The following is a 144179-nucleotide window of genomic DNA, read 5'->3' as shown; positions in this document are numbered from 1 at the left end:
GTACAATTACCACAGCATTACTCCGCTCAAGCAGCGGAATTAGTTGCACTGATCTTGGCGTTGAAGGAAAGCTTTGACAAACGAGTGACCATATACTCCGACAGCGCGTATGTTACATCCACTGTCCACTCAGGGCTGTCGAAATGGAGAAGAAGAGGGTTTAGGAGAGCTGATGGCACTCCAGTGCAACATGCCCTCCTATTGGCTGAACTAATTGAGGCAATAAATGACCCTCAAGAATTAGCCCTAGTCAAATGCACTGCACACACCAATGGTGAAGACCACATCTCAAAAGGGAATGCAGCAGCAGACGCACATGCGAAGTATGCTGCATACTTTGGTGAGATATGGAACCCCCCAGAGTCACAGAGAGGGAGAGGGAGGGGAATGGCTAAGGAGATGTTGATAAGAGAAGGGTACACCCATCTCCCAGCCACACAGATTATGGAGCTACAAGCGGCTGCACCAATGGCCGAAAAAGAAATATGGGTAAAAAGAGGATGCACAATGTCACCAACCGACGCACTATGGCGCCAGGGTGACACTGGAAAGGTTGTAATACCATTGGCACTTTTGAACACCGCCCTGAGCCAACTACATTACCCAGCCCACACAGGCAAGGAAGTAATTGCAGCACGAATTAGGGAAGACTGGTTCTGCCCCGAGTTAAATTCTCATGTGTCAAATTTTATCAGCAATTGTCTCACATGTCAACAGTTTACGGCCGGCCACACCCTGAAGGTGATAAGAGGTACTATACCCCGGCCAGAGGGACCGTTCCGACATCTCCATATTGACTATGTTGATATGATCAACGTATGTCAAGGAAATAGGTATATGATTGTAGTAGTATGCCCATTCTCGAGGTGGATTGAAGCAGGGCCCTGTTCACACCCAGATGCATTTAGAGCAGCTAAATTCCTAGTGAGGGAGGTCTTCCCCAGGTGGGGAGTGTGCGAGGTACTGAGGTCAGACAATGGCCCACATTTCGCAAACGAAATGTTCCAGCACATTACATCCTTGCTGAACATCAAGCATACATTTGCATGTGCATACCACCCACAGGCCAACGGTATATGCGAACGCCTGAATGGCCTATTAAGGGAGGCAATTGCAAAGATACAGCAAACAACAAAGAAGAGTTGGTTATATTGCCTTCCATTAGCCCTATTTGAGCTAAGGAATAGACCAGGGTCCGACCACCACCTCACCCCTCACGAGGTGGTTATCGGACGTCAAATGCGCCTTCCCCTAATGCCAACATCAAGAGCATTTACCGATCACGAGAGTACTGCGAGCGTTTTTGGTGATGAAATGTACCAATATGTGTCTTCTTTGATTACTAGTGTAGTGTTTGTGTCTCAACAGCTCGAGCGCACGCGGGGCGGGTCTAACAGCAATCAACAAGAAGACGTGGATAAAGAATTGGAAAAGGAAAGAGTGTGTAAAATTGCTAAAGGTGACCACGTACTACTTCGCAATTTCAACAGGAAGTGGAACAGTCCACGATTCACTGGCCCCCATCTGGTAGAGGAGGTATCAACGAGAGCAGTAAAGCTACAGGACAAGCGTGCCTGGAACCATCTACACGACGTAAAGATCTACAAACTCCAGACCCGCCCCAGCGCCACCGACAGGGCCACTGGAAGAACAACGACAGCGTCACCAACGGAGGAAGAGACTTCAACCACAACTAACGGCCTAAGTGTCCCTATACCCTGCCACCCCCCAGATTCCCCAGAGACAACTATTAGAAAACAAAGGGGTGATCCCCATACCACCCACCCCATGGTTACACGATCAAAGGGTAAAGAGACTTCCGCCAGCTGAACCCCAAACCCCCTGCCCACTGTAGTAACAATTGAACTGAAGGACACTGTTTTGCACATGTACACATGCAAACACCTGAATGTTCTTTCTTTTCTCTCGCACATGCAGGTAAAGCGTATTATTGCACTGTTAAGAAAGTAGATAACTAACTAATTCACTGCCCAGGAGTAGATGGTACCCTCAGACGATAATTACCTGGAAGAATTGTCACACCAATTTGTATATGAAATAAAACGGCCAACGTACCTGAAAGGAAGGAGGGTACGTGTCTACTATACAGCATTCCTCTTGGCCATAGAACATTCAATGCCCCACCTCCAACCATACTTGCCTGCCCTAAGAGATAGATTGCTTAGATTGGCGTGGGAACAGCTCTTCGCCTGGGCACTGAATGACTACTTGATAGGGAGAGCTTAATAACAATAACTAACTTTAATAACGAGCATATTAAGAATTTTCAGGCGGGCGACTGTAACGTCGCAAGAATAAGCTGCCGGACTGCAACAAGGTAAGAGCAAAATGCCGGTGAAATTAGCATTTGTAATAAAATTGATAGGGATTTTAATGATCACAGGGTTCTTGGCTGCCTCTGTATGGCAGTACAGCTATGCTATTGATATTATTGCTGTACCCAAACCTAATATACCCCCACCCCCAGCTGCAACAGGTGTTATGTCAGGTGGTACTAGTAAAACCCTGCACCAGGAAAATAGAGTTAAACGCAGCACATACTCAGATAACAAAGGCATTGACAACTATGTACAAGATTCAGCACACGTCTCTAACAACATGTGGTACCAACACATGACCAAAATAGGCAAGCAGACAACCGGAGATAGCTGCTACGTTTGCTCATTGATCCCATACGCCATGAGCGCTTCTCGAACATTTGTTGCTACAGAGATAGATGGAAAAATAGCACGATGTATAATATACCTGGCACTGTTCCAGACGAAAGGAAGATTTCAAGGGACAATGGTGCAACTGGTGTGGAAAACACGAGATACCTATCCATATGAAAATAACTTCCTCAAGACTTATTTGAGTTACCACAAGAGCAGTTTACATGCTGAAGGATTCAGATACATAACAAGTGGTCCTGAAAAAGGAGAAACAAAGAAAGTAACACTGCAGTACCTACCATGTGATTGGTACGCCACTGAAGTCCCTGGTAAAAACGGATGTTGGGAAAGACCACTGATTACAATAACAGGGAAGGTGTACATGAACAACAAATGGGACATAGGAGTGGTTGGCAGCAACATGGTAACAAGAGAAAATATTTCAACCATTGATGGACATAACCATAGATGTTGGATGACTTGGATCAAGTACGTACCCATGCTCACGTGGATGGAGAAGGATGAAGACCCAATAACAATACTGCCTTTAACTGCGCCTAAGGTATGCTACCAACATAAAGGAGAGGTGGATGTAGGATACAATACCAACTGTGAAAGCGTGATGGAGTTACCTGAGGGGGGAGCAGGAACAGCAGTAGTAATGGACCATTACTGGGCCTGTGGAGACAAGGCGTATCACACACTGCCCCCTTTGTGGAATGGTGTATGCACTATAGTACACGTTAATGTATCATCACTAGTGGTACCCCAGAAGCATGTGAATATGGCGAATTTCCCCAAGATGGATGAAGGAAACAAAAGGAAGAAGAGATCTGCACAGCCTCAGAAAGGATCAGAGAACAGACGCAACAGCAACAACACTGTCCTCAACAGAAGGAAAAGACAAGGAAAACCTTTGACAGGAAATTACCTGTGGGGAAGGTCGGAAACAGCACTGACCTCAACACCGCCGGAACACAGACTATTCAGCAGAGCAGCTATGTTCTTCTCCTCAATAATACATCCTGGACTGCAGGCTTACGCAAACGCAAAATGGCTCCAGATAACTAGGTGGGAACTAATGATGACAATCAACTCTACAGTAAATGGATTCAATGCAATAAAAGAGGAATTGCGAGCAGTAAGAATGGTTGCACTACAGAACAGATATGTACTGGACCTCCTCACAGCAATGGAAGGAGGAGTTTGCGCAAAGATAGGACAATCATGCTGCACATTCATTCCTGCTAACGATGCTGACAATGGTACACTTACGGAAGCTGTATCACAATTGGCCCAGATGCACTCAAAAATGATGGATGAAAGTAAAGGTGTGAAAAAGGATGAGAGCTGGTTTTCAATATTATGGTCATGGATGCCATCTTGGCTGTCCGATGGACTGAAGATTATAGTTGGATGTACTATTCTGGCTGGAACTACACTGATCATAATAAGATTTTGGAAATCCCGGAAGGCACGCACCACAGACGAGATGATCGAAATGGTTGGTATACACCTCTTGATGCCAACAGATGACGGCCAACACACAGGTACAATAATAAAAGAGAGAGAGAAGTTGCGCAACCAGATCATCACCAACCACCTGGACCCACCATCTGTGAAGCTCGAGAACCCAGGAAACCCCAGGAGCTACATAGGGAAATGGGTATACTGCACTCCTGGAGGAACCTGTGAATATATGTATTGGTCATTTGAAGACCATGTTAACCACTATGGACATTTAGGAGGAATAACTAAGAGATGGAGAGTAAGAGGAGATAACAAAAAGGATATGTTTGTGGTCGGCAAGTCGACCAGAGGGGGGACTGAAGTGGGAGAATGGAAGACCAGGCTCCCGCCCTTCCCCTCTCGCGCTTGGCCTAGAGGATCACGGCCCAGACACCCGCCACGAGAAGAGTTTGCCTATCTACCGGACGACCAAATACCCTGGTACAGGAACATACGGATGTGTCCATCTGCCTGCCCAGCAGTCCGCCCTGTCCATGCCGACACCTGCGGCACGGATCAACTTGACTAAAACTACACGTCGTTAGAGATGCCATGACGACCTAGCCACACCGGACACTCCCGCACCAACCTACACGAAGAATATACTCAGTGCTATGACGTAGGCGACAGACATACTCACGGACGTGCATCTTTATTATTTTCCACATAGGCTCTCAAAATGCAGAAACGCAAGACGCATCATGAACTTATATAAAAAGGCTTGCTCACGCTTCTTTCAAGAGCCATGTACCATAATGAAGAATGTAACAGGGACACGATACTGAGGATAAAGCAATATGATACCGTAACCTAAAGCACCCTGCATCAAACGGTTCCACCTATGCACCAGGCCCAAGTAGGCCGCAGGCAAAAGCTTCCATGGACACTGAATGAGCAAGAACTAGGTTGCTGACCCTGCAAAATAAGCCCGACGAAGGCACCCCGCCAAGGGCACGATGTTGCAATCTCGCACACTGCAAGCCAACGCCAAGGTCGCACCTGCAAGATAACCCAGGCACACAGTAGGAAAAACAATATTAATTGTGTTGAATTTTGCCTCAAACACGGTCCCACCTCACGTGATAAAGCCAAACCTGACAAGATGCCAAGCCCAGAAGGAAAGAGACGCCTGAATCCCACGTTCCAAGACACAGGCAGATACAATTAAAAGACTCATTGGACATCTGCAGCAGTGGGAGTATTCGACCTCCCAACATATGAATAAACCCTCACATTGTTTACACCTACCCATATTAAAACATTGTTGCAAATGACAGGTGCACCGCGAGCTGAGAACAGCGATAGTCCCAGACTGGGAGGCTCGCGAGCGGACCAATTAGAACATGGGGTTCTTATCACTGACGCCATTCACATTGACCAATCCTCAGAGGACTTCATGTAACAATTTTCATGTATCAAATTGAAGGGACAGCCCAGGTATACCACCTGACTAACCCTCAGCCACTAACACCGTTCTCTATATGTGCGCTATACTAACCCTACCACTCGAGTAACCAATCCAGAGTGGAAATAGGTTTTTTATTAAATCTTGTAAGATGACGCAAGTAGCGCGTCACACTAAGGTAAAAAGGGCCTGCGAGCCCCACGATTGTGTGTGTGTCAGGACGGACGCGTACGCTCCTTGACCCATCCCTGGCGTTTTGTCTAATAAACAGCAGAGTCACCTTGCTTCTTGCGTGTGTCTCATACTCTATCTCTTTTGGGATATACGGGAGGAGTTTCAGGTCAAAGTTTCAGGTTGTTCTTGTCACCTTCTTGATTTAAAGATATATGCCACCCTTCCATGATGTCATTATGCTGCCTCTGAACTATACACAGTAATAAACAGCGTGACCCAGGGCTGAGACCATGTGATGCAAGAAAAAGCACCATAATGCAGACCTCCATCTTTTCCAATTTCAATGACCACTGCAGCAAGGACCTAACTGTTGGGTATCAGCTCAGGCTTTCCTGCAGATCCATGGTCCTTGGGTCGCAATGCTCTTTGGAGGCACATCAAGGGTCAAGGGTCAACTCTGTCTTAGTTTGCACATGCCTAGCCACTATTAGAGATGCAGTTCAGTTGTGCTAACGGATGCCGATAAAAGTCAGCTTAAGCCCCACACCTAAGACCCATTACCTCACAATATCATGCATCATTGGTATCTCGTTGGCCAACCGTAATTCTGAGGAAAGCTTTGCCTGACCATGCCTTGGCTTTGTGACCCTTTGCTGCTGCTGATGTCTAGGCAAGCTCTTCTCAATGTTCTCAATGTTCTGCCTACTATCCCTTGCACTTCCCTCCACTACCAGTATTGCTACTGCTTGGAATGCCCATCTTTTCTAAGCCTGAATCTGCAGGGAGCATGAGTACCTGAGTGGTGGGAAGTCTCTGGGCAAGTCAAGTTACTGAGTGTTCCTTGCACCTCCCCATACCCATTGATGTTCTACTATGCGGCTGTCTGCCGCAGCCCCTTTCACTTCACTTATTATGCTGGAAGGAAGATTATGCCTCTGCCCTGCCCAGACAGTGCTGGCCCAGGAACCTTTCCACAGCAGCTAATTATCTTCCAGGGATTACTTGGAAGTTGAGGGGGTCCATGCCACATTATATCAGTTCCTAGGATATTTTAGCTAGTCAAAGCCTGACACAAGTGACCAGCAACTGCAATGGTGGAGGTGAAGAACAGGAAGAGCTGTGACATATCTCCCAACTTAATGGTGACTCCTTATTGTGGGATATTTTGACCCAACTCAGATGTGCTATGTTACATCACTTCTCTGCATTGATGCAAGAAACAGCACAAAATGGCCGTGCTGACTCCTGTGTGCACCAAGATCTCAAAACTGTGTTTTTGGAACAAACTGAAAATGGCTGCACCACCCTGCCAACCCCATTTCAGGTGGGGTGAAACAGAGGACGCAATGCAGGAATGTGCCAGTGTGCTCCACAACATTAAACATGGAGTTAAAGGAAAGAAGCAGCATTATTTTGCTGAAAAACCCCAAAATGCCTCTTTACAATGTCAGTTTTTCAACCTTCAAAGTGCTGTTTGGCACTAAATCCATAATTTCTCATGAACCACTGTGATTAAAAAGGCCCTGCAAACTTCAGTCAAGAGAGCCTGCTTCAAAGGAATTGACATTTGCTTACAGTTGGAAAAGAAAAAAAAACGGACTAAGTGACAATAGACTTCCTGTTGGTTTTAAAAAGCCTATTTTGTAACTGAGATTTCAAGACATTTAACTTTGCAGCAAGAATGAGGAAAAATATGAAAGTTGATAGTTTTAAATCTAATTTTATGCTTTTTCTGTGAAGACTTGGTAGAACTCACTACTGCATAGGGACAGAAGTTGTAAAGAATGACAGATTGTGGGGAAAGTATTGATATTGCAAACATAACATTTTGTACACACATTCCAGGGGTAAAGGCGCATCTGTGTAAAAAGTTGGGAAATGTTAGGCCAAATCTTTCATGGTTAACATTGCCAAAATGTAGCAGAAAGGCAAAACCAGGTCCCACATACTTTGGGTTTGGATTGAAATGTGACCCACACAATATGTAACCTGTGCATCTGATTTTCTCAGAGGTTATAACTGTATAAATATGTATTTGTGGGAAAGTTAGATTTTGGTTCCAGTAGCTAGGGGAGGTTTCTAGACTTTGTAAAAGTAACACCATAAACATGACATACTTTTCTGTGATCCAATCAGTGAAGAGCAAGGCGGAACCTATGCTCTTGCCCATTCCTAGCATTATGGGTGTGGACTGTAAGCCTGCCCCTGCCATATACTTTAGTGATGTCATCTGGCATGATAAATAAGAGAACCTGACAGCACACAAACAGACTGATTTCTGACTTCTTTTTTTTTGATTTCCCGAATGGCGTCCTGTTCCTGATTTCTTCATCCTGTGTGATCCTGATTCCTGATTTCATTGCAAAGCCAAGGCCTATGCATTGCTGAATTCCTTTTCAGCTAGGCCTCAAATGCTAAAAATCCCAAACCCAAGGGAAGCATCCTGATCCGGTCTGGCTTGCTGCTACTAAATGCAGGCCTGCTGCAAACTCGCCATCCCATTGATCTCCATTCTCCAGTAACCAGAGATGCAGTCCAGTGCAGTCCGTTGACCAGAACCGCCCACCTGATCCTCTTCCGCCCGATTTTCCCGGCTGTACTTGGTTAGACCCGATCTGTGTGATGACCAGAACCCTTGACAGTCCAAAATCCAAAATTAAAATGGACTGTAAGTATTAATGGGAATCATATAAAATCATAGCATACCTTGCCTTGCCTTGTCCTATCCCAATCTCTAAACCATCCTATCCTTACCTTAATAACTTGTAACAGAATCCTTATTGCAATCCTGTCGTTGATTTATCTTGCTAAGCACCATTTCTTTAGTCATATTAGCTTGTGTAAATCTTAAATCAACAATCCTACTTTGAATGATCCGACTGGTTCTGCCGGGGCGGGCACTGGGGATTTGGTGTTGAAGTCATGAATCAACTCCAGAGCTTACTCTGTCCCTCCTTGGTATTCTAGCCAGAATGTTCTAGTCATAGAGTAAAACTATAGTAAATATTTTCTTGTCCAAACTGAGTTTCTTTTCCGTTTTCACTACCTGATTTTTCCAAAAACGCCTCTCATTGAACCTTTCATATCTCCATCAATTTAACAGATAGAGACTTCATTTCAACTCTGGAGTGTACCTAAGACCCATAGCTACATCCCAACCAAAAATGTGTATTTCACCGATTTTTCTTAAAAACCGTTTGGTTCATTTTAGGCGAGAATCCACAATTTTGCAAAATCTGTGTGATTTCTTTTCTAAATTATTTTCAAACTTCCATTCAGATTCAAAGTGTTTATTTTTGCTCAAACTATAGCTCATGATTGTTAGTATCTTTCCAATGTAGCTCCCATAGAGATTTGTATTGATTTAATAAGTTTTGCACACATTCATTGTTTTACACAGCCATTTATGAATGCCATTTTAAAAGTGTAAGATTTCAAATCCATTTTTCTCTCTTGTTTGGAGAGGGAAGGTTGGATTCAAATTCTGTCTTCCATTCCTTATTCCTGATTACCTGCTGCTTTCTTATATCTAGTTAGAATTGTTTATTTGTGGGTTGAGGAATATTGCAGGGGGAAATCCTAATTTAAGTGCTATCTTTCCAAACATGCCAAAAGTGTTATTTTCTCTGTTTTTTTTCTCTTTGTGTTAATAAAGAGTTAATTTAAATGCATTATATACTTCTTATCTGTTATTGTCACAAAATTGGTGATTGCTGCTCCCTATTAAAAGTATATGTTTGATTTGAATTTTAAATAAATAAATATTACCTTTACCACCCAGCCTGATTCCTTTTCCAGTGTGACGTGGGGTATTTGAGAAGGGGTGTGATATGAGTGGTACATCACTCAAAATATTGAACCTATAGACATAATAAACTAAGTATTCCAGATGTGCGCTACATAATAGACTGAGACCAGGGTGTATCGCCTGATTGAAATACTTAACATATTTGGGGGCTTGTGCCGTGATTTTGAGTTTGAGTTACCACCCATGACAGTCTAACACAGCGGACTAACCTACAGGGTAGAGACACTTTGCGTGGTTAGTGTACTGTGCTACACTGTACTAGCACCTCCCAAAACAAATACTCCAAGACCAGGCCGGTCTGTAAAAGTAAAAGTAAATCAACCCCAAAATAATTAATAAAGAAATTGATATTTCCAAAATGGCGATCCCAGAGGAAATCAAAATGGCTATGGGAGCATCCTCTGCACAAGCTTTTTGTCAGGGGTGAGTGGCCAGAACAGAATGAACATGTCTGGCTGCAGGAAATCACAGGTCACTGCCATGAACCAGGATACATGGCAGGACAAGGGCCCATTACAGCAAGCTCTCAGTGAATTGTACATGGCTCTAAAAATTAAAAGAGGAGCAAAGTAAAATTGCCAGAATTGCGGCCTACCTATACCTCCACATAGCAGTGATATGGGAAAAGCATGCTGAAAACATAGTTCTGCCACAGAATCAAATTGAATCACTAGAGAGAATCCAGAATGATGTAGAATCTGCAGAACAAAGGCTACTGAAGAGCCAAGAATTTGAGGCACAATCTAGAGATTATGTCACAAAATTAAAAGAGGATATGGCTCTCCTACAGCGAGAGAATGCAGAGCAAGACACCCAATTACAGCCACCAAAAGAGGAGTGTCAGGAACGGGTTGACTCTCTGCAACAGAGTCAACAGAAACTGGTGCAACAATTACATTATAATAGAGTCTGCGTAGAACAGATAGTCACCCTACAAAACCAGATAGAAACCTTGAAAGAGGAAAATAATACATTAATTATGAGAGACCTACACTCTCAAGCAGAATTTGATGAGGAGCGCCATAAATCCAATGCCATCAAAAAACCAAGGGATGACCTGGCTGAACAGAGGGGCACCCTAAGTCAGGAAAGGAACGCCTTAGGCCAGGAAGTAAGCCAATTAAAAACTGAGTTAGAGGGAAGAAAGCTGGCCCTCCAGGAGCTTAATGAATTAAAGACAGAGTATGGGAAGCTACTAGAGCACACCGGACGGGTAGAAGGTACTCTGGAAGAGAACACCCAGACCAAACATGCTAAAACTCAGGCGGTGAGTCTCCTGCAGCCGAAATTGGCCCAGTTTTTCTAGACCATGCAGGAAGCACAGAAAGACAATGAGGCTCTCTGTGAAAAGAATGATGGGCTCCACCGCAAGGGGCAATAAGGCCTTGATATAGGAACAAAAGGCTCAGATTTTTGCTTATCATCAGGAAATAGGGGCTGAAAAAGAAAAGGTAGAGAGGGATAGAGATCAGCGCCCCCCAGAAATTGATGGACGGGCATCCCTGTACAGATCCCCAAATGTTAGGGCTGATATCTCTGACCAAGAAGACTCAAATGAGGGGAGAGTCGTGGAACTGGACCCACAAAAATACTGCCTTCCAAAAGATCAGTTTGTTAAATTTGGTGGGGAACTCCAGGAAATAAAGCCCAAAAATAGTATCCTGAAGACCTCTATCCAGTTAGGACAGTGGAGGAGTGTACTCTGCCAATCCTGGGACAGGGGAGAGTCAGAAGACTCTTCTGAGCACCACAGGACTAAGGAAACCAGGCCCCAACATTCTACAAGCCCTTCTCAAGCTCGCAGAATCCGGGAGTGTCTCGAGGATCAAGAATCCACCTCCAGTAGCAGTGCCTCTGAGTCTGAGGACGAGTGGACTCTGGTGAATAAAACTAAAAAGGCTGTGACTGTTTAGACTTCTGAACCGACTGGTCCTCCCGTCCCTCCACACTCTCCTCACCTGAACTTCCTGAGTTGTCTGTATTTAGTAGATTCCTCCGACTTAGGTAGTCTCTTCCTTTTTTTGGTAGAACTTGCCTGTCTCGGAGTGAAGCCACAGTGACAGCTGGCTGGACAGCCGTCCCGGGACTCCTCTTCCGGGAGCAGGCCGGAAAATAAGGGAAAACCCCCCACAGGGGAAAAAACCCTTAGCCGGGAGAACGTAGGCAGTTGAATGTCCAAAGCCGAACTTGCTGGGCTGAAGAAGTGCTGAACTCCGCTGGAAAGATGATGGGAAAACACACTCCGGTAGCAGGGAAGTAAACTGCCGTCGAATAGAGGAAAACCTACGAGGTAGGGTACCAGCAGCCGTGGAGGAAACGGGACGGCTGACCCACCAGGCCCCAAGAACACAGCCCAGAGAGAAAGAAGAGGAGAAAAGAGAAAACTGGAGAACCGCTAACAGAGTGGGTAGCGGTAGAAGAGATGAAACAGGACCCACCGCCGAAGCAGCAACTGGGAGGAGGGAGGAGATTCCCGGGAGAGCCGAGAAGACGGCTGGAGGAAAAACAGTAAGAGAGAAAAACCACTGCCAGAGGGGGAGTCAGAGAGGGAGAAGACAGGTAGGTAAAGCGATTCGCTAGGAGAGCGAATAAACTAGCCGGCACCAAGATCCGCAGTCGAGCAAAAGCGAGCAGCGGATAGACAGGAGCCAACAAAGCAACAGAGCGAAGGAACCAGGGGAACTTGAGCGAGAGCCAGCGAGGTTGAAACTCAGCGATTGCCGGGAGGAAGGAGAATTTACCTCCCGGCAGTCCTGTGGCCGGCCAATGGGCCTATACCAAAAACAAAGAAGGGACTGCAACTACCTGCCGGTTCGCAGTCTCCAACGTGGAAGGAGCCGCCAACCGCGGTGGCGATTGCGGATGACAGTATGCCCTCCTCCCCACCTGGCCGCCCCGGGTTTCCCTGGGTAACGGCGGTGAAATTGGGCTAACAGTCTTGGTGCGTGAACCTGAGAAGTCCTTTCCCAAGAGTCCTCCGACTCAGGGTAGCCCTTCCAGGACAAAAGGTATTCCAGACGCCCACGATAAAACCTTGAATCGCGGATACGAGATACCTCATACTCATCCGACTCCGGAGAACTCGTCGGAGCAGACTTAGGAATGGGTCTATGATGAAGATCAGGATAGTATGGCTTAAGAAGAGAAGAATGAAAAACAGGGTGAATGCGGCGAAGAGTGAACGGAAGCCGGAGTCGATAAGCCACTGGATTCACCTTAGAGAGAATGGGAAAAGGCCCCAGAAATCGAGGAGATAATTTAGAAGGCCGTGTCCATCTGGGCAAAAACCGGGTGGATAGCCACACTTGATCACCGGGCTCCCAGGCCGGACAATCTTTGCGGTGTCGATCTGCACAGGACTTTGTCCGTTGACGGGTGGCCTCAAGACTCCAGATAGCCGAAGACTGAGCTTCTTTAATGTTTTCTATGACTTCTTCCGCTGCCGGAGAGTTGGTGTACTCGGGAACATCTGGAAACACCGAACAGGGATGAACCCCATAAGTACAGAAGAAAGGAGAGAGTCCGGTGGCAGAATGTCTGGTGTTGTTATAAGAGAATTCAGCAGTGGGAAGTAACGAGACCCAGTTGTCTTGATGTTGGGTGACGTAGCATCGTAAGTATTGCTCCAGAGTAGCGTTGAGGCGTTCCGTCTGACCATTAGATTCTGGGTGAAAACCTGAAGACAGAGCCCTTTCAATGCCCAACCGGTTGCATAAGGCAGTCCAAAATTTTGAGATGTACTGGCTACCCCGATCGGAAATTATCTTATCGGGAAGACCATGCAACTTGAAAATGTCCCGAGAAAAAACCTCTGCCATTTTGGCTTTCTCCCCTGGAAGAGGGGAGAAATGCGCCAGCTTAGAAAAGGCATCCACCGTAACCATGATGCAGGTACAAGCTTCAGAGACTGGTAGGTCAACAATGAAATCAGTGGAGATCAATCCCCAAGGACGAACAGGGAGTTCGACCTGAGTCAACAGACCCAAAGGTTTCCCTGGGCGATACTTGGCTCTGGCACAAATCGGACAGGCTTTGAATTATAATCATAGGTCTCCTTTTTTGCTTTAGGCCAAAGAAAAGTTTGAGAGAGGAGCTCAAGAGTGTTATCGGCTCCTCTATGACCAGCAGAGCGAGAGTCATGACTCCACTTCAGGATCTTAGAGCAGAAAGGACCCGCCGGAATGTACAATCTTCTTTTGTAGAAAAGCCAGCCCCCTTTCAGTTGAAAAGGAGAGGTAGGGCTTAATGACCGTTGAGGCATTTCTTGAACAAGGGCAGTCTTAACCTCTTGAAGGAAAGAACCAATGAAAGCCAGAATTTGATTGCGGTTGAACATGGACTCCCTCCTGAGGGGAGTGTGCTCCTTAGTGGAATCCTTGCGAGACAAGGCATCTGCCAAACTGTTCTGGGATCCAGGGATATACGTGACTTGGAAATCGAACTGAGCAAAATGGTGTGCCCACCTAGCCTGCCTGGAATTAGAACACTCCAATTCTTGTAGAACCTTGAGATTCTTGTGATCGGTTCTGATCAGAAATTGATGTCTGGCACCTAATAGCAGATGTCGCCACTCTTCACAGGCAAGTTTCATGGCCAAAAGCTCCTTTTCTAGCACTGAATAGTTGATTTGACTGGAAGAAAGAGTTTTTGATAAATACGCCACGGGATGTTCTACCCCTTGCATGGTCTGGAGAAGAACCGCTCCTACCGCAACCGCCGAAGCATCCGTTTCCAGTATGAATGGTCGAGTTTGATCTGGATACTGGAGAATAGGAGCAGAACAAAACAGGTCTTTGAGAAAACAGAAACTCTTTCCGGCCTCCTCCGACCATGAATACGGAAATGCCTCCTTCTTGAGCAGTCGTGTAATGGGGTACACCACCTCAGAAAAATTCGGAATTAATCGTCGGTAGTAGTTTGCTAGCCCCAAGAATCTTTGGACCTCCTGAACCGAAGTAGGGGCCGGCCAGTCGAGAATGGCCTCAACCTTAGTCTGATCCATGGCAACTCCTTCTTCAGAAAGGACGAATCCAAGATACTGTACTGAGGATACTGCAAATTTGCATTTTTCGGCCTTGACTAGCAACTGGTTCTCCTGAAGCCGAGTCAACACCTGGGTGACGTGTTTGACATGCTCCTTCATATTGGGGGAGAAAACCAGGATATCGTCAAGGTAGATTATGACTGAGACCGAAAGTAAATCCCAGAACATTCTATCCATGAATCTTTGGAACGCCGCTGATGCGTTCACCAATCCAAACGGCATCACCCTATACTCATAAAGACTGTAGGGGGTGCGGAAGGCCGTCTTCCATTTGTCCCCTTCGGCTATGCGGAGCAGATGGTATGCATTCTGGAGATCTAACTTGGTAAAAATCCGAGCCCCTTGCACAGCTTCGATGATGTCAGTTATGAGTGGTATGGGATACCGATCACGAACGGTAACCTTGTTCAGACCCCGGTAGTCAATACAGGGTCGGAGATCAATGGTGTCCTTCTTTTTGATGAAAAATAGAGATGCGCCCCCGGGAGATTTGGAAGGGCGGATGAGCCCATTCTCCAAATTTGTGTCCAAATAGCTCCTTAGTACCTTCTTTTCAGACTGGGTAAGTGAGAACATTCGCCCAAATGGAACCAGAGCATTAGGTTCGAGATCAATCGAGCAGTCTTCTGGCCGATGTGGAGGTAGTCGAGCGTGAGGGTTCTCTTTGAATACCTCAGAGTATTCAGCACAAAAGTTGGGGAGAGTGTAAATCCCCACATGATCTTGGGAGAGAACCCTAACCGACTGTTGATCTTCTCTGGCTTCTGACGGAAGACAATTGGCAGTACAGTAAGGGGAACAAAAGCTCAGTTGGTTTCGGTCCAATTGATGCAAGGGTTGTGCCTGCGAAGCCAAGGAATACCTAAAATAATGGGGAAATGAGCAGCCCTAATGATGTCGAATTGCAAGACCTCCGTGTGTTGGTTGATGACTAAAGAAAGCTGCTCTGTGGTATGAGTGATAAGCCCAGAAGATAAAGGTGTTCCGTCGACTCCTTCCACCTTCTGACCTTCCTTCCGGGACATCCGTGTCAGGCCCATCTTATCTGCCCACAGAGTGTCCACAAAGTTGCCTGCTGCTCCGCAATCCAGCAAGGCCAAGGTTTCCACTGGTATACCCTTGAGGAGCAAGTGGACTGATAAGACCATCAGTCTGGAGTCATCTTGAGAATCTGAGGCCGACACAGAAAGAGTCACATAGGGACGATGAAGAAGATTGGAATTCCCCCGGACACCGGTCCCTATTGGCGCCGAGGGTAATCATTTCCCGCCTTCTTCTCTGGCAATTCAGAGCAGTCTTTGAGGACATGTTGGTCGGAACCGCAATAGGCGCACATACCTTTCTCTCTTCTACGTCGTCTCTCGGCAGAGGACAGAGGTGCTCTTGTGGCGCCGATTTGCATTGGTTCGTCAGCTGGGTTCCAAGTGAAGCGTCCAGAGGAGGAGTGTAAAGGAGGGTCCACTGGAGTTCCCGATCCTCTTTGCTTCCGGCGTTCTGTTCTTCTCTCTTGGAGACGAAACTCGATGTGAAGAGCAGCAGCAAGTAGATCTGAAAAAGTGGGAGAGCGGGGATATCTGGCTAACTCATCCTTGATCTCTTCTCTCAGACCCCTCCTGAAAATAGCATATTGTGCCTGTTCGGGCCAACCAGCCCCTGCCGCCAGTGTCTTAAAAGATGAGATGTAAGTCAAAACATCTAGAGTACCTTGCCATACATCAAGCAAATCTTCACTTGCGGTAAAAGACAATTCAGGACGTTCAAAGGTCTGCTTTAATAAGTTCTGAAACCCAGAGAAGTCCTGCAAAATGGCATTGCTACCTGTCACCAATGGCGTGGCCCAGGCCAAGGCGTTCCCCGTCATATTGGAGATAAGAAACCCTACTCTGGCCTGGTCCGTAGAAAAAGTATGAGGTCTGAAAGTGAAGTAGATGGTACATGCCTCCAGGAATTCCTTCACTCTTTTAGGTGAACCGTCAAATTTTCCTGAAGAAAGGGCCATAGGGGGTAGTTCTGGAGGGTGTGAGGGTTCCCTGGCTGCCACCATCTGTTTAAGGAGGGCGTTCTCGGTCTTAACACCCTGTAATTCCAGCGACATTGCTTGGAAAGCCTTCCATAGCTCCTGGACTTGTTCTTCAGCTGACATCTTGATAACTCTTGGCGTTTCAATCTGTGACTGTTTAGACTTCTGAATTGACTGGTCCTCCCGTCCCTCCACACTCTCCTCACCTGAACTTCCTGAATTGTCTGTATTTAGTAGATTCCGCCGATTTAGGTAGTCTCTTCCTTTTTTTGGTAGCACTTGCCTGTCTCGGAGTGAAGCCAAAGTGACAGCTGGCTGGACAGCCGTCCCGGGACTCCTCTTCCGGGAGCAGGCCGGAAAATAAGGGAAAAACCCCCACAGGGGAAAAAACCCTTAGCCGGGAGAACATAGGTAGTTGAATGTCCAAAGCCGAACTTGCTGGGCTGAAGAAGTGCTGAACTCCGCTGGAAAGATGATGGGAAAACACACTCCGGTAGCAGGGAAGTAAACTGCTGTTGAATAGAGGAAACCCTACGAGGTAGGGTACCAGCAGCCATGGAGGAAACGGGACGGTTGACCCACCAGGCCCCAAGAACACAGCCCAGAGAGAAAGAAGAGGAGAAAAGAGAAAACTGGAGAACCGCTAACAGAGTGGGTAGCGGTAGAAGAGATGAAACAGGACCCGCCGCCGAAGCAGCAACTGGGAGGAGGGAGGAGATTCCCGGGAGAGCCGAGAAGACGGCTGGAGGAAAAACAGTAAGAGAGAAAAACCACTGCCAGAGGGGGAGTCAGAGAGGGAGAAGACAGGTAGGTAAAGCAATTCGCTAGGAGAGCGAATAAACCAGCCGGCACCAAGATCCGCAGTCGAGCAAAAGCGAGCAGCGGATAGACAGGAGCCAACAAAGCAACAGAGCGAAGGAACCAGGGGAACTGGAGCGAGAGCCAGCGAGGTTGAAATGCAGCGATTGCCGGGAGGAAGGAGAATTTAACTCCCGGCAGTCCTGCGGCTGGCCAATGGGCCTATACCAAAAACAAAGAAGGGACTGCAAACCCTACCTGCCGGTTCGCAGTCTCCAACGTGGAAGGAGCCGCCAACCGCGGTGGCGATTGCGGATGACAAAGGCAAACAAAATTAAGAGAGCTATGCAAAAAGATCCCCTTAAGCAGATCAAGGCCATTAGGGGTGTAATAACACCGTATCATAAAAATGGAAAGTATTCTGTCTCGGAACATCTAGAATTCTATGAACCGATGATGGACACTTTTCATCCGAAGGACAGCCAGAATTGCATGCAGTATGTGAAGTGGACATTCTCTCCTGAATACTCCAGTTTCTTTGCGGGACTGGAGGATCAGAACCACTCAAGATGGTCCACCTACAGGGCGGCCATCTTAAAACATTTCTCTGCACATAGGAACCCCCAAGAGGGCTGTAAGGAAGCCTACAATCTGCAGTGTGGGGAAGATCAGGCTCCACAAGAATTTGTGCAGGAGCTCAAACGCGCCTTTGCACAGACCACCAGGAGGGTGAGCACAGATAGTCGGGAGTTCATCACCATCTTCTTCCATGCACTCCTCAAATATATAATGACCCAGCTGGTGAGGAACTTTCATGAGAAGAGATCACTGGACTGGGTCATAGAACAGGCGACCCGCATTTATGAGGTACAAAAACCTGTAGATAACAAAAACCCCAAACCAGCCAACACCCCTGCTGCTGCTAAGGTGGCGGAGGTGAAGGTTGCCCCCATTTTAGATCTGGAGATGGGGGAGCTTAAAAATATACCTGTACAAAATCCATCCAAAGAACCAGAAGACCCTCAGGTCGATCCCAGACAGGTGGTAGTCAGGGAGGGAATCCCACAAATGGGGCCCCTAACTCCCCTGATTATATCAGCCCCCAATATAAGGGTAACAGACCCATCCTGGGGTATGTGTGGTCTCCCCCAGCCCAAGGGGGGATCCAACCAGGTAGATACCACCCCAGGAAACTTCCCTCCTAACTTCTCCAGGTGGGCAGTAATCCCCCAAATGCCGGGTTGAGTTTCTTTCACCGGTACCCTCAAAACTTGAACCTACAGAACAACCCTCCTTTCTTTCCCCACTTTCCAGAGGCCAGACAACCCAATCCGGGAGAGGGGAGGCCCAGGGTGGAGGGTTACCCACATTTAACAAAACCCAGTGTACTATGGGAGAAGAGATAGTTACCCTTCCCGTGATTCACCTAGGATGGTCCAGAGACCCCTGTATAAGCCGGTACGGGTGTCTAAACTGGAGCGCCAGGCCCAGAACCTGGCACAGGATCTGGGTTGCATGTTGAGGGCTCAGCAGAACCCTCAGATGAACATGGCGGCTCAGAACCCCACAAACCGAGGGTCTGGTACTCCAGAACAATGACGGGGAGAGAACCCAGCAAATCCAGCAAATCCAGCAAAAGAGAATTCCCAAACTACCCAACTCCATTCTCGGGACCCCTCCTAGAAGGGGGGGCAGCCCAGAACAAGCACAAGAGGAACCCCAAACCTCACCAACCACTTCTGTTGACTGCCTCCAAAAAGGGGTGGGGGCAGCCCAGAATCAGAAAAGGGAGAGCCCAAAACTCCCCAAATAGCTGTGTGTCCCAAATCTTTGTCAGAATCTCCAACTCCAACACCAAATCCTGACCAAACTATCCCGGTATCGGAGTCAGAAATAAGGAAATTGAGCACCCATCTTACCCAGAATGCCCATTATCTTTGCCCCTTGGAGGAGAAAGATGGTAGATTCTATGCCTCCATACAAGTGCCATGGCAATGTGAAATTCCAGCACTGGTGGACACTGGATCCCAAGCCACTCTTCTGTCAAGAAGGACATTTGAGCAGCTAAATTCAGGAAGGGGGAGAGATACCAGATCCCTCTTACACCTCTGCCTGGACAACACCTAAGAACTTCGACGGGAAGGAAATTCCTGTCGAGGGCTCTGCAGAGCTGGAAATTAAAATAGGGCGACACAAGGTGAAGCACCCGAATATAGCCATGGCGCCGGAGGGAACCCCCTGTCTATTAGGGAATGACATCCTCTGTAGGTTGTCTCCCCTAATAGACTGTTTGAATAAGGTACTCTGGACCCAGACTCACAGTCCAATCAAATTAAAACAGAGTGTCAACCATGTTAGTCTAAATGGCACATGCCACACGGTTGAACAAAAAACAGATTAAATTAAGTTTCATCTTCAAAATAATGAAATACCTGATGTTACCATGTGGGACAACAAACTGGTGATGGGAATCCCTCTCCGTTTCTGAAAATCAACCTTCCTTCCAGTCTGAAGTGGCATTCCACACTGGAAGGAAATACTTTGAAATTCTATACCAATTCACAATCTGAAAATCCCAATTCTATAGCCAAAATTGATAACCAAACAGCACAAAGTGTAGCTGGTGTTCAGAAGAAGGGTGAACAGCTCTTCTTTCCGATTCACTTAAATGACGGGAAGGAGTCTGTCAATGCTCGAGTGGACTTAAATAGCAAAGAAAGCTTCATCAGCAGAGTATTATTCAAGAAACTCCCAAAAGACCAGACCCTACCCACTGTAGAGTGAGTGTATCAATGGGTAATGGGCCTGGAAATCCCCTGTTGCAAACATCTTCTTCTTAGCAGTTGTATGATCAAAATGTCTAGAGGTGATAAAAGCATAGAACACAATTGGTGGGTCGTGCGACGTGTTCCTTCCGCCTTTAAAATGGGCAGTCACATCCTCAACCGACTCAAGATTAATTTAGATCCCAGTTATTGTCAAGCCCAGTCCCAACTGGAGAGTAAATCTCAGGGTCCTGGCAATCCTAAAGAAAGCCTTCCGGTCAGCCCCAGTGCTAGGGTAGGAAATAGAAGTTCAGAAATGGAGGAGAGGTCACCATCCCAGGCCTTGCCTACAGAATCTGCATCCCCAGGGGTGATTTGACAGAAGAAAAGTGGGTCCACATCAATCAGCTAAAGAGTTGCCACACTATGTACACTTTGCAGCAAATAGAGGAGTCCATAGAATACTCAGTGGGGGATACTTCTGAAGCATAGAAATATTTCAATGTTCACTGAATGCATGTATATCCCACTGCTGAAATCCCGATTGGAGGACAGTTAGTGGGAAAATTGTCATAACCGGTTTGTGTTCAATTAATAGATTTGCACTGATTATACCTAACAACCAAGGAGGACCTCCTCTGGGACCCGGAAGGAGAAACCCAAGGAGTGTTGCTCCACACCGGAAAGGAAACCCAAGAGAAGGCTGTGGGTATCGTTCCACATTCCAACCAGAGGCAGCGAGGAGAGCGTGTTGCATCGTTCGCTGATGTAAGCAGGACTCATACCCGACTGAACCTGCTTTTTCAAGAAAAGAAAAATCCCACTTGCCTGACTCCCCCACAACTGGAAGTCCATACAAAGTCGGGGGGGGGAATCTGTGGGATATTTTGACCCATTCAGATGTGCTATGTTAGATCACTTTTCTGCATTGGTGCAAGAAACAGAACAAAATGACTGCGCTGACTCCTGTGCGCGCCAAGATCTCGAAACTGCGTTTTTGGAACAAACAGAAAATAGCTGCACCACCCTGCCAACCTCATTTCAGGTGGGGTGAAACAGACTACTCACTGCAGGATTGTTCCAGTGTGCTCTGCAACATTAAACATGGAGTGAAAGGAAAGAGGCAGCATTATTTTGCTGAAAAACCCAAAAATGACTCTTTAAAATGCCACTTTTTCAACCTTCAAAGTGCTGTTCGGCGCTAAATCCATCATTTCTCATGAACCACTGTGATTAAAAAGGCCCTGTAATGCCCAGGATCATTCTTGTGTCTCAGAGGAACCGGGCCTCTTTTAAATGACAGCTCATGTCAAAAGTATCTTTGGAAAAGCAAACCAGGGACTGTGTTTTCATTTTACACTGGAAACGCGGCTAAAACTATGCAAGTGTATCTAAAGAATCAGCTGTAAGAGAAAGACTCTAAACCGATGCCTGATACATGTATCCATACTAAAAACAACTCCAGCACTCAAGGGAAGAACTAGAGATGCACAAAGTGTATTTGCTGCTGATGAAAACCGAATTTAAAGAAATAAGTTAAATGTGCTTTTTCCTGAATGAAGAGCAGAATCACCTATTTAAAAGTACATTGTTGTGTAAAGGCATGCTCATTTAGAAATGTAAAAATGTTCTTGCTGGTAAAAGTACTCCTATAAACTGTTTTGATTCCATAGGTTTCAGTCAAGATTTAAAATGAGAAAATAAAAGCTAAACCCAGGATAAATTGGTAAACTATATATATAAAAAAAATCCTGCTCTGCCAGTGCTAGCCCTGAGAAAGGGTGACACCTCATAAACTGCTGGCACAGGAAAGGCTAATTGCTAGCTTGGAGGCTTTGAATATCCAGGACAAAGGGACTTCCCAAGTCGTCATCAGACATTCGTCTTTGCTCCAGGCTGAGACAATAGCAGGCTGTGACTCTCACCTTGCAAGTGGGGGGGGCAGTAAACTTCAGTCAAGAGAGAGGCCCCTCAACCTGCTTCAAACAAATTGACATGTGCTTACAGTTGGAAAATAAAATAAAACAGACTAAGTGACAATAGACTTCCTGTTGGTTTTAAAAGGCCTATTTTGTAACTGAACGTTCAAGACATTTAACTTTGCAGTAAGAATGAAGAAAAATGTGAAAGTTGGTAGTTTTAAACCTAATGTTATGCTTTTTCTGTGAAGACTTGGTTGAACTCACTGCTGCATAAGGAACACAAGTTGTAAAGAATGATAGATTGTGGGAAAAGTATTGATATTGCAAATATAACATTTTGTACACACATACCAGGGGTAAAGGTGCATCTGTGTACAAAGTTGGGAAATGTTAGACCATATCTTTCATGGTTAAAATTGCCAACATGCAGCAGAAAGGCAAAACCAGGTCCCACAGATTTGGAGTTTTGATTGAAATGTGACCCACAAAATATGTAACCTGTGCATCTGATTTTCTCAGAGGTTATAACTGTATAAATATGTATTTGTGGAAAAGTTAGATTTTGGTTCCAGTAGCTAGGGGAGGTTTCTAGACATTGTAAAAGGAACACCATAAAAATGACATCCTTTTCTGTGATCCAATCAGTGAAAAGCAAGGCGGAAACTATGCTCTTTCCCAATCCTAGCATTATGGGTGTGGACAGTAAGCCTACCCCTGCCATATACTTTAGTGATGTCATCTGGCATGATAAATAAGGGAACCTGACAGCACATTAACAGACTGATTTCTGACTTTCTTCTTGATTTCCTGCGTGGCAGCCTGTTCCTGATTTCTTCATCCTGTTTGATCCTGATTCCTGATTTCATTGCAAAGCCAATGCCTATGCATTGCTGCACTGCCTTTCAGCTAGGCCTCAAATTCTTGAAATCCCAAAAACCCAAGGGAAGCATCCTGATCTAGTCTGGCTTGCTGCTACTAAATGCAGGCCTGCTGCAAACTCGCCATCCCACTGATCTCCAGTATCCAGTAACCAGAAGTGCAGTCCGTTGACCAGAACTGCCCACCTGATACTGTTCTGACCGATTTGCCCAACTGTCCTTGGTTAGACACGATCCGTGTGATGACCAGAACCCTTGATGGTCCAAAATCCTAAATGAAAGTGGACTCTGAGTATTAATAGGAATCATGGAAATCATAGCATGCCTTGCCTTGCCCTATCCCAATCTTTGTGCTATAATGGGAAAGAGGGCTCGAGCAGGTCAAGAGGATGGGGATATTACAGAAAAGATATCATCCTCAGCCCCTGACAAAGGCTTTTGTCTAGTAGAGCGCTCAACCACGTGTCAACCAGCATACTCTCTTTGTGAGTGTTAATTTACCCTTCACAGTCATAACTTGTTTTTCACATCCTCAAATGACAAAGTACTGGGATTATCAAATGTTCTACTTTACAGAGGAACCTATGACATATTTAGGGTTTCTGCTGCCCTGGGCCCAAATAGGTGTATGCACACCCCCAACTTCACTCAACCTCTGCCAGACTCTGCACCTTCACCAGATTCCGCCCCTTCAACAAACTCTGTCTGTGTTGTCCAAACTTCACCCCTTCACCCCCATTTTGTCCCCAATTTTGGCTCCATAACACTCTAAGGATGTTTTTAAGGTTGCAGGGATTAGAAAGTTACTGCTTTGTCTCTATTAATTCAAGTGTTATATTTTATGTTATGTTAGTTGAAAGAGTGTTTTCAAACCTCTGCGGCCCAAGATTTGGAGAACGCAGTGTGTTCTGCAGTTTGAGTGCACGGGAGGTTATTATTATGGCTAATAGTTTACAGGCACATCTTATAAAAAAATGTAATAAAAATAACTCAACCCCCTTCTCATTGATACAGCTCTGATGTTAGCAGGGGGCAAAATGGAAATAAGGTAAGTTGCCTGCTGCAGCAGATGTACCTCCAATCCCTTGGGCTGGAAAACGGTTAAAATATGACAAAATCAGAAGTGAAATTCGGAAACTCGGCCTGGGTCTAAACACCTCAGTAAAGAAAGGTGGAGAAGGTTCTTGGAATCTTTGGCTGTGCATTCTATTGGTGGAGTAATGAATAAAGGTGACCCTGAGCATTCATGTGTGGGAAGCAACAGCATTCCTTGTAGCTGCACAATGAAGCCATCTTTTATAACAAATGAAGTGGTACATACTGTTTACATCATTGCTGGTTGTGCAATTGTTCAAAATACCCAACATGCCAAGAATAAAATAGAGCACTTGTTCGGGCGTTCCAGCAAAATATTAACTTTGTGTGTGTTTAGGATATGGTTCTTGCCAGCTTGGTTTAAGGTCATTTAAAATGTTTGTTAACTCGGTAGAGTTTGTTGGACTGTAGAATACATAGGAACATTTTGAGATGTGTGGGTATAGATATAGATGTCCTGCTTACGTATGAAGTACTGTTTCACAGTAAAAGTCCTACCTTGTATTCAACATATAATTAATGTAAAGATGACTTATAAGTATCACAGTTATGTAATGTGTTACACACTTTGCAGTTGGTTTTCCTGGTAGTACTGAGCTTGCAGCAGAATGTCGTCAAAGGCACATGACAAACGCAGCAGGGATGCCAATTGCCTGCTGAGCACTGAGCAGCTTCTGTAAAGATGGCTGAATGGATATCTTTAGGGGACACCTTTATAACTGTGAACAGTGTGTACCTTTGGCACATAGTTTTTGTTCTCACCATCTATGGCTTTGGGTATACTTTCACAGGTTTCTTGAGGCACTTGCACATTCCGATTTACTCTTCTTCATTTTAACTTCTCTATGATCTAGTTCATGCTTGCACCTCTGTGCTTGACTTAAGCATAGGCATGCATTTAATATTGTAAAATGATGCATTATTTTTAATCTTTACTTTCCTGAAGGGAAAACCTTCATATTTGCAATGGTTTAAGAAATGCATGTCATGTATTTGATTGTAAAAGTGATTGCTTAACACAGTGTATGCGTGAATTGATTGGAAATAACTCTAAAGATAACGTGAAGTGGCATCAATAAAACCAATGCGGTTTTAACTGTTTTGCATATTAAAGAGCAGTAGAATGACCAAAGAGCCTTATATCTGTCATATATGTCTGTGATAACTGTATGAATGAATCGCTAAATACCTAAAGCACACTGGGAATAATACGCGTTTCCTTTTATACATTTTTTAAACAAAAGTCACCCTAACATTAAAGCTTTTAGCAAATATTAAGCATATATAAACGGTTTGGTATCAAAAACATTATCTGTCAGAGTGGAATGACTTCTAACAGCTCAAAATTCCTTGCATTGTTGTGGATCAGACAGCCTCAGAGCAAAAGTGGCGAACAGCCAGTCAATTGAAAATAAACTGCAATAATGTGTCGCTCCTCTGGCAGTCGACCTGGGCCTTGTTATAAATACGTCTATGATAGGAACTAATAATAATCATCAAGATATGTGCCCTTTTTCTAAGCTCGATTCATAAAGTTACAGCACATTATTAGACATAGTGAACCCGCATTATTTTTCACACTCGGTTATTGCATTTGTTTTCACACTTATTGTTTTTTCATTAACTGCCCACTTAGTCCTGATTCTTGTAGTCGTTGCACTGCTTGACACGTTAATTCACATGCAATTTGTCCCTGAAGTCACCGGAAATAAACAATCATAGCACTGAGCTCTGTGATACGTTAAAACATAGTACACCCAATCATGTTCCTTCATCCAAAGAATCCAGTTATACTGCTTTTCAATAAACCACCTTTCCTGCCAGGGAACGTAGCTTTAGTTTGCAATCAGAGAGGTCAATTAACCAAAATTCCAGGACTGGCGGAAGTGACATAACATACCCAATTGCATAACAGGAAGTGACATCACATGACATTTGACTCTGAAAACATTACAATCATTGATGCCATTTGACCTTTTACTTTGGTAATATGACAGGAAGTGATATTGCAAAATTAAAATAAATCTAACAATGAATGCACAATTAATAAAATAACACAAATACTAACAGGGATAAAAGAATATTTTAGTTTTGAACCATTTATTAACTGTGATGCTACCCAAATATGTAATGTGCACAGTAATGATATGCTCGGGCGTGCCATGCAGAACCTCATAGATCACAAGAACTGCTTTCTTATGGCAGCACTGTCTCATATGCCTAGCCACTTGAACATTACATATGTTAAAGCCACAGCTAACAGTTAAAGCCATAATATACTTAATACTGCTACACATGCCAGGCACTGCTATAAAATGCAAAGTACAAGCTAATATACCCTATAGTGTCCTCTCATACCAGGTTATGCCTCAAACACAATGTTTAATCATCATATGGAGGCTAGAGCCTCACAGGTGCTATGATCAATGCCAAGTGCCGAATCAGTCACCCAAGTACTGTTATCTTATGACATGTAAAGCGTGAAATACTAGATACAAGATGAACAAATTACATACCCCTTAAGAGGAATTCAACCATGCACATGGTGGGTATGCACTTGGCTGGGCTTTTTTGAATGTTTAATTACACGGGATGATGATAGACCAACCTCAGAAAAATGGATGGGGGTAAACCACACACATGTTCCTATGCTCACATCACGACAGAAGCATAGACCCATGTACTACAGGCTGGACACCGCCTACAGGCACCGTCCGCCACTGACATATCTAGTTGGAATGTGACTGCCTGGAATACACAATGTCATCTCCAGGAAGGTGAGGACCAATCCAAAACTTCCAGGGAGACCTGTCATTTTAACAGAGACCACACACGGGGGACAATTAACCAGAGAGACTCTTTGATGACAACAGACAGGAAGAATGGCACAAGGTTGTGAGCCCAGAGCTCTTTCTCCTGAAAGAAAGCTTCTGCCATTTTAGTTCTGCGGCACATCTTCTTCCCATTTCCACCCCTTTACCTTTCCTATTGCAAAGCACTCTGGTTATGACCTCATGCATACAGTAATTGTTGGTAGAAACCCCAGAATGTGTTAATTAAGGTAGACTTATCCTACACCAGTCACTGTGGCCTACTTATTTTATTTATTTATTCATTGGGTATTTATAATGTGCCTATACAGCAAATGGTGTTTTAAGGTGCAACCAGACAGATGCGGGGGGAACAGATGACGACAAACAAAACTGTCCTACTAGACCATGTGACATTTGGATCTTGCAAGTGCAGAACATGAAATGCAGGGGAGTGGGGAGGAGGGGGAAGTGCCGGTCAGAGTGGAAAGCGCTATTGCTAAGGAGGGAAAGGAAGTGCAGGTCAGAGTGGAGAGCGTGGAAGTGTTGGGGGGGCAGAGGAGGAGCAGTCGAAGAGGGCCCCTGGGCTAGGCGAATGCTAAGGGGAGGCCAGGTGGACAAGTGCCAGGGGAGTGAAGGTCCACAAGCAAGTGCTAGGACAGGGCTGAAGGGCTCAAAAAAGTACAGGCCCAGCCACGCTAGTGCAGAGAGGCAGCCAGAAGGGGCAAGTGCAAGTTAGGGGGGTGGGTTAGGGGAGATAGAAGTGCTAGGATAAACTGGGCGAGGAGGGCCTGGTGTCTTGTAAGAATCAGAAGGAACCAGGCAGCCAATCACAATGCGGCAGAAGGGGAGGGATTAGCAGGGGAGGGGCAGAGGGAAGGAAGAAGAGGAAAGGAGGGTCTTGAGAAGCTTCCTGAATTTAGGGAGATCTGGCTCAAGTCTGAGGGGGGCAGGGAGACCATTCCAGAGGGAGGCTCCTGTGGAATAGAGCAATTTACCCCACACTGTCTGCTTGGAAAAGCATCTGATCTGCAGTGAATTGCAGCTAGAAGACCAAAGGTTTCTAGCAGGGAGGTATTTAGAGAGTGAGCATTGGACTTAGAGGGGTCCCAGGACCCAGAAAGCTTTGTGTATGATGCAGAGGGTCTTGAACATGATCCCGCAGCAACTGGGAGCTAGTGCAGAGATTGTAGGGCTGGAGAAATGTGGTCCCTGGGTTTGAGGCGATGAATAAGTCCTGCAGTCCAATTCTGGATTAGTTGAAGGGGGTGAAGTGAGGAATTAGGCAGATTGAGTAAGAGGCTGTTGCAGTAGTCCAGCATGGAGAGGGTTAGAGCTCTAGAGACATTGAGTTTCTGGGGGAAGATGAGAAAAGGGAGAATGCCTCTGAGGAGGCGCACCTGAAAGTTGGACTTCTTGTCAAGGTCCGTGATGTGTGGAGAGAAGGAGAGCAAGGAGCTGAAGATGACACCAAAGTTTTTTGCCTCACAGGCGTGTGAGAGGAAGGTGCATATGGTGGGCAGCCAGAGAGTAGGATGGAAGGAGGGAGCTGGGGTCCCAATGAGAAGGATCTCAGTCTTACTGGCATTAAGGCAGAGATCATTAGCAGTGCACCATGCCTGAAAAGTAGACAGACAGTCAGGAATGAGAGAGAAGGAGATGAGGAAGTGGAGGGAAGCTTAAAGGAGAGCTGCGTGTTGTCCGCATGACACTGGAAGTTAGAGAGAAGGTGGAGATCAAATGGGCTATAGGGGCAAGGTAGATGCTGAAGAGCCACGGCGAAAGGGTAGAGCCCTGAGGGACACCACAGGTGTAGAGTGTGATGGGGAGAGAAAAGAGCCCAGTTGAACCTAGGAAGGTTGGTCAGAGAGGAAGAAGGTCAGTCAGTCCTGAGCCAGCTCTGTGATGCCAAGGGTATCACAGAGCCAATTTATAAGGTGGCATGATTGATCGGGTTAAACAAAGAGGGGAGGTCAAGATGGATGAGAATGTAAGTTGAGTTGGAATCGGGATTAGAGAGCAAGTCTTCATGGCTGTTCGGGAACACCGTTTCTGTGACTCTGGCTGCTGTGAAGCCAGACTGGTGGTCATAGAGACAACCGACAGATTCAGTGTGCTGGATACACTGTGATATGGCCAGCTTCTCCAGGAGTTTTCCCAGGAAGGAGGTGATGGAGATAGGTTGGTAGTTACCTGGACAGGAGTGGTCAGCAGAAGACTTTCAGAGGAGAGGGTGCACAAGAGAGTGCTTAAGGAGGTGCGGGAAGGAGCCAGTGGCAAAAGAGTGAGTGTAGATATCAGCCACGGCTGGAGCAAGGGAGACAATGTTGTCCTTGATTGTTCTGGAGGAGCAGGGGAGCACCTATTTGGATGAGAATTTCATAGAGCAGACTTGTCAAGAGACCTCATCAGGTGATATGAGAGAGAAAGAGGAGAGTAGGAGGGAAAGAGAGAGGGGGGCCATGGGAGGCCTGAGAGCAGGTGAGGGAGAAGGGAGTGGTGCAGAGGAGAATGAGGACAGGGTGTCCTGAGTTTTAGTAATGAAGTGAGAGGCCAGTACAGTGCAGAGGGTCAGGGAAGGCAGATGCAAAATGGAGAATGCAGTAGGATTGGCGAGTTTCAGACATGACAGTTCAGTCATGATGTTAGTGGCTCCACAGATGCAAACTTGGATATAGGCCTTCTCCTTTGAGTTGATGGATAGCTGTATTGCCTTTGGAGCAGGCGGCAGGCCAGTCTGTCAGCGGATGTGCTCGAAGCATGCCACTTTCCGCTCAGCAACTCGGCACTTGCATTTCAGAGAGGCTAGGTCAGAGTCATAGCAGGTGATGCGCTTGGAGGCAGGCTTCATGCGGATCTCCATGACAGGGGCAAGGATGTCCAGAGTGTTGGAGATGGAGAGTTGAAGGCTAGTAAGGGCTGTGTCACTGATGAGATGAGAGTATCCAAGGTGTGTCTGGCTGAGTGCATCAGACCGGAGGGAAGAATGGAGAGGGAAAGAAAGACACAGAGGTTGCGGATGAGTCCAGAGACCACATCAGGGGAGTCAAGGTGAACATTGAAGTTTCAGAGGAGAAGAAGCTTGGAGGTGGAGGCCAGGAGAGGAGAGGTGAGGTTAGACCACTCTGAGAGGAAGAGGGAGACTGGACCAGATGTCCTGTAGATGGTGGCAAGAGTCAGCGAGAGGATAGGATTGACACCAAGCTTGCATGGTGAGGCATTCAAAGGAGTAGGACCGCATGGGTATGATCGTAGCAGGGACCCATTCAGGGAAGATCAGGGCACTCCGCCCCAGACTGGTTAGGCTTGGGCTTAGAGAGGATCTTGTAGCCCTACAGGAGGAGAGTGTCAAAACTAATGACAGAGCTGGCTGTGAAGCATTCCTCAGTGAGAAACAGTATGTTAACGTTGAGGTCTTCAAGGAGGTGACAGATGTCAGAGGAGTGTTAAACAGCAGAGCAAGAATTGAGGGTAGCTAAGTGGACCTGGTTGCCACTTTTGAATGTCTTCCAAGGAGGGGTACAGGAATGTGGGACACCCATCGGTGGTGGCAGAGAGGGTAGCGGGGTGGCAGAAGGAGGAGTGGCCAGAGAATGGAGGAAGTTCATGAGAGACATGGCTTTAAAAGAGGGCGGTGACCCTCTTTTGGTAGATCAACTGAAAACTTCACAAGAAGTCAGTAGGAAGAACTCAACCTTGGACCCTGGTGTGGCTGTAGGTACAGTCTTCTGCCAGTGAAGGAAGGCCAGGATATTCAAAGAGGGAAGGAAGATCCCTCTCCTAAACATCTACCAGGGAACAGAGGGAGATACAGAACACAGAGGACACTCTAGCTGTTCCAGAACTGGTACCCATCCAGCACACAGCATGCCCTGCTAGGCTCTGCAGCAAGCTCCTTGGTCACAGAGTGCCAGAAGGTCTCTCAACCTAAAACCATGGACAAGGCAGCTGCTTGCAACACATTCCACAGCTCTGGGCCATCCCCCTTAAAGGATGACATAAGTCCATTGAAGAATCTGGGAGAATTGCCTTGACAAGCATCTACCAATGTCTGCTTTAAAGGACATTTTCGAGCCAGTCAAGATCCTCGAGCTGCAACCGACTGCACCACTGGCCGTTTTCAAGCCGCTTTCACTTAAAGACATCCAAGATGTCTCAAACAGTGCTTCAGAACTGCTGAACAGCACTAAGACAATGATTCCTGACCCTGAGTCACTGTGTAGACCTTGACAGAGGGCGTTCCATGGCTTTGGGAAACAAGCTGTAAAGGCAATAGAAAGCATAAGGCTACACAGGCCATCTTGCCTTTGTCCAGGAATCTATTGGCCAGAAATGGATGACACTAGAGGCACTGCCAAGTCAGCATGTAGCTGCCACCAGCCCATACCCTGCTCTGTGGGCAACACACAGGTGCCCAAAATCACACATAATTGGTACACAGGTTTACCCCCATCCATGGGTGCCATAAGGGTATTGCATGGGTGTTCTACACTAAAAGGAAAAATGAGGAGACACACTTCAATAGGTCCAACCTGGACATCAGAGGCTACAAACATACAGAAAACACACACACAGAAGTGGTGGGACAAGGCATTTCCAGCATCACAAGGGAGAAGCCCAGTTTGTGGAGAGAATGGCAGGTCCTGCTGAGATGTTCCTGGCCCTGTTTTGGATAACAGGTTCTGATCAGCCAATTGTCTACATGTGAATCCCTACCCTCCTTAGATTTGCTGTCACCACCACCATCAACTTGGTAAGCCTGAAAGGCAGTACTCGAAAGTGAAGTGCCAATGACGAGCCTCAGGTATTTTCTGTGCTTGGGATCTATAGGCACATGAAAATAAGCATCCTGAAGATCGAGCGACACCATCCAATCCTGGAGCTGAAGCGCCTGGAGGAACTGCGAAGAAGAGTGACAATTTTTAATCTGTCTTTCCTGAGGAACTTGTTCAAGCATCTCAGGTTGAAGATGGGTTGCAGTCCTCTGTCTTGCTTGAGAAGCGAAAAATAGGTGGAATCCTGGTATTGCTACGCTACAGGTACCCTTTCCACAGCACAGTTCTCCAAGGAAAGAATACTCTGAAGAAGGAGCAGATCTGGTTCCCGGAGAGATTGCTAGTAACAATGTGGAGGCCTTTGTAGAAATGGGAGGCAGTACCCATGAGCCACTGTCTGAAGGGCCCATGCATCTGTAGTAATTCAATGCCATTCTTGCAGATGTTGTGTCAATCTGCCACCCACCAGAATCCTGTGAGCAAATTGCTCAGATGTTTTGGGGCTGTGGCAGATGGCAGCGTGGAGGTGGCTGCCTGGGCAGTCTTTCCTCCTCAACATCTTTGGGCATGTGTGAACCTCCTTTGTCCTCTCTGTGTAGCTTGACCTCCTCCCCTTTGGCCAAAATAAGAGTAATAGTGAAAGTAATACCCTCTTCAAGCCTGAAAAGTGGGTGTTGCTGCTGCGGTTGGCAGATGGATTCCCCGAAAGACTTAGCAGCCACCTTAGAATCTTTCAGCATTTCTAAGCTGTCGGCATCTTTTGGACCAAAAAGCTTGGACCCATCAAAGGGCATGCCCAGCAGCCTTGCGTAACCATGCAAACGTTCTTATCACTGCACTAGAGCCCATACACTGGCTGACGCTGACTGATGCTTCTAGGGCCAACTGAAGGGATTGGCAAGAGGCCGCTTTACCATCGTAGATGAGATTATAGAATCCTTCTCTCATATGACCTTCATGGATGTTATCTGAAGCCTGTGTAATATTTTTCCACAAAGTATAAGAGTATTTTGCCAGATCATAAGATGCCTTAATGGCATTTAATGCCCTTTATCATCCCTATCTGAAGGGATAGTCAGATAAGCCACTGCCTTTGAAGTGAAAGTAGCTGCTTGCACTACCGAACTCTCTGGAGTAGGATGCCTTTAAAGAAAATCAGGGCCCACAGACGAAGTTGTGTATTTCTTCACCAACTCCTTGTTAACAGCAGGAGTTGTGTCAGACTTTTTCCAGTTCTCTAGAACGGGTTTCCTTAATGCTTAATGAAAGGGCAACACAGGCTCCTTAGGGTTACCTTTATCCAGCATGTTAGTCAGGTCATCCTGTCCTTTGCAGGATGCTCCTAACCTAAATATTCAATTAATCTGTTAATGACTGTTCTATAGGCTGCATTAGGGTGTGCTTTGACATTGGAGTGTCAAATTCTACCTCAGGGGAGGTACCAAGACCACTGGCTTCTTTCAGACAACTAGCCAGGTCCTATCACCAAGATTCATCAGATATCAAATCTTCTAGAACATATGGCATTCCAAAAAATTAATACCTGAAGGGTATAACCTTGTCTTCCTTAAAAATGGAACCAAAAGATTTGAAGAAATCTTTCTTTGACAGGGGTTTAAAAGTCAAAGATGGATCTATGTTTTCTTTGTGGTCGACATTGTCGATGAGACTCGAGGCAAAGTCCCTCAGGCCTTCTGACCTGGGCTTTTAGGCGTGCAAGTTGAAGTCGTATTCGATTTCCAGCCGGTCTTGGAAGACGCTGTGAGATCACTAGCCTTCTTTGGCTCTTTTGACGGGCTGGAGGTGCCGCCTTTGAAAATACGTCCCTCATTTTTTTACTGACATTTTCCCACAAAGCCGCCAGGGTGGTTTTATTGGGAAAACATATATGATGCTTGTCGAGTAAGGAGTCAGAAGATGAGGACAGGTGATGTTTATTTGATTTTTTTCATGATGATCAAAAAGAAGAGTGACGGGTGTTGCTCGTGGATGTTTAAAGCATTTCATGGGCCTTTCTGAAGACTTGTCTCTGGTGGAACTCTTTCCTTCAAAAGGTTTTCTCTTTGAAGGAGTAAAAGATGGAGACTTTGAAACTGACCAACCTAGGATGAGTTTCGACCTTCTCTCTTTTAAGGCCTTAATAGTCCTCGACTGGCAGGATCCACACTCGATGACCTCATGATCTTTGCCGAGGCACCAGAGACAAATTCTGTGCAGGTCAGTGTTCGACATCTTTGAGTCACAGTTCGCACATCTCTGAGAGCCTATCTTTGGCATCTACATCATGGATATTTCTCAAAAGTAAAGAAGTTAGACAGAATCCCTGAAGCGTGTCGAACCGTTCCGAGAGCGTGCTTTGCATGCAGAAAAATGAAACTGAGGTGACAGGCGCAGTGCATGCCATTAATACTCTCATCAACATCACGTCCGAACGTGGGAATGGTAACCATTGATAGACATCAGCTCGATGCTGAACAGCACCCTCTGTTGTCAAAAAGATGTCTGAGACTGCAAAGCAGGACATGGATACATCAAAGATGAGGAATCCATGGGAGGACTCAAACCATTAGAAGTTTCATAGTACAAACGTAACTGAATCATTTTTGGTGATCTCTATTTTAGAAGTTAGGGAACATTAGACCTATTTTGTTAAGTGATTTGTCCAGGGTCACACATGTTGTGTATATTTCACTGTCTCAAAGGAATCCAGTAGATTGCATCTCCTATTATCTTGTCTTTCATTTTACACTAATATACAGAGATTTTTGCATTGTGTTCTTTCATGAGCAGACACAGTTGTTTGAGTTAAATAAAAACGGATATGTGAAGCATCAAATCATATTCTAAACGAACATGAAATTATTTTCTTTTAAACTTTATTGAAACCAGTAACCAGCTTGGTAAAACAAATATGATTTATTGTGATGTGATGCAAGAGGACCACAAGAACTAGATGTAATCACATAATTCACTGAGCTCTCCCCATTCTATCTGCTGCATAAAAATGTCATGTTTCAAATGTACAGAAGTACACAGAAATAATTTATTTGCACAGTTTACACAATGAAGTATCATCACATCTAAGAAATACAAGATTGCACTCCAGAGAATTGAAAACACAGATGCCGCACACCCCCGCGCGCGCGCGCGCGCAAACACATACACACACACACACACACAGAAAATGTACTCATCAGGATTACAGCCACCTATACAATAATATTTCTGAAGATTCATGCCAAGTTGTATTGTGGAAAATTATGAGTTACCTTATACAAATTGACAAAGTGTACACTTCTTCAGGAATCACTTCTAGTAGCGGCTCCCACTGTACAAGCAGTCATTATAAAAGGGTGAACAGGAATAAACACATTCAGAATGCATAACCAACGTGATTTTCTTTCAAGCAACAGTGTGCTTTGCCGTGTAATAAATCACTCAAACATCCAAGTGTGATGGCCAGCAGGCTAGAGTTTGCAGAGGGAGTGCCGGATGTACCAAGGAAATTGTTAGGGGTAGCAGCAGCTAGCCCTAGCTACCCCCAAGCGATATACATGTGTGCAATGCCGGTCGTGACGTGGCTCTCCATACAAAGGATTCTTTTCGGGTTTTTTCTGTACTTATGTATTGGGTGCGAGGTCTCCAGCAGACTCCATATTTGAAAGTCCGTTGTCCAAAGCTCTGGGGAATACTGCCAGTCAGACCCATTACTTCCTTTGAGTGCTTTGCTGGCTTCAGAAGTGCATTTTTTATCCGCACCTAGATTTTCTGAAAGCCTTTTATTGTTGGTGCGTGATCGTTTGTATGAGTGAAAAAAAAAATCAAAATCATGAAGAAGTTTGAAAATGATATTGGACACACATATTGCTTTATCAAACCTAGTCCACCTTAGGTAGAGGCAATTATTTCATAGATGGCTTGTGAGTACTCTGGGCTCAAGTCTCAGGTTTTGTGAGAATTGACCCAAATGATTACATTGTGCTCTGCTGCTTTCTGAAAAAGTACACACAGCTTTGAAAAATCAAGACAAATGACATTGAAGGGATAGGAACGTATAACACATCTACGATTACCTCTATAATCCCTCCCCATGCTTGTACACCAAACTTCCAACTTCTCAAAACTCAGTGATCACCACCAACACATGTATGGGCCAACGGTGCCCCAAAAACAAATCTCACCGCCAGCACGACAACCCCACCACGAAGCCAACAATAGTTTGTACCCGCAGCCATCACTGACAAAATACATCCCCCTCCAACAGATAACCTCCATCATTACAATGCACCAACCATTCACCCCCTGGACTGAGGCCATAAGACACTGAAAATCTTGTCGTTTTTTTAACAGAAAGAAGAGGCAACTAAAACCGCCATTGGCATTCCAACAGATGGGCTTTTGTGTAGGCATGGTAGAGGCACTTGTCAGGCACAGATAGTATTAACTGCCAATTGATAGTAGCAGGTGCAACATTGTCTGAGTATCTTATAGCAGTGCCTGGCAAATGCCTAATACGCAAGCAAAAACTGTTGGCTTTGCCAATGATACTTTTTAACAGGACTTCAGTGAAGGACTAGCAGAGTGCTTATAAATTGAATGGCTGAAGGCAGACCTGGTTAAGACATTTTTATTACACCGGCAGCAGGTTTACAACTCCAATTAGGTCAATAACTCAAAGAATGCTGCTTTGAAAAAACACTGGCAAGCACTTTGAGAGCAAAGTTTGATGGTAAGTCTTGAATAAAGCGAGCTAAAAGAGTTCCCATGAGGAGTTGTTTTGGGTAGGGAGGGGATGGAACTGGGTGGGAATTGGCCATAGGGCAATCACTGGGAAGGCAAATAACCAAGCAACACCTACAAGGTGTGTGTCCCTGATATGCCATTTCTCACAATGTGCACTCTAATGCAATCCTTTTGGCTTATAGGTGCTGCATGCAACACCTAATAGCCGAAACTGAAATTGCCACTAATGAAGACAAACCAAGTACCACTATATGTGGTCTTTAGATTCAAATTGTGGAATCAATAGGCATAATCCAGTATCTATACTTCAACCTGAATCTAGTCACATGAGCACAAAAATATGACACAGTATGTATGCACTTTACTGGCACATGCTCTACACTGATTTTTCAAAAGAGCAAAAAAAACAGTACTGAAATCGTAAAACCAATTAATAATAAACATGTTTTCTAGACTAGTATAACATATTTTTAAATACAGGAAATAGAGGTGATAACCGCTTGTTCGCAGTTACTGATGTTACTTGTGTTCATTATAGAATATCATTGATGAAGCTTCCTAGGAAATGGATTCTAACAAGTATGTTGAACGCCCAGAATTGTGCTAGACGAAGCAAATCCCGCAGGCCCAAAGGGTTAATTTGGGTTCTCACGAACCCACGTGCATTTTCATTTCTCTTGTGTGGTCTCCAATGCGGTTTTCATGCAAACATTAGACCCAAAAATGAACAGAAACAATGAAGATGTATCTACTGGAGCATGAAGGTATGAACGACAGAGAAGCCTATTAGGCAGGTGGCCGTAGTAGCAAGATTTTAAATTGTTAACTAACTGAATTTTCAAAAGTGTTATCCAGGCTTACCACATGACACTATTTAAAACTGAGTGTAATGACTGAATGTACCTCAATGTTCACGTCATGCTTTACACAATATGCATGCACTTTTGTACGACTTTATTTTGGTGAACAAAGACAAATTGGGTCAAATGCCATCTTGGCTAAACAAGGTACTTGACTGTGACAGTCAGAATATGTGTCAAATCATTCACCCCCTAGTTCCTAGAAGTTGGAAGTAGTATAGGGGTATATGTTTAATCAAACGTTTGTTTTGACAGGTGGCCCGCCCCGGGCTTCTAGATGCATAATCCGCCCATGGAAAACTTTGGTCATCACTAGCCCCCAGATTAGATAAGCGTGGGTGCTTTAGGATGGGCTGTCAAACAACTCCAGCTTGTTTGGTGGAATCTTCCAGGTCCCATTTTTACAAACAACCTGCAACACAAGGGGCCTCATTAGGACCCTGGCGGTAAGGGGTTTGCGCCAGCGTTAGCTGCGCCGACCCCTTACCGCCAACTACGAGTTCCCAGAGCGCCATGGTCACTTTTCCGCCCTCTTTTTGCGGGCGTAAAAATCCATGGCGCTATGGGACCTCGGTGTTAATTACGCCACCGTAGTGTACGGTGGCGTAATTAACACCTTCCCCACTCCCATTGAGCCCTATGGGGCCGAAATGGGAATGGGGAAGGGTAAATGGGTCAATGGGGACTTACCGCCCCGCCGACCTCGGAATGGGGCGGTAAGTCCGCCATCCGCCATGGCGTAAAGGGACTTTGCGCCATGGCGGAAAAGTCCGCCGATGGCGGAAAAAATCCGCCAGGGTCGTAATGAGGCCCAAGGGCTCTTCACAAAAATAAAAACATCACACCCTTTGTTTTTTCGCGACTTCACAAACATCTGCCACATCATCTACGGTGTTTTATTTAAATAAGTGCAATTACACATAAATATAACATCGGCTCATCCAGACACATCTAACACAACAGCCGTGCATGTGTTATTGTTCAGAGGACATATGCTGTGACATGTTTTCAAACAAAGTACTGTTCCCCCACCCATCTCCACATTCCTGCTGATTTTGTGCCCATCCATAGCTGCCCTGACAGACCGGTTCAACGAAATGCCACACATAACAACACTTTTATGGCATGCGACTCAGAAACCTCACAGTGTGCTGAGGGAGAAAGGACGGGGCCCAGTCTTGCACAGCGCTGCAATGTCTGCCCTGAATTTCTTCAGTGAAGTCTCTGATGTTAGAAAACACACGCCGCATGAAGACTCAGCATATGATTTGGACAGTCTCAGCACTAGGTGTTGCTTTGAAAAGTAAACTAGATTGATGGCAGTTTCTGGGAAAGCATTTTTTCAATTTTTTGGGGGGACAAAATGATGCAAGTACACAGAGCAGAGAGAGCGGGATGGAACCGTGGGAATTTGCACAGCATCACGAATCAGCGTGGAACGGAGCCGCTAGTATTTGCCACAGATTACACACGCATGCTGCATGGCACTATGGGAATTTGCTCCGGATCACACAAGTGTACGCATGGAGCTGCAAGGATTTGCGCAGGACCATGGAAGCATGTGGAATGGAGTCACCAGGGTCTGCGCCAGAACACACAAGCGCAGGGAATGATATCCCTACAACAATGTTGATTTATGCAAGATCACACATGCGCGGCAGCTGGAAGTGTATGCAACATCACAAATGCACGGCAGCTGGGAATTGATTTTGAGCTGTGGGTAAGAAGCAGGAGTGTTTCATGATGGTGAAGAAAAAAACGCTTTGTCACAGTCAACAGTTTTTTTATTTATTCAAGTGGAATGTTTGCTTTCATTTATGACGTCATCTATAGATACATTATGGATCCATTTTATAATCCATTGAGATCAAAACGTTTGGGGGGCCTAAAATGTAGCACATGTATAACCCATGCCTTTACAATTCAATATTATATACAGAGTTTGGGGTTCGATTAAAATCTTTGTGGGCCATCGGATTAATAGGGGATCCCTGGAGCATCTATGTATAACCCCTCTCGGGGCTCTTATCTCTTTGATGTCACATTTTATATCCAATTTCTATAAATGTTATATAACATTTTTCTGGGGTCACTTAAAATCTCACGGGGCCCTCCGATGGATAGGGGCTTGCTATAATATCTATTTAGAACGCACCCCAGGGCTCTTACCCCATTTATATCCATTGTAAATCCAATTCATATAAAATGTTATATAAACATTTTTGGGGGTCTCTTAAAATCTCAGGGGGGCCCTCTGATGGATCAGGGAATGCTACAGCATCCATCGATTTATAGTCCCTCTCGGGCACTTATCCCATTGAGAACAAAAATATTGGGGTCCAGAAATAGATAAAAAATTATGGGGTTCACTCCACTCGATATCAAAAGGGGGTAATGTTAGGTGTGGGAAAAGGGGCGTGGTCACCTGTCAAAACAAATGTTTGACAAAAGGTATCCCCCTATAGTACTGTTGGAGAAAACCGTGCTTCAAAAGTGGAGAAAAAAACATTATTTTATGAACAACTGAATGGGGAGAGTAGATTACAGAGTATTTGATGCATATTTTGAAAAAAATATATATTCTGAAATTATAAGAATGAAGAAAAGTCAAATGCCTATATCGAAAAAATGCCATATGCATGATTTAGAGTTACATGAAATGTCTAGTTTGCGTGCACATGCTCAGCTAGGGTCTCAGGATATCACATCTCTTCCTTGGTGCTGAATACATGCAGAAAAGGGAAATACCGACAAAAAAAAAAAAAAAACATGTGCTTAAGTTACCACCTAATCACAAACCACAAAGCACTTCCTATTGTACTTGTTCTCAAAAAGGTCAGCCATCTGTTAGCTGCGCAAAAGATGTATTAAAATGGAACTGTAACAAAGGTGTTTTTTCAAGCGAAGAACAGTGGCAGGGTTGGGAGAACAAGGTGCATCTTTGCCTTCCAGCTTGTTCAGTTAAGCGTCCCTGCAGTGTCCGCTGCCCGCATGTGTGCTATAACCATCCCTAGATCTTGCTTTACATCTTGCAGAGAATGATCACGCCCATCAGCATGCACCTGCAGTAAAAAAGGGCATCCTTTGCTACAAATATTTCCGACAACTAAACAAGATGCCAAATTACAGAATAGTGGACAGCATTGGACAGTCCCCACGACACTGCATTGACGATCATTGCCACACACCAACTGCACAATCTATACTGTGTCAGCACTCCGGGAAGGTTTGGAATAGTGGGCGGTAGTCCTGTAATTGACTCCTTTAAACTTTCAAACGCTTAATAAACTTGGCTACCAATTGTGCTCCCAGAGCCTCCTTTTGCTAGGGATATAAAGGGGTTGATTATGATCCAACTAATCCCATGAGATGCCAACACATTAAGGAGAGTATTATTCTAAATCTTAACCAGCGTAAAAACATTATGGAATTTTGTTTATGAGTTGAATCCTTGGTTAAGGTTGCAACATAGGTCCAATTTGATTGGATTGATAAATGCTGCCAAACTGACCAGAATGAAACCAGTAGTCTGGCAACTGCTAACACGGAAATCACTGAAGCTCAGGTTGAGTCAGCATGACCAGCCTCTGGTTTAGTGTTAATGTCAGCACCTGCAGAACATCTGTGATAATATACCATCTCCCCAACATTCAGCTGGTTCGGCAGACACTATACACAGACCAATCAACTCCCTCGATCGGAGGGACAATCACATTAGAAAGTCCAGAATGCTGGAGATAGCTTACATTAACCAAAGAGGGCTATGCATATTTTGCCTTCTGTACTTTTGCACAGACTCTTTGATTTGCTCTCAACGGAGTCTGTGTGTCCGGCATAGACAAAGGTCATATAGGGGCATGGGATGTATTGTTTTTCCTTTATCGTTAATTATTTATTTTAAAGTATTTGTTTAGTTTCATAAAAAAAACTTTCCAATTTACATTACATCATCTAAAATCATAACAGAGTAAAATTGTACATTTACTTTTCATATGTACACCATAAATGTTCTCATTCTCTTAGTCTACTCATTCGCATCTCTTAATTAGATAATATCATATTACTCATCTATCTTCATATTGCACAATTACTTTCTGTACACCAACCATCACCGTTATCTAATACAGGTTTGCATCTATGGATCATGTGAGCGTAAAACATAATATAATTCACCACTTAAAATCAATAATCCACTAAAACATCCAATCCTATAAAAACCATTAGTCACCTGTATTTCATTTCTATTTGCCATTTTGCTGAGCCGACTAAATGATCTATAGGCGTTTAAGATGCTAGCTTGTAATACTAGATCACTCACGCCAAGGCTTTTATTAAGCTTTTTTTGATTCAGGACCACAATTGGTATTGGGCAATGTGCACCCCATGGCACTCTGAGTTCAAACAATATATCCAGAATGTATCACTTTTAATCACATCATACTCATGTACCAGATGGCCCAAGCTCGTCATATATTCAGGCCCCAAGACTGAGCACTCTGTAAGTATATGTGGAGGAGTCTCTAACATATTTGGTATCTAACAGATTCTGCAGTACCTTTCGTTTCTTGAAAGTTTTAGACGTGCACCAGGTGCGCAGGCTGAAACGGAAGGATCTCACCGCTTGGTTTGGACACTTTCTTAGGTGAAGCTGGCTCTGCATGTACTTGTGTGACACTCCATTTAGATATTTGTAAGAGGGAAGTGCTTCAAGATGTTCGTAGTTGCCGGCCCAGTCCCAGGTTTTAATTTTGCTTATGAGTATACGCTTCAATATCTCATAGGGTGTCTTTCGTGTGTAGTCAGGTGACCATCCCATAGTCTTGCATAGCGTCTCTATAAGTTGCTCAAAGCCGCCATTAGCGCATGTTCTATTTTCCAACGAGGGCAATAGTGGGCATTGTGGGAAGGAACATATTTTTATGTGTAGCAATCCCTGCTTCTTCAGCAGCTCACCTTTCAGAGACATTAACTCAAGCTCAATGCGTATATATTGGGCAGGCACGGACTGGCTGAGATTCAATATTCTTCTCCAGAAGCGTCCTTCGAATATGTCTAGCCATGACAAATGTCTCATTGATAATGCTTCCAAGCCATACAATATGGTTGAACAGAAGCATTGTTTGTAAAGTGTAAGGATTCCTTCAAATGTCAAACCCGCAGTTTCTCTGGCAAATTTTACAATCAATTGTCTCAGTCTTAAAGCTTTAGTTTTCTTGGCCTCTATGATGTATTTGTAAGTAGCACTTCCACTAATCAAGGCCAAGATAAGTGTGCATTTCAACATATTCAATATTACCCAATTCTGTATAAAATGCAGGGCACTTCACTTTTTTTGCTGATATGGCCATTATTTTAGTTTTTGACATATTTATTTTAAGTTTGTTCTCTAGTGCGTATTTAAACAACTCAGAGAACATATTTTTTGCACCTAAATGTGTATAATTCACCAAGATCAAATCTTCTGCATCGTTATATGGTTAACAAAATTAACCTTTAACCACATTTTACAAAAAAGAAGAAAAAGGAAGAGAATAAACAAAAAAAGACACATACAAATTACATATTAAATTCATTAAACACAACTAATATAGATCTGTACACCGCATGTCCTAGTCTATTGTGTTCAATTTAAAATGTCTTTAAGGAAATGCATTGCTGCTGTCAGCAGTGATTTTGTCCATAAGAGCTCATGACCCATTGCCACGCTATTCCAGCTCCATCAACAGAACAATTTTTCATTTAGTGGTCAAAGTAATGGTGACGCCGGTCATTTAGAACCTTACAGTGTAGCAGAGCATGTTGTAGGGTCTGAAATTGGTCCTGCTCCAAACAATGGCGACAAGTCCTTAGATCCCAAGGGATCCCAGCTTTAGCACCCTCGATTTCATTTGTGGGGTGTAGGTTTAAGCTCAATTTCATGACTAGGCGATGCCAGGCGGGATTTGGTGACCTGCTTAGGTATGTTGCCATCATCCCCACTGGTCTTATGTCAAGCAACAAGTCTTTAAACCTTTTGTACGATCTTACTTTGTCGACCGTGTAGACCCAGCCCCTTTCTTTTAATTTTTTTGGGGGAATTTAAAATCATGTCCCTAGAGATGCCACTATCCTTCAGGATTACAGTACATTCCTGCTCCCATTTGTTAAAGCAGGGCCAGGTTTTTGAGTCCAATAGCAGCTTCAATTCCTCCCAAATTGAACCCGCCTATGCCTGCCAAATACTTCTTAGTAATGAGAGATTTTTAGTGATGATGTGGAACTTAAGAGATGGTAGACCCAGTTCATAACAGATCGCCGCCATTGGAACACCTTTGGCAAGAGTTTCCTCCAAAATAAGCCCTCTAATACTTCCCATTGGGCTGAAAGTGGGAGCCATTTCACCACCATAGACTATAGATGGAACAGTCTTTAGTTTATAGAACTCAAGTGCAGGTTTTAGTGAAAAATTGCCAAATCTTCTACTGATCGCAGAAGCTTGCACTAACAAAATTCTAGCCTTATAGGTCAAATGGCTCTGTGTTCCAGGCCTACTCTGCAAACTCTGCAGCTTAGTTCCCAGGCAGACAAAGGCCAGGAATTTCTCTAAGACTACACCATTTAGGCACCTTCGAAAGGTTTTGCATTTTTGCTCTGTACCTGGCTGAAGAATCAGGATCCTAGACTTTTTCAGGTTTATAGTAAGTTTGTTTTGGCTAGCGTAAGCCTCCAGCGCATCAAACTTACGCTGAAGACCAATTGGTGTGTAATACAATGATACCAAATCGTCCCCGTAAAACCAGTAATCGTGTTTGAGTGATGAGAGATGGGAATGGAAGCTACGGAAGGGCTAAAAAATCTCTCTAATGTCGGAAGTGAAGAGGGTAAACAAAAGGGGCGCCAGAGTACAGCTCTGCTTTAAACCTCTAGTAGTCTCTATTGGACTAGACAGCATGCTCTCAGCACTCAGCCGTACCCTGATGGACGTGTCTGGGTGGAGAGCCACGATCATATCCAAAATAGCCTCCGGACACCCCCAATTCTGGAGTTTACTTCAGAGAAGGTGCCTGTCAACACTATCGAATGCCATGGAAAAGTAAATGAAAGCTACGCATACTGGTCTCGACTTCTCCATGACCTCCCTCTTCAAAAGACCCAGCAGAAAAAGGATGGCATTGGTTCTAACCCACTTGCGGAAGCCAGTCTGCAGCGGGTCCAATCTACCTGAGCTTGCAGCCAGCCTACTATGTCTCTCGACAGCAGGGAGGCAAAGATCTTCGAAGGAATAACCAAGAGCGCAATTGGCCTGTAGTTGTTAGGAATCGATCTATGCCCCTTTTTGTTTGTTTGTTTGTTTGTTTATTACATTTATAAAGCACACCAAACCCAGGAGTAGCAGGGTGCAGAAGGTTATGCGAAGCTTACATATGTTACAGATATATAGGCAAAACAAAGTATGAACTGTCGTCATTACATCTGGAATAATACAATGTAATACAAAATACAATATACAGGACTTAAATTACACTCAGAGGCAGAGTAGTTTACAGCTAGGAAGTTGGAACTATACACAATTTACAAACTTGCATTAGGTTATACTAATGTGCCCTAATTTCAGGGCGAGTTAGTTCTCAGTCAGGTTAAGGTGGATAATAAGGTTCTTTCTGAAGAAAGAGTAAGGGAGGTCGGTTCTCAGCTGGTGTGGCAAGGAGTTCCAAAGTTTGGCGGCCTTCACGGGGAAACTAGTGCCGCCGATCTTAGACAATTTGAATCTGGGTACTACCAGACAGTTTGTGTTAAAGATTCTGGTCGGTCTACTGGAAGTTCTTCTGGATATTCTGTCAATGAGGTAGCACGGTGCCACGTTGTGAAGTGCCTTATGTGTCAAAGGGGCGATTTTTAGTTGTATTTTATTATGTGTAGATAACCATTTATGATGACGTCTAATGGCAGAGATATGCACTCTTTTAGTGATGCCTAGTGCAGCTCTAATGGCATTGTTTTGTAATATTTGGAGTTTTTGTATAATGGTTTTATTAGCACTACTGTAGAGGGCATTGCAGTAATCTAATCTTGATAGAATTAATGCTCTGGCCAGTATGAGGCAACTGTCGTTGGAAATGAAGGGCCTGCCTGCTCTGAACAGTTTGCAGGTGTATGTTGTGGTAGAGGCCAGAGAGTTTAGTTGTTTGGTGAAGGACATTGTAGCATCCAGATAGAAGTTTTTACCTCCTTGGAGACGATGGTATTATTACCGTCAATGATGAAGGAGGCATATTCATGTCCTAGTTTGGAGATGTTGGATGGGGAGCCAAGGATTATCAGCTCTGTCTTGTCATCATTCAGGCACATGCCGTGAGTGGCCATCCATGCCTGAATGATGAGATGGATTCTATTCACCAGCGCCAAGTCCTTACCATGATCCCCAGAAAGCGGAAGGAGGATCTGGAAGTCATCTGCGTAGTTAGTGTAGGTGACACCCAGAAGGTCCAGATCATCGAACAATGGCTTGGTGAATATGTTGTAGAGAGTGGGGGACACACAGGAGCCCTGAGGGACTCCGCACATGATGGGGGTAGGGTCTGCAGCTGCAGAGGGAGAGAGTACTCTACAAATTCTGTCGCTCAAGAAGGATTCTATCCATTTAACACCGCCACTAGAAAAGTGGGCTGATGTATCAAGATGCCTGCAAAGGACCTTATGATCAACCAGGTTGAATGCCGCTGAGAGATCGAGTAGCAGTAATAATGCTGTTTTCCCTTGGTCTGTCAACTCATCGATTTGTGTCTTCAAGTCTATCAGTGCAGTTTCTGTTCCATGTAATGGTCAGAATCCTGATTGACAGACTCCTAGGAGTTTGTGCTGTTCGAGGTGTTTTTGGATCTGTAGATGTGCAATTTTATCCAAGATTTTAAGAAGAAAGGGTACTGTTGTGATGGGGCGGTAATTGGTGGCGATAAGTGGGTCTAAGGTTTACTTCTTGGGCCGCGGAAATACCCAAGATTGTTTCAAATTGGCTGGGACGGTGCCGGAAGCAAAGGAGGCATTGATCAGTTTGGAGATGAAAGGGGAGAGGTCTCTCACAGCCTCTTTTATGATATGCGCTGGGCAGATGTCACCTGTACAGTTAGAAGGTTTGAGAGAGAGGATAGTTTTTTCCACCTCAAGGATAGTAGTTTTGGAGAAGCAGAAGGTGGTGTTAGGATCGGAGGTGTTTGCATTAGGTAGGGGGTGGTGGTTAGTTGGTTGAGATAAGTTCAGGGAGTCTTTTTTTTATTTTGGTTTGGAGGGTGTTAATTTTATTGGTTAGTGCTAATTGTATCTCTGAGCACCAGTTCTTGTCTTTAAGGTAGATGTCAGGGGTAGAGATAGGGGACTCTAGCTCTTTTAGGATTGAGAATAATTCTTTCATACTGGAATTGGAATTAACTATCCGTTCATTGTAGGAGTTTCTTTTAGCCTGGCAAATTTCTTTTTTATAATGTGATGCAGTGGATGCTAGTTTGTTTTTATTTTCGTGGAAAGGGCATAGGCGCCAATCAGTTTCACATTTTCTTTTTAATAGTCACAGGTCTTTTAACTGAGGAGTAAACCACTTGTTGAAATGTAGTTTGGGTTTACTGGCTCTCAGTTTGAAAGGGGCGACTTTGTCCAAGGAAGAGAGCATCATCTTGTTATATTCATGCACCAACGTACTTGGGTCCAGGTTGTTTGCCAGGGAATTTAGGGTGGGTAGAATATTGGGGATCACACTATCCACTGCTATGTTCTTTTTTAGCCTAGTTAGACATGGTGGCGCTACTTGTGGAACCATGAGTTTTTGTCTGGTGGTGAAGAGTGTTATGGACACAAGGAAATGGCCCGTCCAAGATAAGGGAGAGATGGAAGTGATGGTAGCTGTGCAATTGTGATCGGCTACCCAGTCCAGGATTCTACCCTTGATATGGATGGGAGCGTTCACCTTTTGGGTTAATCCTAATGCATTGAGGGAGTTTACTATTTGCATGGCATGGTTGTCAGAAGGATCATTCAGGCCTAGGTTAAAGTCTCCAAGCAGTAGTATTTGGGAGGTGGGGGTGAGATTACTAGCAGTTAGATTATGCAGATCCTCTTCAAAGGTACCGATGGGACCCGGGGGTCTGTAAACTAAATGCATGGTGAGGGATTGGGAGTTCTTTACTGGTATCTTGACAGAGAGGGAGTCACATGATTGCTGATCATGTGGGGCTACTAGCCTCAGCGATAAGCTCTCTCTAGATATGATGGCTAGATATGAATTGTTGCAACAATCGTCTCCTTCCAGCTTGCCGGAATTGATGCTGTACCTAAATTTCCCTCAAAGAGAGAGCTCAAAAGTCGAGCCCATCATATTGGATGGAGTTTAAGGACCGTGATTGAAAGGCTGTCAGGCCCTGGAGCACAGGAGTTTTCACTGCGTGTGATAATACGCTCTATGGCTTCCTTGTTGAAGGTCAGGTGCCACAGCACTTCTGAGAGGGCCTTCCCCCATATTGATGTCAGTAGATGTCTCTCTATAGACTTCCGAGTTGTGGGTCACCCAATCTTGCTCACTTATGGGATTGATTAAGTCACATGAGACAGGGGTAGCCACAACATTCATTGCCTTCCAGAATGCACCGATATTCCTGGAATCAATTAGGTGTATCATACAGGATGCATCTCTCAACATAAACTCGTTTTTTTAGAGGTGCAGCCAGTGCCTATAAGCAGCCTTCATGGATTTACGATCCTGTAGCGTGAGGTTCTTCCCTTTTCTAAGCAAACTCCTTAGGTCTCTTTTTTCATTTGGACAACTGGATCATAGGAAAGGTTTGTGACCAACTGCACCCTATGCTAGGACACAGCATTTCTGCATATATTCTGGCCAAAACATCCCGGCATGGGGTTGTAAGGAGCTGAGACTCAAGTTCCTCCTTACTAAATATTCTCCCCAGGGTGGAGAATAACATCTGCATGTTCTTAGTATTCCAAACAATTCTATTCTCCCCCCATTAATATTCAGAGCCGGGATGTAGGAGCCAACAGGAGTTCCCTGCCTTTCCACACTCCAGCAAGAACCAGAGGGCTATAGTCACTCAGATCACAGTGAGCAATTGCAAGTGAGGATACCTTTTGGAAAAAGTCATCTGAAGCAAAGAAATAATCAATGGTGCTCCTGGTTTCACCCCTATGCGAGGAGCAACTAGGCAGGACATCTCCCATGACATTGCCATTCAACATGCACAGACCCCAAGTATCCATGAGAGCCACCCATGCTACGCCTCTCACCTCCACTGCAGGGTTTAGCGTGTTACTTTCCCCTAATTCAGGGTGAGATATATATATATAAGATGCGTTCAAATCCCAGTACAATAGAATTAGAGTTCCTTTTTTCCTGCCAGGAGTATATAATCTCTTTGATGGAAGCAAAGAAGGCTTCCTGGCAGATTGCTCATGGTCACCAGCATATATTGAGGACTAGGGAAAAGCCCATGCCTGGATAGATGGAGCTATCCCATTCCAACTCCACAGGTTGAACAAAGGAACTGGGCATTGCGAAATTAGAGGTTGAGATTTTCAGATCGGTGCGAATTCCAAAGAGCTAGCCAGAGGCCGGTCTACCATTCTCTCCTTTGTATGCAGGGCTGAGCAAACATGCATAGCCCTCAACAACGGGGAGAGTTCTTAGCCAAGGTTCCTGAATAAAGAACGTTCCTGAATACAGAACATATCTGCCTCAAATATTAATGACCCTGAGGAAGGAAACAAATGGGCAAAGATTGTGGAATTCCAAGACACACCTGTTAATAAGCCATGAAAGTCCCTGTTAGGCACAGGAGTCAGCTACTTTTTATGTGCATTCAAACAAGCAGCCACCCAGCTCCAGTCAGAGCTGTTTGATGACTCTACATCTTCAGTTACATTTTTGACAACTGTTCTTCCCCCCTGTCGCTACTTGTTGAACAGTTTATTGTCAAAATTGGGGAAGGGAAAGCATTGTTACCCATGCTTATGGGGGGAATAGTTGCAACATTACACTTAAGTGGAAATATAGATGAGTCAGGCAGAGCAACCAAAAATCACCAACAACAAAAAAACAGAAGGAGGAACCAGGAAGCAAAGAGTGCTTCTTAGTTCCTCACCTGCTTACAGGAGAACACTACCAACCCAATACCCCAGGCAGAAGGAACTCACATGGAAGTGCAGAAGCACCCCTTACGCATATTAAGAGGTGTAGTTCCTCAGCCGGCATCCCAATGGCCCATGCAACATGGAAGCAAAATGCCCCAGGCTTTGTAAGGTCCGTTGGATATGAGCACTGGGGAATGAAAATGGTCAATGAGAAATCATGTTTCCCTTTGACAGTTTAGATCAGTCCAGGAGCATTCCCTCAACTGCAGAAAGCAGCCGAGGGAGTGCTCAGTGTTTGCACTGGGCTGGCTCGGCTCCTCTCTAACGGGCAAGGGTACTGGCAGGTTGGAGCCCCCTTTGCCCGTTATGGATGTGCCACCACTGGAAAGAACCAATGCGCTCTCCCAAAAATGAGCTCCTCTACCGACTCATCAATAGTAATTTTCAAACCAACTACTATGCTTGTGAACACAGGAAAGTAGTAGATAAACACAGAATGGAAACCTTTACCTAACCGGCACCATGTGTATGAATACAGTGACTTGTATTGGTAACCTAGTCACCAATGGAAATGGAACTGTCAAAGCTAGACATGGCATCATTTGGAAATGGATTAACTGGGACACCCTTTTGATACCTGCAGTCAAAGGCCATCAGACAATCACCTTCTCAGACCAGCTACACATCAGCCTCAATCATGGTCCTGGGCTAAGCCAGGTGCCCTTCCCTGAAGCAGAATGTGAAAGCCCTTCCCCATACCATCAATCAAGCCAGTACTCTCCAAGGAATCACTGCTTGATCTAGCTACAAGGCCAAGATGTGATCACCCACACACATCATTCTGCCTTATTAGGCGTCATCAGTGATGTGTAGCTTTGGTTTCCAGGACCAGCAGGCTTGGGAATTACGTTTGGGCATTCTGGTCCCACTCAGAGTGACTTAAGCAAAACTGAAGGATAATGGCTGGATGGTTTTGAATTAATAATAACCATGGGCATTTCTCTGGGCAACCCTCTAGACCATTATCTTTCAGTTTGCCAAGCCAGCACAGAAGGGGAAAGACCATAGGCAAATCAGGATTGGTCCCATGCCAAAAGGGGTAGTCCAGCCCACACTGCTGGCTCACATCCCTTCTGCACAAGACCACAAGTAACCCCAGGAATGTTTATATACAACATTAGGCTTATATAGGCCACTACCAGCCTATAGTGCATTGAGTGCTTCTTGCTGAATGAAGCACTTTATTGCTATGCAGTATAAACCGGCCTTTTGTCTAGGTGCTATATTCTAAACTATGTTATTTTGCACTGCCCTTTAAGCGTATAGCACCGTGCTTGCTTACTTGCTTTCAGTCATCATCAGTGAGGTGTAGCTTGCATCTCTAAGTCTTACAAGCCAATAGAGAAGGGGTAAGACTGCTGTAAGAAAAAATGTGCAAGCGGCTACACAAATGTAACCCCCAATCCTAAACATAGGACCACTCATCATTTTGACTTTGTCGATAATGTTAGTGAAAATGCTATGCCACTGTAAAGAACACTCAGCATGATGCCTTTAATTAAATTAATAAATATTGTTTAATGTGCTTAACACCGCAGACCAGTCTCTAAGTGAGGGACCAGGGATTCAAACCTGCATTTGTCTGTATTGTCTCGCTTCCAAGACAAACGTGTTTCCCTTGTGCTATCCTCCCATCCGCCCTTTGCCTCCTATGGCCTCCTTAGCCCAAAATGTTACTAAAAATGATAAACCACTAAGTAAACATGTCCATACTGACTGCACCAATAGAGCCCAACAGCCCCTAATGTAATAACAAGCATCATGCTGGCTTTGCCCATAATAAAATGCTATACCACTTTAAAAATAAAATTCCAAACTGGCTGCACAATGTAGCCCCACCATGTAAAAACACTCATCCACACACACCCATACCCCCATTCATTCAATCGATCATTCATGTGTATTTGTCCACTCACTCGTGCACATTCACCTACATTTATTCATTCACATGTGCATTCAACAGCATTCATTCACTCACTCACCTATTCACTCACGCATTCACTGGCCTCATTCCCACAGCCTGCATACACTCACAAACACCTACATATTACTGCACTCCCAAACACTCAGATACATACAAATGATTACTAATTCAAAAATAAACAAAACATCTTGCATGAATGCACACATGCATTAAGATACTTTAAACACGTATATTTCCTTACCTGCAGTGCTGGTTGTAATTTCACTCGACTGGATCGGTCACTGTCGCTGCTGCTCTGGAAGGGATGCCCTGCACACTATTCAGGCAGGACCCATGAAGCATGGGGAGGTGTCAATCAAACACCTACCTCCTCCTGATGTGGGTGCGTAGTCGCTGCAGCACAATGTCCCATCCTCTCCTAACTCACGTAGAGGTGCAAAAACGCCCCACATACTCTCTAAAGTACCCCAATCAGCATGGCCAATGGGTCATGCAAACTGGGGAAGCAAACTGCCCTCGACCTGGCATGGCTCATTGGGCATGCAAAGCTAATGTAGTCAACCCAAGCCAGCCTTGGAGAACTCAGTCAGCCGCAGCATGCTACGTTTTTCACTGGGCTGAATTGGCTTTTCCATAAAAGATGGGGAGCTAGTGCCCCATTGTCCATTAGGAGCAAACCACTGCTGTGAGCGACGTCTGTTTTAACACCTTTCATTTAATTTCTGGTGTTTACATTTAGTTTTGGGGTGGAGTTGGAGCACTGAATGAAAACAGTTTAACTCCAAAAAGTATTTTTATGCTCGTGTTAAACCGATGGATTCCTGTGGCTTCCAATTGATTTTTTCACTTGATTAAAAAGGGGAATTCCTTTGTTATCCATTGTAAATGATTTCTGATATTGTTAATTGATTGAGGCATTCAGACTTTTCCAAACAAGTATGGGAAAAGTAAATTGTGTCATTCTCCCTAAAGTAAACATTGCATAGATGGGACAGGCTCGGTTTGCACTTCTTTGAAAAATGGTCCCCTTGGTGCACATTATACAGCAAGTACATTCTGTTTCAAAGCGCCCACAGGGCAACAGGGAGGACACGGGACATGGGGATGAGTAAAATACATAAAACGTATGAAATACAGTGGGGGGCAAACCTACTATGCCTTATGAGTGTTCAGAACGTGCAAGTGCAGAAGGAAGGGAGAAGGGGGTAGATGCTGGGGTGCTTGTGAGTGAGTGAGCAACAGGTGAAGTGCAATGTCTGGTAAGGGCGAGCCTTCAGGATGGAGGGCGTGTGCCGAGGCAAGTGCTGAGCATAGACAGAAGCTGGGGGTGATTCAATGTGGGTGGTCCAGGCCCGAGGATGCATAAGGGCCCTGGACACCAAATAGGCAACTGAGAGATTAGCAGAGAAGAGAAGGGGGAAGCAGGAGGTAAAAAGAAAGTCTTGAGGAGCTTACGGAATTTGAGAAAGTCCTGCTCAAGACGAAGAGGGGGGTGGAGGCTATTCCAGAGGAGGGAGCCCGCAGAGGAAAGTGGTCGACCTCCTGCACTCTGTTTAGTGAAACACTTTACACACAGAGAGTTGGTGCCAGAGGAGTGCATAGGTCTGGAGGGGGAATATTTAGTGAGAGAGAGTTGCAGATAATGTAGTTCCCAGCTCTAGACAGCCTTGTGGATGATAAGATTTGCATGTAATCCTTTCTCCTCTACCACCTACCCAGAAAGAGTAAATAGAGATGCTCGGTTGTCCTTGGACAGCAATGTTTTCTGTAGCCCAAATGTGTGGCTATCTGTTCTATTTACATGTATATTTACATTTATATTGCGCCTTAGCCCGCAGGCATCAGGGCACACACATTTACACAAGGGAATAACACACAGGAGACAGGAGGCTATAACCCCCTTATGGCAACCCTCATTACCAGTGCTGGACATGGAAATGATTTACTGGGGGAATCCCACCTGCAACGGGGGGCCTGGTAGAGGGGAAGATTTTTCTCAACACCCCTCTCCCCAACACAAATAAAAATGTGTCTTTCAGGAGAAGTTAATCACGAAACCCTGGAAAATAACCCATGAGGGGAGCGTTTCATTTCCATAATGTTGCAAGCAAACTGTTAAACGTAAAATGACTGTAGTTAAATATTTTCTGCTGAGTATTACCTTAAAAAGCAGTTTCGTAGGCATGCTGACCAGAGGTTCAAGTGTGGTTAAGCGTCCTGTGGTTAAGAGTCTTGGCCTTGGTCCTAACGTAGTGGGTTCGAATTCTGTCTCTGCAATCTTTAAATCAGTCAAAAGCACTAAAGTACTTCAAGTGTTCAAATATATTTCCCGGATCTGATATCCCAGGAGACATTTTTGCTGAATCCCAGATCCAGGAAAATCGGGGCCAATGACCAGCACTGCTCATTACTTAATAGACATGTGCACATTTTCATTTGTGGTTCTGGGAGGGGGTGAAGGGAACAGAGGAAGCGTTATGAGAAGACTGACAGGAGCATTCTTCCATTCAGGGTGTGCCTGACACTGTCATCTAAGAGTCAGGCAAAACAAAGATTGAATGCATTCTTTAGAGGAAAGAAACTTAAAATCAAACTACTGCTGTATCTTTTACACAAATACAAACGTCCACATTATGCAGGAATAGTTTGGCCAGTTTCTTCACCAACTTCCACCCAACAGTAACATTAGACATGCTTTTATTATTGATAACAAAAATGCCAACAACAAAAAAAACAGAGGTGGTATTGGGATTGTTAGTTGGAGGAGGGAGGGGGCACATGAAAAAAGAAGGGGGGCTTAAAACGGATTAAAATCAGCATAGCAACATTTGAAATAAAGGATTGTTGGAAAAAACAGCAATCAATGCAGATGTTCCATAATTAAAGGGCAACTTCCCTAGCCACCATCAATTGTGCCTATACTGTGGTAAGGAGGGACCTCAAAAGTGAGTGCTGAATATGGACCATGTAAAGGGGCTTTTGGTAGCAGGCTAAGAGGGCCTTATAGACTGCTACTCCTTAGGTGGTGGCCCCTTGCCAAATGAAAGGAGGTTGTGGTGTGAAGAATCTCCAGGAATAGGTCTGTGCCAGCCCCTCTTGTCCATTGCCTCTTAAAGGGACGTGGGATTTTCTTCGAATGGGAGCTGCAGTCAGACAAAGCACCCCACCCCTCCTCAAGTGAGGTCTCAGCAAATAATGGGATGGCAATCCATCACAGATCAAGAGAGCGTAAGGTGGCCCCGCCTCTGTACACACCTAGCCCTGGAGAGGTCAAGTGCACGCTGCAAGAGTGTACACCGCCTCTCTAACAGGACACACAACATGACATGCAGTATAGGCGCCTGCACTTGAAGCTATGGCTGTTTGCAGAATATGGGCCTTTGTTTTAACACGTATGACTTCTTTCTAGACAATGAGGAGCCCTACATTAGTACGGACAGATTCCTTAAAATGCAGCCAATCGCTTGTGGGGGCTGGACCTGCATGGAATGTCTCATAGAGCAGAGCTCAGCCAAAGCGCTGACAATGAAAAGGAGTGAGTGTGAGAGGGAGAGGGTGGAAGACAAGAAGTGGGGGAGCATGCTGCGAAATGAATTTTTGTTAGGGTATACGAAAAACCTTTTACATTTTTCAAACAATTTAGAAACACAAAAAAATAAAGCAAACGAAAATGTATAAAACATTGCACAAGCATAAACATAAATAAGATACAAAACAGGCCAATCAATTACATTTCAATTTGCTGAAGTTTGCTTGAAAAAAAAAACAATCATCCTGAATCCAACACCTGGTTTCAACAATTAAGAATCAATGCTGGCAAAAGCGTCCAAAATAAATCGATACAGGGCAAGGATTAATGGGATTAATGAGATGTAATAACATCATTATTAAATTCGGAGTCGATCAATAATGCCATTCGTGGTAACTTACCCTCCTTGTCTACGGCCCAGGATTGTAACTTTAATTAGGACTAATGACTGTCACAGTTGATGGGCTGGGTGTGATAAGTATCACTACATAAGAGCTCCAGAATGGTTGGATGATCATTGCGACAATGCTGAGGAAGGAGGCTGCAATCTCTGATAGATGCCTGACAATCCTATGTGATGCTATTGGCCTGTGGAGCTTTTCGGCTCATGCCTCTTCTTTGACCTTGTATGCATACTTTCAGCACTTGTCTCTCAGGCCACCTGAAAGGCAGGTGCTGAGACCTTATGCTACAGAGGGGATGCAGGAGGACCTGAGCAAGGCATTACGACCCGAGCATGAGTGCTTCTTGCGGTAACTTTCATTGTTTTAAATGGAAGAACTGCTGGTGGATGGTTGTGGGGAGTAGACATCTGTTGTGTACCCCTGGGTGGTTTATACTTTCTGTGGGCCTCTAAAAAGAGCTTTATATGATATCCATACATCATTCCATATAAGCCAACATGCCCCATCCAATTTGGGAAATGGTAGCCCAGTCCTGTTTCATATTTGCATTCTGGTGCTTGTAGTCCTAGATTTATAATCAGGAAATCAAGGACTATAAATCCCAGCATACAAATAAATCAGTGGGGCATGTGGGCATTTATGCCATTCTGCCCTTAGAGGCAGATTATGAGGACGGTAATACACCTTCCCCTTGTTATAGGCTCTTGAATTCAGGCCAGGCGTATAGCTTGGAGCATCGGGCATGGGAACGGGGAGGTGGGAGGATATTATCGGGTTTGGGTAGGGGGAGGTGGGAGGAAATCATCGGGGTGTGGGAAGAGAGGGGTGGGAGGAAATCATCAGAGCATGGGAAGGGAGAGGTGGGAGGATATCATTGGGGAGTGGGAAGGGGGAGGAGGGAGGAAATCATCGAGGCGTGGGAAGGGGAAGGTGGGAGGATATCATCAGAGCATGGGAAGGGAGAGGTGGGAGGATATCATGGGGGCGTGGGAAGGGGAGGTGGGAGGATATTATCTAGGGGTGGGAAGGGGGAGGTGGGAGGATATTATAGGGCCTTGGGAAGGGGGTGGGAGGATATCATCGGGTATCGGAAAGGGAGGAGGATATCATTGGGGCGTGGGAAGGGGGAGGTGGGAGGATATCATCGGGGCATGGGATGGGGGAGGTGGGAGGATATCATCGAGGGGTGGGAAGGGGGAGGTGGAAGGATATCATCGAGGGGTGGGATGGGGGAGGTGGGAGGATATCATCGAGGCGTGGGAAGGGCGAGGTGGGAGAATATCATCAGGGCGTGGGAAGGGGTAGGTGGGAGGATATCAGTCGTTGATCCATGTTTATTAAAAAGGCTGTGGTGCACTAGAATGGTGGAGGGAAAGAGAAACCGGTGGATAGGGGCAAGGGGCAGCAATTTGAAAAACTAAATGGTGCATTTTGTTTAACACCGTTCATCAACAGGAAAATAGAGTTTCGAAAGTGTACACTAGGCAGCAGTGCTTGGTCTTTAACTTATTTTTTTAAAAAAAGCTCAACACTCATGCTGTGAACAAGCATTGTGTCCTGGTAATATTTTGGGATAAAAATGGGCAAGCCAGGTAGGGCTCAAGCGGCTAGTGCCATGTGGCTAGATTGATCTCAGCTCGACTTTCAAGTCACTGATGGGCATGTCGGAATAGAAAGTATATTGTGCCTCCTGTTGTAATAAATATATTTATATTGGCCTATGCCAAGCTGCTGGAAAGTCGCTTGCGAAGGAAATCTGTGTTGCAAGGTCCTGACCTTAAATCTATGTAAGCCGCCATTTTAGGTCAAACCGCCATTTTAGGATTCGTTGTGTAAAAGTCACCTTGTGAGCTAAAATGGTGGACAATGTCATTGCAGAATACAACATGGCCGTCTTGACCTCTGTACATAGCTAATGTGTAATTTGCATGCAGGCCACTTGTTGAGGTCATGAACTGAGACCTTGTCCTTCGTTGACCTATGTGTAGAAGGATACCTCTTGCAATGAAACTAATCCACAAGCATATGTTGAGACAATGGCCCTCATTAGGACCCAGGCGGTAAGGGGTCTACGGCGGCGTAAACAGCGCCGACCCTTACCGCCTGATTCCGAGGTTCCTTAGCCCCATGGAGGATTTAACACCTGCTTTTAGCAGGTGTTAAAATCCATGGCGCTAAGGGACCTTGTTGTTAATTACGCCACCGTAATTTACGGTGGCGTAATTAACGCCTTCCCCACTCCCATTATGCCCTATGGGGCAAAAATGGGAATGGGGAAGGGTAAATGGGTTAATGGGGACTTACCGCCCCGCCAACCTCGGAATGGGGCGGTAAGTCCGCCAACCACCATGGCGTAAACGTAGTTTACTCCATGGTGGTAAAGGTACGACCCAGGCGGTAACTTACCGCCTGGTTCGTAATGAGGCCCAATGTATTCAAATACTGAACATAAAACATCTGTTTAACTACATTGTATTAATGTTTAAGAAGGCCTGCATGGAAAACTTTAGAATACACAGTTAATGCATAGGCTTGTTGATACATGTATTAAAGACAAACCATTTATATGCAGTTATTTGAGACTCGGCACGAACCCTAGATTGGTGATGTATAAAGTAGAATATTAACCCAAAGTGGGGCTGTACATAGTGCCCACAATGTGTATAAAAAGCAAATGCATTCTAATGTACAGCGTCTCTCACTGAACACACTGAACCACGCTGGAGTTCGTTGTGTTGTACTGAGGGCCGATAGCTATCTGATTTTGCTCTGCTTTTGTAACTGGATTCAGTATAACATACAGTACTTTGTATGTTCCTTTGTAACCCGTGTTTGGTGTATTTCCTTTTGGGGTACTCAGCCTCGGTATTTTATTTCTGTTTTCACAGGTAAACCACAGTCTGAACCCCACCTCGTCTGAAAAATGTAAAGTATGTTTTAAAGGAAAAATTCCCACCACATGTGGGCTCAGACACCCCATTGTATCATAATCACCTACACAATGGCCCCAAACCCACAGAAATGTTACTGTATAATCCAGTGATTTTAAGTGGGCTGGGGCTCTCAGTCTCTGAGATGGGCTCCCGCGTCAGGGCTCTATTGGGACTCACCCTGACTAGCCCCAGCCATGCTGAACTCTCAGGCATCCATTTAGCCGAGCGCTGCATGGTTACATGGCTGCCTGCAGATGCCAGCATTTCGGACTAGAAGAAGCCTTTTCCTTTTCTAATCTGAAATGCTGACACCTGAAGTCAGCCATGTAACTGAACAGCGCATCGGCTGAACCTGCTGTGTGATGTCCCTTTAGTCAGAAACAGGAGGAGGGCTGGGTTGGCCAGCCTCTCTTTTTGTTTCTGAGTAAAGAGCTAATATGCAGCAGAAAGCCCATGAACTGTGCTTGATTAAAGGGCTCCCACTGCGTGTTAGCTCTTTACGCAGAAACAAAAGGAGAGGCTGACCAACCCAGCCCTCCTCCAGTTTCAGAATAAACAGACATCAAGCATCCCATTGCATTCAAGGAGCTGTGTGGTTAAAGGGTTTATTGGGAGGGTCAGCGACCCCTGCAGGGAATTCTTTAACCACGGCCCCTTCATTGCAAGGGCAGGGGAGGCTTTGTTGGGGGACATGGCCTGAGCACTTACACTTAGGCCATGCCCCCTAACGAGAGCCCCCTACAATTTACCACCCCACTTAAAGCAGTGCTACAATCCCTAGTAAGCCACCCCTTTAAACATCCCCTTTAAACATCAATGCATAGGCAGGCAGACTCCTCCATTGACTTCTGCCCTAAAAAAGTTACTCAATAAAATCGCATCTTTTCTAATGCTCTGCCCACCCCATAATATCATTGTCTAGAGTGACCAGATTAAAAAAATTAAAAAACTGGGACAGGCCATAGACATAGAATTAAGACTAACGTAAACACAAATAAAACTGGAGTCCTACTTCTATGTCACTGGCCTGTTGCGGGCAGGGTTTGGGGGTGTGCTCACAGGCACACTCCTCTCATTGGAGGGGAGTGGCCGGGAAGGGGAAGGGGGAGGAAATGGGGGCGTGAAAAGCATTCACCCCCCAATCACACGCAGGAAGAGACGTGCCGGGGCCGATTGTGGGATTTTGAAATCAGGTCATGGCAAAACCAGGACCATAGCCCCCCACCCTTCCAATCCCGGGACGGGGTTTATAAAAGTAAAAAACTCCCAGGAGCCCAGGACAAAGTTTGATTTCTCAGGACTATCTTTGGAAAACCAGGACGTCTGGACACCCTATCATTGTCAGCCCTCTTTCTTTGCCCACTTGTCCTCTGCAACCTCCTAGGCAAATCATGAATTGGCCGCACAGCCCACTGCCATAAACCTTGCGAGTGCCACCAGCATGATGCGCCTAATACCGATCAGTGTCCCAGACAATGGCAATAGATACATTTGGTGAGCATTGTATGGGGTAAGAACCGTTAATAACTGCTAAATACTATCGGCAATGTTGGGAACATTTGTTTTGAAAAGCTTCACACATGTCCACGTATCTCCCCAAATCTGTGCCTTCTCTCAAGATAAACTGTTTCACCAAACCAAACACCTGATTTTTAAACTGTTTACTTTATTTCAATAATATCTGACCGTTTGACACACAGAAAAAGGCTTTTTTGTGGAACTTTAAATTTGTTGACATCATGCATAGCAGCAATCAGCATGCCTGTGTCAATCTCTGACTGTAACTATAAGCAGGTGACCTTATCACACAGTTTTATCAATACCTCTCAACTCCCCCACATTTGGTGGGTGTTAAACCCCCTGTATTCAAATCACATTCAAGTGGTATGTGGTGGCTGTTGTATCAGCCAGTAGCAGCCATTGTATAGCTTGCTTATGATCAGTAGAACTGCCACTACATATTGCCTTCGGCAGTGTGAATATTTCATAAAGTAAAACTACCTTCACTCACATCCGAAGCCTTCTTGTGTTTCTCTAAGCTGTGATCACACTGCCGATCTGTTCAAGCTATCAGTTTATGAGAAACACTCTTACATGTTTAGCATCTTTATGGAACTCGGCAAACACTTCTGCTTGGAATATTTGACATGTTTATAGATTCTGAATTCATATCTCTGTCTATTAATGAATTATGTTTTCCATCTGGGCAGAAACTCCAGTCTGTTAGCTACCTCCTGCAGTCTGTTGTTGCCTCTTCGTGGCAGTGCCGAATGTTTCCGCCCACCTCTGAACACCGCCGCCAAGTGAAGCGTCAATTGTTGTCTCCCGTTACTTAAAGCTGTGCAGGAAAACCCAAGAAACGGTTCACATTTCCCAGTAGAAGATGTGCATGCCAGCAAAAAATATAGGTCAATGGCTTTAACAAGGTCTCACCTGGGAATGGGTAGGCAACCCCAAGGACACCAGGGATTACTTTTACGCAACATATGGCATGCGTGTTACTGCAATTGCATAGTAAATGAACCATGCACAAACAATGAGGAACCGTCAGTGTGCGCTGTACCGAAACTAGTTCATCCATGAGGCAGGGAATTAGTCTAAGACCACCACGGGGGCCTTCATAACATGTGTGCATTAATGATTCAACAAGGCCTCGAGCAACAGAGTCCACATATTCTGCCACAGAATCACAGGCCCAACATTTCAAGCAGTCCTTCTGAATCCTGGCTCTGAACTGAGGACAACCAACCTGTGGAGAAAGGAACGACCCAGCAGGCCCTGAGCAGTCCTGGTAACCCCTGATTAGGGCACCATTGATTGTGTGCATCTTCACTGCACGTGGCGACGACTTAAACATGACACTCACTTCCGTTTAGCATCGTATAAACGTCTTCCTGTTGGAGGTGATATTCTGCTCTGCTGGGGTTAACTTTTTGATGAGTAGATTAATTTGCCTTAATTACATTAACTCCCTGATAGGCTATCCATTGGCCATCCTTCAGATATAACTCGTCTTAGACTGTGTTTCTATCATGACACTTCGGGACAATTAGGTCCCTGCTTAAACACTATAATTTGAAAAAGAAGTCCTAAGCTAAAAACAAACTGAGCTAGGCCCCCGGACCCCCTTAATTGGTCAAATAGAATACACAGCACATAACAAACTCAAACAAAATAATCTAATGATTGCTAAACCAGCAGATACGGGTGTGGCATAGCGATCATGGTTGCACAGCAATGTGAGTTGGCAGTGTGCGAGCCACTGAAGAATGAAGCCTGTAATGGACTCGATGGGGGGCCCTTTGCGCGCCATGCTGCGCAGTACAAAAGAGACCAACACAGAACTTTCTCATACGCGAACATCTTTATTTGATACAAGGCCAATTCGCCTACAACCCCGCCCTCCCACGTCACGTCCCACCCAGCCTCCCGCCTCCCTGTAACCCGGAACAACTGTGCCAACGTGACAAAGCCCACTGCAGAATTTTACATAATGGCCCTGCTTCACAAATTCACACTTTAATGAGTACTGTGCACTCACTGGTAATGTATGAGAGACACATGGCAGCGATCTGCTCAGAGTGTCGATGTGGTGATCAGAAGAGGTAAGGCCAGTCCTTCCTGGTAGTCACTCTGTCCAGGATCCTAATGGAAAAAAAATCTATGGAAAAAAAGACTACCTGATAAACCTCAGAGGCGTATAAAATCCTCTGGCATTAAACAAAAACTGCTTTAGTCTGCTGTAGGTGATTAGCTATAATGGTCTAGCTTCTGCACATTTGGAAGAGCTCTGTAGAAAGTGTCCAAATACAGATGACACAATCATGAAAACGTGGATAGTGAAACCAGGGAAGGTGGGAATAACTTCAAAGAATGGAGGAATGCATAGCTAAACTAGAAAGAGAAGGCTGGGGAGAACACAACCAAGAATACCAAAGAAGAGGAACAGGAACAAAGAAGGATGAAGGAGCAACAGCAGGGACAGGGAAACAGGAAAAGCCACGTCTGCTATGGAGAACAAACATGAGCGTTGCAACATAAATCAGAGATCAGGGAGCTGTGATATATTCTGCTTCCCTGAACAATAATATACGTATTGACAGCCGCATAAAAGGTATAGGGCGGTTGTGAATCTATCCTGGAATGGGCCAAAGTTGTGAAGGATGCTTGGAATTTAGTATTGCTTGTAGTGTATCCCATTGTTTTGCCGACAGGATTTATTTCTAAGTAATTTACTTCAAAGTGATTAATTTAAAAAAAACTCACTGAATTATATAGGGGTTGGGGGTAAAGAGTTAAAAGGGTGGGGAAGGGATTGGGGTAGAGGTACTAGTATAGGGAAAGAAGTTTTTTTGGGGGGAACCCCAATAAATAAACATAAACAGCGATGCCAATTTTTTCGAAGGAATTACTTCAAAGTAATTGCTGTTGGTAAAATGATATGGAACCACTTGTAGGTGGACTAACAATGCAATATTGATTGGGGGGGTTTGATACAGCATTATTCAGCAAAGATTGGTATGTATATATAAAAAGCCAAAACCAAATGAGTCCATCACTCTGTAAAATCCCTAAACGGTATATATGATGGCTTCTACCCCAGGCAGACGTACACACTCCGACTCCATGCCAGAGATCCTGTCAACATGTGAAGATTACTGTCTACAGCCATTTACACCTAAAACCAGATCATTTTTGCAAGACATCATGAGGGGCATTTATTTGCTTAGTTTGATTGAATGAAGTGCATATCATTCTAATAATGAACTTCTTTTGATATTAAATATTGAAGTTCTCTACTCAAATCTCCCTCAGGATTGGACAATTCTTGCTATTGCAGATATGCTTGATAATTTTAAACATACATATAACCTATAAAATCATATACTATAAGATAGAAGGCCACATGTATGTTTGTCTGAAGCCGTCCTGCCTGCTTCACCTTTTATCACCACTAGTTGGAGCTACTGCCTTACGCAAACAACAATAAGACTTCATATTCTTCTTCCAGGCGAACAAAATGTGTATTTCAACAATGATAGCATACAATTAGCTGCTGAAAAGGCCCAAGACAGGGATACCACTTCTAGTCATCTGGAAAGGGGATATTGTGAATCCTGCTACCTTTTCTTGAGAGGCCAGCACCCTCATTTTGTTGTAGATGGAAAATGATAGGGATGTGTTAAAACCCACTGAAAAAAGCTTTATGTCAGTTTCAATGCATCTGCACCGTTTTGTGTCTGATTCTTCACACAAAGCTGGAAGCGCACCAGGAAATCCACTACACTCCATGCAGGAAATGTCATCCATGTCTCTGTCTGCATCAGCATTTTGATATGGGCAGAGGCAGGGATCCCAATGGTCTATGCCTGAATTTTAGCTTGTGCTAAGGGCAGATGGATGTCTTTGGAATGCATTATAATGGCATTTGCCATGTTTTGTAATGCTCACCACCATAACTGGTCTGTGACATGAGCACATGCTCTCCTAGTGGAAATCGGAGGGTATTCACTGATTGATGCAGCATTAGGCACATGCACTCATGATACCCGGCTACCCAGAAGCTCTTAGGGCATGCTAGGTGCTTTATGGAGATGGTTTTAGTGGTTTGAGAGGTTAGATTTCTTTTGTGTTGAAGCTGGGGTCTTTTGGGAGTAATCCTGCATAATCTTGATTTTCCAGCCATCTCGACCTGGAACTCAGTTAATTGCCCTCTTAAAATAGGGTAGTGGGTTGAACCTGGGCACCAGCTGATATTTCCATGCAAAAAAGTATTGGTTAAAACTATAGGGACCCAACAAAGACAGTGGGGATCAGTTAGGCGGTAAGGGGCACCGGGCACCCTTAAGGAGACCGATGCCGGTAATCCCTTACCGCCCAATTCCGAGGTCCCTTAGCTGGAACCGTAAAGGACGTGTGGTCTGACCACACGTCCTTTACGGGTCCCTCTAAGGGACCAGGGCGCTAATAATGGGCCTGCTATTCACGGGCCCGTTATTAGCGCCTTCTCCATTCCCATTGAGCCCTACGGGGGCTCAAATGGAAATGGGGAATGGTTGGTTGAATGGGGACTCACCGGGTCCTCCAGGGTCGGAATGACCCAGTAATTCCCCATTCAACTAGATCGGTGCCGGACCCGGTTTTGGAGGCAGCCATAGCGCAAATAGCGCCATGGCTACCTCCAAACTCGGAATGAGGCCCAGTGACCAGAAAAGGGCATGGACTTCAACTAAGACAAGCATGCTTGGTTCACACTTGTGGTGTGTGCAAGACAGGGTTCATGGCATTCACATGGTGTCAGGGGAACCCTTGACTTCTGAGCTGGTTGTTGTTACAGTGATGCACATTGAGTGCTCATGGAAATGCACAGCAGGTGTGGCTTGTGTGTCTGGACCCTATGGCACACATTTGGAAACAATACTCACAAGAAAGAAGCCTTTACAGGGCCAGGAGGAACTAAAAGTGACTGCCTCCTGAAACAGGAATCATCACACTGTTAATAATTTGGCATGATAGACAATACTGAGATGCAACAAAGACAGGGATCCATGATTCACTGCTGGAAAACTCAGTAGCCAAACTCTGGACAATGTCAATACACAAGCACAAGTGAGGACATGAAAATGAAAACAAGCCTTCACAGAAATATCCAGGGAAGAACAGGAATTTGAACTAAGCGAGGTTCAAGGCAGAGGACAGGGTGTAGGATCAAAAGCAAAGGGCGTGGAAACTAATCACAAGAGTACTGAGGGCTGGAAAAACTGAAACTATAAACTGGAGCCAAGGAACTGAGGACTCAACCGCAAACTAATAACAAGGAAACTCTGGATCGATGTGCTAAGTCTAAACTGGAATCATGGACTGAACTACAGATGAGAAATAAGAAAATTACAGACTGAACTCTAGAATTACATTTAGACAACTATGGGCCGATATGAAGTTCTACGGTGTTAGAGATGGACTCAAAAACACACAAAGTCTTAAAGCCACTTCATGTGTTATTATTAGGATGTTTAAAGGGGCCCAACTAATGGCCACCCCGCCCTCCTCCTGTCTTTTGTCTTCCATGGGCTCCCTCATCCCTATCCTAGATTTCCCTAATGATGATGGTCATTAGATATAAGTAACACCTACTTTCTAAAAGCTTGCTGGCTATGGATGGAGGCGTAAAGGGAGGAGCAATATCTATCTTTCTCCCTCCAGGACTTCTTAAGCGTACCCTAACCTATCCCCAGAAATCAAAGGATGTTGTTGAGATTGTGCCAGACTCAGACACCCCGCTCCTTACACTCTCTCACTCCTTCCAACATCCCTCCTTCCAACAACCTCCTGCTACTCCCTCTATTCTGTCCCTCCATATTTCACAAACACTCTTCTTCTATCACCTTTCTCCTCCCCCTCTCATTACCTTTCACTACACCTCTCTTCTCACCTCTCACAACACCCCTCTTATCACCTCTCACTACGCCCCTCTCCTCTGCTCACATCTCCTTTCACTACACCCCTTTTCTTCATCTATGCCTTACCACACTCTCTCCAGCTATATCTTCCCACTACCTTAACCCCACCCCATGATCTGCCACACCCTCAACACTCCTCTCACTATCACCTTGTACTATCTCCACACCCTCCCTCCAGGCACTCTCTCTCTCACACAATCATTCACTCTTTTAAATTACTAGTACACTTCTCTCTTTCCCTCTCTTTCTCTCTCTCTCTCTCTCTCACCCTCTTTCTCTCTATCCTTCTTTCCCATTCACCTTTTACAGCCCCTTACCAATCTGCACTCCAAACAACTGGTACCACTCTCCCTCTCTCTATCTCTCTCTCCCTCTCTCACTCGCTCTCTCACAAAAGACCTCATCTGCACTCTGCCCCAGCTCTCCTACCAACTCTTGAGCTCTCTGCTCCTCCATTTGTCCTCTGCCTCAATTCTAGGTACCCTTCCACACTGCCTCACATCACACGTGCAGCCCTCACGCCTTCTCTCGTTCACTCCCCTTTTATACTTTTTTCCTGCTGGTTCTGTTTCCCCCTTCAATTTGTTCCAGCGCTCACCTAATTTTGTGGGCCACTCTGTGCCTTTCATTTCACCAGGGGCTGGGTTACACAGGTTAAACGTCTTCTGAGCCCCCATCAGGGACGTCATTTAGGGGTTGCCAGAGGTCGCAACTGTGACCTCTGTGGTCTCCCTTGCGACCTCTGTGGTCACCTTGCGACCTCTAGAAAAAAAGGGGTTTTTTTTGTTATGCAAGCTCATGCATGGGCTGTGGCCAGCACCATGTGGCTCTGTACTTCTGGAGTGGCTGGCTTTCTTGTTAAAGCCCCTTAAAAAAAAGAAGAAAAAAAAGAAAAGGAGTGACACAAATCTAACACTTTCAGCACTGACTCTAAATAAAAAAGATTAGGAATACCAAATAATGTGTCTTTCTGGAATTCTATACAATAATTGCTAGACTCATTAAAGGTTTATTTCAGGCACACTTCAGGGGGTGAGTCACTGATTTAGTCTGTTCTTAAATGCCTCAACTCAGCCTTTCATCCTTCTGAGGTCGATAAATGAGTACCAACACAGGTTGGGTGATATTGGGTGTATATTTTTTCTATATAAAGCGCTTAAGCGTAAGTGCTATATAATAACACATCATTATCATTTGGTCATGGACGTCTGCTTGCATTCACAGTCATTTGGTAATATGGGCCTATACACACTGATCTTAACGATATATATGGCGATCGATTCTTGTATGAAATGTACATCACATTATAGTGATATTGTAACCATATTTTTTGTAGTGTGCAATGCTATTTGATAGCACTTCCTGTTTTGTCAATGGGTGAAAGGTCTCGTTCCATCACATCCCGCAATATCATTTCGGGGTGGGGTCAAATGACATCACTTCCTGTGATGTCACCAGGGGTCAAGGGTTGTGTGATGTCACTTCCGCTACCCCTGGCATTTTGGTGAAATGACGTCCCTGGCCCCCATCCTTTGTCCAGCATGCAAAACAGCATGGTTTTGTTTACAATCTCTGATGGTGTTGAAGCAGACAGGGGCACAGGCTGCTTGCTCTCCCTGTGGTTTCCTTCGTATGTGAGTGAGTTGTGTTGCCAGTTCTGTTTGGGGAGTGTTTTCTTTCGCTCCTGTTCACTTACAGTCTCTGCACACTCCCAGTTCATTTTGCATGCCCCACCATTTTCCTAGGGTATGTCTGGGGTTAGTATGTTGAGTGTCTCATTTGTGTTTGACAAGGACATTCCTAGTTTATTCCCTATCTGTTCTTGAAACCATTCTCCTGGCTCCAGTCTGAGTTTTTTCTTGGTTGCTCCCTGAAATGGAAAAGAGAGAACACCTGCCAGAAAAAGTACTGGGAGACACCATCCGTCAAAGAGTGGTACCTTTGGTAAAAATGCATGGCATGCGAGGGGGACTGGGTCCCCCACTTCCTCTGTGTACTTCTAGGAGAGGCCCCTGTTCCTTCCTACCATTGTGATTACACTGACCCTGTCACAATAGGCACAGAGCAAAGAACTGCAGCCAGGGAACAATGGCTGCAATCCCTAGATGCCGTGTAGGTCAGTATTGCTTTCACTTTCCCAGGTCGACATAGGGAGGAGGCAGATTACCTTCAGGTACAGTTGTAGAGGGACTGCTAACGAGCCTGCTGAAGCAGAGGTTGTGTCAGCATTTATGTAGCTGCCCATAGGAGCACATTTATCTTGCATTGAGCATGTTTCTTAAGGTGTATTGCTGATCCTGCTGTTGCAAGATTGGGCCATTTGCTCTCTACCCTGCAGACCTTGCTTCTCTACCCTGCAACCCATTGCCCCCTGCCCTGCAGCTCTCTGCTCCCTACCTACAGTTTTCCTTTGCTCCAGTGTCTGCAGTCTCCTTACTCCCATGCATTAAGCCCCTTGCTCTCTGCCCACAGTGTAAGTGATTTCAATCCAGCACTCCAACTAAGTCACTGCCTAGTATGGGATGCCTAATGGAAACCCTTATTTATATATTTTTATGTCAAAAGTTTGTTTAATTCTGGATGATGTACCCTTATATAAGGCCCCTCTCTTTGAATCTCACCGACATCACTGAGCCAAGAAGTAGGTTTGTTTTGCAAATTAAAAGATTTATTTGAAGAATTGAACAATATATAGATTATACTTTTATGAATATGAATAAAAATATCCTTTGCTTTTACTTAGGAAATCTATTTTCCCCACAAAACATATTTCCAAGATGCACAACTTGTTGATATTACATATACACATCACAGATTAATTAAGGCACATCTCTGGTCCGATGTTCCTACGAGCTTTAGTTCAGAAATGAAAACTTTTTCACGCTTTTGGTGGGTTTCTCAATGTTAGTTCTGCACCAACTTTTATACATGCATGCACATCCCATCTGGGCACATTTCTGTAATTTTTCATGTTCCTAACTTAAACACAATGGCTACAATATGAATAATTTACGGGGTTCAGTCTCAGAACATCACACAGATTCCAGCTTACTCTTAAACTGTGAGCGAAATTTTCATTTTAACAATCTCTAAGTTTCATATTTTTGTCAGTTCAGTACACTTTGCTATAAGCATTTTTCTAAAACATACATTTACTCCAACTTCCACATTTTCAGTCTGGCTCGCCCCCAGAGCTGGGCTGAGTCAGATGGTCACATGGCTTGCCTTCCTGCAAGAGCAGTTGTTTGTCAGTTACAACCGAATTAGCATTTTCTATTCAGCCCAAGGAACCCATTGTTTCTTTCTCCGGGCAGCAGAGGAAATCTCCTCCCCTCCTGATTAACATGCCAATGTGATATCCTCATTTTGGTGGGAATGAACAAGGTGTGAGTTTCTCAGGAGAAGAAGGCCTCTTGGAAGTTTTAACTGAATCAGGTTACCTTCTGGTCAATTGTAACATAATTCCTTGTGAAAAAAAAATACATTTATACATTTAAAATAAGCAAACATATCTTTACTTCCAGTCTTTTTCAACATGAAAATCAATGTGTGGCACTCTTATTTGGCATTTTGAGGGAATTCTCTTCTTTGGCCTATTTAACTTCTGAAACACCAGTTCTCCTGCCAGAATTAGAGATCGCCAGCACCTGTTGGAGGCGAGTAACAGTACTGCACCCATTTTTGACAGCTTTCTTTCCATCAAGTATCTTTAAAAGAGGATTTTGTTCTGATAACATATGATTCTTGCTAACATTGTATTTATGTGGATTCTTGCAGTAGAATAATGTGGACCACCAAACAAAGAGGTTGGATGTTTTAGGTGGTTCGTGAGCCATGATTTTTGCACATTTTTGAAAATCAAGAAAACTGATTTCCAAACAGCTCTGTGTTTCTTTTTGGCAATCAGCATTACTTTTTCAAGTGATTTCAGGCTACTTTGTGGGTAGTGCAATGGTGGGTTTTGGCAGTGGTCTCCTGTGTTACCACTGACGTAGGCAAAAGTGGATGGCGGCCTATTTTTCAGATTTTTACTGCGCACTTTCTGGTGATTTTTAGCGAGCAGCATGCTTTCCGGCGGCCATTTCTGATGCTTCTGCTGCCAGCAATGCACAGTAATGTTGCAGGGCCTGGACTAGTGGGTTGAGACATCCCACAACAGTAACTGCTGCATAGGAATGGCAGGTTTCCACAATTGCCCAAAGGTGTATGGATTATGGTATTAGAGTGTTGCAGTGTTGATCTGTGAAGACTGGTAGTTGGTTTTACAGATTGCACTGCTGTTATTTAATGTAAAGCAAACTTTGATTCTATGCTTAATACAATCAGTCATCAAAGAAAATGTACATCGTGTCTTTAGTCTCTTAGTGTTTTTTGCCAATCTAAGAGGGTGCTAGTAATGATTAATCACTGATCAATGAATATTTGCTTTACATACTAGCATTTCTTGACCACTTAAAGGATTCCCGAGGTAGGCTCTATACCCGCAAGTGGAAGTACACCAAAGTTCACCCAGGTCCAGTTCTTCGCATATCTGTGATTAGATGTCACCCATTTTAGGACATCCCCCATGTACTCAGTGAGGGTTAGGGTTGTCAGTAGGATCTCAAGTAAGCCTATCTCCAGATCATCAGCCTGGGTTTGCATTGTACATATCTTGCTATGCTCCAGTAGAGGGCTGCATGTGTGTTTATGATCCCCCTGCATCTTACAGGTGTTGTTCTATCTTCTGAAGGTTTGTTTGTGCAACCAAGCCTCAAGTCTAAACACATGCAAGGTGCAGCCTATGGATTTATTTAAACTGTATCAATTTGTTTGTTTGTTTGTTTATTATTTATAATGCGTGCCAGACTCAGGGGTATCAGGGCGCAGCAGTTACAAGACCATGCGAAGCTTAGTTACAGGGAGTCAAAAGTATGCAAAATTATTTACAAAGCACGGTATACTACTATTTACAAATATTACAGGCATTATGTGCAATGTTATAGTTATCTCTGCGGGCTAACACGTGGTGAGTCATGGAGTAAAATACATTTTTTACAATGGCAGAGTATGCAAGTATTTACAATGTTATAGACAAAGTACACCAAGTAAGGGTTGCCGATTTGGGATGGGCGTTGTTAGTTACCATTCAGTTACGCAGGCAGGTGGTTATACATCATGCGACTTAATGGTCATTGGTTTTCAGCCACAGCATGGTGCTGGTTCTAAAGTTAACATAGGACTGGTATATTCTCAGTGTAGGAGGCAAGGAGTTCCTTAGTTTAGCCGCTTTAACAGGGAAACTGTTTCCTCCAATCGTGGATAGTTTAAATCTAGGGATGGACAAGCGGTCCCTGTTTGCTGATCTGGTGGGTCTTATGGATGTCTGTTTGTGGAATCTCTCAGAGAGGTAGATAGGGGCGGCGTTATTAAGAGATTTATGTGTAAGCAACAGTGTTTTTAGGATGATTTTGTCATTAGTTCGGAGCCAGTTATTCTGTCGTCTACTCTCAGAGATGTGGCTTCTTTTGGAAATATCTAGAGCCGCTCTAAGGGCATTGTTTTGTAAGGTTTGGATTCTTCTAATAATGGATTTGTTGGAGCCTATGTACAGGGCGTTGCAATAATCCAGGCGGGACAGGATAAGGGCTCTAGCCAGGATAGTACAGCTGTGATTAGAGAGAAATGGCTTACCTGTTTTTAAATAAGTTTACACGTGTAGGCCGTAGAGGATGCTAGCGTGTTGACCTGTTTGGAAAATGAGAGCATAGAGTCGAGATAGAAACCTAATGTTTTTACCTCCTGTGCTACCTTAATGCGGTTGCCGTCGATTATAAATGAAGAGTAGTCAGGTCCCAGTTTTTTTAAGGTAGTGGGGGTACCCAGGATAATGAGTTCTGTTATTTCGTCATTCAGGCATAGACTGTGCATGGCCATCCATGCCTGGATGATGATGTACACTCTGTTCACCAAGGCCAAATCCTTGTCATAATCCCCTGAAAGTGGGAGGAGGATCTGGGTATCATCTGCATAGTTAGTGTAGGTGATACCGAGATGGTCCAGATCATCAAAAAGGGGCTTGGTGAAGATATTGTACAGTGTGGGCAAAACGCAGGACCCCTGTGGTATGCCGCAAGTGGTGGACATCGGGTCTGCAGCTGCAGAGGGCGAGCAGACCCTCATAATTCTGCCACTGAAGAAGGATCTAATCCAAGTTATGGTGTCCTTGGAAAAGTGTTCTGCTGTGTCGAGATGGTTACATAATATTGTATGATCCACCAGATCGAACGCAGCTGAGAGGTCCAGGAGGAGGAGCAAGGCTGATTTGCCGCTGTCTCTAAGCTCATCGACTTGGGTCCTGAGATCAATGAGGGCAGTCTACGTTCCGTGTTGTGGGCAGAAGCCTGAATGTCTAGCTTCTAGCAGGTGGTGTGATTCCAAAAATGTTTGTATTTGCGTGTATAAGCTTGGACATGAAGGGTGATAAGTCTCGAGCCGCATCCTTAATGAGCTGTGCAGGGCAAAGATCGCCCTGACAATTGGATGGTTTGAGGGACAGCATCATTCTTTCCACCTCAAGGATACATACTTTGGAGAAGTTGAATCGGGTGGGATGAGCTTTGGCTATGTGCCCAGTTATTTTGGGTGATGGTGGGTTCCTTAAGGAATCTTTTTTTTGGGCTATTTTATTTTGTAATGTAGATACTTTATTAGCAAGTGCATGTTGAATGTCTGAGCACCATTTTTTATCTTTGTTACAAGTGTCTGGTATAGCGATGGGGGTCTATAATTCTTTGAGAATAGTAAATAGTTCTTTCATATAGGAGTTAGCCTCGGAGATACGAGTGTCGTAGGATGCCCGCTTAGCTAGGCAGATTTATTTTTTGTAGAGAGATGAGAGTTTGGTGATCTTTAATTTGTTGGCTTCTGAGGGTAGTAGTTTCCAGGCAGCCTCGCAAATTCTTTTTTTTTTGCCTTAGGTTTTTTAGGAAAGGTGTGAACCATTTGTTCAGGTCCAGGGAGGAGGCCAGAATTTTGTTATACTCCTCAACCAGACTCTCTGGGTCTGCGCTGTCAGGAAGTGAGTTAAGGGTAGGGAGTAAGGCATGGATAAGCCTAACTGCTGTGATACTCTTTTTTGTTTCTGGTTAATGTAGGTGGAGCCATGGGGGCAGGAGTGGGTGGAGGTCTATCGGTGGAGAGTGTAAATGAGAGTAGGTAGTGGTCGGTCCAGGCTAGCGGTGAGATGAAAAGGATGTTGGCATGGCAGTTGTGGTCTGCCACCCAATCTAGTATTCTACCTTTATTGTGGGTGGGGGTTATGCTTCTTTGGGTGAAGCCTAATTCTAGTAGAGTATTTGCCGTAGCCAGGGCAGGCTGACTGAAGGGTCATTGAAACCCAGATTAAGGTCACTGAATAGTAATACTTGCGTTGAACTTTTGAGGTTATTGGCTAGGATCATATTAATGTCTTCCTCAAATGTCCCAGTTGGGCCCAGGGGGTGATATATCAAGTGAATATTAAGGGTTTGAGAGTTATTCAAAGGTACTTTGACTGACAATGCTTCACACGATTGAGTATCGTAAAGGGGGGGCTAATCTCATAGAGAGGCTGCATTTACAGATAATGGCAATACCACCTCCTCCTCTAGTCCCTTGTCTGTCTTGTCTCAAGATAGTGTAGTCATCGGGGACTGCTAGCATAAGCAGAGGGCCTGCTGCGTCATGTAGCCAAGTCTCGGTGATGGAGAGGAAGTCTAGGTTATCCCTCAGAATCAGGTCAGGAATCTCCGTGGCATGAGCTACTAGTGATCTAGAATTTATTAGCCCTGCTTTGATAGGCGGGCTAGTGAGAGCTGTAGCTACTGGGTAGGAAGCTGACTGGTCTTTAGGATTCAAATGCTGGACTATGCATCTTTTTGTCTTAGGAGGGCTGTTATGTACTAACTCAGTACTTGCGGGCATTGGGCCGGGCAGAGTTTTAGGTGTCCTTTTTCCTATAGAAATGGGTAGCGAGCTTCTAGGGGGCTCATATATTTTAGCTAGTCTAGCTCTAAAACGGGTATTCCTAGATTCCGTTGTACAAGGGTTGCTCAGAGTTCGGTGTGGAGGGTCATCCATAGTTAGATGCTGTTTAGTTGTTGTGTTATTAGGCTGGTCATGGGGTGTCGTGGTTGGTAAGTCTCCAAGGGCCTGTGTGTGGCGTCTAGCAAGACAGATTGTGAGACTCGATATGAGTAATGAAATGCAAATCAATTGGTATTTACCAACAGATGCGTAGTCAGTTCAAATTATGTACCCCACTTTGTGATGGTGACTGTGTATCCCAAGTCCTCAAACCAAACGCTTCTGCTTTAAAAATGGGAGCTTATAAGTCATCCTGTAGTGATTTATAGAGATACATTCCCTGTTTAGTTACAATGGATGAGAGCAATAAGAACTTCAAAACAAGGCTATCTGTAGGTATTTTTGGAAATTTGGTCAGGACCTCATGTTGTACATGCCTTCGCTGCAGATAAATGACTGTTACATACAAAATTAATTAATTGGGTACCCAATGCATTGACCTATTACAGCTAGATAATGGCCTTACACTGGTCAGCACCAATTCTAACTGCTAAGAACTTTCATCACTTACTGATTGATTGTTAGAGATGGTGCTCGTCTATGAGTGCTGTTTATTTACACAGGAGAAGGATGTCTTCAAAATAGGAGCATTTTAAGGGGGTTCATGGACATGGAAAGGCTAGCTGACAAAGACAAAAGTGCGAACTAAATGAAAGAAAGTGCTACCATAACAAGAACAGACATAGAACACAAACACAGATATAGGGTGAATACAAAGGATGGAAAAAATAAAGACTGCTACAGAAAAAGACAAATGTGGAGTAAAGCAGATAAAAGAGAGGCAAAATGCAGAAAGATATTACCATAAGAAAGGTGGTGCTAAAAGGAAGAGATGCGATAAACATTAAAAGAAGACAAAAAACTGTAGAGTAAAAAAGGGAGGGGAAAATGCTTGGGTAGTGAGATAGGAAAGATAAAAGGGCAGAGTGCTTGAAACATTGTGGCTGTAAAAGTCAGTTAAAATAGTACGAGGGAGAGAACACATGTAATGAAAATGAAAGGTAAAGAAAATGGCAAACATGATTTGGCAATTAACAGCTTGACACATGTATTATTAGGGATACAATACCCCCAACGCCATGTTATAAGGCTATTGCAGGTCATACAGAGTTCTGTTGCCTTTCAAAGCCTATGATTTGCAAGCCATGCAATAAGAACTTCAATAACGTAACTAACTATGCTGCTTTGACACAAATTTCTCCCTACACACTCAAAGCGCTTTACTTTTATTTTGTGCACCTCTGCCAATCTGCATGTCTCTATGCTATTACTGCAAACCCCAATTCTTCAATGACAAACTCCATCCAACTGCAGTGGAGGAAGAGCACTGTGTGGACTACACAAAGCAGCCAGGGGAGGGTCGTTGCCATACCAAATTGAAGCATTTTGTGTTTAATGATGGCCTTGCATAACCACAGCCTCTTGGCAGGTGGCCACATTACAGTCAAGAAAAAACAAAACAAAAGGAGAGAACTGATGGAAATGATCAAACACAACTTCTATGGCTGCTTCTTTTCAGTGCTTTCTTGTAATGAGCCCTTATTTTATATCTTTTGTTTTATTTTGTACACAGCTAATCAGTTTAAAAAACAACATTGTATATTTCAAACAGTGTTTTATTTACTTTAGAATGTTTTAGGTCATAGCCGTTTAGATTGCAAACAATAAAAAAGTAGAGCTTTGGTGGAGAGGCTTTAACCCAGCAGACAAAGCTGTTCCATTTTTTCAAATTTCCTTCCCATTCCTCAATACTACCAATTCCCTTTTAATGACGTTCATAAACATTTATATGCACTTAAAGTAGGGCCCATACTTGACAGCAAAGGGCAGCTACTCTTAATTGTATCCAACATTCGATAGGTTGAACAGACTGGAATCTGACCATTGATAAATACCTACCAATAATTGAACTACAACTTTCTCAATGCCCAAATTGGTCGGCACTTACTAGTACTAATCTAGCATGCCACAGTCCCACTGATACAAGTGCTATCACTATTGGGGCCTCTGCTACAACTGAAGCCATGACACATCCATTTAGTTGTGAGGTTGGTAATTCTGCTGTTGCTAGCTATGAAGATGCTATGGGAAACATATTGATTTTATCAAAGATTCCAGGTGTGACCCACATAAAAACTCTCGTAGGGACAACAGTAATCATAGGCATACTTTTGATGCAGCAATGCGTTTTGCCAAAGAGACTTAAGATGAGACCTGCAGATACTGACCCATAACTTGAAGCATGGTGATATTCTTTGCAACAAAGTTAAAATTAGGACTTCTATACTAAATGGCTATGCTCCTATCGTAAAGCAACACAATTGAATCAATGGCAGGCACTGATCACCCTCCCTAGAGCCAACGACTCAAAGAGCTTTTGGAAATTAGCTGAATTTCCTCCACCTCTGCCCTTGTGGGGGTGCCTCACAAGGACCTTGGGAGAGATACATAGGCAATAAGATTGGTGCACCAGTGAGCATGAAGTATGTGTCTCAGGCCCCTCCTGCACAGTGAACTTACTTGTGTGACATCAATGAACTCATAAAAATAATAAAAGCATTCAAGAAAACTCTTAGGCCCCTGGTTCAGATGGGGTCTCTAATAACTTGCTAAAAATGAACCCGTATTGGTGGGCCTGGATACTGAAGGGTCTTTTTCTTGAAATAAGTACATGTGGAATTATTCCTGTATCTTGGCAGACAAGTATAATTATTTCAGTCTTTAAAAAGGGGGCTTGAATTGACCCTAAGATCCACCATATTCTAGCTATGCTTGATATCTCTTCAACAATCTTTGCAAGAGTTTTGATAGTGGAATTAAACAATCTGATTGCCAGTAACAGTATTCTCTCCTTCAACGAGGGAGGTTAAAGGAAGAGCATGGGCACCCATGTCAACTTGTTGACATTAACCTCTATTGTCACATACGCTTGGGGAGTTTCAGATCAAACTGTTTATGCAGCTTACATTGATCTTAGTGCGGCATTTGACAATGTTCAGTGGCAGATACTTTGGCATAAGCTAACATTGTGGGGGATTCTCAAAGGATTATTAAAAATGTTTATATTGCTTTATAGTGATACTAGTGTCAAGGTCAGTTTAACAGCCTTAGGAGTCACTACAACTTCCATACCTACTACTGTAGGCCTCAAACAAGGATGCATATTGGCTCCGGTATTGTTTAATCTTTACCTTGCAGATATAACACATGAGCTGCAAGGTGAAAATAATTTCATGGCAAGATTAGGCCCAACACGAATACAATGGCTCGGCTATGCCGATGATCTTATGTTATTGGCATAGACTGTTAAAGGGCAACAGCAACAACTCGATAAGGGGAAATACACTTTCAAAAGAAGGCATACCATCAATGTCCATCCATTGAAAATAATGATATTCAATGCAGGTAGGAAGGAGAAAAATAGGTTCTCCTGAGCGATTGGTAAGGAAGATCCTGAAATTGTCAAAGAGCACAGAAGTTACTCCATTGCCTCTATTCTAGAAGTTTATAGAGCGAAGATTCGTCTGATCATTTTGTATGGTGAGGAAGTGTGGGGGAACGACTATGTAGGCAAACATAGAAAATTGGAAGGCTGGTGCCTGAAGACACTCACAGCAGAGTTTGGTGTTAAATGCATTGGGCCTCATTACACGGAATGCAGTAAGGGTTTACCGTTATCGGTAAGGGTACTGGTACCGGTAAACCCTTACTGCCTTACTACGAGGTCCCTTCGCGGGACCCGACCTCAACGGGCCCGCAAAGGGACCTTGGAGGCAATTACGGTACCGCAATTTGCGGTACCGTAATTGCCGCCTTCCCCATTCCCATTGAGCCCTACGGGGGCTCAAATGGGAATGGGGAAGTGCCATGGTGAATGGGGAATTACCGCCCCCACACACCTTGGAATAGGGCAGTAATTCCGCCATTCACCATGGCAGACTCAGTATGGTACCAGCGGCAACCATGGCGCTAATAGCGCCATGGTTACCGCCTACCGTGTAATGAGGCCCATTGTGTATGAATTTAAAATCTGTAACGCTTCTGTATACTAAAAACGGATAAATAGCCCCTTGGCCTCTTTTGCATTATATATTCGAGGCCATACACAATATTCCTAGTGGGAACAGGCATACTAGCCTAATGAGGCTTATGCACAGTGTTAGTAACTGCTGAAATAGACTTGAACTCACGCCGACCTGCACTTCACTGCGTCAATTTATGTCTGCGTATATGTCTGAGCAGATTCTTACAGTCTTGGCAAGTAAATCACCTAGCAGAGAGTATTTTTTTGTAATACTTTATTTTAGCATTTTGCCAATAAACAAAAAAAAAGTCTGGTGCCATAGTGACCTACCCTTAGCATGATTCAACAGAGGACTGACGGCATACACTGCAAAGAAGCTGTCCACATTGCCGTACAAAATGATTATTCAGTCGCAGCAATCAAATATTGAACATATGATGCCCACACATCCGTCGTGCAGGCATGCAGTTGTAGAGTCTAAATAAATGCTATCTCCATGTCATGACATTACGTGACATCCTGCAACCACACTTTACACTGGGCATGCGTCCTCGCCCCCAGTATATAACCACCCTCCTACGGGCCACTACCAGTAGCAAACCAGCCAGGCTTCTAACCCCCTGTAGCAGGAACCTAGTGCATCCCAGGAGCGCCACCAAAGGATCTGGATCCAGCCATTCCCCAGTAATCCTAAATACCATAGATAGGGCGTCCAGCCAGAACTGAGATACCCCCTCACACTCCCAGGCCAAGTGCAGGAACCCCGCCTGACCAATCCCGCATCTAGCACATGATTCCTGTGTAACTGGGAAATGCCTGTGGAGATGGGCCAGGGTATGATAGACCTGTTGTACACAATTAATGTGTACCAGCTTAAGCTTGGAGTTCAAGGATACTTTTTGAGTTTGACGCAGCACATACAGAAATCCTAGTCTGCAATGCTCTTACCGAGGGCCCTCTCCCACCGTTGCCTCGGCGTGTCCCCCTCCCATGGAATATGAGCCATGAGGCTACTGTAAAGCCACGAGACCAGGCGGCCCCACCATGCGATTGACTCACCCCAGCCCAAGTGAGAGGCTGTCGGGGAAACCATGGGAAGGTTGCCTTACAGACATTTTGCACCCGTAAATACATGAAAACATCCAAGGCGGTGCACCCTCTCTTATCCTTTGCCTGGTGCAGCAATAAAACTCCTCTGCAACAAAAACATCCCTGGAGGTGGTGACACCCAGTTTCTCCACCCACTTACAGTATGCCATATCCCGGGTGATCTCAAATCCACCCACATGCCTAATGGGTAGGAGAGGCGAATACAGTATGTCAATTCCCATTTTACAAGCCACCCTCCTCCAGATCACGCAGGTGACCCTCACGATATTCAGGGAGCCCGGTGCTATCTTCGGTGACCCTGAGGACCACAGAACATAACAGATTTGGGGAGGCCAGTGCCCTTTCCACCTGCACATGAGGCCGGATGAAGTGAGTAGAATACCAATGCGCCCGGTAGTGTGCCTGCGTCGCCCAGTAGTAGCGCTCCAAGTCCAGCAAAGCCAAGCCTCCCTTCCAATAGTGCTGCATCAGCACAGAGTATGCCACCCTCGCAGGCCTCCCTACCAGAGGAGGACAAGAATAAGTCCCCACAACTGCTGAAAAAAGCCTGAGCAAAGAAGCAGTGGAATGTTGAGCAACAGATAAAAGAGTTTGGGGAGCACAATCATCTTCACAATCCAGATTCACCCAATCACCGTGAGAGGGACCAACCACCACCTCACCACTGTTTCCTGGATTGACCCAACCTTTCTGCCATAGTTGTCCCAAAGCAGCTCCTCGTGGTCACGTGACACCTCAACCCCCAGTTACTGGACCCCCAAAGACTCCCACTGAAGGCCAAACACGTCTGCAAACTCCCTGATCCCATCCTTAAGAGTTAAAGCCACTGATGCACTGTGATTAATCCTCAGGCCACAGAATTTCCCAAACTTGATCTCCTCCTGCATCACCGGGCCCAGATTATCGTGCCCGGGCACTGAGAAAGAGGGCCACATCATCTGCAAATAAAGAGATAGTCAGCCTGTATGGCCTCAGCCGCAGTCCCTGCTGAATATGTCGCTCCCGCAGGATGGCAGCTAATTGCCAGAGCAAAAAGGAACAAGGAAAGTGGGCAAACCTGATACGTCCCATGCTCCATGTCAAAACTCTTGGCCCGCCGCTGTCCCACCACAATTCTCGCTGTCGGGTTAACGTACAGGAGGGAGACTAAGGAAATAAACCGGGCACCGAGCCCGAGTTTCTGGAGGACCACAAATAAGAAAGGCCATTCGACAGAGTGGAATGCCTTGTTGGCGTCCAAACAAATCGCATCCACCCATATCTCAGGCTCCAGTACTGCCAATACCTCATGATGCAAGAGATATGTCGTATTCCTTCCAGGCATGAAACCAGCCTGTTCTGCTAGCACAAGATGTGGCATCAAGGGGAGAAGTTGATTGGACAGCACCTTTGGCGAAAATCTTATTGTTGACGCTGATTAAAGAGATTGGCTGGTTGGATGCACAGTCCTCTGCCGGCTTCCTCTTCTTGTGTAACAAAATAATATTTGCCTTCCGTAGCAAAGGGGGAAGTGTCCCAGAGATGAGCGACTCGTTAAATACCCGGAGCAAGACGGGAGCCACAATGGGGGTGTACACCTTGTAAAACTCTCCAGACAGGCCATCAAGTGAACTCGGGGAGCTCCCTAATCACCACTAGAATCTCTTCCAGGGAAAGCTCACAGCTGAGCACCTCACAGAGCAAGCGTCCACCAAATACAACTCTGCCCCCTCTCGCTAGCGCTGCAGGCCTTCCACGTCTTGGGAGTACCTACACCCATAGAGATGCCAATAAAATGTACAGAAGTCTGCTGCAATGTCTTCAGGACACAACAGGTTCACCTGGGTGTCCCTAATGCATTCTACATGCGGGGGTCTCCTATCTGCTGTCAACAGCCGGGCCAGCAGGGCCCTGAATTTCTGTCCCTAACCATACTCCCAAACCAGGTGGCCCCGGCCAAGAAACGTAATCTCTTGGTGTGCATTCTCCGGAACCCATCCAACTCATACAGCAGCTGAGCCAGCACCCTGGGGTCCGCCGTGGATGCACATTTGCCCTCTAGCTGTTTCAACCAGGTCTCACCTGCCTCCAGTTACCCCCTGATCAGCCAGAGGATCCCGTTATCTTTGGTCATGTAGACCCCCTAATAAAGCACTTAAAGCACTCCCAGAACACCCCCTGCGAGGAGACGGAACACTCATTGTGCATGAAATCAGCCACTATTTCGTCTTGCATTTCCTAAGATAACACAGAGTTGTGCAACGCAGCAGGCTTAAAGTGCCAGGAGTAGACCCCCCTCGCATCGTCCTTCCAGCAAGCACTCCAGAACCACCAGTAAATGGTCATACAGGGTCCGCAGAAGTATCCGGCAGTCACCCCAGGTGAACCCCCGCCATAGGACACCATAAGATAGGCTAGTCTAGAAATGGACCCCTGAACACAGGAGTGGAAAGTGTACTCATGTTCATCCCTGTGCTGCCTTCTCCAAACATTTACCAAGTTGTAAGTCACACAGATCTCTTGTACCTGCTGACTCACCCTGGACAGGGAGTCTCGGCTAGCCCCAGACCTATTCAGCAGGGAGTCCATTACCAAGTTCAAATCTCCACCGCACACTATAGTGGAATCCCGACATTCTGCAAACTGAACCATCACCCAATCAAAGGAGTTGGCACTGTCCACATTCAGGGCATTGGTATTTACCAGAGCCACCTTCACCCCCTCCAGGGTGCCACAGACTAGCAGGGACCTCCCCTCATCATCCCTCAGCACCATGTCCAAGTGAAACATAGTCCCTTTTGTGATCAGTATAGCCACCCCCCCTCGCATAAGATAAGTATGACAAAAAGTACCTGTGGCTTCCCCAATGGGACCCGCAATGGGCTTCTGGGGCAGTGGTAAAATGAGTCTCCTGAACGAAGGTCACCTCCACTCTGTCCCTGCGGAGATACAGAGAAACTGAGCATCCCCCCCCACCTTTAGAGGGCTGGTTCCTGCCTCTGATATTCCAGGTGTCTACCCTAAGGGCCATCCAACATAACAAAGTTAACCATGGGCCAAGCGTTACCTGCCCTACCAGACTGCACTGTGTACATACTATGGTAAGCCAGTAGGAAACCTTGCAGGATCCAGACTCTAGATAGACGAACAACAGAGACCCCCCCACAACCCCCATGGGGAACCCGCAACCCGCTTGAAGGACCCCAACACAGATCCAGCAAAACCCAACCCCCAATCATAAGTAGCAACACAACAACTGTCCCGAAGCCCACATTCAGAGCCCACCCAGCCCCCACACAACCCACTGGCCACACCAAGCTACCCCAACAGAACACAACCAGTGACCAGGCTGTGCTCAGGGTGCAAGTGTAGAGGAGCAGCTCAATGAGCATGACGCACTGAGAAGAATGGTCAAAGAAGAAGATGCATAGACTTTATAGAATCTGAGGACGAAGTAAAGAATCAAGCAAACTTTCATATGCGGAATGAAGATTGCACATGTGAAGAGCATGGCAGAAAATGCAAGCTGTTTTATAACTGTACCGATGCAGTAACGCAAATAGACTAAGTGATCATAAAGGCTGGCTATACATAGTGAATAGACTGCAGGCGGTGCCGCCGTTATATAGAATTCTGGACATTGGTGTCACATATTTAGTAAGCTCAGACCCATGAAGAAAGAAGGATCGTAGGGCTGTGTTGCAGCAAGAAATAGCTGAAAACCTAGGAAAGGCCTAGAATAGCTGTCGGACCTGGTGTCAAAGGATGGAGTGGCCAAGAACCGGTTATCTATCCTTGAAGAACAGGGAATGTCAGAAGCGGAATTAGCCCTTGTTAAGGTGCAAGAAAGAAAAGCATGAGTGCCAAGTTTATTAAAACAGGACAATTAAATGCTGCAAAACAGGCCGAAATACGGTCTCCTGTCACGTGAGTCCAGGATGGAAATAGGAGTTGGGCGTACAAAGCAGAACTGCGATAAGAGTGTGCCAATACTCCCTTTTATTCTCAGGAGCAGTGATACTTTGCAAGGACAAGTTCAAAGAAAATCTGAATGGGCTAGTTCGGAGGGGAAATATGGTCAAGTCCACCGGCTGGCACGTGGTGTACCAGCTTACGTGCTGCTAGTGCGTCGAATGTTCCAGAAGGGTACAAGCATGCCCAACAATAGTAGAGAGCCGTATAATGAAGGGCCTTATAGTTTGATAGCCAATATTGTATTGTGTATCTAGTAACTGATGAAGATGACTTGCACTAGGGGTGAGTATAAGTTGTCCACCTGACTGTAGAGACACAACCACAATCCGATCCCTTAAAGAAAGTATACTTAGATGTTCCCCTTAAGCCAAACACAACTCCCCGTATGTTTTTCTTTGTCTGCCACGAAGTATGACATCATGTATGATAAATTTTTAGTACTTAAGCATGTTTTTTATGTAAAATGATTGAGCGCATTAGTAAACGTCTGTTGATGTCCGTTGTAACTCCCTGTTTTAGACAATTGAAAATAAAACAGTTGGAGGAGACATTTTGCCAAATTCCTGAGTCGGTCTGGTTATTTGGTGTAAGAGTTATTCTGCATGCCCATCCTTGTATGACGTGTTACTGATTAACAGGGCCCCCCGTAGGTTCATGTAGTAGCATTGTCGGATGGTTCAGACCCATTGACCTTTTGACTCCAGAGCTTTGGACGATCGTACATCCTTCGCCATCTAGCCAGAAGATTGCAGGGTTTCCTGTGGAGAGCAGCCAAATAGAACACTTGCAAGAAGAATCGAGACAGTGGGCAGGGTCCCTCTTTGACGAAATCCCTACCTGGTTTCCAAAGGCACTTTGCAGACGGAAGGCGAAAGTGATCAATTGGAGGAGGAAGTCGATACTGAAGGCTACGAGCCGAACAAGCAAATGGTGAGTATACTAAGGGAATGGCAAACTGAGGGGATGAGGTTGTGATAATTAAAAAAAGTAGTAACAAAAGTAACAAGAAAAAGTAATGACAGATTTTTTTTGATGTGAAGAAAAGAGATAGAAAGCCTAAGAGTCCTAACCCAAGGTGTTTTAGAAGAGACTGTCTGACACTCCAACGGGAGAAATCTAGGCTAACGTGCAGGACAGGTCTGCATAAGGAGACAATCTAAACTCTGTAATCAGGGTATTATTAGGGGTAAGAGTGATCACTAAGGTTGTTATGTGAAGAGTCGACTTGTCTTTCTGTTTATGTATTTATGTTAAATTAAGGTGTTGAGGAGCAACACAAACTGTTATATGAGAACTAAGACAAGGTTAACAAGCTAAATTGTCTATCTGGGGAAGCAATCGGCACCGATCTAGGAGGTATTCAGAGAAAATTGTAGAGATAAAGATTTTGAACTGCGATTGTTGGAGCGCGCTCATATTTGTTGTTTTTATAAAGGTATTTTGTAAACACTGGTAAGTATTGACAGTCAATTGTGACTCATCACAAAGGGAGTCTTTACCCCTCTGATGCACTTATGTAAGACATTGCCAAAGCACATGGCCAAGCTCAAACAATATACTGCAAAATGGGTGAAAGGCACGGCAGATAAGATGTTCATGCCATGGCCACAAGAGAGATCACTGTCGAAAGCAGTATTGCAACACATGACCACATACTTGCATGCTGCGTACATGGGAAAGAAATTAGAAAAAAGATTAGCTATTTTAGAGCTTTGGAAGATGTACCAGGAAGAGAAGGAGGATCCACCACCTGAAGAGTGGATGCTTAATGAGAGTACGGAGGAAGGTGCTGAGCCCTCAGCTCCCCTTACCTCGCCGAAAGTTAACGGCGATAGCAGAGAAGACGTAGGATTGTACTAGTTAAATGAACTAAAATCGGCAATGGGGTATAGTAATCCGATATACGAACCACCTGCTTATAGCAGTGATGACAGTCCAGAAGAGAATAAGAGAAAAGAGGAGATATTTAAGATCTTGCAGGATAAAGGGGAGAAAAGTGAGCGATCGAGTATATCGACAGAGATAGAATGAGAAATTAAGAGATGGAAAGGGGAGAAGGATAAAGCTGACTAGGTAACACTCCTACAGAACAAATGGAAGTGAGGACAGATATTGCTCAAGCTAGGTGGGAAGAGCATTTAGGAAGTAAGGCAAAGAGAAGATCAGGACGAACAGGATAGAAAAGACAGCAAATGGGAAAGGAGATTAAAGGAAGATGAGCATAAAAGAAAAAGCAGACAGCGTTGAGAACAGATATAGCAACAGGAGCAACAAAAGAAAGAAGAACGGGCAAAGGGGCCAAGAAAGCATGACAACAGACAGACATAGAAGAATGGGATGGACAAGAAAGAAAAAGAGAAGAGGAGGAAGCACAGAAATTAAATGATAGAAGAATACAGACATGAAAAGAAGAGGAAGAAAGGAGAGCTGGTGCAAGGAGAGAGGAGATAAGACAGGAAGAAGAGAGAGTTAGATAGGAAGTGAGTAAGCTAAGAGAATTAGAATGAAAGAGAAGACAGCGAGAGAACGATATTAACCTCATTCAAAGGAGTTAATGGAGCCAAGTCCAGCAATACAATGGGGCAGTATAAAAGAGTTCCTACCATTACAGGGAGCAGCATCAAGGCTATATAGAGTAGCCTTAGAAGAGAACAGTGATATAGGAAGCATCAGAGACAGACTCAATGAAGCCTATCAAGAGTTAAAGGAAAGTAGTAAATCAGGAAGCCGAAGGAAGGAAGATCACATGCTGGTCTTCAAATAATGAAGCGAAGAGGAAAATCTCTTCAGCCTGGAGCATAGAGCCTTATCCTTAGGCAGACTGACCTTAGATAAGGGTTAAGGGGACGAGAGCCACACTGGTTGGGGACTAGATATGTTAGACAAAGAAAGAGAATCCTTCCATGGAGAGGAGGTGCATGTGCCCCCAAGGGAAGCCTACAGGCGAACAAGGAAGTAAAATGGTCTGATCTAGAGCAACCAAAGGATAGAAAGCCAGATCCCATACCATATCCAGAGCATCCCAAAGGACGATTGTATAGTGAGAAGGGAGAATCACTTCCATATGTGAGCAGTTTAAGGTCATTGTCAGGGAGGAGGCGGCCAGGAACCATTGTCCCTACTATGTGTAGGCTGACGATGGGAGCTGATTGTGGATTAGGGGTTACGCAGTTTCCCTTATTGGAAAAAGGAGGGGCAAGACCACAGTATATTCCATGGATGCAGATGGACAAGGAAAATTAAAAATGCAAATTTCCAAGTTTGACATCAGGTGCGGGAAAATGGATTTATGAATTGGAAAAAAGACAGGGGGAAATACGCTAGCCATAGGGGACATTTAGGTAAAGAGCTGATTACATATGGAAGAGAGCTGGCTATTCAAGTGTGACAGCACAGAGCACATCAAACGATGGAGCGCTGTTTAACAATTGTAGAGCAGATGCTTGGAGGGCTCTCAGGGTACAGTATCCTGACACATTAGATATTGGTGCATCATGACGTAGATGCGCGGTATGCGCGGTTACGGTCCCCAGAGTTAGTCCAAGGAAGTCTGAGTGCCTTGTTTCACCCGCAGATTTTTGTGACCATCTTTTCAGTGGCCGTCAGCTCCAGACTTGAAATATTCAGGTTGCATCTTTCCTGAATCACGGGCATTGTAAAAAGACATCTTTTGAGGTGTGCCACTATTTCTACTGGCACCTCTCCATCACCCGGATAGCCTGGATTGGAGCACCAAGCCTAGGCATCTGCCACGCAGGATCCCTTATCTGAACACTGCCAATCTTTATGACAGTGGTTCCAGTTCCACATATAGAACGGATTTATTCCAGTTGGTTGTGCTAAGAAAATCAATTGTTATCTCCTGATGAAGACAGAACTTAAACAACGTTAATACGTCGAAACCGGTAGAGAAATTCAGGATAAGGCCACTTGTGAAGATCTTCTAGTTTTGGCCTATCCCTATTGTTGACCACCTATAAAACCTATTGTGGCTATACACTTTGTTTTGCACAAAAAACCTTTTGTACAGTAATTGGATTGTTGATGAACTGTTATATTTGTTATCTATTTTTATCTTGTACCTATTGGTGTTTTGTATGAGTGGATTGATGTATGTTGTACGGATGTGGATGAATGCATTTAATAGTATGAATTTTATGGAATTATGATGTTTTTTAAATTTATTCCTGATATGTTAAATAAATAATTGCCTGAGTGCAGATTAAGTGATTAAACTCACACAATAAATGTATTAGGTATAATAAAACCCTTAACACAGCATTTTCAAATTGTAACCTCTGGATTTTCTTTCTGAGATGAATTGTAAAATTAAAGAAGACAAAGATCCTCGTTCTTACATTCAGGAGATTCAAGAGCATTGGACTCTTGAAACGGGGGAGCCCTGGGAAAAAAAACATTCTATGTCAAGGGTTGCCGGAGCAAGTACAGAGGCAAGTGAAGAAGCAAGTGGGAATGGAAGCAAAGCCATGGGCAGAATTACAGTTGACAATAGTGCATCACTGTCAGCTGTTGCAGAAGAAATACAAAAAGAGAGAAGAGGTTAGGAAACTTGAGGAAGCTAAGTTAGTTCAGAAGAAATTGGCAAAATATGCCATAGAAGGGGTGGTATTGACAAGTGGAGAAGGACTATGAGTACAGCAAGCAGCGGGTACATCGGAGGCGAATAATCAGCACCCAATGGACCAAGGAGGAAATGGGTTTCTACCACAAGGTAGAGGCATGGCATATAGAGGAAGGGTTGGATTCTAAAACAATAAAGGTGGGTTTCAAAGCGCACCGAATGAGAATCCGAATGTGCAAGGAGGGTTCAACCAAGGGGGACTTTTTAGAAGGGCTCCTCCTGTATGTTGGACTGGTGGGATGATAGGGCACATTGGCACGTATGCTGGAGCCAAGGGTATGTACAGAATGGTAAATTCTCAAGAGGGGGGACAGCTTATCCTCCAGTATATAGCTCACAAGCTAGGGAAGGGTTCACCCAAGATCAGACAGTGTATCAGAAACAGACGCCACACATGCAACAAGCACAGCAGCCAGAGCAATTACAGCAAGCACAAATGAATCCACTGCAAGGGCAATCGCAACATGTCCCTATGCGGCTATAGAAGAACTCAAACACAGGACAGTTATTGACACCTAGAATAGGGGGTGTTACTATGGTGGGAGGAAGTCCTTTCACGGGTACCGGGGTATGGTTGTATCCACAATAGGACAGCTCACAAGGCGACTTGATGTGTTCAGTACTATCAGTGCCACCAGACCCCCAAGAGGAACCCCGGGTCGATGTGACTATAGGAGGCAAATCTTTTTAATTTTTAGTAGACACTGGGCCTACTTGTTCATGTATACGAGAAGGAACATATCCAATGTTGGGAAATACCATGAATGCTCAAGGGTTCTCTGGAGTTACAAGTACATTTCCTTTAACTAATAACTTATCAGTCTCTATAGGAGAGTGTGACATGTCTGTTCCATTGTTGTATTCATGACAGACACCAGTTAACATTTTGTGAAGAGATTTGATAACAAAACTCAACATGACGATTTCTTTTACTGATGAAGGGATATTGTGTTCCACTCCTGGAATACACTACATGAATGTAGGAAAATGTATATTGGCATTTATAGGGCAATGGCTCTGCGAGGCGTTCCAACAGAGCCAGAGGATTTTCTTTATGGGGTGAGCATTCTGTTAACATGGCTCCCTGGCTTAGTGGGGAAGATCATGAGGATACCTGATGAATTCTTGTTTAGACCACAGATACCTATGGACAAAGAGGGGTGACAGACCATCCCAATACAATTAGATGCAGCTATAGTACGAGGGGAATTGGCGATGCTCAAAAGAACAGATGACGAGGGTAAACCATGGAGAACAGTGATAGCTATTGAAGTAGGTAATATATTGACTGACGTCACTGATGATGACTTGTTTAGGGATGACACAGCAGATGATGAAGTAGATGAAGAAGTGTTCTTTATGAACATTACATATTGGATCAGAATCGAAAAAGGGGAGATCCCACAGTGTATGGCGATAATGCGGCAATGCCTTGCATTTTTTGATGAAGACTTGGAGAAAGTGCCAAATGCTTTATGGACTACAGGCCCTTATGACGTAGGCTTATTGAAGGGGATAGGGACAGTTAAAATAAAACTGAAGCCAGGAGCAATTTCACCTCGAGCAAGACAGTACCCAATGTTTCAAGACGCATATGAGGGTATTTTTAAGACTAACTCAGCACTGATGGAACAAGGTATCCTGGTGCCATCAGAATCATCGTGCAACACCACATTGTACCCTGTGAAGAAATCAAAGGGAGGGTTGTGGAGATTTATACAAGACATGAGACTGATTAACCAGATTGTAGATGCAGCGTTTCCTTTAGTTTCTAACCTGGTGACGATACTATGTAGTATCCCAGTAGAAGCTCGATATTTCACGGTGATCGATTTGAAAAATGCATTTTTCTAAATCCTGTTGCACAAAGACTGACAAGACTTGACTTAATTTACGATTCGCCAGATCCGTCTGAAACACATTAGGCTAACCCAAGTGTATTGTGAATCTCCATCGATCTGTAATAGAGTCCTACAGATGGACCTAGGCAATATCGATTTGAAGAGTGCTGTGATACAATACGAAGATGACATTTTAATTTGTAGCACCACAGAAGATTGCAGGCAGGACTCCATTCAGTTGATGACTATCCCAGCAGACAAGGGATACGAGGTAGACACAGAGAAGCTACAGTATTGTCAAGAAGATGTACTATACATAGGCAGCTAATTTCACATGAGGGAAAGAGAATGACACCTGAAAGAGCTGAGACGGTCATGAAAACTGCAAAAACCGCACACGGTGAAGCAGATGCAGCAGTCCTTGGAGCTATGTAATTATGTATGAGCCTTGGTGTTTGACTACAGTTCATACACAAGACCCCTTTTGCAGACTTTAAAGAAAGTGCAGGCAAACAAGGAGTAAATGGAATGGAGGGGGGTTTGAAGAGCCAAAGAGAGCAATTTGTGCAGCTCCTGTTTTAGGAATTCGCAATTATGCAGAGGAGTTTTTCTTATTTTCGCACACAAATGGGTCAGTCACGACTGCAGTGCTTACACAGAGGACCACATTGGGGTAAGAGCATCTAGCATATTACAGTGGGATTCTAGACTCATTTATGAAAGCAAACTTCCCTTGCTAACAGTCATCGGAAGCTGCCATGTTCGCAATTGAGAAATCTAAAAGCATTGTAATGGGAGGTTCAATGACGCTTTTTGTAGAAAATGCTTTATTTGCCATATTAGAGAAACCGAAAGGAACATGGACATCTCAGAGAGATTCAGTTTATGAAGTAATAATTTCAAACCCAGCGATTAAAATTTTCAGAGGTAAAATAGTGAACCGTGCCACCTTTGTAGCCGAGCCAGTGGCAGAGGGTGAGCATGTGCATGACTGTGCAAACTATATTAAGTTTTATGATGATATACCATGCGTAAAGGAAAATGGTTCTTCGAAAATGTATCAAATAAGTGAAGAAAGGCATTCTGGCGCAGCTGTAATGAGGCACAGAGCAAATGGCGAGTTTGAAGTTGTAGCAAGTGCAAGACTACATACTCACTTGTCAGCAGAAGCAGCAGAATTGGTAGCACTTTTTGTCATGCTCGAACATCATGCACAGCAGGAAGTGACAGTGTACAGTTACTCCGCCTATGTGATGTCAACCGTACATGCAGGGTTAGCACGTTGGAAAAGGAGGGGATACCTCCGAGCAGATGGCACCACAGTGCAGCACGCATCTTTATTAGACAGGCTTATTAAGGAACTACAACTCCCAGTAGCCATATCGATAGTTAAATGCGCTGCGCATTCTAAGGAAACTGACTTTATTTCTCACAGGAACGAAGCCGCAGAAGCAGACGCAGAAGCCAAAAGATTTGCATATTTATCAGATATTTCAAGTGTTGATGCTCCAGATGTTAAGGAAAAAGTAGTCATGATTATGGTAGTAAAACAGGATTTCATCATTTACCGAGAACACAATTAACAAAGATTCAATGAAGTGCACCACAGGAAGAGCAGGGATTGCAGAAGCAAAGGAGGTGTCCTTTGTCCCCCACTGAGGCATTATGGCAACAGCATAGCACTGGAAAGCCGGTGATGCCAGTAGCCTTGTTAAGGGTAGCGCTTAACCAGCTGCACTAACCTGCGCATATAACTAAGGATCGTCTTGCTGCACCGATTGCAAAAGACTGGTTTGCACCAAACCTGTTAGAACATGTTGCATTTTATGTAGTGAACTGCATCATATGTCAAACGTTTACTACTGGGCAATTCCTCGACTGAATGGTCCCTTTCAGCATTTACATATCGACTATGTTGATATGCTGCATGTATGTACTGGATACAGGTATCTGATAGTGGTTTTGTGTCCTTTCTCTAGGTGGATCAAAGAAGGTCCATGTACACACCCTGATGCCACTTGCACAAAGAAGTTTTTAGTATGTGAAGTCTTTCCAAGAGATCCAATATAGGGCCACATTTTGTTAATGAAGTATTCAAACGGATAAGAGTATAGTTAAGTTATCTTCTGCTTATCATCCAAAAGTGACCTGGACATTTGAGAGACTGAACGGCCTCCTTAAAGAAAGGATTGCCAAGCTCAAACTGACAATGAAAAAGGGATGGCTATATTGCCTGCCCTTAGGAATCATCCTGTTTCGGACCATCACCTCACACCCCACAAACTGGTGACAGGAAGAATGCCTTTGACTCCTCCATCGAGGAGTAGAGGTGATACCCAGAGTACAGCAAAAATTTTAGGAAATTAATTATGTGATTATTTGACATGTATGACCGCTAGCATCTCTCTCATTTCAGATCAACTCAAGCACCAGGGGAGTTGGTCTCAGAACACAGATGAAAATCATTGAGCAACCAAATCTTCAGAACCTTCATCAGCACCAAGACTTTTTGCTGGTGATACTGTGTTGATAAAAACTTCACTAGAAAGTGGCAAGAGCCAAGGTTTGATGGCCCGTAAGGAAGCAGAGAACATTACACCCTCAGCAGTGAAAGTTCAAGGCAGACATGCTTGGATCCACCTGAACGACGTCAAACTCTACGCCGGCGAGGCCGCAGCACCCCCAACCAAGAATTTCAACGTGTGCAGACTCGATCGATGACAAACAAGAAGGACAGTAAGGCTGTAAACTGACTAATAAGGTCAGATTTGTATTTTTACTGTGGCTTGGGCACTCCTTATAGATATTATAGCAGGTGTGCAACTCTATTGCTTGAGCCACAGGAATATTGAGAATGAACTTTAGAGAAATGCTGTTATTTCATGAATGTGCCTAAACGACACCACTTGGTTAAGAGTTGGAAACGTGAAACTACCCCGATTTGTTTCTTACTGAATATTTGTTTGGCTGATTTTATGGTTCTCCCCAAAAGTAATGTGCATCGCATCATCCTTGCAATTTTTGTATTTATTCTTCGAGCTTATCCGGCCCTTGTTAGAAGAGATGTGGACATCCACACTTTTGTACAGGATCCTAAGAATGGCCCTGTAATGTGAATGCTGCTTGTAGCAATAGTGGAGGAACTACTGCAGCTACCAAGCCTATTATAGTTACCTGAGTAAAGTGTTTTTCCTTCTTTAAATTGCAGCAATAATGAGAAATGTTGAGGATAACATGATTTCAGAGAATGAGAAAGCTCAAGAAGTTCCAGAATGGCATAAATGGTGGGGATTATTATGTTGTTTCGCGATATATATATGCACAGTTATGATTTGTGTCTTTCTGTCCCTCATGATTCACCTTTTTTATACGTTTGATCCAAAAAAGGTAGAAGTCCCTTTGATTTTCCCTGCCCCAGGAACCCTTGTAGATTTTCCCATTACCAACGAGCCAAAGTCTCATGTGTTTTCTCCCCAGCATAGAGCTGCTTTAGATTTGTTTCCATAGGCTGCAAACATTTTGTTAAAAAGGCACAGGAGAAATACGGAGTCAGACAATAATGGGATAAACACATATCTACATATTACAGCACACTTGGGTAATAACATGTGGTATCAGCACATGGAAAAGGTGGGAGAGAGAACATCTAAGGAGAGCTGCTGTGTCTGTGCACTCATACCTTATGCCATGGGAACCTCTTAGATATTCATAGCTACAGAAGTACCAGTGCAAAGAGCTCATTGCTTGACGCATCTCGCACTCTGCCAGACAAGAGGACAGTTCCAAAGAAGGACAGCATTCCCGATATGGGTAACTGGAAACACATCTGAAAGAGAAGATAATTATGTGCAAGATTTGAAAACAAAAGAGAAGCCAGAAACAAAGAATCTATTGATCAGATATGAACAGCCTGGAATTAGTGGAGCAGGAATCTGGATGGAAGAAAACAAGATGCTAGATTGTCAAGGCAAGAATAAAGAAGACATACAGAGATACTAGGAAAGAGGTCAATTGCAAATCAAAGGAACAGTGCTGACTCCAGAAGGATGCGCTGAAGGCCTGATTGTGTGTAAAGCAGCAGTTTTACTGGGTACTATGAGCCAGTTATAGATACTGCAGAGAACAAATGCAAGAATCATTGGTCAAAAATTGTGAAGTTGTTGACATGAGTCGACGATACAGGAGGACCATTGCAGATAATACCTCTAGCAAGTGCGTCCTTGTGTTTCAGATATAATGGCATGAGGAAAGTTGGAGAGAATCACCAGTGTGGCTGATTTTTTTATGTACCAGGCATGAAGTTTGGAACAGTAGTTCTGATGGACCACTATTGGGCTTGGAGCCTACATGAATTTGCCAAAAGACTGGAGAGGGATCTGTTCTATAGTGATTATTCATGTTCCGGTGTCAGTGATTCCTCAAAGCGACCTGAACATTACAGAGTTTCCAAAAGCAGATGCTCATTTGAAGAGGAGAAGATCACTTGAATTCCTCAATTGAAGAAGGAGGTAGAATTATTTCTCTGCAAAATGGATAGAAGCCTTTGATGCTATTCCTTATGAACATAGGGTATTCAGTAAGACTGCTTCAATCTTCACGACTATCTTTATGCCAGGGATCCTGACAATGGCGAATGCGAAGTGGTTACAGATCACTCGATGGGAGCTCCTGCTGATGGTCAACACCACCATAAAGGGATTCAATGCTATCAGGGAAGTACTGAGGGCCATAAGATTGATGACCCTCCAGAACAGATGTGTCTTTGATATGATCACAGCAATGGATGGAGGAGTTTGCGCCAAAATCGGAGAATCATGTTGCACGTTCATACCTTCTCATGATGACGAGAATGGGACCTTGACAGAGGCCATAACGTTGCTGATGAATATACACAACAAGATGGAAGATGAAACAGAAGATATTGCAGATAACAGCTGGTTCGTGTCTATCTTCTCATGGGTTCCACAATGGATGGTGAATATCTTCAAGCTCCTGGGAGCAATATTGGTAATGATAATGTTTGGATTCTGTGTGATCAGGATAATTATCGCACAGTGTGGGAAGACAGCAAAGAAAGCCGTAGGAATGAAGATCATGATCGATGTCGAATCAAGATTTGGACCCAAGGAATTAACGGAAGAAGAGATCAGAAAATAGTAAGTCATCATTTTAGCACCTGGGGGAACAAAGTTCCTGCATCCAATGACTCACAAGAAGCATGTGGAACAATGGATCTACTGTAATCTGTATGGACAGTGCAGCTATATAGCCTGGAGTGTTGAGTAACATGTAAAGTCAGCAGGATCCCTGAAGGGAGTAGTGAACATCTGGACTCCAAAGAAGCACTTCTTCAAGAGAGGATACAAAGAGTGAAGACTGGTGAAAGAGTGGTCGATGAATCAACTAAAGGGGGGAGTGTAGAGGAGCAGCTGAATGCCCCTACAGGAAGTCCCGCCCCCAACTTGCCTCTATGTTGGAAACCGGAAATTGCAACATGCATGACACCAGTGGTTGTGCGTATTCCACTGAGAGTCTTCGAGAAAAGGTATCCATTAGGAATACCTTATGTGATGTATCCTCGTAGAGATGATAACCTCTTGAAGGAGATCCCTGAAGGAATATGAAGATGAGAGGAAAAGAGACTGGTGACGTCACATGAAATGAGCGTGACTGTCACGCTGCCCAACCCGGGCCTGTTCCAGCCCACTCGTGTGATGCGGCGTGCCACGCCTTGGAGGGTTTACCCTCGCTTTCGCCTGGGAGGTACGGGGCGTGTCGTTCCGCGCAGGTGCGGCCGACCTCTTCCTGCTTTCCGCGCATGCGCGGTATACGATGCTCTCGGCTCCCGGCCGATTTGCGGTCCAAGCCTCGCTTTGGGACTCCAGCACCTGGGAAACAACACGGCTTGCGTTTCAAGCCTCCCGGGTTTGGGAGGTCCTATTTAAGGAGCCCGGTGGTTGGTCAAACCGCGTCTCAACGTGGTTTGACCGGATCGTTGTTTTGCTCCTTGCCCTTGTCCCGAATTCCGTTCTGCCCTGCTTGCTGTTTTTCCCTTCCTTTCCGGTCTGTCCCTTCCTTAGCCGGTTTGGGGGTCCCTTCCTGTTCCCAGTCCCTTGCTCCTTCCCTGCTGGGGTGGTTCCCCTCTCTTAGTAGTTCTCTGTTCCTTCTCTGGGTTCTTGGTCCTCCCTGAGTTCCTTGCCTTCCCGCCTTCCCTTGTATTCTGTGGCCTCCTGATTCCTGCTCCTGGATTCGACTCTACACATCTCGCTCCAGTTGTCTTCAGAGAACCTCCAGCCAAAAGACCATCAGGCTCCCCCTGTCAGTGCTTGCACTGTCCTGATGCCACATTAATCAGGGGTGAGCGAACCTGTGGCATCGGGAGCTGGTTCACCTCCAGTCCAGTACCTATTTGGACGGGAGTTGGGCTGGTTCCTGGTGTCGCTCTCACTTCACTACAGAACTTCTGGCAATCTGGCATCATCTACTAAACAGACTTCTGGACGAACAGGTACGCTGCGCCCTAGTGACGCCATCTTTAACAGATTGAGACGCCAGACTTCAGATTCATCGGAATCGGAGATGGATGAGAACACCAGTCTTCGTGATGAGATGCAGGCCTTACGTGCTGAGATGATTGCACTCCGCCAGGAGAACCAGACCCTACGCCAGATGGTAACCCAAAGCAATAATGCTGTTCCTCCACCTGAGAGTGCTATGGCTCATACCACTCCAATCAAGTTTGATGGAGACCCCAGACGTGTGGGGGAATTCTGCAATCATTGCCGGATACATTTCCTGTACCGTTCAGCCCACTTTAACAACGATAGAGCCAAGATTGGATATATTTTGGGCAATTTGTCTGGCAACGCTCTTGCTTGGGTAACACCCCTTGTGGTTTCTAACAGTCCCATTTTAGGTGATTTTGTGGCCTTTGAAAAGGCATTTTTGGAAGTATTTCAGTCCCCCAATCTGGCTTCAACAGCACAGAACCAGTTAATGGATTTAAAACAAGCCAACACAGACATAATCTCTTATATAGGCCGTTTTCGCCAACTTGCAACAGATTCTCAATGGCCTGAAATAACACAAAAAACCTTGTTTCGCCGAGGATTAAGAGAAGAGTACAAGGACGAGTTGTTACACATTCCTGAACCCGAAGATCTACAGAAGCTCATTGAACAGGTGCTAAAGATCGATCAGAGATTGGCAGAGAGAAGAGGCGAAAGACGCCGTTTTGAGAAATCGGACCTCAGACCTCCAATTCCGCCCGCTGGGACACCAGTGTCCCCGAACACCACTCAAGAACCCATGCAGTTAGGTGCCGTAAGGGGCCCTTTGTCTGAGGAAGAAAAGAAGAGGAGGAGGAGCCAACGTTTATGTTTATACTGTGGAGCCGCAGGTCATTTTCTAGGTACCTGTCCTCTACGACCAATCAAGAAAGGGGGAAACTAGATGACCTGTCCTGCTCCGGAAAGGCCCCGACAGGTCTGATCAAGCCACCAGTCCTTTCCTGCTCTGAATCAGTATTTCCACCCATGTTGCCTGCAGTCCTCATGATTCTGAAGGTCAGTCTCAAGTGGCTGAATAGGACAGTCGAGATCCATGGATTATTGGATTGTGGGGCATCTGGGAACTACATCGATGAGCGTTTTGCCTTCAACAACGGCATACCTTTGCTTACCAAGAAAGAAGTGATTCCAGTTGAAGTCATTGATGGAACCCCATTGGCTTCCGGCCCCATACGATTACATACTGTAGGTATGTTGTTATGCATCAATGGACACGAGGAGAAAATCGCACTGGATGTTATAAAGACACCTTCATATCAAGTGGTCTTGGGGTTACCTTGGCTTCAGCGACACAACCCCACTATAAATTGGGAAACTCGTACTTTGGAGTTCGCTTCCTCTTTTTGCCTTCAAGAATGCTGTAACTCAAACACGTCCTCAAAGACGTCAGTCTCGACGGCCTTAGTCCCAGCTAAAGAATCATCTGGTTTATGTTCCTTGTCGATGATACCATCTGAATATGCTGATTTGATGTCTGTATTCTCCGAACCAAGGGACATAGCTCTGCCGCCTCATAGGCCTTTTGACTGCTCCATAGACTTGGTTCCCGGAGCCGTAATGCCACATGGTAAGGTGTATGCCCTCACCCAGTCCGAAAAACAGGTCCTTCGGGATTATCTCGATGAGTGCATCAAGAAAGGGTACATCGTTCCTTCCAAGTCACCTGCAGGTTTCCCATTGTTTTTTGTGAAGAAAAAGGAGGGATCTTTACGGCCTTGCATTGACTACCGCCAATTGAACGACATCACCCTTAAGGACAGGTACCCGTTACCATTGATCCGGAATATCATGGAGTCCTTACGTTCAGCCAGGGTCTTTACTAAATTAGACCTCCGCGGAGCCTATCATCTCGTCAGAATCAAACAGGGAGATGAGTGGAAGACGGCTTTCAAGACTCCTTTCGGGCATTATGAATACAAGGTCATGCCCTTTGGGCTGTGTAATGCCCCGGCTGTCTTCCAACGGTTTATGGACTATGTTTTCAGCGACTTAATTGGCATCTCTGTCTGGGTGTATTTAGATGACATCTTGATCTACTCCGACAATATAAAGGAACATATCTCCCACGTTCGCGTAGTTCTTCAACGATTGTTACAACATAATCTGTTTGCCAAGGCTGAGAAATGTTCTTTTCATCAGGATGAGATGGAATTCCTGGGATATGTAATCACGGCTACAGGAATTAGTATGGATTCCGGTAAGGTCCGGGCTATTCAGAACTGGAAACAACCACAGGACGTGAGATCACTTCAGCGATTCCTGGGATTCGCAAACTTCTATCGGCGTTTCATTCCACATTTTTCACGACTCACAGCTCCATTGACACGTCTGACCAGTGTGAAGATACCCTATCTCTGGGATACGGAGGCATCAGTGGCATTCGATGCTTTGAAGTCTGCATTCTGTACTGCACCTGTACTTTGTCACCCCAATGACGAGATGCCTTACATCGTCGAAACCGACGCTTCCAGCTTTGCTGTCGGTGCAGTCCTGTTGCAGAAACATCCCTCTACGGGTGACGAACATCCTGTGGCCCATTACTCACGGAAACTCACTCCCTGCGAACAAAACTACTCAGTCATAGAAAGAGAGTTATTGGCAATCAAGACAGCGTTTGAAGAATGGAGGCATCATTTACTTGGTGGCCGCTTTTCAGTTGAAGTCCGCACCGACCACCGCAACCTGCAGTATTTGCGATCTTTGCAGTGTCATACCGCCCGTCAAGCTCGATGGGCCTTTTCTTCTCCCATTACGATTTTAACATCACGTATATTCCGAGTGCCCGGAATCTAAAAGCTGATGCTTTATCTCGCTCCTTGGAAAGAGAGGTGGAGGGGATCAACCAACCCATTCCGTTAATTTCCCCCAAGCACTTTCTTCTCACAATCTCTCCCCATTTGCAGAAGATCCGCCAGGAAACTCAGACAGACCCAGACCGCACCAATCTACTGAAACGTCCTCAAATCTCAGAACGTGAAGGATTTCTCTTCTTCCTACACCGGTTGTACATAGCATCGAGAGCACGACGTTTGGACATTCTCCATGGGTTCCATGACTCACTAGTAGGAGGTCATCGGGGCATCAAGGCAACTCAGGAGTTGATTGCCAGACAGTTCTGGTGGCCAGGTTGGGCTAAGGAAACTAAACTATACGTGGAGAGCTGCCCAGTTTGCGCCCAGACCAAGACACCCAGAAGAAGACCGTTGGGGTTGCTTCGACCCACAGAACTACCACCCTATCCTTGGCATACCATTGCCACTGATTTCATTGTTGAGCTTCCACCATCAGAGGGACACACCTGCATCATGGTAGTGGTGGATTGTTTCACTAAGTCTGCGCATTTCATTCCCTTTACCAGGATTCCTACTTCCTCTCAAATGGCTTTGGCTTTTCTGCATCACATCTACCGCTTACATGGTTTACCAGAAAAGATCATTTCAGATCGTGGATCTCAGTTTCTCTCCTCCTTTTGGCATCAGTTGTGCAGTCACCTTGGAATACGCAGAGCTTTGAGTTCGGGTTATCACCCGCAGACTAATGGGCAGACTGAAAGAACAAATCAGACCTTGGAGCAATACTTGCGTTGCTACGCTAACGCCACCCAATCCAACTGGATGAAATACCTGGATTTGGCGGAAGTTTCTTACAACAATGCGACTCACGCGGCCACTGGTGTCAGTCCTTATATGTGCTCTACCGGACAGCATCCTAAGCTGTTCCCCTTCAGTCCTGTGCCACCAAGCGCCGTTCCATCGGCTGACCAGATGATCCGCGATATCCAAAAGCAGCATGATTTGGTTCGGAGTGCCCTGGCAGATGCACAACAGCGCATGAGGGAGCAGGCCAATCGGGGAAGGACCATTGAACCCAGATTTCAGGTGGGAGATCAGGTTTGGTTATCATCCAAGAACTTACCTGTACGTAATCTGCCCACTAAACTAGCACCACGGTTTTTTGGGCCTTTCAAGATTTCCAAATGCATATCGGAAGTAGCATTTCGATTGATATTGCCCCAATCTTGGCGGGTACACCCAGTCTTTCACGTTTCCCTGTTAAAACCCTTTGTGAAAGACACATTTGGACGTGCCAGCCCATGTCCAGCCTCAATTCAGGTTCAGGGGGTACCGGAATTTGAAGTACAGGAGATTTGTGACTCCTTGATTCGTCGAGGTGTGCTCCAGTTTCTGGTAGATTGGAAGGGTTATCCTGCTTGTGACCGTACTTGGGAACCGCACAGTTTCGTGCATGCACCTCGCCTTGTCCGTGACTTTTTTCTCCGTTTTCCCTGGAAGCCTGGGGCCCCGGGTCTTTCTGGGAGGGGGCATGGTGTCACGCCGCCCAACCCGGGCCTGTTCCAGCCCACTCGTGTGATGCGGCGTGCCACGCCTTGGAGGGTTTACCCTCGCTTTCGCCTGGGAGGTACGGGGCGTGTCGTTCCGCGCAGGTGCGGCCGACCTCTTCCTGCTTTCCGCGCATGCGCGGTATACGATGCTCTCGGCTCCCGGCCGATTTGCGGTCCAAGCCTCGCTTTGGGACTCCAGCACCTGGGAAACAACACGGCTTGCGTTTCAAGCCTCCCGGGTTTGGGAGGTCCTATTTAAGGAGCCCGGTGGTTGGTCAAACCGCGTCTCAACGTGGTTTGACCGGATCGTTGTTTTGCTCCTTGCCCTTGTCCCGAATTCCGTTCTGCCCTGCTTGCTGTTTTTCCCTTCCTTTCCGGTCTGTCCCTTCCTTAGCCAGTTTGGGGGTCCCTTCCTGTTCCCAGTCCCTTGCTCCTTCCCTGCTGGGGTGGTTCCCCTCTCTTAGTAGTTCTCTGTTCCTTCTCTGGGTTCTTGGTCCTCCCTGAGTTCCTTGCCTTCCCGCCTTCCCTTGTATTCTGTGGCCTCCTGATTCCTGCTCCTGGATTCGACTCTACACATCTCGCTCCAGTTGTCTTCAGAGAACCTCCAGCCAAAAGACCATCAGGCTCCCCCTGTCAGTGCTTGCACTGTCCTGATGCCACATTAATCAGGGGTGAGCGAACCTGTGGCATCGGGAGCTGGTTCACCTCCAGTCCAGTACCTATTTGGACGGGAGTTGGGCTGGTTCCTGGTGTCGCTCTCACTTCACTACAGAACTTCTGGCAATCTGGCATCATCTACTAAACAGACTTCTGGACGAACAGGTACGCTGCGCCCTAGTGACGCCATCTTTAACAGTGACACACTGAGAAGAATGTTCAACGAAGAAGATGCATAGACCTTATAGAATCTGATGACGAAGTAAAGAATCGAGCAAACTTTCATATGCGGAATGAAAATTGCATGTGTGAAGAGCACTGCAGAAAATGCACGGTGTTGTATAACTGTACAGATGCAGTAACGCAAGTAGACTAAGTGATCATAAAGTCTGGCTACACGTAGTGAATAGACTGCAGGCGGTGCCGCCATTATATAGAATTCTGGACATCAGTGTCACATATTTAGTAAGCTCAGACCCATGAAAAAAGAATGATCGGAGGGCTGTGTCGCAGCAAGAAAATAGCTGAAAACCACAGAAAGGCCTGGAATTGCTGTCTGGCTTGGTGTCAAAGGATGGAGTGGCTAAGAACCGGTTATCTATCCTTGAAGAACAGTGAACATGAGAAGCTGAATCAGCCCTTGTTAAGATGCAAGAAAGAACAGCATGAGTGCCAAGTTCATTAATTCAAGACATTTAAATGCTGCAAAACAGGCCAAAAAGCAGTCTCCTGCCATGTGAGATCAGGATGGAAATAGGAGTTGGGCGTACAAAGCAGTAGTGCGATAAGAGTGTGCCTATACTCCCTTCTATTCTCAGGAGCAGTGATACTTTTCAAGGACAAGTTCAAAGACAATCTGAATGGCAGAAGGCATGAGCAATGAGAGATGTTGGGCTAATTGGGTGGGGAGACACGGTCAAGTCCAACCGATGGCACCTGGGGTACCAGCTTACGTGCTGCTAGTGAGTCAAATGTTCCAGAATGGTATAAGTGTGCCAACCAATAGTAGAGGACCCTATAATGAAGGCCCTTATAGTTTGATAGCCAATGGTGTATTGTGTATCTAGTAACTGATGAAGATGACTTGCACTAGGGGTGGGCAGAAGTTTTCCACCTGACTGTAGAGACCCAATCACAACCCGATCCCTTAAAGAAAGTCTACATAGATGTTCCCCTTAAGCCAATCACACCTCCTCGTAGGTTATTCTTAGTTTGCCATGTAGTATGACGTCATGTATTATGAATTTTTAGTACTTAAGTATGTTTTTTATACAAAATGATTGAGAGCATGCTCGAACGTCTCTTGATGTGCATTGCAACTCCCTGTTTTAAACAATTGAAAATAAAACAGTCGGAGGAGACATTTTGCCAACTTCCTGAGTCGGTCTGGTTATTTTGTGGAAGAGTTATTCTGCATCCCCATGCTTCTATGACGTGTTATTGATTAAAAGCGCCCCCCATGGGTTCACTAGTGCTAGCCAGGGATGAACCGCCTGCACCCCACAGGATACATCAACCACCTGAGTTGGAACTCACTGCTGCCTGACTTAATGATAGCTGCACAGTCACCCTGCTGAGGCCATGGGCCTACCCCTCAGGTTGACCCCAAGCCCTCCCAGGGCCCAACTGTGTTCACAGGTCCCCCTGGCCTGCTGTGATTCCTGGTGCAATTCTGGGGACACTGATAGTTTGGCCGATGTGCCCTGTCAAAACCCATCCAGGAAAGTTCTAGTGGACTCCGGGGACAGAAATAATTGCATTTTTCCTTTGTGCTGAATACTCAGCTTCGCCGGGAACAACAAAGAGTACTGTATATGAATGTCCCGGAAAACTGCTCTAAACAGGGATTCATCACAGCGCCAACAGCAGACGGGGCAGAGACCGGGCTCCAGCAGGCAGAGGCCCAGAGTAAATCCAATTAGCTATGGGACCGTTCCAGCTACTGTAGAGGGCATCACCCAGCACCTCAAAGCCATCCGCCACCCACAGGGCCCCTCACTTCCCCGCAAGTCAGACAGGTATCCTAAAACCTCACGGGAGGCTCAGCCTCCGCTGCTTTAGGCTAGTCTCTGCACAGCAGGAGACAGCTGGACCACCCCTGCACATCACCTACTGCACCAACAACTCCCCTGCCTGTCTGGGCTATACCACCAGGCAATCTGGGGCAGCATCTGGGCACCGTATCAACATAAGCCTGGGATAGTGGTGACTGGCAGGCCCCTGCTGCCTCTGACCGCCACCAACTGCTTAGTAATCAAAGCTGGCATTCACCACAATCCCGAGGGGTCTGCTCTCCACCGGACCACCACAGCACAATGGGAAAACCGTGTGTAGGCCCCAAGCCGCAACCGGCTGCCGAGGGTGTGCTGCCTGGTGAATTTGGGGGGCCACCAACCACTGCAGTCTCCAAGCCAGGCAACTCCACAGTGGGTGGGCTCCAAACTGCTGCCGTCCGCCAACCGTCATGTCTTGCTGCCCACTGCAGGCCCAAGCAGACAATCCGTTCCTTCCATGGGGGCCCTACAGCTCCGGATCTCCAACTGTGACAGGCAGGCTCCAAACTACCTCCACCTTTTCCCACCAACTCAGTGACCCGCTGCTCCTTGCAGTATTGCAGACTCTTGGTCCAATCCAGGAGGGCCACCTGCTTTAATAATGGATGCAGCGTACAATACTAGAGGGGTCCGGCTCCCAGCTGCCTTTGCCCTCTGCTATCAGTGCTCTGCAGCGTCGCTCCTGCTTCCAGACCTTGTCCCCAGGCCCTGCCCACCAGGGGAGAGAGATCATGATGCCCCAACTGTAGCCTCTCACCAGGGTCCCTGAGCACCTTCACATTCCTGTCTTCCTCATGGCTGAGTATCAACTCTGTCCGCCCGCAGATTAATCGCCTCTCGTCTGCTGCAAGGACAGCCCCCACATCATTGGCCTGCCTCCGCGAGCCGCCTTGGGTTAGCATGGCTCCATCCCCTGCCGCTCGCTGCCAGCGGCCGGCTGCCACGCTGCCGCCTAAGCATTTACCAAAGTACTCCTTGCACCAGCCACACACTGCTGGAACACTTGTCACCGCTCGGGCAGCCCGGAGTTCTATATAATCAGGATTAATAGGAGCCGTTGAGCAGAGCTCGCAAAGGAGTCTGCCGCTAGCGCCACCCCTAGCAGAGAGTATTTTAAACAATATTTAAAATGTTTAAATATTCCTCTTTATCTACTTGTTTTTCCTAACAAACTTCATTCTCTATGAATATATTTGCCTAAAATTCAACTTGTTTAATACAATCCTATGATTTCTTTCTATCCCAGCAGACTGCATAAATACGATACTGTGGTGTACCATTCATTGGATTTAATATTTCTCTGAAGCATTAATTATTTTTATTTTATTTTATTGTTTAAAGCACAAACCTAGCTTGAGAGAGGTGGTACACTGTACAGAGTGTGTGTAGCCAGCATTTAGGCTGGCATGCTTTAACAGTATTGTAGTACTGTGCTTTGAGGTCTGTGCATTGGTATGTGCATCCATTGGGATTAGTCCTTGGCCAGATGTTGTTGAAAAAGCCATGTTTTGAGAGATTCACGAAACTGGAGAATTGTGAGGGAATTCTGAGCTGATATCCGGATCGAGCTCCAGTGGGTGGCTGCATGACAAGAGAAGAATTGTTTGCTGGTCCTCTCTTTGTGGACGGGTTGTGATTCAAGTCGGTTGGCTAATTGGCTGTGTGAGGAGCGTGTGATACCAGCTATATGAAGCTTAACCTCCAGATACGCTGGTGTGTTACTCATAAATGCTTTGTAGATGATGCTTGTTGTCTTGAACTGTATCCAGGCCTGGAGAGGAAGCCAGTGTAGGGCAGGGTTGATTTGATCAAATTTTGATGTACCCATAATAAGACGTGCTGCAGTCTGGTGGACTGCTTTTAGGGGAGCCAAGTAAGTATCTGGGAGTCCCATTAGGAGAGCATTTCACCAATTGATGTGCAAAACCACAATGGCCTGCATCACGGTCTGGAAGTCCTGTGGCGGAATAAAGGGTTTGGTTTGTGATGGGTGGAGATTTAAAGCCTGGCAGTTAGGGCCTTCTCGGCTATATGTTTCTGGAAGGACAGGCTGCTGTCAATGGTGAAGTCTAAAGCTTTTGCTGAATCTGAAAGTTGTGGATTAAAGGTGCATATAATTGAGCCATTGCTGGACAAGTTGTTGTTCAGTGGAGGGCCGACAAGAACAAATTCATTCTTGGATGGGTTAAGTTTGAGGTAGGCAGTCGACATCCAGGACTGGATGATGGCTATATAACTACGGAGAAGACTGATGTACTGTGGCCTATTTACTCTCATATACAACGGAGTATCACCCGTATTACTTCTCTCTATATCTTTGATGTCCACATGTATGTCCTGGTTTATTATTGTACCCCTACCTACATCATCAATTTCCAATACCTCTGTGCTAGTGTATACTTATTGAGTATTCATTCCATGATGCCATCATTCTCACTCTCAGTTTCATTGGTCAGAGATGAAAATATATTTATAATACAATGCTAATTTCCTTCTCCTTTTCATCTACCTTTCCAATTATAGTAGATACAGCCCTGTGACAGATTGCCATTTAGACTAAAAGTCATTGCAACATATCCCTGTGATGCACATTTTCTTCTTATTCTTCAAATATTTTCTGCATTTGCTCAAATATTTTGTTGTACTGAATAAGTCCATCTTTCTCAATGAGAATGCTATTTTTCTGTTGGGAGCCAGACCCACCACAGTTTCTTCTGATGTCTGTACCTTTGTTTCTAAACGTGTACGTTCTTGGTTGTTGTGCCAGTTATTCTCTTTAAGGTATCAGGGCGCGGTAAGACCACCACAAAACATAGCAGCACAGAGACCTGCTAACAACAAACAACTAGGTGGAAACCTAATTAAATGAACAGAAACATCTTCAGCTTCTTCCGGAAAGTAAGTACGTTCCTTTCCAACCTCAATTCTAACGGGAGGTTGTTCCAAAAGAATTCTGCTAACACAGGGATAGAGCATCCATTTCCCCAAGCACGTTTTATTTTCAGACAAGGCAACAGCATCTAGTCTCTAGATTGGGTGGTTCTGACCGATTGTCTAACTGAAATGCATTTTTTTATGTACAACTGAGTTTGACCGAACAAACATCCTTGAGTGATGAGGTTTACCTTGAACTGAATTCTCGCTTCCATCGCGAGCCAATGAAACCACCATCTATATTCTGAAATGGGGTCTCTCCTAGGTATAATTTTTACAATTCTTATTGCATCATTTTGTAATATGTGCAGTCTTTTCATGCAGCCTTTCCCAGCCCCCCCCTCTTCCCCCCCAGTAAGTGATTACTGTAGTCCAGCCTGGTACAATCAGGGCACGAACCAGTGTCCCACAATTTGCAGGGGATACGTAAGGCTTCATCAGGAGTCTTTTAGAAAATATTGAGAGTTCTTGATTGTATTTCATCTTGGGCCTCAGCACTAAGTGTTGAATTTAGCATCACACCAATCGTCTTCACCTGATTTACAACCTTGATCAAGAGTTGATCATTGTTGAAACTTGAGAACTGTGTATCCATTTTGGCCTGCGATTTTACAGATCCAAAAATTAGCAATTCCGTCTTGGAATTGTTTAGACAAAAACATTCTCAGTCATCCAAGACATAACGTAATCACAGATGAATCAAGTGCGCTTGGCATCTTTCGCGTAGTTACCACTTAGCTCCAAAATGAACTGAGTGTCATCAGCATAGATTGCAAACTAAAGTCCTAAAGAGTCCAGGAGATTGCATAAAAGGGTGGCAAAACACATTGAAAAGTGCTGGGGACAAACATGCACCCTGTGGGACTCCACAATCTATCTTCTTGGCCTCAGAAAGGGAATTTCCCCATGCAATGTTGGCCATTCTGTTACTCAGGAAAGATTCAAACCAAGCAATTGCACTTTTAGAACATATTCCGGTAGTGGTTAGCCTGTTGGTCAATTTTTCATGATCGATTAAATCAAAGGCTGCTGATAGACCTAAGAGCATCAGCAGCCCAGATTTACTTTCATACACATTACCTACCATTCCTGTTTGTAGGTCAAGTAAGGCGCTTTTGGTGCTATGCCGAGATCGGAAACCCGATTGGCTGGCATGCAGTATGTCCCCCTTATCCAAATGTTCCTGAAATTGCAATCTAGCTATTTTGGCAACCAGCTTCAGGAGAAAGGGAACATTGGTAATGTGTCTGTAATTAGCTAAGCTTTTTGGGTCTAAAGAGAGTTTTTAAATCAACGGAGCAGCGGTTACATTTCTCAAAAGATCTGACACCTTATTCTCCATAAAAGAGGCATTAACATACCAACCAAAAAGGGAGAAAACAGGTCCACGTACTGAAGTACAATCCTTGATGGAAGAACATCTCCCTGACGTGTAGATGGACGCATACCTTTGAGCATTTTTTGCATGTGCTCAACGGTGATGCTATTGAAAGAAAATGAGGGCTTTCCCAGGTCCTCAGATTCTCCTAACAATAGATCAGGCCTTGTATTCATACTTATATCATAACACATTTTTAACTGTGTGGAGCGTATTTTCTCTAAGAGGACTTCCTGTACATTGTCACAATTATTGTTTGTAGGAACAAATTGATTTAATAACACTGAAGGCTTTTCAAGGTTTCTCAAACTCTTTACGTTATTTCCTGAGTTAGTGATCTGCATGTTGAAAAACTCTCTTTTTAGCCTTGAAAATCTCATCTCAATATTTTCTTTCAATAGTCTTCCATTTATCTCTATTTATCTGAGTTTGTGCTTTGGCCCAAGTCTGCTCTACTCTTCTCTTTTCTTGTTTGATGGCACAGGGAGTCGTAGTGTACCATTTATGACTGTTATCTCTATATCTGACCACTCGAAGTTTGAAAGGATCAACCGTGTTCAGCATCTCTGTTAATTCCACCTCATAACTCGTCACCAATGCGCATAGTGGGTCAGAGTCAGAGGTAGAGTCCCAGTGATCCCCAAGGCAGCAACCTAGATCATTTTCCGTTATGTTATTGAAGATCCTACTTCTGACTTTTTTCACTGCATTTTCTTTTGGCTTGATCTTAATAGGAAGAGTTAGCACAAATGTAATAGTCTGGTGAGCCAACCAGGCACAAGGTTGAATATGTGTTAATTGCAGGCACACTTTTTGGACAGCCACCCAATCTAGCGTATTTCCAAGTTTATGTGTAGATTCCTTACTAAGCGTGCTGAAACCATGTAAATCAAGTGCCTGCTCAATGATCGTGGCTTCGCAATCTGATGGATTTCCCAACCACTTGTTAAAGTCACCCAAGACTACCATCGGAGTATTAGGTTTGTTATAAGAAGACAGGATCGACGACAGCTCTTCATAGAAGTGCGGTGTCTCTTTAGGGGGATGAAACAAGAGAATGAGTTTAAGCAGTTATTAGGAGAGGGAGTCATTTTTAAGTGGATAATTTCACATTCACCACAGGAAATGGACTTTTAAATCATATCCAGTGTCTGTCTTGCAATGATGGCCACTCCACCAGCCCTCCCATTTCCTCTATTTTGACCATAGTACTTACACCCATCTGGTGGAGCTAAAGCAATGTTAGGCCCACTTGATTCCTTCATCTAGGTCTCTGTGACACACATTACATCCATTTTATGTTCTAGGACGTATTTCCGGACGTCTATAGCACGCCTCTCTATAGACCTTGTATTTAAAAGGCACATTTTTGAAGTGTGCTCACTTTTTTTTATCTCTCGTGTCCTCCTCCCTGGATAAGGGTGAATTTATATCTTCCTGTTGTTGTTTTTGCCAGTGGGTTGTCTAAGAAGCAATTTGTCATGCTTAAAATTAGATCGTCAGATACTATTACCAATCTTTCTATTAAAATATTTGTGAATTGGAAAAGGCGACCCACTCTAACAAAGTAACACACTGTCTGATAACACAGATATAAGTTATCTGTTCAGAAACAGTGGAGTTAAATAAACACAACACTTACCCCTAAGTTAGCGACAAGAGCAGAGAGAGATTTGGGTAAGGAGAGAAAGATGCTGGTAAGTAGGCATTTGCGTCGGCACGTACCGCGCGGACTCCCGCAGACTGGCTTAATGCTGGCGCGCCGGTGCTGTGGTGCCTAACCAGTAAAACCCCAAAAGAACTACAAGGGCTCTAGGGAGCTGTAGTTCACAGGTATTTAAGTAATTACACAGATGGTGCTAAGGGATTACCGGTACCGGTAACTGTACCGGTACCGGTAATCCCTTACCGCCTTACTACGAGGTCCCTTTGTGGGTCCCTACCTTAACGGCTGGTTTTACCAGCCGTTAAGTACGGGACACGCAAAGGGACTCTGAAGGTAATTAAGGTACCGCAATTTGCGGTACCGTAATTAACGCCTTCCCCATTCCCATTGAGCCCTATGGGGCAAAAATGGGAATGGGGAAGTGCCATCGTGTATGGGGAATTACCACCCCCCCTTACCTTGGAATAGGGCAGTAATTCTGCCATTCACCATGGCGGACTCAGTAAAATACCGGCGGCAACCATGGCGCTATCCATGGTTACCGCCTTCCGTGTAATGAGGCCCAGGCACCAAGTGTTTACACACACTATAAAGGTTTCAGCTAATAATAAGAACAGACCTAAAACAGTCAAAGTAATATACACGTTTTAAAAAAGATTTAACTTCAGTACATTTCTAATTTCAAATCACAGTGATATCTATCAAGTAAAACTGACCAGCTGCAAATAAGTAACTCATGCTAAAATTGAATGTGTGCCTTACCCTTAAATGACATATATGTGTTTGTCAAGTGTGTTGACAAATGCCATATTGACCAGAATATACTGTTATTAAGACTGACATTTCTCCCTACAACTCTTTGTTATGGGCTCAGTCGGCCATCTCACCATCACACATTGTCACATTTTGGCCCCAATGTATCTCTGATACATGCAGTGTTAATGGTGGTTTGCAATTAGTTGTTTAACTTCTTTTCCAATGTGTTTCTTTGAAGGTAAGGGCTGCCGGTCCCAGAAGTCGCCATGTTGTTGACAGTACAATCACCTCAGTGCCCTGATGGACAGTAAGTCCCGGGGAAAAACCCAAAGTCAAAAACCCTGGATATCGCTGGTGGTTTGGGTGTCCGTTGCTAGTAGAGGTGTCATCTATCGTAGGTCCCGCAGCGGAGATGGACAGAAGAAGTGTCCAGGCAAGTAGGGATGGTAATCCTGGTAAGGAGGAAGGCAGCAGCAGGAGGGAAATAGAACGGTGGCAGGTAAGAGAAGAATCCAGGATATGGCTGAGGAAGAGGGCAGGAGGATACCAGTAAGGTAAGCAGTGGACACAGCGGGAATCAGGAAGGACAGAAGTGCCTGGGAAGTTGGAAGGGGAACAGGCACAAGGAAGATGCAGCAAGCATCAGGAAACCAGTGGGCATCAGAAGGGAGCAAGAGGCAGTAGGAGGTGGCAGGAAGCAGCAAGATGCAACAGAAGGTGGTAGCCGATGGTAGGAAGCAACAGAAATGATCCGGGCAGTGAATAAACTATAAAGAGAATTGCGACGCACCCAGCATGGTTCACTGAGTCCTTTTTTTATTTTAGGACGCATAAAGGTATCAAGAGATGAGGACGCGTTATGTGCCGGTGCACCTGTCAGATTTGAAAGGGCAGCACATGTACCATGGGCACCGCCATATTGGAGTGGTCGCCTGAGTCGCACCGCCATCTAGAGAGAGCCACAACCGAGACAGGACCATCCTCCTGAGATGCCGTTCATCATTTCACCTCTAAGTGGCTTTTTAGCACTTTTGTCATTCAATGGGGTTGAAACAACTGCACCTCCATGCTCTTTACCTGGCCCCACACATATGTACACACAGTGTGGAAGGGTGGAATGTGAGGTGGGCATCTTTACAAGTACATAGGCATTGGACCTAATATTGAGCACCTGCCTTGCGTTACTAGCAATCAATTTGGAACCACGGTTAGAGCTTGGTGAATACCTCAACAAAATGGGCACCAGGTGTCGACACATTTTGTCACTGTATGCAGTAGATACTACTAAGCGTTGTGTATTTTGTTTATTTTTTATTTTTAATGAGACACAGTATTGAGTAAAACGGTACATAGCGCTCCATTCCCACTGTCACTGTAAAACAACGTTTTGGGCACATATCACGAAAACGGGTACAAACTCCTAACATACATGGTGTGTCTATTGGATGAGACTTCGATGGAAAATAATCATTCCATAGAGGGTGCTTACTGTGAAAAGTAGTCCTGTATCGCTGCAAAGGACTCACCGTGAGCAGGCAGACATTACAAATACTAAATGTAGATACATAAAGTACATTCAGAAACAAGGGCGAGGGAGCCATGCTAATCTCTGGTTTCAGGCTTGTGTGAAAGTCACGCTGTCAGTGGGAAAGTCCTGAGCATTAATCAGAGTGTCAGTAGCGCCTAGCAACTACTTGTTCTTTCTCTAATGTACATCTCTTTTATATTCGAGACGTTTTGTACAAACTTTTGATATCTGAACATGCGTCATGTGCACCACAGTGACAAACAGTCATTGTTCTGCTCTTTGTAAGAATACGTAATCATTCTTATGAATTCAAGAAGTTCTGTAAGAATTGGTGTTAGTTGTGCAAGCGTTATGTACATCACTGTGACAGCTAGTAAGTACATCGCTTTGCTTATTGTTAGAATTGATATGAACTGCAGAATTGTATTGTATCGATTGACGTCCTGCAGGGAATTTTTGAGGCAACTCGTTTTTATTAAGCTGTAACTGTATATTTGCACTATTTAAGATAATCTTTATTTCTTCATTTTCTTCTGCAAACACCGTGCTTAGGTGTTTGTGTAAAGCTATATCATTGTGATCATGCCATCGCAGTTTCAGCGTCATGACGTCATTACGCACTTAAATGAGCCTTGGCTGACATTCATAGCTTATTTTTGTGCACGCACACTGATGATTCTTACACAGCTTTTTGAAGCGTGGATAGATTTTGCTTCTGTTTGTGTTCATGGAGGTAGGCAGGGATTTTTGTTAGCCTTTTATACTTTTTTGTTTGATGTTAGTCTTTTTGAGGCTGCTGGTTGATGGCATGTGAATTTTGTATACAATGTTTTACTCTTTTCAGACGTTTTCCGAGCACAGCCATTTTTGTGACTAATCTACAATTTGTCAGGAATTTAGGTACCGATTCCAAATTGATATAAGGTTAGAATGCATTTTCTAGAAGTGTTATGTGCATTATTCACTGAATGCACATTAATTTATGTTTTTCTGGAGCATACACTTATTTGTTGGGCACCTCAGTTCAGACACGATATTTATATTAATTTTTGACTGGATAAGCACGTTTTCATCAACACACTATCTGATAGAGGGATCATTGCTATATATGTTTTACTTTACTTTCAGATATCGACTTGATGAAGGACCCCAGTGGTTGAAAGCATTGGCAACAAATGCATGCCTATTCAGCACTGATGAAGAGGATTCTGTCATATATTTAATAGTGTTATTAATCCTTTGCAAAGCATCTTATGCTCAGAATCTTCATGTAACATTTAAGTTGTTTTTACTATCTTGGTACTGAGAGATGTTTCCTCAGGTTTAGTCTGCTTGAAATCAACCATCCCAATTCTTCAGAAAACTCCATCATCAAGCATCTTGAGCAGCTCATAGCACTGGAACTGGTAATGAACAAAGAAGTGTTACTCACTCTGGAAGAAAGGTACCATCCAATTTAAATCATACAGGAAAAGTAGTGGCTTGTTGAGCAATGCTACAGACAATCTACAATGGTGATGTACAGTCACAGAAGGAGGGGCATGCACTGGGAAAAAAAACAAGACAGGCTAGTTGTGATTGAGGACAAGGCAATTCCTTAAGAAGAAGGGGGATTGGTGGTGAAAGTGACAAAAAGGCCAAGATAAGCCATCCTTCAGCATCACCGGTCTCAGGCGATAATGAAAATGATGATGGTGCCAGTAACCCAATCAGAACCCCTGCTGGCTCTGCTAAGCGGAAGACGCAAGAATTGCTGACACACTCTAATGATGATGATGGTAATGGTGCTGCTGTAAGCCCTTGACAAGTGCGTGCAAGTGCAACTGTTAAGCAACAGAAATATGCCACAAAGAGAACCATGTCTGGCCTACCCATGGGTGCCATGTTTTGCCTAGGAAAAAGAAATAAACCAGATTAGGGCAAGCAGTCAGAAGGTGACTGTACGTGCAGAGGCAGCACCAGGCAACAGTCACACATCCCTGGGAGCCTGGAGTTCATCTATATTGTCTATCACTGAACCTGCCAGTCCCACCACTAAAATAGGAAACTCAGTCTCTGACTGTGCCAGTGCGAAAAAGCTAACATCAAGGACCTTGGACTTTTTAACTGCTGATAAGAACTAAGACCACTTTGAGATCTCCAAACTCTTCAAAAACACGAACATTGTCGGAAGCTGGGCACACATTACAGCAATCAATGACTGCAAAGACCCTTGGAAAAGAAATCTAAAGGGGAATTGCAAGCTCATCAGGAAAATGACAAAAGTGAGTCGGCTGCTGGACTGTCTTCTCAGGAGACACATCCTGGGAGGATAGCTCAGCGGCAACGTGCGCCCCTTGGAAGGAAAACGACACGAAGCAACACAGGTTCGATCCCCGGGTCCGTGCTTAGAAACCTCTGGGTGTGAAAGCGCGTTATAAATACGCAACTAAGAGAAAAAAAAAACAATTACGCCTCCAAAAAACAAACAATTCCTGTAACAGCGCCTTGATGCCTGTGGGCTGTGTGAGCGCTTTAAAAATGTTAAATAAATAAAATAAATACATCTTTATGGCTGAGTAAGAAAATGATAGTAGTGAAGGATCTGTCAGAACACATTCTCATGATGTGAGTAGAGTATCAAGCCACTTGAGCCCTGTGGTCTCCTGCAAGTGACTCGTTCATGGTCATCACCTAGTGAGACAGCCACATCTGCCAGCGCACTTTCACCGCAGAGTACTCTTAAACAATCCAGCATCAAGACCACTTTCACTGGGCCTACAGAGTATGGCAAAAATCATCCTTTCATGCATTTGCAAAACAGGAAGAAGGCCAACATTTTGGCAGTTCAACTCATGCCTTTTTCTTTGTTGAACACTAAAGGATTCTAGGAATTTGTCAAAGCCATTTGTCCCAAAATATCAAGTAACCAGCTGCACCATTCCAGTGCCTGACATTGACAGAATACCTTTAGCAATAATCAGAAAAGTGCCAATGGAGATCTCTGTGGACACCATTCATGTGACAAAGGATATATAGACCAGTGGACAGGCAACAGCCTATATGTGCTTGACCAGGCAATTAACTTCTTTTAAGGGACGCACACTGGCTCGACCACACCCTCTGCTCCAACTGCGGTACCTCAAAAACTTCACCAGCATGCAGTTCTTTCAATGTTTGCCATGTAGAAGGTGCAACGAGATCAAACATCCTGACAGTTTTCAGAGCCAAGGAATTGGAACGGCAAAGGCAAAAGGACTGACTGTTCGTTTTATTGACAGTGTCAGTGGTTGCAACATCATCTATGCTCTGTTTTGCACACTGACAATGCTTGAACCTCGTAGTACAGGGCATCCTGAAAAAGAACACAGGGGTTGCCAACATAATGGACAGATGTTACAAAGTCTGTGGCCTTTGCAGCTATTATGTCAAAACACGGGAGATTCTGAGAAGATTACAAACCTTGAGGCGCCTCTATTAGGAAGATTCTGCCCAACAAAATCAGTCCTATATACGTTTAAAGGCCTCTTTGCACGGTATATACATATCAATGAGTATGCGATGCAGTGCAAAGGTGTATCAGGGCCATCCATGACTTTGACTCTTAGGCAATGGGATCTCAAGGAACACCCTTTCCAGCCTCTAGTGAATTTTTAATATGCTTCATAGGCTGCATAACATGATAACATGGCCATCAGGGATGTGATTCCTCTCATTAATCTGCTCCAAGACGAGATTGAGACCATGTGGCATAACATTAAGCAAAGAGAGGATTCTGCACCTCTGGTTGTGGCCAACTGTGATCATCAGTGCTTAGAAACAAATGTTATGATCAACACGGGCATAGATGGCCCAGAGGAGTTTGTTCATGCCACAATTGTAAACCGATGCTTCAGATCTCGATTGTCTACTTTTATTCTGGTGAGTGATATGGCAGCACGCAGGACATGGATCTTTGACCAAACTGTGTCATATGATAGGGAAATGCTTCATTTGCAACTACCCAGGAAAGAACTCATTAGATGCTTTCCTATTCCACCTCCACATAGAGCAGTTCAAGTGGCACCTCCAGCGCACTTACTTTCCAGGAGAGTGGTAACCACTAATCTCTCCAATTTCTCTTCTAGTTGTTATTAGTGAGCACAGAAGTTAAAATCTCATTTTTTATGGGGGCTTCACAAGTTCAGTCAAATGCAGAGAAAACTGTTTGGAATGGTTCAGCCAAGTCAGCAGCACAATAACCCATATAAAAAAAGACAGCAGAAGAAATGTATCTCACAGATTACATGCTGATGCCCATACATAAGTAGTGTATGCTTCATTAGCACAGCACAATGGTGTAGTGGCCAACAAGAAGCAGGCTGACAGACACACATCTAGTGTAACCCGCTGCCAGTGTTAACTCTGAATGTGTTTTTAGTTCAGCAGGACACATTATTGGAGACAGAAGGATAAGTCTGTCAGCCCCAAATATAGGAACCTGAAAGGTGCTGGAGATGAACCAGCACATTGAACCCCACAAACAGTATTCTTATTTTATTTATTTATTTATTTATTTGTTCTTGTTTTTAATCATTTATGATTTTTACAAGATTGTTTATGCAAAAGCATTTTTAAACATTGATTCAGGATACACTATTTTACACAGAATTAGATAAAAAAGATTTTTACAATTTCTTCATGTTAACGAATAAATTCATCAAGTGCCCATTCATGCTATTTAGTTAATCATCTGCTATCATAGGTAAGCAAAGATTATTCACAAAATTTGCAGAGGCAATGAGTAAACTCATATTAGTTGAGTTTAGTAAACAAGACCATCTCAAACTAGGATGGACATTAGCAACAGTAGATAGATGTTTTTTATACATGTTATTTCTTATTGAACTTAGTGCGGAACATTCAACAATTAAATGTTCTAAGGTTTCTTTTTGTAACATATTGTTACAAAATCTGCAAAAGTTATCTGAAACAACAATTTGCCTTCGTTGTGCTAAGATATCTCATGTAGGCCAAAAATTAAAGCGCAATCTCATAATCACTATAAGGATATGTGGTCAGGGCGATTTAATCAAATAATTCACAACAGTTCCCATTTTTTTGTCTGGGAATATATGGCTGTTAAAGTTTTTATAACCTAAACAAAGATCGCGATTAAGCAGCCAGTCTTGAAGAAAGATCTTTTTCTTAGCTCGTTCAGGATTTTGAATTAAAGTCTCAACATCTACATCTGCTGTAGCCAGAATTCGATACGCATAGGTGGTCCATTTTACAACAAAACAGTGATTAGATGAGAACAGATAGTCAGACAAGATGGCTATAACAGTATCAGCAGCTATATTTACCAAGCATTTTCTAAATATAGCACAAAGTTGCCATTGGTATCTGGCGTTGAGTGACGTGAGACCCAATTCATATCTAATGCATGAGATCGGGGTTGATTGAGGTAAATGCAATAGGCTTTTCCAGTATTTAGCTTCCAGTCTGTCTAGATGTTTAACATCAGTGATATCTCGAGCTTCAAGTCCATAGAGAAGGGTTGGAGTTACTTTTTGTAACCAATAATATAATGCAGGCTTGATGGAGAATTTACCGTATTTATGAAGAATTACTTTTGATTGGGAAATTGCAACCATCAGTTTGTTTTGCTGTGACTGCAGATTTTCAAAAGTCATTAGATTTGATTCAAACTGAGTTCCCAAATATTTATAGTTGGTTACAATATCTAAAGCAATGTCTTTGACCATCCATACAAACTTTGATCTTAATGAGCGCTTTGGGATATCAACTAATATCTGAGATTTTTTGATGTTCACAGAAAGCTCATTCTCTTCAAAATAAATTGAGAGGGCAGATATTAATTTCTGGAGGCCTATAGGTGTTTTGGATATTAGGACTAAATCGTCTGCGTACCACAGTGCTTGTATCACTGTGCCATTCATTTTGGGTGAGTCTGTTAAACTTCTTGGACATCATGAATAAAGAAATTAAATAGTGCCGGACCCAAAATACAGCCCTGTTTCAGTCCTCTATATGTTTCTATTATTGTCGATAACAGACCGATAGTAGATAGTCGTACCCGGATGGACGTGCCTGAGTGTAAGGCACATATTATGTCCAATATATCATGTGGAATATTAGCTCTGGTTAGTTTTTGGAACAATTTCACGCGGGAGACAGAATCGAATGCAGCATTTAGATCGACAAAGGTGAAAAATAGGGAGGTTTTGGAGTGCTGTGCTTGGGCTTTTAAAGAATTGAGGATCATGAGATTGATTGATGTCCCCAGCCCATGAACAAATCCAGTTTCATTAAGGTCTCGGCATTTGGTTTCTTGTGTCCATTTGTTAAATGCTGATAAGACCAATCGAGTGAAAATTTTTCCCGGAGCGTCCAATAACGCTATCGGACGATAATTCGATGGTATACTTCGGTCTCCTTTTTTAAATATCGGGACTATGATGGAAGTATGCCATTAGTTTGGGATTCTCTGGGTTTGCAATATCTGATGGAATATATTATTCAAAATTTTTGCCCAGTGCCATGGATGTTGTTTCAGCATATAGTTGGTAATGCCATCCGGGCCTGCAGCTCTTAAGGATGATGATTTAGTAATAAGTGTCTCAATGATAACTTCCGAGCAATCTAAATTCCAGGACGATGAGCCCTGACCTTTGTGTTCATATGCTTGAAAGGATTTATCCATATATAGGTTGGAGAAATGCAATACCCATTGATTCTCCGTTACGCCATTTAATTGTGCTGTTTGGTTGTTTAAATTCGATGTTGAATTAAGTAAATACCAGATTTGAGCAGAGTTCTTGTTCATTATGGCAGCCAGGAAGGTTTCCTCATCTTTTTGAAACAGCTGTTCTTTATAAGAACGCACCCAGTTTTTGTAGCGAGATTTTAACGTTTTGCAGGCAGCAATCATTTTGGACCAAGGAAGTCGTCTTGCAGATCTTAATTCTCTACGATAAGCTTTTTTCAGTAAATGATCATACGTATGGTCCAGAACACGACCAGAAGGGATAAAAAAGGTTCTACAGGCAGACAACAGATCTACATATGATATTGCAGTCTGTGAATCATTCTGTTGTAGCAAATTGTTATTTAGATCCAGTAGTTTCGATGGGTACCACTTGAAGCGTGATTTGGCATTATTAACTATCAGCTTTTGCGACATCCATTGAGAATTGGTATATGCTTCTGCTTTATCTCTCGACCAAGTGAGTAGAAGCATATGATGGTCACTGCTAGTTTGTTTCACTATCTTGAATTCTTTTGATGACATGAATTTCTTATTTGACAGATATAGGTAATCAATGGTACTTACTGAGGAACCTCTTTGCCTCGTAGTTTGCGGAGGGATATCTCCGGGGAGAGATCCGTTGGCCATTCGCATGCCAAAGTGCTTCATGAAGTTACTCCATTTATTGAATTCTTGTTTTTTCTTCACAGCGTCACGTTTAAAAGCATCTAGATTAAAATCTCCAGCTAATACTACATCTGTTATTTCTTTCGTTTTAGCAATGAGTTCAAACATCTTAGATAGGGCTTTATAGAAACAATCATCTGTAATTGCCACTGGATTTCTGTAGACGTTTAATAATGCTAGCGTTTCTTGGTCATATGATATTTTTACCATTTGTATAAACTTGTTTGGATTATCCCACGCGTGAAGTGTCATTTTGGATCCCAGTTTGAAGGCAACCATAAGTCCTGCCATCGGCCGTCCCTTTTCGGTTGTGATGGCTGGATTAATCACAATATCATGATTGTCCCATACTGGGATCGTGGATATCCAGGTTTCTTGTAACAGTAAAATATCTGCATCATCTAATATTGGATTGGGATTTGTGAGTAAATGAGAATAACCTCTCGAATTCCAGCTTATTAATTTTATAGGCTTTAATTTTCTCTCCATATCCTCTTGGAGCAGTGATGGTTATAAATGAGAGGAAGGAGGATATTCAAACCCACAGACAGGCAAGTTACAATTAGAACACTGGCAAACAGTGTTTAAGGGATGAGAAGTTACTGACTTTTCATTGTTTGTATCTACATTTTTCTTTCCGGATCTTGTGCTAGCAAAAATCCCATCGAGAAAAGTTTTAATCGGACTTGCCACAGTGAGTTCATGATGAGCCCTGATTTCATCCATAATCGAACAATTCCTAAGTTTTTGCGTCACAAATAAATTCGACTTGGTCAATGTCTAATGACGCTAAGTCGCCTAGCTCCGGCACATCACTGAAGAAGTTAAATACGCTGGCGCGTGACAAATCATATTGTGGGTGTGGGGCAGCACGACATTTTAGAATTAAAGTATGATAACTCGCAAATTTCTTTTTACGTTGTTGCTCCATTTTCTGTGACTTCATTACAGGGTCTACAAAGTTAGATGAGTTCTTGTGACTCAAATCACTTGTCATTCTTTTTGTTTTTTGGGATTGATTGTTATTGTTCTGTAATTCCAGTTGCTCATCAAAGGTGACTCTCGCCTGATTTTCTGTCGAGATATTTAGAGTTTTTACTGACGGCTCCATGCGAGTTGCCAAATATGTTTCAATTATCAGTTTGATCTTATCATCTTGTTCATCGCAAGGACCGGCTGCATTAGAGGTTGTTATTAGATCCAGCGTTTCTGATGTCTTTGCAGGTGTTTGTACTCTACTTTCAGGTCGATTCAAGCAATGGATTCCTGCATCATATACATTTTGGTGATCTTGATTTAAAATAGGTTGCACATTTAAATTATGCGTGCATGATTTGAGTGCCAGATCTTTTATCTCAGATGTCCGATGAAGGATGTAAGAATCAACTGCGAATTTTAATTGATCAACTTGAGATGTATCAATTGTTGACTGATTTGGTAGTCATTTTGCTGCAGTCTGCAGAATTGTTTTAGATCTTAAATAATCGTCATGAGCGGGTGGGCCATTCCTTTGACCCTGTGCAGTTAAGGAAACATTGTCCAGAGCTGATACCAGTTGACTCAATGGAGACTGATGTATTGATGGAATATGATGATTTGGGACTGGGGCTCTGCTCATAACCACTTGATCTGTGATTTGGTTATCCATAGGTTTCAGAGGCGCAGTTAGATCAACCATTTGTGATCGTTCAGTACGATTAGTTGGTTTATTATTCCGTTTCGATGGTTGGAACGGTTTGGTCATGAGATGTCTAGCTCGTCCTTTGTTTCTTGAGTAATTATTAAACAGGTCATATTGAGTTTATTACTTTGTTGCGTTATGGTTTTCGCGGATTCATCAACACTTATCCATGAGGAATTTTGCTGAATTTTTTCTTGGCCCTCCTCTTCAATGGGACAGATTACATGCTCAAATGCTGGCAGACTTGTATGTAGTGAAGCTGGTATAGTCAAGATTTCCACACTTTTTGCTAAATCATTTGTGATTTCTTCATGTTGCCAAACTTTCTCTATATTGGTCGAGTAAGATTGCATCCATGCCGATATTTGATCTATCTTAATTGATTGTGAATTGATTTTGGATTCAAGAGATTCATATAGTTTGAATAAACTTTGAATCGTTTGGTTTACTGCTGCAAGAGTGACTTCCAAAAGTCCGGCCTTGGTACTGGCCCTTTCTTTTTCTCTGGATGATTCTCGCTGTCGAGGTGTTGGTAATATGTATGAGACAGCTTCCGAAATCATTGAATCCATAGAGCAACGTCGGTGGTAGTCAATCGGCGACCTACTAGATGGTAAATTCTCTTTTCTAGCCGTTATTTGTTGTGAGTCTACAGGAAAAACCTCTTCATTGTTATCCTGGTTTTCATGTTCTTGGATATCTAGGATTTGATCTAATTGTACTTTTGAAGTCTTATTTTGCTCAGTTTGTTCCATTGATTGGATCATGGTATTATCAGATATTGGTAATTTATGTGAATTTTCTGGCTCGGAGTTTACAGGATCATTTTGATTTATTGTCGATGTAACATTCAGAGTTGACAGACTTGTGCCAATATGTTTTTCTTTGCATCGCGCTGAAGGACTTTCTGGAGACTCTGGTTCTGCAAGTTGAGTCAATGATTCATCCTGCACAAGTTGAGCTGATTGGACAGGCAGTTCAATAGAGGGACCATTATTTACATTATTCACGTCTCTTTGTTGAGATGAGGGTGAATTCAATAATGGCAAAGTATTTTTCACAACAGGGCAGAAATCTCTAATATCTTTACTAGCAAGCTGAGTTTTAGCTCACGTTTTAACACGCAGTGTTAATGTAATTGACGTTGAAGATGAGGATGAAATGTTTTTGAGATTGCTTTTTAGTCTTGATGAGATGCCATCTGATGGAGTATTGGCATCAGCACTTGCTGAAGGCAAATTGGTTTTACACGTTTGAGGAATTGAGCTCATTTTAATTTGCAATAATAGTTACTGATAACCCCAGATTATATTAAGATGGGCACCTAGACGTGTTTGGTTGAAATGAAAGTATGGGAATATTGTGAAGGACTTTAAGACTTACATTAAATAAGGTATAACTGATTACCTGTTCGTGTACAGGAATGGATCAGTCCTACACGTGGTGCGCGGGTTGGTCGGGTATCCAAGAGGGATCAAAGAGGAGATTTCCTCCGCAGTCTCCGCCAGCGCCAAACAGCCGCAAAACAGTTGGCGCCCTTCACCCCTATCGGGCTTAACGCCGCAAGGGTGGCTCGAGCGTGATGATATGCTCTGGTGAAGTCACGTGATTGGTCACGTGCAGCCAATCAGTCCCGCCTCCTCCAGGAAGCAGGGCGGTGAAAACGAAATATGCTTTTCCAGCAAGAGCAGCGCTCGCAGTGCTGTGCAAAAGCTAAACGCAGGTAAGCGTCCAAAGGCTAAAACACTCCTTCACTTTGTATCCAAACACACCGCTCGGGCGGCTCGAGCGTGATGATATGCTCTGGTGAAGTCACGTGATTGGTCACGTGCAGCCAATCAGTCTCGCCTCTTCCAGGAAGCAGGGCGGTGAAAACGAAATATGCTTTTCCAGCAAGAGCAGCGCTCGCAGTGCTGTACAAAAGCTAAAAGCAGGTAAGCGTCCAAAGGCTAAAACACTCCTTCACTTTGTATCCAAACACACCGCTCGGGCGGCTCGAGCATGATGATATGCTCTGGTGAAGTCACGTGATTGGTCACGTGCAGCCAATCAGTCCCGCTTCCTCCAAACAGTATTCCATGTGATGCTCATTTGGAGCAAGCACATCTGGGAGACTTTGAACTTGTTCCAGCTGCTGCTAACTCACATGATGTTGATGCAGAAGATGGCACCACCATCCACCTGTATTGCTTGCCGCTGCATCAGCACTCTGCACCGGAGAGATTGGGCTATGGCAAACATACTAGTAATTTGAACATCTATATTGATTCAACACAGATGCCTGAGTTATTCTTTCCCCAGAAATCATAGCTATAGATCATTTAATTTTTGCGAAATGCTTGATTCATGCAAAAGAACAACTACCGACAGTCTTGGGTGTGTCTTCCTTCAACAGGAAGACTCCAGGACTTGTGTAGTGTACTTTCAACAGCTATGCAATATATTTCGATCGTTTGACTTTATCTTTTTTTTATATAATTTATTTATAGCTTCTGGTGGGCTTTCCATACCGGGCCTTGTAAAATGATATAACACCTGCATTGTTTCTAGCATGCTCTATAGTCTGGAAACCTGCCTCACAGAAACACATCGGTTAGACATTGCTGAAGGTAAGCTCTGGAAGGTTGCCTTAATACTTCCTCTATGCTGCCCTCTACAGGCCATTAGGATGGAATTTAGCACAGTATTTACCATGCTGGAGATAAAGCAGAGGATGCTTTACATGAACATGCTCACTGCCCACGATAATCCCATTATGAGTCTGTTTAGTAGTCTAGTAAGATTAAAATCTCCCAAATCCAAGGCTTTACAGGAATTTTCTCTTGCTCATAACAAGATCCACTCTCCGATTGATTGCGATTGTGATTTGACAATGGGAAATATGCTGTTAAGCAAACAGCAAAAAAAGAAACCTTACTATGGGATCCTAACTCTAACATCGAATATCATTAAGCAAAAGTTACATTAGCTGAATATTCGAGGCACGGGTTTGATTATTTTAAACCACAAAGCTATTTATTTGCGATCCCGAACGTCAGGCTGCTTAGGTTTATCCCGTTGCTGCAATTCAATATATTATCCCGCTAATGAAAATTGGCCTCAGATGAAGAATACATAGAGAAGAACAACTCTGCAGAATGTGTACATTTCAAACTGAGAAAGAGACAGTGCAGCATTTCTTGATGTAATGCCTATCTCTGAGGCCATATTATGAGCAAATATGTACATAATATTTAAAATATTGACTCAGGTGCATTTTAGGCATACTGTGTTTCCGGGACTTCTACAACCCTTTCCAATTCTTAATGCGAGTTATGGACGGTTGCAATGAAATGTATTGCTGAATTGTATTTTTTGAACAGTTCCCGTCTTTATTGTATTCAATCACAATGAACAAGAATTAAGTGCAATTATTAGGTTAGGTGCATAAAACAAGGAAACTGTAAATATGAAAATGTTAGTTTGATTTAATATGTCTAACATTTTAATTGAATGATGGAATTAGAATGTAGTGTGAAAAGCTTTGATTAACTATACTCTGCACAAAACTACACTATATTATATCTAGTGCAATGTTGTGTAGATTATAGTTTGGAGTTTAGATTAAGAGTTTGGAGTTAGAGTTAGTGTTTCGTTTTTAAAAGTAAGCTAAAAGTTAAATGAGATACAGATTTGACAATGGAATTGCTATAAATTACCACCTCCTTCTGCTACTGTTGCAGACCTGGGTTTTTTGTGCTCCTTGCAGAGGCCATCGCTTGAACCACAATCGCCTAGGGACAGGGTCCCAGAGAACGGAGTAGCCCAGGCTTAACCCAAAGTTACATTTGTTGTGCGCCTATATCTTGTCCACTGTGCATGAATACACTTCTTCAAATGTTTTTGCTCTGTATATTTTGTTTACCTCTAAATGTACTTTAGCCAGTCCTAAAGTTTGTAAATGTGGCTATGCATGTTTTTATATCCCTCTGTATGTACTTAAGTTAAGCTTCTCAAGTCTTCAGCACAGCTGCTTTGTTGTGAACTAAATCATGTGCATAGACGTGTGCGCTAATTTTTAGACAAAAAAAGAATTGGTGAGAAATGTCATCAACTAAAGGAAAGGTGCGTTCAAAAACATGTGACCGGAAGTGTAGGTAAAAAAAAGTTGGCCGAAATTGTGCACATCCCTATAACAAGGTCCCTCACATTTTGGCTGTCTACTCAATTTATGTGCAGCCAGGAAACCTTACCATGTTAGATATCACAAAGGGAGGGAGGGCGACAGGAGGGAGGGCGACTTCATAGTCTCATCAGAGAAAGTCTAGTGCCCCCCTCCAGGGGCATCACAAAATGAGATCTGGTGTTTTCTTTTTACAGGTGATATGTGTACAATCTTTAAGCAGGTAATGCAGTGCAGTGAGCACCAATTGAATAACACCAATACTGTAAAATACTGCATTTCACATTTTACAGATACATTTCCACATGTTATGCATCTTGCGTTTCCAGCTACATAATACATGTTTTACAATAAAGTGGTGTCTGTGATACCTTTATTTCAATACATATGCCAGAGTGCTGGGCATTACATTTATTTTACCACACTCTATAAAGGCCATAGTGTCCCCATATGTGCCATGGTAATGCGCACACAAATATTTAAATTAAAAGAGACGAGTATCACAAACTTCAAAAATCCAAAATTCACAGGGTCAATTAATTAGCTGGAAGAAAAAATAATGCAGTATATATTACAAATAACCTATTTCTTGATAATACATTTCTTGATATTAGTGCTGCCATTTAAAAATAGTCACTTACCCTATTGACTGCAGTTGTTTACAGGTATTCAGGGAGGGGTTCGTTGCTTTGTGTAGATGTTTATTTCAATATGGATTACCATAGATAGAAGAGATTGTTTTAGCAGGAATTGCCATAGTGGTAAAAGAAAATTGTTCGGAGCAGTTGAAGTTCGATCTGTTCTGTCTATATAATGAAATTAGTGCATGTGATGAGCGAGATGGCCTTCTGCTTGTTGCAAAGTGTGTTTAAAATAAGGTGAGGTACACTTCCTGCCATGTTATGTTAGTCAGGCGTTCTATCAGTAACTGAACTACAGAATGTGACTACAGTTTACTAGAAATAACATTTACATCTTCCAATGTAGTGCCATAGCAATGGAAGGAGATTGATTATTGCTGCAATTATAGACTGGAAGTTGTAATTATTCCAGACAATAAAATCTACACAAAGATCCTGACTCATAAACTGGAAGACAAGGCACCAAGTCTGCTTCACAAAGATAGAGTTGGATTTGCTAAAGAAAAGATGCACCACGCTGAACCTGTGTGCTGGCTCATGCCCTCCATTACAGCAGTGAAAAACGGCTTAAGCGGCAGGAAAGACATTTGTTAACCTGAGCTGGCCGTTAATTACCCACATGCTGCACATATTGAACTTAAGTGTGGCTCCAGTGCAAGATCCAGAGTCAGCAATGTTTTGTCAAATGAAATTCTAGGCTACAGTGCAACAAAACAAGAGTGTCCACTGTCCCTCCCCCCTATTATTTGACCTTGTACTAGAAATATTGTCCATCACTTTGTGACAACACTGGAGGGATCACAATCAACACTGTGGATTTAAAAATACTTCTGTTTGCTGATGACCTAGTCTTGTTCCTACGTATGCCTGAGAAGGGCCCAGTCTGGATCTTTCAGACAATTAAGTCAGATCTTGGGCTATAAAACGTAGCAATTAAGAGGAAAATATACCTAAGGCTGATTTTCATGAAAGACATGCAGAAGATGTTATCCTTTAAAGATTAGGATGATTATCTTATTAAAATGTTACATTCTGTTTCAAACTTATACTTTAGAATCCAAAAGCCAATTTCTTGGAAATCAACAAATTGATCTTTGACTTTGTATGGAATAGGATAAAACCAAGTTCCTCACTACTACTGATAAGTGAGGGCAGCTTTAGCAAAAGAAAACACTGTGAGGGTGCACTTGCTACAAAATAACTGTGATATCCGAAATATACATAATGCGAGGAATGTCCTGAGGAATATATTGAAGAGAGCCAGTCAACTGAGGCATAGGAGGAGCACCTCTATGAAACTACCTACATATTCAAGTAAACATCAGTCATGAACTTGTAGACATGGAGGATGAGGAACATAGAGATGATATAGTATCTGAAAATGGCAAATGGAAGTCATTCATAGAGCTGAACAGGGAGTTCAGCCTCCTGGACCTAGACATATGGAAGCACTCACAGCAATAAGAGACCTTCTCCACAGCCGGTTCTTCTGAGATTTATTCATTCCACCAAGTGGGAAGCACATATTGTTAGATTGAAAGAGGTTCAAAAAGACAATACAAGTCATTACTTTTTCATGAAGTATATAAACATTTCGACCTGATATAGGGAAAGGGACTTAGAAATCCAATTAAAGTTATAACCGTTTTTAAATGTACAGACCACATAGTAAATATGTTCTTGTGTGTATCAATTGAAAAATGAATCTATTGCTCACCTTATAACATGTTGTTAGTAGTGTTCTAATATCAAGTACATATCAATATGAAACACTAATATCAGTTTCTGGTTTACATTTCGTCCAAGTAAGAACATTTGTGTTTGTTTCAGCACATTGGTTTGCTAAATAATCCAGTATTTCTAGTCCTGTACTTGCAGAACTAGATAATGGTGGTTGCTGGTGGGTTAAGAAAGCTCTTTCTGTGGAAAAAAACGGTATTCTCAGGTCCTGGAAATAAGTAAAATTGAAGCGGAAAAAGGCAAGTTCGCTGGACTAGAGTATTTTCATATCTTGCTGAAGAAAGTATTTTAGGTAGTCATGTTTGAACAAGCTTTTACAATGTTTATGCTAAGTATTGCTGATGCTAAGCAAATTAATAGAAGTATCTATGTAGTTTGCTTAACAATTGTACTATAGTACTCTGAAGATAATAATTAATAGTTTAAGGTTAGTGCACATTTAAATAAACCTGATATTGTTTCATAATGCCAAATATAAACATGTGTGCAGCACGTCGCATGTAACTCAATATCAATAAGTACTTTCAATATGTTTGCTTTGCCTCTCTTTAAATAACTCATATCAAAGCTTATTAGTGATTTTATTTTATTTGTGATTGGTATTCAAAGATAAACCTTACACAAAATCACACAATTGAATTAATAAAAAGCGAAAATTGAAGTGTGCATAGACTAAAATTAATTCAAACCTGACATATAAAATGTACTTTCATAAAGAAATATATTAAAAAAGTTAATAGTCTCTATCCAAACGGAATGCATTGTGGATTTAATCTAAGACATATCCTCTCAAAATACAGGAAGCAAAGGTCTTTCAATTTATCTCAAACAAACAATAAGTCTGAAAATACAGGTTATAATGTAGAACATTTGATGTCCCAGTTCTTAAAACCTCATATAATTAAAAATGCCATCATTAGTTTAGATTTGTATCTGCACTAGGTCAAAAAGAGCCATTAAAAATCTATATAGTGTGAATATAAGAGATACACTATTGCCTTGCATCAATCAGGACCATAATCATTTACTTGCTTGATCAAAGTGGTAATAAACAAAGTAACTAAAGTGCAATTGTCTGATGTTCTCTATTGCTTCACAAAAGAGAAATAAATGGTTAATTGTCTCCAAAAGGTCTGGCTCCTTACATAGTCTACATATGCGAGCAACCCTAGCTAGTCCAAGTCTAGGACCACTCCATTCAAGTGTAGGGAGCTTGTTCAACCTGAACCTTATAAAGATGTTACGGACCATAATGCATGGAAACAGATGGATGTATATATATATATATATATATATATATATATATATATATATATATATATATATATATTGGTTCTCTTTCTAATACACTTAGTATACTCAGAATACATAGGGTAATACCTTAATTGCTCAACTGTAATTGTATAGTCAAAATGTTTAAACGTTTTCTGTATGTTGGGCAGGTTATTTATCAATTCTTCATGATCAGGCCCTCTCTTACTCAAAAGGGTAGAAGTGCTTGCACTAAAGTATGAAGAGATGTGATGGTTTTAACTGTTAGTGCTAAATTGAAATCTACAAACAATGATCTAGCAGGGGGGACAAGAATTTTAGAGTATAAGCTCAAAGTTTTCCATAGTACAATGAAGTCTAATGAAACAAGCCCAAACTCATGCCTACTGATGCAGTTCAGAATAGAGGAAGCAAGGCCTAGAACTCTCCTCTATATAGTACCTCATAAAGAATTGAGGTAGATTCCTATGTCTATTATAATAACATCCAAGTCGTAAATTATAACTGATGGTAACTTGGTCAAATACAATCTCAAAACCAGGACCAACTAAAATGAACGTAATATCATGTAGACCCTCTTGAGATGGGCTATAAGGGGCTGCGTCTTAGCTCTCAAGCGCTCCATATTACTGGACATTGAATCATTGTTAGAAATATTAAAACCCAGATATTTAATTGAATGAACTCTTTCCAATTAGGAACGGCCAACCGACCAGCTCATAATTGTTGGCTTCCTTTTAGTTGTGAATGTGATAATTCTGGACTTGCTCCCATTTACCAGCAAGTTACTGTCATGAGCAAATGCGAGTCAAGTCAAAGAATGTCAGATTGTCTGCGAAAGTGAGCCAATGAAGTGAAGTCTCGCTGCCCGTAGTTTGATTGGGTAGGCATTTACGGAAGCCCATAGATTGTCACTGTCCAAAAAATACAAATTAATGAGAAGGGGAGCAAGGACGCAGCCCTGCCTAAACCCAATGTAGGCTTGTATGGATTTGGATACTACTCAATCCCTTGTTAATCTAATCTTTATGCAAGTATTTTGATGTAACAAGGATATCAGCTTTACCAAAGTTCCAGAGATTCCCCATGTGAGTATTTAGACCATAGCCTTGATTGGTTTACACAATCAAAGGCATTAGACATATCCATTGATGCCATGTAAATAGTTCCATTAATGCCTTTAGCAAAAGAGGCTTGAGTGTGTACCAAGGCAATACCATTCATAGGGGTATCTACCTTTTTACGAAAAACCCACTTGGAACATGCTCAAAATATTTAATCAGTCCACCCATTCTTCTAACTTCTTCAATAATATAGTGGCAAATATCTTGTAAATAGCTTTTGGTTAATAGTTGGCGAGATTTATCTGATTGCCCTTTTTGAAGATGTGTATAATGTAGGACAGGCTCTAAGTGGGAGGGAACATACTAGTTCTTAAAACTTCGTTGAATAGGCTCAGAAGGATCACAGAACACATATCTGGATTGCTCTTAATGGTAATAGGTGCCAGTTGGTCAGGACCGCCGGCCTGGAAGACTCACTTTTGGAGATAGTATCGCAAATGACTTTGAGGTTCAAAGGATGATGTATTAGTGCTGTGGGTGTATTGGGAACAATTACAATCATACCCTCACTCAAATTGGCATGGAAGTTTTCCAACTCTCTCTCCCTAAATTCTCACTTTCTTCACCTTCCCCCAGAAACTCATTGTCTCCAGAGCTGTGGTCCTCTCCAGACTGGACTACTGCAAAAGCATCTTCCTCAATCCGCCTAACTTCTCCCTCCCCCTTCAAGTAATCCAGAATAGTACTGTAAAATTCATCCTTGGGCCAAGCCCAGGGACAGCATCTCTCCAGCTCTAAAAGCTCTCCACTGGCGCCCAGTTCCTGCAAAGATCAAGTTCAAGCCCCTCTGCTTCATCCACAAGGCTTTCTGGGGCCTGGGACAAGCTACATCCAACTTTCTCTCCCTAAATACCTTCCTGCTAGGGCCCTTCAGTCTTCTAGCTCCAGCTCTCTACAGATCCGACACTTTTCAAAGCAGAAAGTGGGGGTAAATCTCTCTCCTCCACAGGTGCCTCCCTCTGGAATGGCCTCCCTTCCCCTCTCAGTCTTGAGCTGGATCTCCTTATATTTCAGAAGCTTTTGAAGACTTTCCTTGTCTTTTCCACCTTCCCCCTCCAACTCCCCTGCTAATGTCCCCATCTTATGCTTTACTTGCTGCCTGGCTCCTTCAGATTCTTACAGAGCACCAGGCCCTCCTTGTCCAGTCTGCCCCTGCACTTGGTCTCCCATGACCAGCCCTCAACCTGCACTTGCCCTTTTGGGCCCCCTCCCCCTGCACTAGTCTTGCTGGGCCTGCAAACATTGAGCCCTTCCACCCCCTTACCTCGCACTTAGCATGTGGACCTTCCTTCCCCTGTCCTCTGCATTCCCCTGGCCCTGTCCACCTGGCCTCCACTGACGCTTGCTTATCCCACAGGCCCTTCTGCCCTGTCCTGCACTTCCTTCCTCCCCTCTCCCCCTCACTTCCTGTTACTGCACTTGCACAATCGAATGTCACAAGGCCTAGTACGACCATTTTTATTTTTATTTCTGTCATCTATGTTCCCAACCTTCTTCTCTTGTTTCACCTTGAAACACATTCTGTATAGGCACATTATAAATACCCAATGAATAAAACAAATAAATAATGCTTCACCCAGATGTTCTTGTCAATGACACTAAAATCTACTAAGGGATTATCCTCTGTTACTGTGTTTGTCAAATCCCAGAATTGAGAAGATTTCACAGTGCCCAAATCAGTGATAGTTTTTTGGCTGTTACTTACTTTAGTCATTCGGTAAAGTTATTATAATATTGGGGAAACATTTTCCTGGCTGCAATATATGTGCCTGGATCTAAAAGCTAACGTTGAAGATTTCTAATTGAAGCCCACTTGTCTCGCTTAGCGTTAGCAGCCCTAATGTCAATCAAATGGGACAACGTTCTAGGTATAAAACAAGATCCTTTGGCAATCATTTGTTGCAGACAGGTTTCAATAGTATTATTGATGGTATTGGTCGTAAAGATCTCATGATGGTTGTTAGGATAGTTTATAAAAAAAATAGGTTGTTCTATGCCCTGGTAAATTTCCTCACTACAGATGGATTCCATTTAACTGCTAAACCTCCCCTGTGCGGCTCTACCAATGCTAAAGTCAGAGAGTGTCCATGCTATTGTATGGTCAACTTAATTTGAAATGTAAGCAACGAATGGTCACTTAAATCTCAATTAGTAATTCAGAGCAAAATGGCAGTACATTATTTGATACAATAATGAAGAAGACCAATCCATGAAGAAGAAAAGCCACTATTCCACGAGTAATTATTATTCAAGAGATCCCATCCTTTCGGGACAAGAAGTAGGAGATTCCAAGATTCCAAAGGCTCCTTCATAGTTTACCTCTGCGAGCGCCACATCCAATCATAGGAAATCACCCTCCATTGGTTATGCCGTCAGTACAAGCAGAGTTAAAGTCACATCAGATGACATCAGATGACAATATTAATTTCAATTTCATGCAAAACAAAAGAGGTGATGGCTGGAAGCTTATGAATAATCTTAACCTTTGGCATTGCTCTTGGCAACCCTCCAGACCATCGTTGTGCCCCCTGCCAAGCCATTACAGAATGGGACAGATGAAATGCAAACCAGGATTGGTCCCACCACAGTGCCAGTAGTTCAGATTAATTCAAAATCTTACACCCATCACTTTTTTGGTTATTATTTGTCTCCCTATGTGAGAGAGGGTATGCCCAGAGGTGGGTCCCTTGCTCGCTGCACCATAGGGAACCAAGCTTCACCTCACTGATGAGGCCCAACAAGGCTGAAACATGTATGGGGTTGCTTTTGTTTCTGTGCATTGGGGACTCAGCCTAGCAGTTTGGGCTGGGTTGCTCCAATTGATGGAAGCACCTGACTGATGCGCATAGGACTGGACCCCTTTTGCAATGGCGCAGACGGGCTAAAGAAGGTTGCCCAGTGCAGTGCCAGTGGTTGAGATTAATTCAAAACCTTCCACCCATCACTTCTTTGGAAATATTACTTTCATGGACATTACCCAACCATGCACCTATAGTATCCTCAATATCAGTCTGGATATCACAAAGTCAGGATTCCAATATAGATTAATTAAAATAATTTCGATATCAGTAGTTTGTGACTCCAACCTTATGGATGAAATGTCTTCATTATTTGTTTCTATAGGGTAAGCCCTTAGTTTCATTTTTTTGTCTACAGCGATAACCAAGCCACCATATAGCCTACCAATAATGCCTTTAATGGTTTCTCGCATTAAGATTTAGCAGCCAATCATAATAAGTGGAGTCGTCAGCATAGTCTCCTGCATAAACAGAATATAATGATCACAAAAGATATATTTGAAGTTAGCCAACTTAATGATATTCAGTAAGAAATACCTATTCCAAGAGATACATTTAACAGACCATTCGTTAAAGACAACTCATTGGACCCTTTGGAATAGTGTTCTTAGTCATTGCAGCTATTAGCAATGACCAGTCTTCCCCAAGATCAGAGTTTGTGAATTGAGCCCCTGTATTTGTAAATGTCCTCATTGTTGTAGTCTCTGTATGATGTTGTTGCATGGAAACGGATGTCCTTGGCATCGTTCCGACATCTACATTTCATTAAGAAAGAAGAAGCATGTAATGGATCCTTAAAACTCAGTTCATTGAAACCCAAACATCTAAAAGTGTCTACTTGCTCCCAAACTAATCTAGCCACTAGGACGGAATAGAAATGGGCCGCCAAGTTGTCACCAGCTTGGTCAGGAAGTTCCACCCAGATTACATTTCCGGAATGTAAGAGATAAAGTGCCGGTATTTTGGAAAACATACGCAATAATCTCGACCAATTCAACTGGAGTGAACCGTATATTTGAATGGTGTTTTCTCAGCCGATTACCCGGTCGTCAAAATTGCATTTCCCCAGTGATCCTTCCTGGGGTTGATTACTAGACTGGCACTGTGGAACTCTCCATATAGCTGAGGATGTGATAGTTCGTAGTCCTTTTGAAGAAGTGATGGTACTTCCTGGGGGGAAGGCTTCTGGAACTTTATTAATGTTAAGAGTACCAAAAGGCTGTGGCATTGTTATACCTAACAGGGTTTCTGCCTTTTGTGTATCCAGCTCTCCCGGGCCTTCACTTACAGGTGGCAACAGAAATTTAGTCATCTTTCCCTGTGCAGCCTTTTTGAAATATTTGTTTTGTTCTTCTTCAATTCATTTTTCTTTGTTGCAGTAATACTGGACTGTTCTTCAGCACCTAATACCTCCTCTGAGTGAGAATTCTAAATCTATTATGTCATGCTATGTTGGTAGGGTGTGAAGGAATTTCCTAGAGGATTATTACCATTCACTTTTGGGAGACTTTTAGTCTTCGTTTTAGTTTTTGCTGCTTTCACTTTTTTCCATCTCAAAGTTCAGAAGATGCAGCTAATGATGCCAAATAGGCTGGGTTACCTCCTTCCCGAAAGACCACTGTTAGAACTTCAGAATCTCTTACAGACTGAAACAGTTCCGGCGAAGCACTCAATCTTGTCAAGCTGGGTGAAGGAATTGGCGTATTATGTGTTAAGGCAACTAAATTAGCCTCCGAGTTGGTAGTATCTAGAATCAGACTACCCATAGGGGAGGCATTAGGGCACAATAGACCAGTCGACCCTTTTTCCATATTTATTCTCTTCCAAATTGTTATTAAGGAGATAGTATTTTGGTAAACAGAGTCTTTATTTTTTTTACATTTACACACTCTGTCCCAACAGGCCATCCCCACCCTCTCTGCCCCCCCCTGTGTTGTTCCCTTGTGCACCCCCCCCCCTTCCTGCACACAGGAGTCTGTCCTGATACATTCTGGTTTCACCATCACCGTCTTGTAGCCAATGCTGGATTTTACTTTTATGGACTTCATTGATTCACTGTGCGTCACCCTTCTCAACTCTCATGCTGGACTTCCTTTGCATCTTGTACTCATTGTGGCCCTGAATCATGCTGTTCCATCTTAATCTTGTATCCTGGCTTGCAACATTATGTGTTACTACTGACTTCTGCAATTGTATTCTCTCTCCTCTCTTGCTTCTCCACTCTTTTTGACTGCTTACTCTCTGCTCTCTCCTCCTGTCCCCTCCCCTCTCTGTTTTCCTATATCCTCCCCTCCTCCCCTTACTTTCTTCTATGCACTTACTCTATCAGAATTGTCCCTGGACCTACTATGATAGCAACCTCGTCTGTCGCTCCCCTATCCCCTTACTGTTGCCCCATTCCCCCCTCCCTCCAGCACTATCTGAAACATTGTCAGGCCTAGTACGATAGTCACTTGTTTTGTTCCTCCCCTCCCTTTCTGCACCCCTCTCCCTCCCCTTTTGTTTTCCTCCGGCTCTACCAGAAATGTCGTCAGGCCTAGTACGGTAGTCGCCTGTCTGTTTCCATTTCCTTCCCACTCTCCCCCTCCCTTATCTATGTCTTAGCACTTGCACTATCACTCTCCCCCTCCCTTATCTATGTCTTAGCACTTGCACTATCTAAAATGTCGTCAGGCTGAGTACGATAGTCAATTTCACATCCTTACTGTTCATGGCCTGTAAGAATGTCGTTGTATTTTCCCCTGTTTCCTTCCTTGCCTTGAAGCGCTTTGAAACACATTGTGTATAGGCACTATATAACTAAACTATCATATCATATCATATTATATAGCCGCATTATCAAGATTAGCAAAGTGTATTTTGAAAGTGGATTTTACTAACATAACCAGTGCACTCCCTCAAACTCCCACAGACTGCACACTTGCGGCCACTTCCATGCCATGGTCCATGTGGTTCCCCTCACTTTCTCTCCATCTCACCAAAATGATAGTCCATCAAAGCAATGGAAACAGGGTCTGGCAGATGACCACAGACCACACACTTGCCGCCACTTCCGCTTTGCACTCCATGCGTGACTAGGTTTTTAGGCACTCCCCTAAATTCCTCTGCATGAAACCAGAATTGTAGTCTGTAACAGCAATGGAAACAGGATCGAGTAGACCTCCATGGACCACACACTTGCCATCACTGGACACATGCAAATAGGTTTTTAAGCACTCCCCTAGTGCTAGAAGTTGATGGCATATGGGTTGCCTTAACTTGCTAAAAAGGGGGGACTCTCAACCAGTTTCAGCAGTTCTACAGTTTGAGTGGGACAGGGAGGAGAGGGCCAAAACTAGTGCTTAGCCTGAACTATGGGCCAGAGCCAAGGTTCAAGGACCAGGGGTAAGTGGAATCAAACACTTACCCTGCTCAGTATCCGCAGCTCTTAGAGTGCCTTTGGTGAGTGGCAGCCCGCTGCAACAGTCAGTAGATGGGGAGGCGTATAATCAGTACTTAGCACTACTAGTCAATGCGGACCCAGCTGCCCTCTTGTCACTCACATGCTGCAGAAACGGCGCTCCGCTCTCTTCACTCTGGCGTCACACCAGCACACACCTTGCATCTCTGCTCCAGATGCTCCTTAGGATGGCTTGTTTAAAGAAGGGACCTAGAGCTGTCTACAAGAGGGCCGTCAAGCCTCACTGCCACCATCATTAGCGTTAGCGTTACCAGCCACTTTTGACAACCATCCAATAGCTGTGAAGTCTGTCATTGTGATTTTTGTGCAATTAGTACACAGTATCAGAAAGAGATATTCAGATAAATGAAAAACAGGTATAAAGGAAAATATCTGCGACATAGTTTGCTATATTGATACATGCCAGTCAGAACTACTTTAATATGCCCATGTGTACAGCTTTATACATGCCTTATGTAGAAAGTGTTTAAGCAGTGCTGGAAGAGATACGCATACAGTAAAGTACAATGGTTATTTTAAATGTTATTTTCAGACATTTGTACATCAATGAGAATTTCATAAGAATACAGAAATGTTGCTTCCAACATTGAGGCCATCTTCCACTGTATACATCTCATATATCCACGTGGCTTTGCATTGAGCTCACGGTTCCTCCTTTTTCCATCTTGCTAACATATGGAAAGCTCAGAACTTGTATCTGTTTGTAATTGTTGTTATGATATTCCATCCAATGTGTTGTCACGGGGTCTTGCTTTCTAATAGCTTATAGGTTCTACAAAATTCTATCACTGAGAGCTATGATTGTGCTCCCACTCTACTGTTTATTATAAATGCAGCATGTGATATGTATGCCGATTATACTCCTGCAGATGACAAAGGAATCAATTTTGTAATCTTGTTGATTAGTGATAGCCACAGAGATGGATTTATTTTGTGCATACTCTTAGGCACTACACGTGCTGCATTTATAGAAACAAACCATCTTCTTTGTCACCCATGTTATTTGGTTGTGCCTAGGAAGTTGGGACTGACCAATTGTTTGATTGATTGAGCTATTGTAATCTACTGTAAGCATCATGGTTGGTCCATCTAAACAAAAAAAGTCTCAAATACTTATCAAGTAGCAACTTGTCTGGATGTTTTTGTACATGTTTTCTAATCAAGTAATTGCATGCTGAGAACAGCATGAAGAATCTGACTTTTTGTGGTCACGGCTCTTTTCAGGCCTTGACTTGCTTTTTGTTTGCAACAGGTTAGTTCTAGTTTGTTTTGCTATTTCTGTGTGTGCTTTCATAATGGTGCTATCCTTATAAACTTGGTTTTTAATTTGTATTTGGACCTTGTCACATCCTGGTCATATTGGTTAGTCAAAGTACAATCCATTTTAGCACATACAAATTCCCCATTGTTGATATTTTGGATTGCACTTAGCAGGTGTGAGCATTTGGAATGAAGAATTGAATTTACGTCCCTGCATTAATATTTGATGTCATCCCAAATTACTGTAATAACATTTTTGCAATTCGAAATGTAATCCTTGCATATAATATAAATCCAAAGTAAAATGAAAATGTAATTATTAGGATAAATATATTTTACACAGACATCACTTCACCAAAAGTTATGTTTTATAACATCACTTAATTCTTGACACATCTCCGACTTTGCTAATGTGTTACTTTTCTATGTGCTCCAATTTCTTTTAACCCTTCTTCAGGTGGTCTAGTCCTGTCTTCCTGTCAATAATTAATAATGCAGAACTTTACTAAAATATTTTAGGAACATATATGTATAAAAATGATCTGATGATTATCTAATAACCTTGTCCAATAAGTGTTCATGTCCTATTATATCTAATAGTTTAGCCGGATGTTTTAATTGAAAAAATAAGTATAACCATCTCAACATTTCAATACATGGTATAACTATTCATAGAAAAGTTATCACTGTTTTGTTTATCATAGTATTGTTCTCTTACCTAACAATGATTTCAAAAATACTATCTATATAGTTGCATTGTTCTCTATTCTTCATTAATATGTCTTCTTTCATATCTCTCCAATTTGTATTACCTTTTATTAAAAAGATAATGATGTTTTATAGTGTGGTCTTTCATTCATAGAGATCATTATTAGTCCATATTTTATATATGTTCACCTGTATTTCCCAGTAAGTGGCTAGCACTGTCTGACACAGATCACCCGATCAAAACTGCAGTGTTGTGTGAACGCAGTTTATAAAACCTATATGGAGTCGTTTACAGTGATGTTACATCATGATGTCACGTACGTAATGTCCAATGCGCGTCGCCGCCATCTTCAAAGAAGTTCATGTTACTTTATCAGCGTCATTGTGAGAAATCAACTTGCTCGACACCAGTGGTTCAGGGATGAAAATCAGTTTCTAAACCATTACTCAGCCCCACACCTCCAGTACACCAGAAGGGATCGAGACAGATTGGAATACAAGTAAAGTAGAAACCTCCTTGTCCAATTTTTGGTAACGTGGAAGGAGCAGCAAGCTTATCTCTGCAAGGTTGTGGATAGTTGGTTAGTTGCAACACAGCAAAAATACAATTATTACCCAATAATAAAAGGGACTGTCCAGTCTAGGTTGTATACACATATCTACATTATTATTGCAACTGACAGTTCTAGCAAACTACAAAATACAACCCACACTGTAAATGAACACAGAGGATGGACAGTTTCACAAAGGAAAGTGATGCACTCTGGATACTGAGAGGAGGGTAGTCGGTAAAGCAATCAGACTTAACTGTTCAAGGTTATTTGTTTTCAACACCAAGGGAGTAAGGAGTCATAAATAGGGTTTCCTGTTTTAGTTTTTTTAAAACTTTCGGGAGTGTTTTTCCCGTGTTTTCAAAAAATTGTCAGAATCTGCGTTTATCAGTGTTTTCCCGTTTGCCCCTTTCAAAAAATCGCAGACAACTGTTTTTCCAGGTGTAAACACAGAAATGTTATTTTTTATTTTTATTTATTTTTTTTAATTTACTTGTATTTAATCATAAAAAGATTTTTACAAGAGCGCATACCAATCTGAATGAAGTCCTTTCATATTTTGTTTGATAAGTGATGCGAGCCTTGCAATTAGATTCGTTAATGGTGCGATCAGACCCCAACTTCCGGTGTCGCTTTTATTCTTTCCAAGGCCAGGTTCAGAAGTTTTGCGGCAGCCATGTGCCATCGAGTCTTTTCTCCTGTTATCAGGCGCTTCCACCAGCTATCTTCGTTCCCCGCGAAGGAGGTGGCCGTCAAAGTGGAGAAATAGGCGATCCTGGCCGGCTGAAGAGCCGGACAACGCATCAGTAGATGTTTTATCGTTTCAATGTCCTCGGGATTTGCACAGAGTCTACAAGTTTTTTTCTCCAAGCCTCCTCTGATAGCTAAGATTTCTCTAGTCGGTAAGACATTTAGGCGTGCTTTTAGAAGAGTTCTCATCAGTAGTTTATCAGGGTATTTTTTGCAGTACACCATCGGTTCTTTCAATTTGTTAGTGTTCATTGGAAGGTGTGCTAGAAGTTTGTACGATGATGCTAAATCAGTCGTGTTGATCCAATCCCAGCATTCTAGTTTAGTTTTTATCCTAGTTGGGTTTTCCTTCAGGTCATCTTCAGTACACACTATTTGCTGTAATTTTTGTTTTTGATCCGCAGCCCACTGGTTCATAGTCCGATTGAAACCTTTTTCCAGTTCTGTTGCCATTATTTGATAGATTTCGAGACTCTCAGGGTGAATAATTATGTTATGTTATTGCTTCATTGCGTGCATATGTAGGGTAATCTCTCAATGCGAGATGTTCCAAACAATTTCATGTTAATCCAGTAATCTGTTGTATTCCTACAAGTCAAAATTATTGTAATAAATCATGCAATACTTCTACAAGGACACTTTGCCAATCCGTGCCCTTTCTTTTCTTCCTATAAAGACTTTTATTTGGGAAAAAAGACCTTTCCACATTGGCACTGGATGCGGGCTGCGGCACAGGAGACAATTGGGCGCACCCATTTTGGCGCGCCCAGTTCGGCGCTGCGACGTTTGGACTCAGGGATCTTTTGGCACGGGATAGTCTCATTACGTTTTTTTTGCAGAGGTTTCTCCAGAGGTGTCATTGCTGTTTTTTGCCCAAGGAGAGAGGTGGCATTATTTATCTTTTATTCTTTTTTTCAAAGTCTCATTTGGGACGGTTCAGTCTTTTTTATTGTGAAATGCTCCAACGCTCTTTTTTTTATTAGACTGTTGTATCATGGCGATTAAATATGTAATTTTGCTGCTTCAGGCACAAGGGCACTTTGGTCTTGTGGTTAAGTTCCAAGCCTCACAGTCTTGCAGGCCCTGGTTCGTGGCTGAGCTAAAGCTTTTTATTTTATTTTATTTGCAAAATATCCCATGGCCTGCAAGACTGTAGGGTAGAGAACTTAACACAAGGCCAATATCTCCATCGAATTTACAAATACGGCACTCATATAAGAACGCGAGTGCCTGGAGGGTGTAAGCCCTGGGATGGGGAAAGAGGTGGTAGTGGGCAGGTGGTGGGAGGAGAGAGGTGGTAGTGGGCAGGGGGTTAAAGGTGGTAGTGAGCAGGTGGTGGAAGGAGGCAGGTGGTAGTGGCCAGAGGGTGGAGAAGAGAGGTGGCATTTTGCAGGGGGTGGAGGAGAGAGGTGGTAGTGGCCAGAGGGTGGAGAAGAGAGGTGGCATCTTGCATGGGGTGGAGGAGAGAGGTGGTAGCTGGCAGGGGTTAGAAGTGGTAGTGGGCAGATGGTGGGAGGAGGGAGGTGGTAGCAGGCAGGGGGTGGAGGAGAGAAGTGGTAGCTGGGAGGGGAGGGAGGAGAGGTGGTAGCTGGCAGGGGGTGGAGCAGAGAATTGGTAGCTGGGAGGGGGTAGTGGGCAGGTGGTGGGAGGAGAGAGGTGGTAGTGGGCAGGGGGTGGAGGAGAGAGGTGGCATCTTGCAGGGGTGGAGGAGAGAGGTGGTAGCTGGCAGGGGGTTAGAAGTGGTAGCAGGCAGGGGGTGGAGGAGAGAGGTGTCATCTTGCAGGGGGTGGGAGGAGAGAGGTGGTAGCTGGGAGGGGTGAGAGGAGAGGTGGAGCAGAGAAGTGGTAGCTGGCGAGAGCTTCGACCGCTTTGGCGTGGTGGCCAGTTCGTGTGCACCCATTCTCTCCTATTTATTTTTTTCGGTGCACCCATTTTCTCATTTTTTTTTTTTGATCAGACTGTTGCATCATGATGGTTAAATATGTAATTTTGCTGCCCCAAGCACAAGGGCACTTTCGTCTTGTACTTAAGTTCCAAGCCTCACAATCCTGCAGGCCATGGTTCGTGGCTGAGCTAAACTTTTCTTTATTTTCTACGTTAAATAAAAATAATGGGATATTTTGAAACTACAATACAATAAAAAGCTAAGTGCCCTTGTGCCTGAGGCAGCAAAATTACATATTTAACCATCATGATGCAACAGCCTGATAAAAAAAAATATATATATAAGACAGAAATATAAGCAGAAAGAGCAGTACACCCTCTTTTGGCGTTGCTGTTTACATCAACCCAAAGCCACAATTATTTTCATTTTCAACACGACAACATTTCCTGCCAACCTGCTGCATTTGAAACGAAAGATCCTTTGGAATTTGGCATGAGGGAATTTAGATGAGGCTGCAATGTCAGCCACGTCCAAACGTCCCTCTCGTCAAATCGGTGGCGCCAGAAAGGCTCCTGTGCCAAAATGGGTGTGCCGAACTGCCCGCTGCGGCCAACTGCCCGCACCAAACCGGCCGCTGCAAAATGGCTGCACCAAAAGGGGGTGTACTGCTCTGGTGCCCCCTTGCAGGGGACACCAGAGGCAGTAACAGTCCTGCCCCCGTCCTGCTCCTCTGCCACAGCCTTATTTATTTATTTGGACAATGTTTTTCGGGTCCGTGGACCCGATTAATTTATTTATTTCCGCAATGTTGGGACCAACATTGCAGAAATAAATGAATTAATCGGATCCACGGACCCGACAAATATTGTCCAAATAAATAAATAAACAAGGCCGTGGTTGAGGCATGTAACTGCCTCTGGTCATGGCATGCCACTTACACACATGCAGAGAGGCAAAGCTGCCTACAATGCACGCCCACTCCCCACACCCGACTGCACCTCCCCTCCCATTACAACGCTGGCACAAAACCATTCAGTGACTAATGGCCCATCATTAGCAGTTTCCTGCCAGCATTGTGATGGGAGGGGCTGGTATTAGCTGCAGGGGGAACTGAAGTGCCCTTATTGTTGCGCTTATGAGGAAATAAGCGCAACAATAAGGGACTAATTGACAGAGAAAAAAAAAAGCAGTTCGCAAAAATGCACTCAATTCACCATTCGGCCACAAAGTGGCAATGGTGCATAATCACTTAAGGCATTAAATACAACTCTTTCTTAGAGCTGCTAGGTTAGCTCACTGGCAACGCTTGTGTCTTGAATACAAGACATCACAGCTTCGAATCCTGCTCCCTGCACATAGGTAATAAGTATCATTTAATGAATTACTGGGGTTTATGGAGTCCCCCGAGTAATAAATAATGTTATCGGGACGAAAACGGACACCCTAGTCATAAATCTCACTAGGGGCCTTTTGGAGAAGGACCAGATGGACACAACCACAATGTACCTAGTGCTTGAGATGTTCTTGATGCTTAACAGCATTGAGTCTGTTCCAGGACACTTTGCAGTTCCTGCGACAGAGTTCAAGATGGGAGACAGCCATGGGTATGAGGCGGCGGCGGCAGGCAGTTCGGCAAGTGAGGCTGGATGGACGGCTGCAGGCTGGCCTACATGGTGGCTCAGGGTCAAGATTTGTTGTTTCTGTGCTGGTTGGCGGATATCGAACACTGGTCGAGGTGTCTCGGGTAGCTTTAGTGACTGCAGCATGACAACAGTCACTGGTGCAGCCATTTGTAGTTCAAGGGCTCGACTGCCTCAAAAATGTCTTCAAAAGATTGACGGTGGTTGATGCTTGTGTGGCACTCCTCCTAGCTTCTTTGCAGGGGTCTCTGCATTATTTCAAGGCCGAAAGCCGAGGAGAGGGTTTGCTGACAATGGCCTTGTCCTTTGTTCAGGGACTCTCTGGCACTTCCCACCTAAAAGGTTTGCTGGCAGAACCTAGCAGGGCATGCTGTCTGCTGGCTGGTACCAGTTCTGGAGCTGCTGTACGGTCATTTGTGTCTGGTATCTCCCTCTGTTCCCTGGTAGATGTTTAGGGGAGGTATCTTGCTTCCCGATTGGAAATCCTGGCCTTCCTTCACTGGCGGAAGCTGTAAGGTAGACTGTGCCTTCACTCTTACTTAGACTTTGGGAGATCCCAGGGTTACTTTGATCATGCAGCAGCAGGGTTATCCCTAGGTTTTCTCACTTTTGTAATACAACAAACACTCCAGGACTGTTAGTATAGAGTAAATAAGAGATTTAAATTATTACACTCAGTTAATTCACACCATGTTAGTCCAAATAAATATATTTAATATTCTTTTTTTTAAACATTTTATCTTTTGATTCACCAATTCAGATATCCACAAATATGAATAAAACAACTGTACATATCAAACCATATTTTAAAACCAATATTGTGCAATATAAAGTGTTTCTGTGTTAAAGTGCTTCCAAATCAATAAACCTCTTGTTGTGCAAGAAATTACAGTTAGTTAACAGATAATTTTTTAATTAAAATCTGGTATCTATCATGCTGCCCAACATGTTTCATTACTCTATCTTTAACTTTTAATCTAAGGAACTTCTTCAGGGACTTAATTATTGCATATAATACGAGCTACGATATCTATAATCTTTCAGTTGGCCTTTTTTTCTTTTCTATTTACATGTTTCTACGGATACTTCTGTGTGCTACTGGGAGCTTCACATTCTATCGGGCTTCTTTTTTGTCGTACCTTTGCAGGTTTACATTATACAGACATAGGGTTTACCTATCGCAATCTTTTGTTTTGCTTTATTCTTTTCCTAGGACTTAACCTGTTATTATTTAGAACTAGGTTCCATATTTCATATTAGTTGGTTCTGCATTGCATCGTATTCCTAAGCTTCTTTGCTGTCTGTCTCTTTTTACTCTCTGTGGGCAAAGCATATAGAAACGATAATTTTCTAAACAGCCTAATTCAATCTGCCTCTAGCATGAATTCCCTGTTTGTGTACTTACTACTAGTATCTTGAGTCCTCTCAAATAGATGATGTAGGTATGTTATTCACAATATGCTTGTGTGTGAAAATGAGACTTGACTTACTTAGATGTAACTAACAGGTATGGAACTACCAATTTCGTACAAGTCCAATAAGATTTAAGTTACTCATCCCTTATGCGCTCTGTGTGTGTTCCTTTCAGTATTCACCTTGGTTCTACATTTGCTAGGAGTGGTCATCCTATGTCCCCATTCAATGTGGCTCTCTTTCCCGGTCCTATTACATCCTAAGTATCTGTCTGGGGTGAAAGCTCAGTGTAAGTTAAAAAGTTAAAATCATGGATTGAAGTGCCCCAGGGAGATTATTATCCATGCCGGTCAGCAAACAACTTACTTGGTCATCAGTCGAACTGGAGCTAACTGCATATACTGCTTCGTCTTCGTCTTC

Source organism: Ambystoma mexicanum, chromosome 1p, assembly GCF_040938575.1.
Source record: "Ambystoma mexicanum isolate Mex_15411 chromosome 1p, UKY_AmexF1_1, whole genome shotgun sequence".
In the NCBI taxonomy this organism is placed as follows: Eukaryota; Metazoa; Chordata; class Amphibia; order Caudata; family Ambystomatidae; genus Ambystoma; species Ambystoma mexicanum.
Note: the sequence above shows the minus strand (reverse complement) of the source record.